The sequence below is a fragment of the Adiantum capillus-veneris genome, chromosome 16 (assembly GCF_014529385.1).
Source record: "Adiantum capillus-veneris isolate H3 chromosome 16, ASM1452938v2, whole genome shotgun sequence".
Classification (NCBI taxonomy): Eukaryota; Viridiplantae; Streptophyta; class Polypodiopsida; order Polypodiales; family Pteridaceae; genus Adiantum; species Adiantum capillus-veneris.
Window position 1 is genome coordinate 36,482,114 of NC_140946.1, and position 144,179 is coordinate 36,626,292.

General features: G+C 42.9%; 2 protein-coding genes across 3 annotated transcripts; one reads left to right on the top strand and one right to left on the bottom strand.

Moving 5' to 3' along the window:
• Positions 1-9,682: 9,682 nt before the first annotated feature.
• LOC147438861 (uncharacterized) lies at positions 9,683-13,143 on the top strand. 2 transcript variants are annotated; one of them, XM_086484826.1, is made up of 7 exons: positions 9,683-9,985; positions 10,070-10,116; positions 10,319-10,511; positions 10,632-10,705; positions 10,792-11,796; positions 11,899-12,111; positions 12,265-13,143. In XM_086484826.1, the coding sequence occupies exons 1-7, from the start codon at positions 9,952-9,954 to the stop codon at positions 12,661-12,663; spliced, it is 1,965 nt and encodes a 654-aa protein (XP_086340952.1). In that variant the 5' UTR covers positions 9,683-9,951; the 3' UTR covers positions 12,664-13,143. The 2 variants fall into 2 exon arrangements, with proteins under 2 accessions (XP_086340952.1, XP_086340951.1); XM_086484825.1 differs by having other exon boundaries at positions 9,685-9,985; positions 10,070-10,134.
• A 1,950-nt stretch (positions 13,144-15,093) lies between these two features.
• LOC147438862 (uncharacterized) lies at positions 15,094-82,415 on the bottom strand. Its single transcript, XM_086484824.1, has 10 exons — positions 81,074-82,415; positions 80,713-80,910; positions 80,428-80,637; positions 80,039-80,128; positions 79,753-79,956; positions 79,443-79,655; positions 18,139-18,317; positions 17,383-17,626; positions 16,977-17,229; positions 15,094-16,550 (listed from the first exon to the last, which is right to left on the bottom strand). Exons 1-10 carry the CDS (start codon positions 82,292-82,294, stop codon positions 16,339-16,341), a joined length of 3,024 nt encoding a protein of 1,007 aa, XP_086340950.1. The 5' UTR covers positions 82,295-82,415; the 3' UTR covers positions 15,094-16,338.
• Between the last annotated feature and the right edge of the window lie 61,764 nt (positions 82,416-144,179).

Sequence of the window (144,179 nt, forward strand, 5' to 3'; positions counted from 1 at the left end):
ATACTTATATAGAAGCGAACATAAAAGTTCAAAAGATAGCTGGCTTTAAACAAAGGATAGAGATTAGCACAAAAATGACTCAAATTCATTTTTGTACATCAAAGTGAGAATAAAAATATCATTCCAGTGCATTTATACACGAGATATTAAAAAAAAATAGTTTTAAAGTAGAGGAAGCCAGGTTCTTCAGTGTCGAACAGTAGCTAAGCCAAAAGGCTCATAAGTAAAGATAGAATTCTCACATACATCCATATAAACAAGACAACAGATTTGTTAGCCTTGAATACGTATTACAGGTGTCATGAACCTATCAATTGTTATGCATGTCCTACTTAGAAAACATTTTAACTTAAATCCACTATCCTTTTTTCAAAGCATAAAATTGGTGCACAATATTTAGGAGACAAATATCATTTCCAAAAGTAAGTAGATAAACCAAAAGACGTATATTTCCACATTTTGTTATTGTAATCACAAGGTCACTACCCCTTCCGATCCAAATGTCAAAAAATCCCCTTAATTTTAAAGTGTTATGATCAGAAGGCCACCACCCCTTCTGATCCAAGTGTCAAAAGATCCCTCTAATATTTCATGTATTCTAAATAAGATATAACATTTTGAGTTACGACCCCCAAAACATAAAGCAGTATGTTTTTTTTTTTAGTTTCTAATGTGATCGAAAGGCCATTATCCCTTATGATCCAATTGTCAAAAGATCCCTTATATTTTTTTTCCTAAAAAATTGAAGTATTTAAGATATGATGTAATTATCCTTTCAATAGTAAATGGTGAACAAGTTTTTTATATGTTGTGATCAGAAGGCCATCACCCCTTTTGATCCAAGTGTTGTCCCAAAAAAATTTGAAGTGTGAAGTATCCTAAAACATGAGCCACTAACACAGTCAACCAGCCAGTTCATTATCTATTATCTAGCCAACTCGTCATTCAATCGGCAGCTTGTTTTATACTAGTATATGAATTCCAAAATGACCCAAGCATTAGGCCATAGTCTAGAAACCAAAGACCACAATGCCTATTTATAGGAGAGAATAGTACAAGGCAAAGTCCTAACTACAAGAGACCTTCTCAACTAATCCACACTATAACCGTATTGGATTTCATTCAAATCTACCAGTCATGTAGACCAGCCACTTATACAATTGTGGGAGTTCCACACCTTGAAATATAATTGTATCAAAAAATTACGACTAGCCATTTTTAATAGACACAATCAAATTTTCCCAAGTATGTGCTCTATCCAAAATTCTTTTTAAAAAAGCACCTTGTATAAAAACTTCCAAAGGCCGGGAAACGACACCATTTTCTATTTTTAGATCATACTCATACAAGTGAAATCTACCTTGAAAAGTTAACTGTTACATGCAATCCATATATCAAATTGGGAAGTTAAAAGCATTATCAATATAATACTATAATGTATTAAGAAAAAAGCTAAATATAAATGCTATTGCACTCTACTGAGAACTTCTCTAATCCTACACTCATTAAGATTTGAGAAGTAGGACTTCCATACAAAATTTAATAAACACCAATGATTACATGAGAGGGTGAACCATGCTAGTAGGTCTCAGCAAATCATATTAAGGCCAAGAACAAACCAAGATCACTATCATAGTTGGCATGATGTATGTTTCAAGAATACGTCCACGAAATACAGTCAAAGAGAGCTCCAAAAGTTATCGGAGGGAAGAATGTTTTTACATTTATCAAAATAACTAGGATCTAGTTATAGCCTTTCCAGCTATGGTAACCAATTATTAGCAGGATGACCATCATCATCAAGATTCCAACCAAAAGTAAGGTGATACCCAATCTTCTTACTCAACTCAAATTATCCCAATCAAACCATATCTAGAGAATAGAAATCTTCTCAAGGCCATCCAAATATAGTAAATAGGTAGAAGGCCAGCACATATTTTGGCCATGGCAAGCCCACCGGTACAAGTATTAGTATTAGTATTAGAGCAATCCTTAGTAGATTTTCAATAAAAACGCACTACTCCCCAAGTAATGCACACATTTATGATTTAAATGCCAGGAATAAACAATGTCATTAGAACAAACACCATTTAGCCTACAGCCCAATACCCGAAAGGTTCATAAAAAAGTCAGTTTAGTATATGTGTTCTAAGGAATGAACCAAGCCCTAGAATAATCCAAGTCTCTCCATAATGAGTAAAGATAAACAGAACTGACTCCCAGAAAAGATAAACAGTGTAATGCCATAGCACCCAACATGGCCCTCACACACTTTCAAATACACACCCACACAAAGCAAGGCTAAGTGAAGGAAAAGATATTCCCTCATCTATTTATATGGTAGCATCAAATCAATTGGGTGGCAAAAGTACCTCTCCTTGTTGTGTGCAGAGCATTCAACCAAGCACCGCAAAAGTCTCCACCAGATCTTGGTTAATAAATCCCCATAGGTATGCTTAGTAGGCAAGGACCTTGTCTATTTAGTCATTCAAAATAGGCACGGCCCAATGTTGGTATAGGGGGCAAAGAGAGAGAAAAAGGGAAACAAGAGGGGTGTTAAGCATTGTGAGTATTGTATTAGCATTGGCATAGGTGAGAAAACCCAAATGACAGACCGATTCTAGGAGGTAAAGCCAGAAAAGATCGATATGTGCAAAGGGAGAAGGATAGAGAAACGCAAAAAGGTCGGCCCGATGTAGCTCAAAAGGGATTAAAGAAGATAATTATCATTAGTACATCTCATTTTAAGGCAGTTGGTGGTACCCCACTCAAAGAGTCCACACCCAAAAATACTAGTCCAAATACGATATGTTCCCATAGCAGTGATTAGAACAAGTAACAAGGTAAGTCCTCACAACCCAGGCCAGTTTTGCATCCCGGGGTCCATGGCCAGTGTGAGGTCCCACCAAGTAGACCAAACATAAGAATAACCCAAAACCACAATAATATCACAGCCCTACAATTGAGAGCACTCAATTGAGGAATATCAAGGTATAAAAACACGGTAAGCATTCAATTGAGAGCTCTTCAAGGCATACAAAGTCAAAAGTGAAGGTATTAATTTTTTGGAAAAAACCAAAGTAAATGAATATGGTAGGTACACATCAAGGTTTTACATTGCCTCCAAACCACAACAACCTTCAAGAGCCTTAATCAAGGCCAGTTTCCTACGGTAACCCAAGGATTATGAGATCCAGAAGGTATATTGCCATAAGATATCTGTGTATATGTGTCCTCCAGACAATGTAACCATCAGCCCCCAATTGGAATATCTATCTAAGTCATCCATTTATGCCAAGACAGTATTCTAAGAGGTCAAACCCAAGGGAGGTAAAGCTCTATATTCATCACCTCCATTATACTCCATTTATGCCAAGACAGTATTGTAAGAGTTCAAACCCAAGGGAGGTAAAGCTCTATATTCAGCAGCTCCATTATGTCCCAAAAAAATCAAATTCTTCCAAGATACAAGCTCAAGGTAGTCACCCATCAGCTACATCAATAGCTCAAGTGTAAGTGTGTGTGTGTGTAGCTAGGTGAATCAATCATAGCCATATGAAGTGACCAAGTGTGTGTGTGTGTGTGTGTGTGTGTGTGTGTGTGTGTGTGTATAGCTGTTTTTAATTTAAATAATAAGACATAAATGAACTTTATCATTCACGAGACAATTGGCTTTAGAGAAAGGGTAAAGATTAGTACAAAAACAATGCAGTCTTAATCTTATCTTTACATAATACATAAGAATGAGGCCTCATTCTAGTAAACAGTGATAGTAACCCATTAAAGAAGTACTTCCTAAGTGGTATGAGCCAGTGTAATCATGGAAACACGTTTGCTTTAAGCTAAAAACTTCCAAGAAAGGATAGAGTCCTCACCTACATCCATTCAATCAAGACAACATATATGTTAGTCTTGAATGCGTTTTACAGGTGTCAATGGACTATATCAGTTGTTATCCATGTCCATCTTACAACTTTTTAACTTTAAGCAAAAGTCCAAAGTGTAAATGTTCTTCATTTTTGTCCAACCTTCAATAGAACTTGTAAAGAAACCATAAACCCAATGAATTATGTGTAAGGTTTCTATATAACCCAGTTTTTGTTATTAAATAGTCTATTTTACCTATGTGTTATTTTGATCCGAAGTCCACCTTCCTTTCTAAACAAGTGACTTAGTATCATCTTTAGTTCAAAGTTTTGTTTTTTCTTCAGGATTTTACATAGCTTTTTATTTAGCCAAATACCTATCCTAAAACTAATCAGGTAAATGGTATATCCATCTTTAGAACCATTAGTAAAAAATTTAGTAACTTTAAATTACTTCTTTCTAAGCTGTTAAACAATCAGTTGCTTGGTTTAGACAAAAAAGCATTCGGTCAAACTGATCAAAATAATTTTGAAATTTGATCCAACTAGTGTAGGTAAGAAATGCCTTAAGTCATGAGATCCATACTTTTTTGTCATTTCATCTCCATCCTGGACTGCAATGTAACTCATCACATTTTACCATCAATGTGACACCAAGATTATACTAGTAGCTCATCTCTTTTTTATAAAAACAAAAACCCATTTTTAGAAGCAATTTTAAGCTCGTCGGGCTCAGCCCCTTAACTAGATGTTACATCATTTTTAGAAAAATATATAGCTTTAAATGTACATTGCCTTAGTGGCCTGACCCTATAGCAAAAAAACTTCTAATTATTTTGAGTCAATACGTGGGAAACGGAGCATAGAACCACAATCATGTGTATAATGTCAGGCATGTATATGATGTAATCATGTACTATCTAATGCGAGACAACCGAAACCAAGAGAGATGGTGAGCAATTTCAAAATGCTAGTGTATGCCTTGGTGTATGGCAACCCATACCATTCCAATAATTCAATATGCCTGGTATGTGAAAACTACCCATTCATAACTTCATACAAAACCCCTTTTTTAAAGAAAATATTTATTCTTAACAAAGTTTAGTTTATTGTGAATCTGCGTTAAAAACCCGAAGTAAAGAACGAACAAGTTTTTTAACTACTAGTATGATTGCTAGGCGAAACCATTTAGATGATATGAAAAACCAGAGCGCCTCGTAAAAAGACCAATAAAATATACAAAGTGAGGACCTGAGAAGCGCCTTCTTTGTTCACAAGCCCCGTGGTTAGGCAGTAGGCAAACTTCAAAAAACTTATACCGACACAATCTCAACGCAAAAAAGACTAAGTGAGGGGCTCATGGCCAAACCTCACCTTTTATAGAGGTTTGATATTGATGCAGACCAACAGCCGGTTCCTTCCCCAAGGTGTAAGGCATTAAGAAACAACCACCTCGGCCCCATAGGGGGATTGAGAGGAGATGAAGACCATCATTATGTAGTAAGCGAGTACACAGGGAACCTATGTGTGAACTATACTGTATGCGACATGCGTGATCAGCATCGTAAGGCTATCAACAGCCGCCTAGGCTCCATAGTGAGACTAAGTGGGAGAGAGGAGGTGAAGAGCATCATGCGGTATGTGTGTTGCATAGAGCTCCAAGTGTAGATTACATTGTAAGCGACATGTATGAATTCCTTGATCGACTCAAGAATATTTATTGCGCTTCTTAGTGCTATCCACCAATGCATTAAGGGTAGTATTTTAACTTTTCATGTGCCTTTTTAAAAGGTATTTGTCACAGTTTATGCTCTAAGGGGTCACTCCCACAAGGCAAGAAAGGGGGGGGTGGGGGGGTGTTTTTTTTTAATTCATCTTTTTGTGGTAAAAGAGAAGTTCTATATTTGTAAAACAAAGTTGTGGGGGGGTTTTTATAAAATAAAAGAAGTAAATACTAGCTTTAAGATTACTTAAGAGTGTGTGTGTGTGTGTGTGTGTGTGTACCCACTCTGTCCCAGGCACCATACACAATGGGTCAATAGTAGGCCCATTGTGAATGGGAATACTACCTAATCAGAGAAATGAGGTTAGTATGGTTGAAAAGTAAGCCAGGCCGGTCATTTTTAGAAAGAGATTTTATGATTTTGTTGATTATGTCACATCTCTTGAATCCATTAAGGCAAAACCTTTGTATAAGTAACATGATATCTTCCCATGCCAAGAAACAATTAGAGGAGTAGTACATGATTAGGTATAGGAGGCCGATGCATGTACAAAGAGCGGCTTTACGTGGTTGATAACAATCAGAGAAATGAGGTTAGTATGGTTGAAAGTAAGCCAGGCCAGTCATTTTCAGAAAGAGATTTTATGATTTTGTTGATTATGTCACATCTCTTGAATCCATTAAGGCAAAACTTTTGTATAAGTAACTTGATATCTTCCCATGCCAAGAAACAATTAGAGGAGGAGTACATGATTAGGTATAGGAGGCCGATGCAGGTACAAAGAGCGGCTTTACGTGGTTGATTACTATTCTTTTTAACAAATTCAATGCGTGGGATATCTAAAATGTCTCTTTTCCAAGTAAACCGTTGGTCATAACCACCCACACAAGGGTTATGGAGAGTAATTGTAAAATTAAGGAATTGTACCGAAGTAGAAAAGAAGTCGGTAGATGTTTTAAACCCTTGTCCATATGTTGGACGTATTTTTAGGCAGTTAGGGTAGGTATGACATATTTCATCCGAGAAAGTTTTATTGTTGAGGCTTAATATGTCATTTATCTATCTATAAGTGTGTTTAAATAGTGAAAGTTTATTATAGTTGTCTTTGTCACCCATGGTTTTGAGAAGCCAATTGTATTCAAAGAAGGTTAGGTATAATTACACATAAGAGGTGAGCAAGAAAAGCCCATGGGGATGCCTTGGCTTTGGTTAAAGCATTGTCCTCCAAAAATAAAAGTGCAATTATCAAGGACCCAAGATATATTTTAAATAGTTAATCCCGCTAGACTGGACGTATTCGACCATGCGCCCAGATTATGCAGGGAAAACCAACGATACTTTTTAAGAGCAAAGGGTACAGGAACATAGTGGCGTTCTCAACTCATTCCTCTGATCCCATTATAAATTGGATCGGTGAGAAAGGTTAACCCAACCCTGCTTGCATCGAAGTGTAAAGGATGAGAAGATTGTTTTTTTCTGATTCATCTAGGTTTTTTGGAGAGAGACATGTAGAAGAAACCATTCAATCTAGCATGTTTAAAGGAAAACTAGCCCGGCATAGCGGAGGAAGCTCCTTGAGCTCACCCCGTGAGCTTCTCACTACCTTAAGCATGACCACAAAGTTATATATATATACACTGCCATCCTACGAGCTTCATTCATATGTGAGTTCTCTCAATTGCCACATAGCTGCCTATGGAGAGCCCCCCCCCCCCCCCCCCCCCCCCCCTTCTTTTGTAGTTCAAAAAACCTCAAGGACTCTTTACAAAGATGACTTGAAAAGGGTATTTTGAGCATAACTTGGCCAATTTTGACCCAATTTGAATGTAGCAAAGCCCGATTGTGTCTTGATTTTGGCCAACTTTGTTTGAGACACAGGATTGAGCCAGTAAATTGACAAAAATTTCCACTAAATCAATTCGGCATGCATCCTTACCTTCCAAAATCCATAAATGGTCCAAATCGAGTGGTATTAGACCCATTTTGGATCCGTTTGGAGCCCAAAGACATCCAATATGATCACAAGTATGAATTCCATCTATTCTCAAAAAAAATTTGTAAAAATTTCATCCGACCATATTCTCCTTGCTCTATTCGACACACATATCAAACACTTGACCATAATGACCCTATGCAATCCATTGCATTGACCGGAAACTTGGCCATAAACTTCTTCAATACATTGAATGACATACATTTCAACAGAAATCTTGCCTTTATTGGACCTTGGCATAAACAATAACCCATCATGAGCTTGTTTTTTGGCACAGTGCTCACAAAGTGGTACGACATCATTTGGGAAGCTTTCTTCCCGTGAATAACATAAAAATTAGTGTCTTCCACACCGTAAGTGAGTAATGCTCAATTACACTCACTTCAAATCACTTCCTTGCAGAATAAAAAAAGTTGGAACATTTGTATCCTTCATTGTGAACTCATTGGAAACATGCTTTCAACTACTCTTCCCAACCTTAAAAGATAAAGAAAATTGTCCTAATGAAGTAGGTGGATACTCGTGAGGCATATTCATCTAAGTATGTTAAAATAATAGAGAATTTACACTCGACAAAATATGCAGTAGCATTTGCCCCATGAAACTTGCACAATACCATCCTATGAATGAAGACTAAGAGACAACTGTAACATTACAATAATCAGTAGTTGAGAAGTCATCTTGCAACTATAATATAAAATTGTGCCATTGGTCATAATCAACGTAAGCCAATGGCTACACCATATTGGGGTTTTAGACATGTAACTTCACTTTGCATAAGAGGCTGGCCGTTTAGGGTACGTGTGTCTGAACTAACCCATAAAGGGGCACTAATAGGCCACCGTCCATTGCCACCGTAGCACCACCAACTAGTAGCTCCGCCCAACATTGCCCCGATAGTACCCGTAGCATGAATGGTCACGAGGAAGACTAGCCCACCATATCGGAGGAAGTTCCTTGAGCTCACCCCATGAGCTTCTTTCTACCTTAAGCATGACCACAAAGTTATATATATACACTACCATCCTACGAGCTTCATTCACATGTGGATTCTCTCAGTTGCCACACATGAAGCCATCGCTCATTTGACACCTATCCAGCTCATTGATGTGCTCTACATCAACAACATAACTATTCAGCATGAAGTCATATCATCCTCAATGTACCATCAAAATAACCAAATCCAAGTAAAGAATATTCAAATATCCAAATATTCACTTCCATTACAAATAATTAGCTAGATCTAGTTCTCTCTCTCTCTCTCTCTCTCTCTCTCTCTCAAATAACCACACAAATGTAATGCTCTTGTTCTCTCTTATCTACACCCTTGCAGTGCCATGTTGGTTGTCCATCATCATCTCCTTTGCAAAGAATGAACACAACAATAAGGAAAACTCTAGTGTATAGGACATGTAAAAGCTAAAAACAACAATGCTTGATTGTTGATTCTCGTAAGATACTTTTCAGCTCACCTTCTAGCACATCACCTATTGATTCTAATATTAGCCCTCCACTATGTTGCCAAGTAGAAAGCACATGTGGATAGCAAGTAGCATTAAAGTTGAAATTTCCTCTTTCCAAGGAGTTGATGACTTCTTGCATGTGAATTCTTAAAATCTAGCCCAACTTAGTTTTAGATAAGAGAAAGATAATTGAGGAATAGAGGATTACAACACCAATCCTTACTTGCTTTATAAAGATGTGGCATCTATGTAAGCACGGTTTTTATGATATCACAACAAAACTTATTTCCTGGTACTTGTTGTGAACAAGGTCATGGTTGTTGCCTCGAGCCTTGCCTTATCTTATGTGCAAGGTTTGCTACTCTCTGCTTTTGAAGGTTCCAGTAGTTAATGACTGCCCTTGGGAGGGTCACACACACTCACTCAGTCACTCTAGTATCGATGCTAGCTTTTATCAGCTTGGTTGGATTTCAAAAAATCTTGGAGGGGATACACAAAACCTAGGTTTTTTGTTGGGAGCTTGATTACCTCTCCAGCTTGAAATGCCCTTGGGAGGGTCACACACACTCACTCAGTCACTCTAGTATCGATGCTAGCTTTTATCAGCTTGGATGGATTTCAAAAAACCTTGGAGGGGAAATACAAAGCCTAGGTTTTTCGTTGGGAGCTTGATTGCCACTCCAGCGCGTCTCCTCAAAAGTGGGCTTCGGGCTCGATTCAATTTTTTTCTCGGCGCCCCTTTTGTGGGCAGATCTTACATGATCTTGGTCCTTGCTTCTCGTTTCTTTAGAACTGTGTAATCACACAGGTCAGATTAGGGTTAGGGTTAGCGGAGTCCAGGCTCTTCAATAAGCAGGTTAACAGGGGTAAGGTGTGAGGGATCGTTGCGGAAAACACTTACTGGAATGGCTGTCGCCGTGGTGGAGCAACCCATGTCTCGTATCCTTCTCCATTTGTCTTGTTTTGAACAGATCTGACCAGTATGCTTGCAATACATGCTATCCTTGACTTCGTCCCTTGCAGAGCTTTGCCACAAGTTTGATACCCTGAAGATTGATGCTCACAGAAAGGTCGGTGACAAGGCTGAGGTACCTTTGTTTTCTCCTAACACTTCTTTATCTGTGTTTTCTTGACATGGGTAGCGCCTAGTTCTGTCGTTGCACCATGTACGCGCACTGTTGGGCTTCATTGCGATTTCCATCATGTGGGTAGTGGCTACAGGTGTATGTTCTGGTGCGAGGTGGTGCTAATGACTATATGTGTGTGCTACAGTTTCCCATAAGTAACCAGCAGTTGTATCCAAGTTATTTGGGCGAAACCTTTCACTGCAACACGAGCATCGCATCATCTGAGATGCTGGGGGATGGTGCCAGCTCGTACTGTTCTAGGGAAGAATACCCTGAGCTTGCCTATATTACCGCCCCGAATGTCTATGTGCCTTCTCCTCATGGTACAATCTACACAGGTGAATGTTTCACAGTTTCAAATTAGTTGTTTTGATCTCAAGGGTTGAGGTTCATGAGGTTATTGGTGGGAGTCCTTTTGTTGCATGATTTGGTCCTCATATTATTCTGTTGTGCTACAGGTTGTCCTAGTCCTGTCTTGAACACACATGGCTACATACCTTATCAAGTGGATGGATTACACTACTACAACCAGGTTAGGCTGGCTTCAGTTTATTCAAAGATTTCTTCTTTCAAAAATGATGTGAAGGGCCTGCTGATATGTTGCAGTACTTTGTACAGATTGTTGAGTATATGTATGGGAGTCAGCCTGTGTATGGATCCGTGCCTACTAGCTTCCAATATCCTCCACAGAGTAATGATGGGTTTGTTTATGGACCACAAGTTTATCAATACCCTGTGCAGCCGTACTATCAGCAACCGCCTGTTGGTCAATATGTTCCTACTGCTGCTCCATCAATGCCCACTGGGGGGATGGTTGTGATAGAGCCGCAGGAGTCCAGTGTCGTTTTGACAAATGGATTCAGCAACTATGCAGGGCCCATCCCTGCAGGACCTCCTATGACATTCGTTCCCCCTGTTTCTTGTGAAAATGCTCTTCCCCTCACTGTATCATATCCTCCTCTTCCAGCAGTTCACCCTTCTCACACCCTCAGAGCTTCAGCTCCTGCATGGATTGAGCCTGCCCATGAGCGTAAGGGAGGTTTCAAGGAACGCAAATTAGTTGAAGTTCCATCAGGACCTCAACTAAGTGCAATTAATGGCGTCTATCCTCACAAGACAGGTGCAGCAACCCCAAGTAATGGACTCCTAACAAGGAGTAATTCTACTCTGGCTTCTGTGAAGGTTGTTACGAGTGCACACCCTGCACCGACTCTACCTACCCACCGGGTAAATGATGTGAAAGACAGTGCCCGCCCTGGTACCGAAAGAGTTCTAAAGAAAGACGTCTCTTTTAGCTCTGTTGTGTCAAATGGGCAAGAGAGTGGGTCTCTACCAAAGTCTCAGCCGTTTATGAAGCCGCTTACTGTGGTAGCCAGTAAGGAGTCTTGCTCTTGTCTTCCCAATGGCGAGAGATACAATTCAGAAGACTTTGTGACAAAGTATGATGATGCGAAGCACTTCATAATTAAGTCATACAGTGAGGAGAATGTATTCAGAAGCATTCAGTATGGAGTTTGGGCCAGCACTCCCAATGGAAACAAGAAATTGGATGATGCCTATCATGATGCTCAGCGCCGAGCAGCGGGAAAGCCAAATGGTTGCCCCGTTTTCCTATATTTTTCGGTGAGTACAAGAGTAAACCATTTTGTGCTTTTCTGTTTGGTACTTCTCCAATTATTCTAGACACGGTGGTAATGATGTGAACTTGTCTCATGCAAAGAGCAGGTCAATGGAAGCAGGCAGTTTTGTGGCGTTGCTGAGATGACCGGGCCTGTTGATTATAAGAGGAGCATGGAGTTTTGGGAACAGCACAAGTGGAGTGGCTCATTCCCCTTGAAGTGGCATTTTATAAAGGATGTCCCAAACTCGCAATTTCGAAGAATTATACTACAGAATAATGAAAACAAACCTGTCACAAACAGCAGAGACACTCAAGAGGTATGTGCTTGTGTATCGATGTGCATATTCACTTTCATAAACATGAATTAACAGCTCAAAGAATGGGTCAATGTCTATATTGTGTTCGCGATATACCTTGTTACCTATCTTGAAATTCCACAAGGACTAAGTCTCTTGGGTTTTGCTTTACAGGTTTTCTTCCAGCAGGGTCTGGAAATGCTCAATATTATCAAGAGCTACCCTTTGCGCACGTCAATCCTAGATGAGTTTCCTCTGTGCAACATGCCCATTAAGGCTGTTCCTGAGCTCAAACCTCAGCAGCAATGGTCTCCTCAAAGCTTTCCAAAAATTGGCGAGCAAGTTGTGAAAGTGCGCAACGAAGAATCAGATGTGAAAAGTCCCAGGCCCGTGTCTACTACTCTCAAGGTATGTGACAATGGTGCCAAGACAACACACTTGGCAAAGCCTGTTACTGGCAAAGGGTCGCCTGCTACAGTTGGTCAAGAGCCCAACATGGACAAGGAAAGGCGGCGAGTTGACAAAGAGAATATCAAGTTTGCAGGGAAAGATGGATCTTTGGTAATGGCTTGAAAGCTTACATGTGCCGCCCCCCATTGAAAAGCTCGAGCTCGCTGAGTTTCGGTTGCCAGCTTGCTGGGAGGAAGCTTTATCCTGCATATTTGCCTGAGATGGGTTTTGTGCTGATATTTTGAGTATTTTCGAGTTTCTTGGGTTTTGTAATTTTCTAATTTCTGGTTTTGCCCCATTTTTGCTGCTGTATAGCGCATGTGAATTTTATAGCCCAGCTTTTGCAGCGACAGAAAGGGGTGCTTTGGGGTCAGATGGCCCGTGTATGGTATGATGTGGGTGCCAGCCTTTGAGGTTTTTGTCGAAGGAATTTGGGTGCTAGCCCCAACAGGTTTCAAAGCCTTCTCTTACTAGCCCAAACTTGTAACCCGTATATGAAGCTGATTATTTTCCAGCTCTCTTTACTCAAGGGCCTCATTCTACTGAATCTTCCAAAAATTGTACTTGTAATCTTGAAAATAAAGATATATCTATTGTGGAGGAGGATGATGATGCAAGGCCTAATTAGGTTAAAATTTTTAAGTGTGCCTCTGCAGCTGATATTCGTGTGTCCAATTAGAGTATTGCTCCTCATTACTCATTTCAATTCTAGAAAACAGCTAAGACATCTGTTCTGTTGAGAAGTTATCTCCTGGATTAAACAATATGTTTCGTTACTAATTCGCTAGGAATATTGTTGGAAGGCCTTGTATGTTTGGTAAGGTGGATTGACTTTTCTGTATGGTTAGCAATTTAAGCTGATGATGGATGTGGAAATAAGTGCAGCCGGTTCCTCTCATCTGGAAAGTTATTTTTAAGTCAAAAGGAAGATCAAGATGTGCTGGTATTGAATGGCTCCCTGAGGTGACTATTATAAACCGTGTGCCATCATCTACTATCAGTACAACACACTTTGAGTGCAAGCCATGGCCTGACTAAAAAGATGAGCTGTGGGTGCCTAAGCTGAACTCAGAAATCCAGATTTGATTGGCTGTTCCATTGGCTAAATTTCTATCCCTTTGAACGAGGGAATGGAGGAGTTTTGAAGAGGTGGATTTCCGTCAGCTGTCTGAAGCCTTCATTGTTTCTTCTTCCTTTCAGCATCAAGACTCTCCATTGGTATTGTTGTTCACTGCATAACGTAACACTTCAGCACCGAGCCTCAGACTTATGCATGAATATTAGAGATCTCCCCAAAATTGTAGCACCAGAGCCAAGAAAAAGTAATGGGTAGGCATTGAGGGGAGGAAAGGTGGTCATTTGAGACGTGGCTATCTTAAATTTGGCTTCTAATAAGAGGAAGATTGTAATACGTGCTTGTAAAAAAACATTTGTTTTGAAAATTTGGCACCTTCGAGTGGAATATGTCTATGGTCATCTGTAATGGGTGTATCCTCAAAAAGCTAAATCACACGAGATCTAGCTTCGATCGTTGGCGGATTTGTACTCTTGAGTGTTGTGCATATCGGGCCAGATGTCCGAATCCAATGATACAACTTCCTTTGATGCTCTGTAGTCCTCTGTAGTCTAGGGAATCTGGATCTCCCTAGCTTGGTCGATTAGAGTGCCTTTGCTGTGGTAGTAGCTCCTTCAGTTGTCCAATGTTTGCTCAAATGAAGTCCGTCTCTGAGACTAGCTAGTCTCTTCTCTCATCAAGCTCTCTCTGTGTGTGTAGCTCCAGCAGAAACAAACCTAAGCATCTCTGGTCCTCGAATCAGGACTCTGGAGAGGTCCAAAGCCCTCTCTGAACAAGCAGTGGAAGTGGCCTCGTATCTCATAGTAGGTTAGGCAATGGCATGTGTAGTGCAACTCTGTTTCAAGTCCCATGTGATACAAGGGGCATGTCTGGTCTTTGTTGTGTTGGTACTCCGTTGTATCTCCCAATCTCAACCTGAAGCTGGTGTGAAGATGTGCGTATCTAGCCAATAGCACATCGAATCCCATGAGACAAGTTGGTGTCCATGTATTTGGGTCTCATCACAAAGCCGCCCTCCATCAATTGGAGAAGATGCTCTTTGTAGGAAGCCATCTTCGTGTCCTGGTGTCTCACTCCTACGTTGGCTATATCCATGTCCTCCTGGTGTCTAGCTGAGTCAGATCCTGGCGGATGAGCCTGGTGATCTCGAACTGTGTGAAGAGTCAAAGAGGGTGCATCCAATGAGTACTAGAAGGGAGGCAATCTATCGATGCTGACATAAGAGGGTTTGCCACTGGACATCAAATTAGAGTGTGCAAAGGTTCCTACTTGCTTGAAAGAGGGAATTATATACCCAATCTTGGATCCTCTTTAGCCATATCATGAAAGGATGCCTCTGTAGTGTCATAGTTTATGGCATTGCCGTCAAAATTGATGGTACTTCTGCATTGCCAAAGCTACAGCTTGCAATGGGTTGGGGCTTTACATTTGAAGCAAACTTATAGAAATTGACTTTCTTCACAGACTCTTAAATCATGTCTCGATAAACCCCCCCTTTTCATAACATGCTTCACAGCTAATCCCCCTGTACTCAATTAGAGAGGATAAATTTCATTTCATACTTCCTTCAGCTTTTCCATTTACAGAAATACACGCAACCGGTTCAAGGAGATGTCTCCATTAGGCACTCCCATAGCTTCGAAGTCTATTGAAGCTTTATAGCACTAGTGACATTCCATATCCACAACACTGAAATCTTTCTAATGCAAACTGAAGTTTTATGAATGCAAGGTAACTTTCTTTTGGTTTTTTGGCCTACATAAAGCTTTAGGAAAGCATGATACTCTTGGGAGCAATTGCTGACCGTTGGATAAAGTTTGTGAATTCGTGCCACATGGCAAGCTAATGATTGCAAACCTTTTTTGTTCCTTTTCCTTGTACGAGTGGCATAAACTAGGCATCGTCTTATGTATATGTAGGCCACTGAAAAATAGTCTGCATTTTTTTCCTCTTTAGAGTGATATTAGAGTGGTGGGTCTCACACACTCTCACCACCTCTTATGTAGGCCATTGTGGCTTTTTCACCTTCTTTATTTCGCTTGGAAAGCCCCTAGGAGTCGAGACTACGTTTGCACAAGCAACTTTCCTGCTTCAGGTTAGATTCTGGCTGGATAAAGGTTTATCCAAAAGAAGCACAACGAGCTCTACAATCACCTCCATATGAGATGACATCACTTTTACAGGGCTATTTCATACTTTCTTGCCACTAAGCTACAACTGATGCTCAGAGAGGCTTTCAACAGGCTTGCGACGTACTGATTTTGACTGCATGGATCCATGCCAAACATGAATTTAGCATTTTGCCATTAGTGTCAAAATACATGAAGCCGACTGCACCCTGCCCTTTTCCTGCCTTGTCCTGCATCTTAAGCAGAGAGAAGTATACATGGCACATTGTACCATTGAATGACCGCACATGCTCGGCTCACCACATGCGTACCAACCTTGCTCTCTTGACAAAGATAAAACAATGACCTGCTGGAACTTAATCACACCCTCTGATGTTGACTTGTTGCTTCAAAACACGACACCACTCCTCTGTAAAGTGCGTAGTTAACACTTTCTGTACCTGTATGAGGGCTTCCTGATTATACATCTTTTCAGCATTGCTTGAGAAATCCATTCTGGTTGCAGTGTATCCACGTGTGTGCAACAGCACCTATGATACAGATATAAACATAAGCCAATCATGAAGCAAGCTGCCAAGACCACGCTACACGACATTACGAGCCACGCAAAAGGGGTCTTATTCTGCGAGCAAAAGCAGATGGATCTTTATCCCACTCTGCGACTGATTGTTTGCCATCCAGGTCATCGGCAAGACGCAGTGCTTGCCTTTGTAGAAGCATTAGAATGAACTTTTGCCCTGTATTTACCATACCTGGAAAGAGGTCAGACATCAAGGGTAACATACTGCCTGCAGCTTCCCTCATTTCTGCACATGACAAATCATCTGTTTCAATAAAACTATAAAAGCTAAGAATTAAGATACTGAACTTATCCCTTGTGATAAAACTTTGAAGCCTAGTGCATTGTTGAAGGATATGTAATCATGCCCCTCTCAATCATTTTTTATAATCTTTGTATATACACCTAGATGAATTCGAGATAAGCCCAGATTCACCTTTGAAGGTAAGTGCAAGGAAAAGACTCATGGTAGTCATCCACAAGACAGTATAACCATCAGCTCCATCATGCATAGTATTGACTAAATCCTACGACATCCCCACTAACATCGTCAGTGCCCAAGAGTGGGTGTAGAGCTGGGTACTAATATCTGCTCCCACGTGCGACACACCCACACCTAGACTTTGAGTTTCATTAAAAATACGATGGATTAACCACTTAAACAAGTCTTTACCTAGTCTGCTCGGCCTCTGAATAATTTGAGGTTCAAGTAGAACCCAAAGCCTCTTCACAGCTTCCAAAGATTGCTGATCCTCAGGACTTAGTGTCGCAACGCGACTAGAGCCGAAGAAGAGGCCTGGAAGCGGGATAGGCCAAGACTTTGGAGCCTTTAAAGCAGGCGGAAGCGAGATTAAAGCTCTTGATGCAAAATATTGCCAAATCTCTGCCACCGCATCACGTGAAAGAGCATCCACAACCCGAACAAGCTACAAGTAGCAGATCAGCAAGTGAGCAAAAACAAATCAATGTGAAAGGTGTAATGAGTTACAACTTCTATTTTTAAACGATAGCATCAGAGGGGTGGTCTGAGTAAAACCACATACAAAACCTTAACATATGTGTGCATTAGCCATGAATACCTCTGTTAACAAGAGTTCTTGAAGGTAGCTGCCATTTGGGGAAAACACCAATGCCAAGACTTGCTTGGCAGCCAGGTCAACAGATGGTTGAGCCGATCTACTTTTGTCTCCAGACTTACTGGTGTTTAAAGTTGTTAAGGACTGAAAAGTTTGAAAGCCAGTTATAAGACTCTCTGCCCTGGTTACATCAAGCTGCTCCTTCCCCGCATACACAAAGTACTTCAATGCTGCTCTAGTCCTTGGACTGATTTAGAGAGTACAAGTGGTTAGTTCGGAAACATATTACAACTCAACCCATCACAGATGCTTTAGTTATATACCTTCATAAGGTTAGAATAGTCTGAACTTATGAATTATAAGAGAGGATAAGATACAAAAGTACAAAGCAAGGGACACAAGAAAGCAGAAAAAGTAAAAAACTAAATCCCTTTCTTTCTTACTAAACAAAACTAGATGAAAGAAAAGGCATAAGCAAAATCAGTTAAGAAGCTTACTTGTCTAAAACTTGAAACAATTACTCAACTTTAAACTAACAAGGATAAGACATCAGGAAAGACTTAAATCTTAGAAATCAAACTCACACGACAATTTCTAAAAAAACAAATTCTTAAATCCTAATGTAAGCTAAATACTAGAATTGAATACTACCAAGGTAGAACAAATGATATAGTTGACTAGTTGTATTTAGAACTCTGTATGGTAAATTGGCTTTGGCTGATTGCTTTTGATGAATCAAACAGGTTAAAAATTTGTTACCTGTCATCTGTGATAAGTCGCTTACAAAGGTACGGATAGCAGTCCTGTACAATTGCATAGTCTGGATCAGCTGCTAGTCCAATGCCCTCCAACACAGAAAAAGTCCGCAAGATAAGAGCGAAGTAAGGAGGAATGACAAATACATAATCTCTTGACATTGCAGAAAGGTCCTCTATAACCTGCAATGAGTAAAGCTAAAAGATTAACACACAGTAAAGATAAAACTTCCTCAAATTAAAAATGTCTGGACAAACTGCATTATCTCTTAGAGCTTGCAACTAAGCGATCATCGAAAAATCTCTTAGTTAGAAATGATACCCATTTTGTGAAGCTCCATGTTAAACAAGCATCCATTGTCTTAAAGTAGAAACTCGTTATTATGTCTCCAAACATCAGCATGGACAGCTGAAACATTGACCATGTATAAACCAAACCTCACATTTAAGGAGGACACTATGAGGTCCTATAAATAGGACCTTGACTCAAACATGAATTTCCCAACATGCTTGGACCCTTGTGGGCTTGTGGTAAGGGATGCTGCACTTCTCGTAAAGACTTGGTTCGCATGCTACTAGCTCCCAACATTGGGGGTGAGCCTGCATTGGCCAGGTGACCTTGATGTCGATTCCTTATGCTTGTTCTATTGTATGAATTGTGTCACTTCTGTTACTTTGCTACTCACTTGGTTCCTTGCATACTAGTATGGCTAGCATGCACCTGGGCTGGCAACCCTTGCATGCATTTAGGCTGCATTAGATCTTGGCCTGGCCATAGTGGCCGGCTCGACCAGATTTGATCCAGTGAGCCTATTCTATGCAGCGCCCTTATTTTGGAACTTTATTCAGCTGTCGTGGAGTCCTCTATGAGCCTGGCTGACTTGGCATGTATATGGAGACCCCAAAGCCCTCAGTGTGGGTATGGTGAATGGTGAATCTGTGAAGTGTGTTCCGACCCCTAGGGGGCTGCACCTCGGTCAAGGTGCAGGGCTGATGCCTTTCTCCGTCTCTTGCAATCTCTCTTAGTCTCTCTCTATGAGCCTGGCCGACTTGACATGTACATGGAGACCCCGACTTGACATGTACATGGAGACCCCAATGCCCTCGGTTTGGGTAAGGTGAATGGTGAATCTGTGGTCCCACCCCTAGGATGCTGCACCTCGGTCAAGGTGCAGGGCTGATGCACTTTCTCCGTCTCTTGCAATCTCTCTGTGTCTCTCATCTCCCCCTTGTGTTCCTGCTTCACTGATCCACTTTGACATGCTATCAGAGACCACGCAAAGGCTCTCCTTGCTCCTGGCGTTCTTCACCCCTTGCGGTTTCTAAACTGCTGGTGGCTGTGTTTTCACCCTTCAAAGGCAGCGTTAAAAAGCACATACTGGCAGCCAGTTTCTGGTGGAGAGTGTTTGCCTCTAGTGGAAGGCCCAAGGCCCGGAGGCTCTCAAGAGCCTAGGGCCATGTCCTCCCACCCTCTATGGATGCCTCCCTTCCCCTATCGGCCTGGCTGTAACACTCAGCTTTGGTGGTGTTTGTTGGCATGTGCAAGGTAGCCCCACCACTATCAGCATCAGCATTGCTGCATCAGATACGGTGTTCCAGATTCCTTCTCCCAATGCAGTCAGACAACCCCAGTCTCTCTGCTGTGTCAAAGATCACCTCCCACGAGATATGGTCAGCCCTTGGCAGATAGTAATCAGACTGGGAACCACTTTTCTGTTGCAGATCGGCATCAGATCTAGCCTTTAACATTCGTCTACATTGGATCTACAATCGGCTCAATGACAATGACGGAATTACAGTGATTGCTTTCGAGCTATATGGACCTTTTTCAGCCTTCCAACAGTTGTGCACACGGAGATTTTACCCATTTCGGACCAGGTGCAGCAGCATTTTCAGCCCTTCGCAGGCGTGTTCTTGGGTGGCCACATGCTCAAAGTTTGTTAGTTTGCATCTTCTATGGTTACCCATTGACAGGACAACGTCCGGAGGTGGTCCGTGCGGTTTATCGGTGACTGTTGCAACTTGCAGTATCCTCGACATCGGCTTGATCATTTCTTGTGGGCATGGATTCTATGGGGGACCTTTCATTCCAGTTCGACATTGGGTACAACTTGTGGTTTGATTGGTACATATCATTACAAGTGGATTTATGAGAGATACGACTGCATATGGGAACATCGACATTTTGGAGACGGCATCACCATTGGACCTAGATACCACAAGTATATTGCCTTTAGAGGTGCATTCTCTTGGCCTTACGGAGAGGATCCTAGACCTCTTCAAGGGCCAAGACTAGACCTTGATCTTCACACTCAAATGGAGCTTAATTTCTTTGGACTTTCTTGGGAAGTTTACCTGCGAGATGGACAGGATCAGACATGTTCTTTGGCTGCTTGGTCGGCACTGCAGTTGCTCTCCCTCTCTCCTAATCATTGGATTCTTACCTTCAAAGTTGTCCACACTCAACCTCAGCTTACAACATACACATCCCTCGACCTGGAGAGATGCAATCTCCCAGCTCCGTGGGAGGATAGTTACTCTAAGTTGCATTCTCGTGGCATTGCTGGCATCGTTTGTTCTTTGGTTGACACCAGAGAATTGGAGGCACGAGATGCAAGCATGACAATGCAGACATTTTGGTATGGCCTACCCGTCTTCTTGACTACAGCCAAGATTGCTTTGTCTAGCTACGCTTCTTCTCAAAAGATGACTATGGCGCAGACACCTTGATCTGGCCATCCCTCTTCTCATAGGACGACCATAGCGAAGATTGCTTAGTCTCGCTAGAGAGAGAGAGAGAAGAAGAAGAAGAAGAAGAAGAAGAGAATTTTAACCTCGTAGGAAGCTAACCCAAAAGACCTCAAAGGTCTATCCAATGAGAGTTGAACTCAAGACCTGTTATGAGAGAGAGAGAGAGAGAGAGAGAGAGAGAGAGAGACCTTAAAGATCTATTCCACAAGGAGAGTTGAACTCAAGACCTATTACTCAAGAGGGAAATGACATAACCAATCCACCACACTTGGGTGATAGAAAGGTTATACCATTTTCCTTCTTTTATTAACCTTTCTATCACTCAACTGTGGTAGATTGGTTATGAGAGAAATGAAATGTTATATTAACGTCTTCAAAAAAGGCCAGAATGACCTATGAGACCAAACTGATACAAAAGTGGTGAATCTGTTACAAAGTCTGGGTACCTTAGTACTAAAGTACTAAGTGTGAAAATAAATGTGAAAAAAATAGATACAAAGTATTAAATAAACTTCTTAGGAGCATTCTGGGTGTCTGGCTAGAATGCTTCTAATTCTTTGTTGTAGTCTCCTCCGGTGAAGTGTGCTTCTGCATCTCGATCGTGGTCGTCTCGATTTCCTAAGCTCAGTCGCCCTGTCAATGAGGGTGCCTTTGGTATGGATGTGGGCACTCCTTTGTGCTGGCTGCTGGTCTCTTGCTTCTCCTTCCACTCCTGCTTCTCTCGGTCCGAAGAAATATGTGATCTGCCTCTGAGGCTGTAGTGCTCTTTGTCTTCTCATTAGATTATCCCTGTGCCGATGTATTTCTAGTAGGTACAAGCCTAAGCATCTTTGATCTTGGTATTGCATGACTCTATCTAGAGGTCCAAAGCCTTCTTTAAATAGGCAATGGAAACGCCCACGTATCTCATAGTATACGGTGCAATGGCATATGTAGTGTAATTCTGTCTCCGGCTCCATTCCGCATAACTTGCAAATTCTGCTCTCAGGTGGGATTCCCCTAAATCTGCCAAATTCAATTTCCAGCTGGTGTGAGGATGTACGAATCTGACCAATAGCACATCTCAAACCATGAGACAGGTGGGTATCCATGTAGCTCGGGCGAATCACAAATCCATCTTCAGATAGCTGTAGGAAGTTTTCTTTGTAGTCGGCTATCTTCGTGCCCAATTCTTGTGTAGGGTCTACCCATGTCCTCTTAGTATCCAACTGTATAAGATCCTGACGGATGATTTTATTAATCTCCGTTCGTGTGATGGAGCCTCAAGAGAGTATTGGTAGGGGGGTAATCTTTCCATACTGAACCCGTGTCTCTGAAACCACGAAGACAGTTGTGCATACCAGCATGATGTATCCCCTTTCATTGCTAACTGTCGAGAGGATTTGAGGGCCAATCTAGCATATCGGCAATTACTTGTATCCCACAAACCATGTATAAAGGACACTGATCTGGTAAGAGCTTCAATTTCTATGAGAGAGAGAGAGAGAGAGAGAGAGAGAGAGAGAGAGAGAGAGAGAGAGAGAGAGAGAGAGACCTTAAAGATCTATTCGATGAGGAGAGTTGAACTCAAGACCTATTACTCAAGAGGGAAATGACATAACCAATCTACCACACTTGGGTGATAGAAAGGTTATACCATTTTCCTTCTTTTATTAGCGCCCCCCCCCCCCCCCCCCCCCCCCCCGAGAAGAAGAGAATTTTCATGTCATAGGAAACTATCCCAAGAGACGTTAAAGATCTACTCGACGAGGAGAAGACCTTCTATCAAGAGGGAAATGGCATAACTAATCTACCACACCCTTTTTCTCTTTTTATTAGCGCGCACGCACACACACACCCGAGAAGAAGAGAATTTTAACTTCATAAAAAACTATCCCAAGAGACCTTAAAGATCTATTGACGAGGAGAGTTGAACTCAAAACCTGTTATTCAAGAGGGAAATGGCATAACCAATCTACCGCACTTGGGTGATAGAAAGGTTATACCGTTTTCCTCTTTTTATTAGCGCACCCCCCCCCCCCCCCCCCCCCCCCCCCCCCCCCCCAACCCCCAAACACACACACACGCCCGAGAAGAAGAGAATTTTAACATCGTAGGAAACTATCCCAAGAGACCTTAAAGATCTATTCGACGAGGAGAGTTGAACTCAAGACCTGTTATTCAAGAGGGCAATGGCATAACAAATCTACCACACTTGAGTGATAGAAAGGTTATGCCATGTCCGAATAACAGGTCTTGAGTTCAACTCTCCTCGTCGAATAGATCTTTAAGGTCTCTTGGGATAGTTTCCTACGACGTTAAAATTCTCTTCTTCTCCAGTGTGTGCTAATAAAAAGAGAGAAACAACCTACGCACACACCCACACAACTCCGCCACAACCATGCAAATGCATCAATCCAGCTAGCTCCATCCTGTGCTAATGGGGGGGTGTAAACTGTAGTTGTCACGTGCACATCTAACCCTATGTGTACGTGGACAAGCTGTTCCTACTTCTAGGGTTTAGGAAGCCTAGGAAGCGTTCTGGCAACCTTGTGAGCCTGTGTGCAGGCCGTGCATGTCTAGGCACTTAGTAATTGCATATCCTATAACAATGTCATAGACTTTGTAAATAATTAATTTATTTACGAGAAAATAGTTCTAATTAGTTGTGTGCACATCAGAATAGAACTAGCAGTTCTAGGGCCTCAGGTGCGCCCAAACTTGGGGCAGAGCATCTAAGGGAGACCCTAGTAGAAAATACCATGAAGCCCTAGTGATTGGGAAATCGGGTATTCAATAAGGGGTAGAAAGTAGCCTCATATTTCAAGCTCATAAAATTACGTGCGTTAGTGCGAGCATAGGAATGAGATGGGGTCCTTAGAACAGTAATCCTAAGGCCTGGATTATTTTTAAGGCCTTAGGATAAGTCAGTTAAACTAATTTTAATTGTTTGTGCCGGATCAAATGACCGGATAAGTGCAAACACGTAATGCCGGAGCAGTGCCGGTACGGCATTGTGCGGGGAGCAGCTAACGTTTTCATAAGTAGCATTCATGTATGCAGTTGTGAGTTAAATTGCACATTTCATTAATAGCCTACGAACTTTTAAAGTCAAAAGTTGAATGGTTTTTAAGTTATAAAGTAAGTGTGTCAAGTGGCACACTTACCCATGCAAAGTTACCCCCTCTCTCTCACTCTCACCCTCCCTCATCTCCTAGCGTCCCCCCTCTCTGGTTGGCTTTATAAGAGCACCCTCTCCCCTCTCAAGTGTGGTGCTCTACGCACCAGATCTCTCCATTGAAGCTTGAGAATCAGCCATTGTGGTGTATGTGGAGTCATGGAGCTCCTATCATCTAGAACAAGGTTTCTCTTGATCATAGGCTGCTGTGGGGGAAGATTCATCGCGAAAAGCAATAGAAAACTCCCTTCCTCTCGCGCTTGGCTATTGCATATTCTCTGTTTTCACCCCTAATCACCTCAATTAGGGATGTTTTCAGCGGAGCACTCATAGAATTTCACTCCACTCTTCTTATCCTACGCCTACGCGAGTTTTTGTGCGATTCCATCGTGAAAAAGACCTCCGTTTCGGCATAGGAGTGCACACAGGTAAGAGTTTCAAGTTATGTGCAAAAAATTACAGCAAGCATGTCTGTATGCATTTTGCTTGTTTCTCTCTTGAGTTCGATGCATATTGCGCATGAAGAGCCACACATAGCAGAAGATACACTCTCCATTGTGAGAGCTTCCGACAAGCTTTTTGGAAGATAGACTCTCCTGATGAGAGCTTCCAACAAAGCCTGCAGAAGAGGGGAAGTTCTCTTAGCAGAGAGAGAGTGGAAACGCTCTCTCAGTCAGTATTCAGAACAAAACAAAGAAAGAAATAGAGGACGGACGTTTGTCTCGTTCCTGTGCTTGTAAAGATTCTCCCTTGGTAATAAAGATAATCTCTTTATGGGGGGGGGGGATCAGCCCATCTTCTGGTCCCCAATGAAGTGTCAAGCTCTCTCTCTCTCTCTCTCTCTCTCCAATTCTCTTGAGTATTTGAAGTGCAATTAAAGTCAGTTTATGCTTCCATTTTTTTGTGACATACCCTCTGATTGCACAACCCATAGCATTAGCATCGTGATACAGTACCTAGCATGAGCATTTTCCACCGCATGGTTCCAGTTTCCGACCTCGCGTGTGAAACACCTCTTATAGTCCTTTATTTTATAAGTGACTTTTGACATTATTAATTATGAGAATCGTGGGCTGTTGTGAAGGCTGCTCGACCCAGCATTTGCAAGATGTATAAGCAAGGCTTAGGCGCTTAGTAGAGGCAGAAGACCAAGAGGAGCTCAGGAGCACAAAGCAAGACGTGCCGTGCCACATTTAGCCCTTCAACGTTTTCTCAAGACAGCCATCAGCGTTTTCAGTTTCAGCCCTTATCCTCGCGAGAACCCGCAACACTTGTTGCATATCCTCACCGGATTTCCCGTCATCAGCCTAGCGTTTTCAGATTTAGCAGAGATCAGCCAGCGTTTTGCAATTCCAGCCCAGATCAGCCAGCATTTTGCATTCTTAGCCTTGCACGACTCAGCGGCTGCGGATCAGCCCCGCAGTACCGCCACAATAGCAGATTATCAGCAAGACATCTAGCATTTCAGATTTTGTTTTGTTTTGTTTTCGGAGTCGGGTAGGGCATGCCCGGCTGCTCCCTCATACACCAAGTAAGTATACAAGAAGAACGACCAGGACTATGCACCCAGAAACCGAAGGCAGACGCTTTTGTCACTAGTTTCCTCTCGACTACGAGAGTCCAGAATTATCTACACTCTTAGAGCCATGACTAATCCCTTGAGAGACCCATTTCGCCAACTTGATTTGGGCGTGACAGTGACCAAGTACCTCTGTTCAGAGGCCCAGGTACTGCGGGACTTGCTTCGGTCTTCCCTTTGGAGTTGCCTCCTCCAGGTAACTTATCGCTCACCTCACTAAACTGCCTTTGAAACCCGATGGTTTTCCCCTACGAAATGCCATACCCGCTTGGAAGGCTCACAGGTGGCGTCCGCTGAGGTTGGTGGTGTCTCCCGTTTGCACCTCCCAACCCCTTTTAGGTGAAGTTGACCCCTCCGGGTGGGAATGGCACTTGGGCGCTCTTGTAGCTCATTTGGCTTCGCTCGGGGAGAATCACGTCATTTCCCCCCGGAAGGGATCGGATTCAAATAACAACATAGGAAGGGGAGCATTATCTCCCCATCCGCCTATGCAGAGCACCCAAATACCGGGGTAGAACTTCACCGAGGAACTTCGCCACAGGTACATGCCCTGCAGTTCCGTCCCTCGAGTGCGGATCACGGCGTACCCAGAAGGGCATCCGCTTCCCGGGAGCCTCCCCACCAAGGAGGATAACGGTCCTTTCTTCAGGGTCCAACGAAGGGTCGATTACGTTGAAGGTGGAGTTGAATCGGTTTAGCCACCTCCCCCTTGCTTCATCAACTGCCGAACAGTTCATCAGCAAATGGGAAAGCGAACGACCCTCTAACTCGGAGCACAGCGTGCAAACGCTGTGTCCGCGCATGTAGCTATCCGCTAGTTTGAGCCCACCTACTCTTGCCAAAGCCAGCATTCTCTCCTCCTTCCTATTCACTATAGTGCTATTGAGCTGCAGCAGGTATCCACGTGTTTGTTCAAAGCCGGCCTCCTTATAGGGCTCCAACGCCAAGCACGAATGCCTCTCGTCCCACTTGTCCCATGCGTGGTAGCGAACTGAGCTAAAGTCAGCCGCTGGGATATACTTATTCATCCAGTTGTGGGTTCTTGTCGTCCAAGTCCACTTCTTGAACGGTTGGTTCTTAGGCTTCTTGTTTACCAAGGAGCCTATCCAGGTAGATGAAACCGAGCAGTACTTGTCAAAAGCCCTTGCTCGTTGTCCCCCACAAAAGGCAGGTACGGGTGGTATGTTAAACTCGTGATGGAGAGTTGCCGTCCCTACAGAGGTTGACCTTGTTCCGAGTAACATTCGCATCCCGGTGGCGACGAGGCGCTGCAGAGAGTGAAGGACACGCTGATCGTGGGTCCCCATAATTTCCGCGCCATAACAAATCACTGGATATACGCACGCCTTAAAAACAGTCAGTCGAGACCATATAGGAATGGCTCGGTTCGCTAGTAGGTGCTGACATGCGAATAGACTTTTCCTCCCCTTGCCCGCTCGCTCCTTGACGACGCGTTCAATGGAAAAGGTCGAGTCTACGTCGATGCCAAGGTACTTGTACGTCTCACCCACTGCAACCATCTCACTACCCAGAATATAGAGAGATCCTGCAGGTCTCCGTGGAACACCGTGACCATGCATTTGTCAATTCCAAAGGTCATGCCCAAGGTCTTTGCCCATTCACTTACCTTGTCAAGGCTCGTTTGTAGGCTTTTAGGAGAGTCAGCAAGTAGAACCAGGTCGTCAGCAAAAAGGAGTCCTTTAATTCTCTTGAGGAGGTTAGGTACTTCGAGGCCCATGTTTCCCCATCTGCGTCTAAAATATCGTTGATGTATATATTGAATAGATAGGGCGATCTCGGACATCCTTGGCGGACTCCCGCTGCATCGGAATCGAATCCGACAGTTGTTCCATGTGTCGGACTTTAACAGAGGTGGACCTCTAGAGCGCTTGGAAAACTCTAAGTGCTCGACCTTGCAGGCCAGCCGCAACGAGCTTTAGGAACAACGCCTCGTGCGGTATTGTCGTATGCCTTCTTGAAATCAATGTAGGCCGCATAAGTTGGTTTCCCATCCTTGTGACGGAGTTTCACAATCTCCTTCAGACATGCGACCTGCCCTATGCATTCCTCATTAGTACGGAATCCTGGTTGGCCGGGATTGAAGAAGTTCCTCTTTTCAAGTATCTTAGTGATCCGCCTAATCACGACCGTAGTGAGGACTTTTATGGCAACGGAGATTAACGCGATCCCGCGATAGTTATCAGTGTTGGTCAAATCGCCCTTCTTGGGGATTGACACAATCACTGCGTCGCTAGCGCCGACCGGGATGTCTTTGGTATCGTAAATGCCCTCAATCATGTGCAAGTAAGCCTTGCCCATCTCCGATCGTGGCTTACGCGGATCCGACCTAAGCCCCTTATCTTTCACAAGCAGCTTAAAGAATTCGGGTGGTAAACCATCGCCACCCGCTGCCTTGTGCCTCTTCAACCGCCGACAGGCCTCCCGTACTTCATACCAGTTCAACGGGTCACATACCTCAAGCATACCAGGCCAGATGCGCACGTGTTTGTCATACCATGCAAGAGGATCCTTGCTGGTACCGTCCGTATTGGCGAATACCTCGGAGTAGTGACCCTCCCATACTTGTAATTGCCTCTCTGGTTCCATTACTAGCTCCCCATTTGCGTTCAAAGGTTAATTGGCAATAGTTCCTTGTCTCTTCCCAACTATTTTCTTGAGGTGGGTAAAGAATTTCTTCATTTGACCCTCCCTCAGGAGCTCATTCCCTTTTTCCACGAAGCGCTCGAAGGATCTTTGGTTACTGACACGGACAGCGGCCTACGCACGAAGTGCTATTGCCTTGTAATCCCTAACCGCTTTCCGGCTAGCCCTAGTGTTCGCAGCCTTGTTCCTCACCTTATTCCAGGCTTTCTGGCGTGCATTAATGAGTCTCCGAGCCCGAGGTTCGAGTCGACATTGACCTTGTTTAAGATTTCAGCATTGACCTTGTCGTCGTCGTCTACACCATCGTCGTCGTCGTCGTCGACATAGTCGTCATCAAGTACCACAGCATCTAGAAGCATTGTACCAGACCTTTGTGCAATCCAAAGCAAATACATCTCTAGCAATAGAGGGGGGGGCCCTTGGAGGGGGGTTTGGGACCCCATCTGGTGTCATCTCTTTTCTCTCTCTCTCTCTCTCTCTCTCTCTCTCTCTCTCTCTCTCTCTCTCTCTCTCTAGCACTCTTTGCAGACTCACTCACAGTTTGCATTCCACTCTCGTGTTTTGGTCATTGCACACTCTGTCATTAAGTCAAGGAAGGCTCTCCCTTCGTCCGTAAAAGGAACCTTGAGCACTTAATGTTCACTCATCTTGAGCCATACACCATCATTCACTTCCGGTGCACATTACATTGGTATCACAGCTCTTTGGAAGCGTTCGATATAATCACTCGAAGAAGAACCACAAGAATTTTTTTTGCTTGTTGTGGTCGCACGTAACCCAAGACCACTTGGGCGTGTCGATCCCTAATCTGTGTTTTTGAAGAGTGGCAGGTAACCCGAGAAAGAAGGGCTTGTCCAACCTCCCCTCGTTCCTCTTTTCCACTCATTGAGAGTGGACCTTGCACTTAGCCGCAGGCAAATAGACGTGAGGTGGTGGAACGAGCTGGATGTGTTCAGAAAGCTATTCCAGGTTGGTACTTAGAACTAAAGATGTCTGATTCAGAACATTCAGAGATCGTTGAAAGACATAACTGATCTGGAAAGACAAGATAGAGTAACTGAGATTGGAACTGGAATTATATTTCAGATATTCAGATTACAACTGGTGAACACCTGTAGCTGGCTTTGGAATTATAGAAGAAGAGAGAGCAATAAATGATTACAAAAGCACAAGTAGCTCAAGATGTAGACAACTAAGGATCCTAGAGAGTCTGAAGTTGTACAAAATGAATAATGGGTCTTATTTATAGGCTGTCAGATTGGTGTCTGACTGACAGTGCATTGTCAGTTACTATGGTAACTCGCTGGTTACCGCTTCTGGAAGCTTCCTCCACCTGCCAATCCTGTCAAGGGTAGTTCCCACCTTCTACATTCCTCCTCTCCTTTCTTGAATTTTGGTAGATACCAAAATTTCCAGGTAACAGTTTCTAGACTGTTTTCCAGTTGCCTAATAATGGTGTCAATAAGGTTTCCCAATTGCTTGTTTCTTCTTTTGTATTTGGACAACCAGCTCTCCTATGTCAACATACGACTCCAAAGGTGCCGGCTGTCGAAATCCTTGGATCGATTTCGTCTTGCAAAAGGCCAACGACATGAGGCCAATTAACTCACTTAGTGTCTGTCCAGCGAACCCTCTTTTTGTCAGGTTCTTTCTTCATCTTGGATGGTGCCTAGGATGCTTCAGAAGTAGTGGGTCCAACATTTCCTTTCTGAATCAGTTTGAATAGTGCCTCTTGCTCCAGCTGGTACTTCCTGACTGTCATCATTTCCACTTCATAGGGTGTCAGGGCATCCCAAGTCTTAGTGTTAGCAACATACAAAGTACGTTTGCCTCTCGTCAGACGAGTCCTGGCCAGCTTGTGACAATAGGAGGCAGTAAGCATCCATCCCCGAGGCAATGACTGGTGACACTTGATGCGGGCCTCAAACAAGGTCTGAGCCATTTCTTTGAATTGAGATTCAAAGCTTGCCTTACTAACTAGTTCCTTCTTTGGAATTTTACAGGCGCTCAATTGTCAGCTGTAATAGCTGATTTGTGATGCGAATGAGCTGTTTGATCTGAATTTTCCATTGACCCATTAAAAACTGAAATCTGTGGAGATCATCCAGTAGCTCACTGGCCACATTCTTCTATAGTGCATCTTGTACTACTCGATTCTATGACAGTCATTCCATGGTTGCCTCCTCATACCATGTCCGAAACCCATCTGCTATCTCTAGATATTTCTTTTGGTCTGCTGGCTCAGTGTGGTGGAAAGAAGCAAGGTAACTCTTCGTTGACTGGGATGGCATAGAGCAAAAAAGCTGGAGAGTCAGGAACAAATTCCAAGAAATTCAACTCCGTCTGATTCTCCTGCTACATCATTTTCCTTGTAAGTTTGACCAGGTGAAAAAGATTCTTCAAATGTGCCTCCTGTTCTTTGAGAGTCATACTGGTCATGGGTCCTCTACTACTAGCCTCATTGCGTTCTATCAAATCCTTGACCCTTAGATCCACAACTCCTCTAACACTTTGCATTTGTATAAGCATCTCCTTCAATTGCCGCCTACCCTCGGTCATTGCCTAGCAGCATTTCCACTTGAAGCCCAAGTGACCTGAGGTCTGCTGAGGTTAAGTCTGTAGCCTTTAAATGCACTGTTCTATCATTACTGGTAAGGTCTCATTATGATATTCTTTCCAGTACTTGAACGCAAGCAGATACGCTGGTAGCTGACAAATTGTCTGGTCGCGGTAACTGGCCGACTTCCAGTTTGCAACCATCCGTCTTGCTCCCACATAGAGCATCTGAAATCGTTCCAAATCTGAGTAGGCTGAATCATCATCCAAAAATTGCTCGATCTGGAGACTTTTGGCTCTCTGCAGACTCTTGTTTAGTGCTAGCAACCCAGTAGAATGAGTGTGGTCGGATTCAAAGTCAGTGATTAGTAATACAGCTTTCTCTTTATTTTGACTTGAACCCGCCTGGTCCTCTTATCCTCCAGTCTGCTGAGGTGGATTTGGGTTGTCTCCTGTTGATGGTTCATGATGCTCTGCTGGGTTACCTGAAGTCTGATCTGGAGGCGTACTCCCAGTAGTATGACCACCTATTCCATCCTCATCATCATCATCGTTATCAGGTTTCCTCTGGTGTTGTTGATCCTGGTCCCGATCTTTATCCTCCTCCTCGTCTTCTTCATAATCATCATCCTTAAATTTCTAGCTATCAATATATTCAATGATAGCTTCATCGACTAGCGTTGTGTTGTACTGTCCTACTTTTTCTCTGAGCTCTACTTGGACTGTCTCAATGAAGATCTCAACATCGGAAACATTAAGAGTGAGGTTCCCATTCTTATCCACAATCTGTACTAAGTTGTGGTAGATGTATTCCTGGGATATAGCGTCCTTTGTCGCTTGATGTGCTTTGAATAAATCCCTGAAATCTAATCTCTTAGCCTCTAGCATTGTTTGGTAGAGATCAGCATCCCTCACAGCATCTTCTTTTGATTCTTGTAATATTCGATTTTCCTGGAGAAGTTTATGAATTTTCTTTTCTAGTCCTTCCTTCTCCCTCTTGTGTTGCTATTTATGTATCTGCACAGCCAGGTTTCTGGCTGCCCAATTGGTCTTTTCCTCCCTTAGCTTCTTTAGCTCCTCTTGTGTAAGGTGCAACGGAATGAATGATGAACTTTGCTCAAGATGAGTGCTCCGAACTGTGCTCAAAGTTCTTTATTTGACTTAGGGAAGGGAGAGCCTTCTGTTCTTTACTGAGAGAGTGCAAGTGATCACAAACAAAGTGAATAGACACTGTGCGTGAAGGTGCTGAGACTCAGAGATAGAGAGAGAAGAGAATACGACACCGGGAATGTTGTAAAAGCCTCCTCCGAAGGCCCCACTCTCGATAGCGAGAGTGGTCTACTATTGGTTGGACAAACTGGTACAAGACTCTAAAGCAAACTTGAGAACTATGATGCAAATGTGTGGGGACGACGGTGACAACGCTGACGCCTTGAATGGCTATCTGCTGCTACTGCTTGTGCGGCTGATTGGAAATGCCAATCTGGCTATCTCCAAGCGCTGGATTTGCTGACTATAAACGCCGCCTTCGCAGCCCTTGAAAAACGCTGATGCTGTCCCTAAAAACGCTAGCTTGCTGGCATTGAAAAACGCTGGTACTGAGGGTGATGAAACGCTGTTCAAGGTCTGAAATGGCTGTATGCTGCTGGCTGAAAAAACGTTGTGAGCAGCTGACTGAGATCGCTGAATTTGCTGTTCAGGAAACGCTGAATAGGCAGTCCAGAAAACGTTGAAGTTGCTGTTCAGAAAACGCTGAATAGACAGTCCAGAAAACGCTGAAGTTGCTGGTCCAGTACTTGCTGAATTCCACTCCTGAGTCGCTGCTGCAACTACTGCTGAAAACGCCAAGGGGACAGGCTGAAAACGCTGAAGTGGCTTGGGGAAAAACGCCAGCCAAGGGGGGAAATCTTGCTTGAGAGAGAGAGGGGGAACCTGCTGCACTTGTGTCTGTGTTCTCCTTGCTCTTCTGCCAAATGATGCTAGCCCTGGTTTCCTTATATATTATCTTACTCATTTTGCACTACTCAGTTTCCCAACAAAGTCAATAAATAAGTGAAAAATGTCAAAAAATAGGAAAAATAGGTTTTAATGCACTGGAAAATGCTCCCGATGGATTCCGCTGATGATCATGTTGTGTGCAACCAGATGATATGCATTAACACTAAGTGTCTGGTCATGCACGGTCTGCGAACACTCACAAAAGTGCCAGATCACTTCCTATTCTAGACTGACTTGACGGAACTGAACCGTGGTCATGCTGTAGCTTGTCCATGGACACATAGGGTTAGATGTGTCACGTGACATCCTCTCCTTTTTAAAGTGAGGTACTGGTACCGAGCTGCATGGCTTCCTTGTAGTCTGCCAAAAACTCTAGGTAATCATTGAAAAACTCTTCATCTACCCACACTGCTTCGTGGGTTCTGCAATCTTTGAACTTCAAAAAGTATTGTCTCACTTGCTTCTTCGAACCATGTCGAAACCGATGCAGCAACACTTGCTCCGGCTCTATGACTTCAGCTTCATCAATGATCTCCAGTTCTTCTTCTTCCGAAATGTCCTTTGGAGGTGTTCCCTGAAACACTTTCAACCAAGAAACATGGAAAACATTGTGCATTGACCATGAGTTAGGCAACTGCAATTTCATTGAAACCTCATTTATCTTTTTAAAGACTGGAAATGGACTATACATTCGGAAAGACAACTTTGGACTTTGGACACTTCTTTCCAACTTGCTTAAGACGTTGCTTCATGATTCTTAAATACACCCAATCCCCTTCCTTGATCGAAACATCCTGATGATGTTTATTAGCCTGCCGTGAATAAGATTCCCGAGCCTTGCTTAGCCAAAGCTTTACACTCTCAAAAATCTCATCCAATGATTGACTTTTAGCATTGCCATCAGGCATTTGACTGACCGAGTAAGTCAAAAGTGACTGGAACGGAAGGCTAAAAGCTGCCTCATACGGAGTTCGACCAATGGCAGAGGAAAAAGAGTCATTCAAAATAGCCTATAGAGCTTCCACTGAGACTGCTGATCATGCACATATGACTTTAAAACATCAAAAGCCAATTGATTGTAAATCTCTGTCTAACTATTTGACTATGGATGAAAAGCCGATGAAAAATTCAACTTAGTGCGTGCCAAAAATTGAACGTGAACTTAACATCCCTATCTGAAACAATTGATTTTGGCAAACCACAGAGGAGGTACCAATGCTTAATGAACAACCGTGCTACATCTTGTGCAATGACTGTGGCTTTACAAGGAATCAACAAGCAAAACTTGTTGAAACGATCAACAATTGTCAAACATTGAGTGTTCCTTGAATGCAAACTTGGGGGAAGGTTAGTCACAAAATCCATGGAAATATCTTGAAAAGGTCCATCGGGAATAGGTAATGGAAGCAAAAGGCCTTGCTGCTTACCCTGAGGGGGTATTAGGGACCGTTTAGGGCCGAAACCTTAAACCTGCAAAAATACACAGCAGGCTGTATTTCCCTGTTTTGGGCTCTGTTTTGCGAGCCGGTCGCATCCGTAGCGCTCTCGCACTTGTAGGGCTACTTGCCCTTTGAATCGAACGAGATTCCTCGCGTGAAATCTCTCCGGATTCATATGTACCTGCGCGGGATTAGCAACTAGCTAATCCAGTACCTGTGCAAGAGGCTCTTGCCTAGGTAATTGCGCATGAAGCCACACAACTGTACATACAGATGAAAAGCCCTCGAGCGGGGCATCACATTTCTCTATTCAAAAGGGGAGAGAGGTGCGGGAGAGCAGAATCGTCGCGCTTTTAGTGCAAGGGAGAAGGCAAGCTTTCCATTAAAGCTTCAACAATTGCACCAACTACTCACACACACACTGTAAGTCACAGTGAGAGAGAGATTGCTTTTTGAGCCAATTCTTGGCTGAGGTGGCTGAGTTTGACTTTCTGAAGCCTCTGGTGCTGCCAAGTGTCCACTATGCCTCTTTTGAGTTAACTTCCTAGTACCCACCGACTTATAAGTTATAAGTGTAGCGAGGGGGCCTAAATGACTCTGAACTGAGCCTAGACACCCTTTAACTGCTGGGATTTCCATGCCGGCCGCGGCCCAACCAACTCGTGGTGACAAGGCCTTCCCATCTGCAGGTGAAACTCTCGGCCATCGGAAAGAATGTGGCAGTTGTTGGTTTCTTTCCGATGATTTTTATTTAATTTTTGGAACTCTCTTTTTGAAGTCACAAAGGGCTGGACATTCTGTGGCCAGTGTGAAAAACGGCCGATGTAGCAGTTGCCACATCCTCGTGACAATGCTTGTAAGGTGCAGTGGAAGTGAATGTTGAACTTTGCTCAAGATGACTGCTCCGAACTGTGCTCGAGGGTTCCTTTTACTTACGGAAGGGAGAGCCTTCCGTTCCTTTAGTGAGAGAGTGCAATGGGCACAAACAAAGTGGTGAACACTGTGAATGAAGGTGCTGAGACTGAGAGATAGAGAGAGAAGAGAATACGACACCGGAAAGTTGTCAAACCCTCCTCCAAGGGCCCCACTCTCTATGGCGAGAGCAGTCTACTATTGATTACACAAATCTCTACAATGCTTGGACTTGCCGACGTTGTCGACGACGAGACGGGCTGAATCTGAAAACGCTAAGGGCTGAAATCTGCAAATCTTTATCTGCTGAATTCTGACTCTATGTCGATGGCGACGATGCAATGACGACGCGCTGAAAACGCAGATGCTGAAATCTGCGTTTAACTGTAAACTTCGCTGATTTCACCGTGCAGCGAGGATCTGCGGGGGGAGGGTGAGATCTGCGAAGTTCGGGACTTCTTTTGTGGGTACTGATTGCTGAAAACTAAAAGCGCTGGTCTATGGGCTGGTTCTGTCGCGATGGAACTACAAAACGCCGGATGTCATGCTGCTCCGAAAACGCTAGGGCTGAATTCTGCTGCTATGGGGAATATACTAACGCTAGGGCTGATCTGCTGTCGTAAAGTGGTTCTGCTGTGTCTGCTAATGCCGAAGCTGCTCTGCAATGCAAAAACGCCAAGGCCGATCTATCTTGCAAAAACGCTAGCTTTGATGCTGTTTTGCAAAAACGCTAGGCCATGTTGGGGGGTCCTGCTGAGAAGGTGCCTGTTGAGCAAGTGCTCCTGCTGCCTCTTCTGCTAGAAAGTGCTATCGCTAGGTTTCTATGTATACAAACTTAGCAAAATTGCCCTACGTAGTTCCCAATAAAAGTCACTTAAAAATAATAAGTGAAAAATGTCAAAAATAGAGAAAATAGGTCTATGCACTGTAAAAATGCTCCTGATGGGTTCTGATGATCATGCTGTGTGCAACCAGAGGATATGCATCTACTCTAAGTGTCTGGGCATGCACAATCTGCGAACAGACTCACAAAAGTGCCAAATCACTTCCTATTCTAGACTGACTTGACTGAACTGAATCCTGGTCATGCTGTAGCTTGTCCACGGACACATAGGGTAGGAAATCAGAGCAAGAACCTCAATTAACTCAAAAGAGCCATAGTGGACATTTGGCAGCCATTCGTTCTTCGTATTCACGTGATATGGCTGCCATTCGTTCTTCATATTTACATTCTATGGCTGCCATTCTTTCGTCGCTTTCTAGCTTACTGTCCATCATCATCTTGTCGAAAGCCTCCATAGGAGTGAGTGCAATCCTTGGCGTAGATGGGGAAGGGGGAGGGTCAGAAAAACCTCCTATTGGGGAAAATTCTTCTTCTCCACTTCCATGCTCATCACCTCCATGCGAAGTATCCATTCCGCTTCGAGTGATGACCATCCACTGAAGTCTTGGGTTCTTAAGTTCACGAGGAACTTGGGTTCTAGTGGGTCTTGGTTCTTGAGGTTCTTGAGGTTCTTGAGGTTCTTGAGTTCTTGCGGTTCTGGAGGTTCTTGCGGTTCTTCTTTTGCTTGCAATCTGTGTTAGAGAAGGATCTTCTCTTCACCCGAGTTCTACTCTTTTCCGCGGGCGCATCCCTTGGCGACCTTGCGCTCACACCAAGGTTGCTTTTCCCACCTCACGTTGATTGGCCGGCCGCTAAGTGCACGGTCCGCTCTCAATGAGTGAAAAGAGGCACAAGGGGAGGCTGGACAAGCCCTTCGTTTTTGGTTTCCTGTCACTCTTTAAAAACACGATTAGCAATCGACATGCCCAAGAGGACTTGGGTTACATGCGACCTCAACAAGCAAAAAAGAAATTATGTGGTCTTTCCTTGAGTAATACAGAACACTGTTAAAGCTTTGATACCAATGTAAGGTGCAGTGGAAGTGAATGTTGAACTTTGCTCAAGATGAGTGCTACGAACTGTGCTCAAGGGTTCCTTTTACTTATGGAAGGGAGAGCCTTCCGTTCCTTTAGTGAGAGAGCGCAATGGACACAAACAAAGTGGTGAACACTGTGAATGAAGGTGCTGAGACTGAGCGATAGAGAGAGAAGAGAATACGACATTGGAAAGTTGTCAAACCCTTCTCCAAGGGCCCCACTCTCTATGGCGAGAGCGGTTTGCTATTGATTGCACAAATCTCTACAATGCTTGGAGTTGCCGACGATGTCGACGACGATGAGACGGGCTGAATCTGAAAACGCTAAGGGCTGAAATCTGCAAATCTTTATTTGCTGAATTCTGACTCTATGTCGATGGCGACGATGCGATGACGACGCGCTGAAAACGCAGATGCTGAAATCTGCGTTTTCCGGGCTGAAACTGTAAACTTTGCTGATTTCACCGTGCGGCGAGGATCTGCGGCGAGAACGTGATCTGCGAGGTTCGGGACTTCTTCTGCTGGTACTGACTACTGAAAACTGCTGCGCTGGTCTATGGGCTGGTTCTGTCGCGATGGAACTGCAAAATGACGGATGTCATGCTGCTCCAAAAACGCTAGGGCTGAATTCTGTTGCTGGGGGAAATCTACTAACCTAGGGCTGATCTGATGTCGTGAAGTGGTTCTGCTGTGTCTGCTAATGCCGAAGCTGCTCTTCAATGCAAAAACGCCAAGGCTGATCTATCTTGCAAAAACGCTAGCTTTGATGCTGTGTTGCAAAAACGCTAGGCCATGCTAGGGGATCCTGCTGAGAAGGTGCCTGTTGAGCAAGTACTCCTGCTGCCTCTTCTGCCAGAAAGTGCTATCGCTAGATTTCTATATATACAAACTTAGCAAAATTGCCCTACATAGTTCCTAACAAAAGTCGCTTAAAAATAATATGTGAAAAATGTCAAAAATAGGGAAAATAGGTCTATGCACTGTAAAAATGCTCCTGATGGGTTCTGATGGAAATTTGATGATCATGCTGTGTGCAACCAGAGGATATGCATCTACTCTAAGTGTCTCGGCATGCACGGTCTGCGAACAGACTCACAAAAGTGCCAGATCACTTCCTATTCTAGACTGACTTGACTGAACTGAACCCTGGTCATGTTGTAGCTTGTCCACGGACACATAGGGTTGGATGTGTCACGTGACAATGCTCACCTCGTATGATAAACTTTTTACCTTCTTTTTCAAATTCTAGTGAGTTTTGCTGGTAACTCCGTTTCAAAGAAGATCCCAGTCCCCACAGCCATTCCTTCCGAAAACCAAGTCCACACGATCCATATTCATAATTAGAAGTCAAGCGTTTCTTTATACCCTTGTATCTCAACTTCCAAATTGGATGCCAATGTATCCCATATCTTCTTGTCTTCACCATGTATCATGGAGACGGCATTTTGGTGAGCACTTGGTTGTTTAGAAAGTTTTAATTTCTTGACAAGAGCACAGTTCACAAAATTATGTGTGGTAGAGTCATCTATCATGACTCTTAAACCTTTTCTTATTTACAAACCCATGCATTTTCACCAATTCGTATGAACCAAAACTTGATTTCCACATCTGGTTGACAAACAACAATGATGCTCTTTGTCCTCGTGCAACACTTCTATGAATTTATACTTTTTCATTACCATTTATCGCAAGTGTTTGGACCACATGGATTTGCCCATCTTTATGATTCTTGTCAGGACCTTTACCCTTTTCATCGTTTTTTTTCTTTTGTTCTTTGGACATTCCATTAAGAATGGTTGGGTGACAAACAAGTGAAGCACAAGTTTTCTTTTTTAGCCTTTGCAAAGTCCTCTTGGTTCAACCAACCCTCTTTTTAAACAGTGGTCTATCCTCCTTATAAAATGGCAATTTCCTTTTACCTTTTAGAAAGGGCCGTGACACCCCGTATTTGTGGGTTTGGGCTCAATTTGAGTGGCCGTCAAGCGAGTATCATCTTCATAAATTTGTGCAACTTTAATTGCTTCCTCCAAAGCATTAGGTGCACTTCTTTTCACCTCTCGCTTGAAGTGTCTATCTAATCCTCATATAAACCCTCTTGCTTTGTGAAAGTCATCTATTCCCTGAAGCCCAAGGATTATTTCTCTATAGTTTGCAATGTAAGTAAGCAAAGGTCTACCCCGTTGCATAGCTTTGTCCCAATCCCCCAATTTCTCTCGCTCATTTTCAGGGAGAAATTCTTCACAAAAATGTTCTCAAAGTGAGTCCAATCCCCTCGAATCTTTCCTAATGCCTTGAGACTTATCCACCATTTGTAGGCTTGTGGCCCCAATGAAAGACTACCCTCAAGTGGTTCATACTCATGTGGGGTATTTTTTTAACCTGTGAGGGTCTTGCCATTTTTGTAGGTAAGTATAGATGGCATCTTTGTTTCTATCCTTTTCTTCACCGTTAAATTGAGGACGTTCCATATCTTTGAGGACAGGGTTTTCTCTAGGTCTAGACTAGATTTCAAGAGAAGAAAAAGCAGTATCTCTATACACGGTTCCACCATCCCTAGACATGTAAGGTATATTTGGATCAAATGGCACAAAAGACTGTCACCGCCTGTTTTCCCTTCTGCATGCACTCGGCCAATTTCGTCATCTCATCCTTGAGACCATCTAGGGTGCAAGGAAAGTCAACAATCATATTTCAATGTTTTCTACCCTATGCACTATCAGCTCATGCTGCTCACGAGATGGCATATCCCACTCTTCACCCATGTACTCAATCCCATATATATTTTGTTCTTGATTAGGATCTGCCTTTATTTGCTTTTGATTTTGGTCATTTTCTATTTTTATAAGTTTTTAAAAGTAAAACTCACTTTAAAGCTTTGAAAAAGACGGAAAGCAAAGAACATTTGCACAAGTGACTTCCTTGTTCACCCATGTACTCAATCCCATACATATTTTGATCTTGATTAGGGTCGGTCTTAGATCGCTTTTGATTTTGGTCTTTTTCCATTTTTATAAGTTTTTAAAAGTAAAATTCACTTTAAAGCTTTGAAAAAGACGGAAAAAAGTAAGCAAAGAAACCTATGCACAAATGTACAAGACTTCCCTGTTATTGCATGAAGAGGGCAAGGCCAAAAAACAATTGAAGGAAACTGTTGTTGATGCCTCCTTGTCGATACTTTGATAGCCTTTCCCCTTACTTTGATTTGAGCACCTTACTTCGATCACAAGCTGATTTCTTTTTTCCTTACTTCAGTAGCCTTTGAGCCTTACGAACTCCACATAGCAACTCGCTTTAGTGCTTTATGCATTAATTAGCTCTACATGGGAACAATGTAACCTGCTGGCTATGGGTGTAAAAGAAATCGGGTGGAGATGGGATGAACCACCGCTAGGGATATGAAAAAATGACTTCAAATTATACTGTAAAGCCAACGTTTAAGCAGCTCGTGAAAGGACAGAGCCTTTGCTTCAATTTAGCGTTCGGCTAGTCAACGAGCTGTGTGTAGAGAAAAAAAAACCACTTTGCGATGCTGCAATAATTGTCAAAGGTGGCAGCGGCAGATGCCATGAAGGCAAGAACTAGCTCGTGATTCGATGGACGCCTTGACTCCGATCTAGAACACTTGCGATGCCACACACATGAACAAGGCACACCTGTGGAGAAAAGAGATCACTGAGGTAGAAAGAGATAGGACATCTAAGAATGAGAGAGACTTACGGAAGGGAGAGCCTTTCGTTCCTTTAGCGAGAGAGTGCAATGGACACAAACAAAGTGGATGAACACTGTGAATGGAAGTGCTGAGACTAAGGGATAGAGAGAGAAGAGAATACGACACCAGAATGTTGTCAAACCCTCCTCCGAAGGCCCCACTCTCTATGGCGAGAGCGGTCTACTTATGATTGCACAAATCTCTACAATACTTTGGACTTGCCGACGATGTCGATGATGAGACGGGCTGAAATCTGCAAATCTTTATCTGCTGAATTCTGACTCTATGTCGGTGACGATGTCGATGGCAACGATGCGACAGCGACGCGCTGAGAACGCAGATGCTGAAATCTGCGTTTTCCGGGCTGAATCTGCAAACTACGCGGGATCTGACCATGCGGCGAGGATCTGCTGCGGGAAGGTGAGATCTAAGAGGTTCGGGGGTTCTACTACGGGTGCTAACTGCTGAAAACTGAAAACGCTGATGCTTGTGGGGATTCCGTCACGAAGATCTGCAAAAACGCTGGAGTGCCTTGCAGATGCAAAAACACTAGGGCTGATCTTTGTCCTTGCGGTGGAAATTTGCTAACACTGGGGAGTCTGCTGCTTCTTGCCGTTGCCAGGCTGCTGTCAAAGCAAAAACACTGGCTGATCTGGTCCAAAAACGCTAGCCTTCTGCTGGGATACAAAAACTCTAGGGCATCTGGGGGTTCTGCTGAGAAGTTGCCTGTTGAGCGAGTGCTCCTGCTGCCTCTTCTGCCATAAAGTGCTAGCGCTAGGTTTGCTTATATACAAACTTAGCAAAATTGCCCTACCTACTTTCCAACAAAAGTCACTTAAAAATAATAAGTGAAAAATGTCAAAAATAGCGAAAATAGGGTTAATGTACTGAAAAATTCCCTTGATGGATTCTAATGGATTCTGATGGGAATGTTGATGATCGTGCTATGTGCAACCAGAGGATATGCATCTAATCTAAGTGTCTGGACATGCACGGTCTGCGAACAAACTCACAAAAGTGCCAGAACACTTCCTATTCTAGACTGACTTGACTGAACTAAACCCTGGTCATGCTGTAGCTTGTCCATGGACACATAGGGTTGGATGTGTCAATGACATCCCCTCCTTTTCAAAGTGAGGTACTGGTACCGAACTGTATGGCGTCGAGGGAGATCGCCAACAACATCCGGAATCCTCAAAAGGACTCTTGGCCGGCCCACTCTGAGGTGTGGATCGTGCGATACTTGAACTTCATAAAGGTCTGCAATGCTTGCTTCTTTGGGCCGCGCCGAAAGCGACATAAAGGCTTCTGTAGCTCCTTCAATGCTTCAACTTTGTCTTTGGACGTAGGTCCATCTTCTTCAAGAATCTCAAAGGTTGAAAATTCCTGAAACCACTTCCAACACAAAAACATGAACATACCTATTCCATGTAAGGTGACTCGAAAAAATCTCGTCTTTCTCAAAGACTGTGCATGCAATGTAGATGAACAAATAGACGGAGTGCCAAACCGTTCACCACACACATGCAAACAATGAGTTCGAATCTTGTCTTTCTGATCTAAATCAATCAACTGTGGCAAATCACAATGGAAATGCCTAAGCTTGATATCAATCTTCCTTGTGCTCTTTCTACGACTGTGTCATGCCAAGGAAGAGACGTGGAACGTGACTTCCTTGAATGCAAACATTTCAGCTTTTCATGAGAAATCCGCATACATCCGTGCTCATTCATGAGTGAAACGTGCTCAACGTACAATATGTCATGCCTAGGAAAAGGGATCACATAAAGACGCTGACTATAATACAGGAAACGATCACGAATGAAACAATCGATATATGCGTGTTGACTAATCATACGGACACAGAGTACTTCCTGTGGGGGTTCTTTGGACCTAGGCTCGAGAGCCAAGTTCGGCTCTTTCTGAGGGGGTTCTTTGGATCGAGGCTCGAGAGCCAAGGTCGGTTCTTCGTGATTGGTCGAATATGCAATGAGGTTAGGTTCACTAGAAACCGTATCAACTAACCCATCGTTCTTGTGAACAATCACATCGTGGTCATACAAATCATCATGCTCGTGAGAAATCACATCTTGATCATGCAAATCATCATGCTTGTCATTGTCATGCAATTTTGCATGCTTATCATTATCATGCAAATCATGTGTGTCATGCTTGGGAGAAGAAGAGACTGAGAGAGTGTCCTTTTCCTGATTCTGTTCAAACGGCGCCTGTACAATTGAAAAGAGTCGCAAGAACTCTTTCATGTGTTGGTCGCTCTTGTCTTTTTGTGCTTTGTTCTCGCGATCAAATTCTGCTTGTCTTTCTTTGGCTTCCAAGCGTGCTTGCTCGTACTCACGCTCTATGAATGCCACTCTTTTGTCGTATTCACGATCTATGGCTTCCCTTCGTCCTTCGTAGGCCTTTCTATCTGCTTCTCTTTCTGCTTTTCTTTCTTCACGTTCTAACTTTCTTTCCATAAACAACTGCTTCAATTTCTCCATAGGAGTTGGTGTAATCCTTAGCGTAGATGGAAAAGGGAAAGGGTCGGAAAAACGTCCTGGTGGGAAAAATTCTTCTTCGCCTCTCTCATGCTTATCCCTCCAAGCGAAGTATCCATTCCGCTTCGAGTGATGACCATCCACTGAAGTCATGGGTTCTTGTGGTCTTGGGTTCTTAAGTTCACAAGGAACTTGGGTTCTTGGGGGTCTTGGTTCTTGCAGTTCTTCTTTCGCTTGCAATCTGTGTTAGAGAAGGATCTTCTCTTCACCCGAGCTCTTCTCTTTTCCGCGGGCGAACCCCTTGGCGGCCTTGCTCTCACACCAAGGTTGCTTTTTCCCACCTCACGTCGATTGGCCGGCCGCTAAGTGCACGGTCCACTCTCAATGAGTGAAAAGAGGCACAAGGGGAGGCTAGACAAGCCCTTCTTTCTTGGGTTTCCCGTCACTCTTCAAAAACACGATTAGGAGTCGACACGCCCAAGAGGACTTGGGTTACGTGCGACCGCAACAAGCAAAAAAAATTGCTGTGGTTCTTGTGGTTCTTTCCTTGAGTGATATAGAACACTACCAAAGCTCTGATACCAATGTAAGGTGCAGCAGAAGTGAACGTTGAACTTTGCTCAAGATGAGTTCTCCGAACTGTGCTTAAGGGTTCCTTTTACTTACGGAAGGGAGAGCCTTCCGTTCCTGTAGTGAGAGAGTGCAATGGACACAAACAAAGTGGATGAACACTGTGAATGGAAGTGCTAAGACTGAGGGATAGAGAGAGAAGAGAATACGACACCATAATGTTGTCAAACCCTCCTCCGAAGGGCCCACTCTCTATGGCGAGAGCAATCTACTTATGATTGCACAAATCTCTACAATGCTTTGGACTTGCCAACGATGTCGACGACGATGAGGATGACGACTAGACGGGCTAAAATCTGCAAATCTTTATCTGTTGGATTCTGACTCTATGTCGGTGATGATGTCGATGGCGATGATGCAACGATGACGCGCTGAAAACGCAGATGCTGAAATCTGCGTTTTCCGGGCTGAATCTGCAAACTACGCGAGATCTGACCGTGCGGCGAGGATCTGCTGCGGGAAGGTGAGATCTGTGAGGTTCGGGGGTTCTACTGCGGGTGCTAGCTGCTGAAAACTGAAAACCTTGATGCTTGTGGGGATTCCGTCGCAAAGATCTGCAAAAACACTGAAGTGCCTTGCAGATGCAAAAACGCTAGGGCTAATCTTTGTCCTTGCGATGGAAATCTGCTAACGCTGGGGAGTCTGCTGCTTCTTGCCGTTGTCAGGCTGTTGTCAAAGCAAAAACACTGGCTGATCTGGTCCAAAAACGCTAGCCTTCTGTTGGGATACAAAAACTCTAGGGCATCTGGGGGTTCTGCTGAGAAGTTGCCTGTTGAGCGAGTGCTCCTGCTGCCTCTTCTGCCATAAAGTGCTAGCGCTAGGTTTGCTTATATACAAACTTAGCAAAATTGCCATACCTACTGTAAGGTGCAACGGAATGAATGTTGAACTTTGCTCAAGATGAGTGCTCCGAATTGTGCTCAAGGTTCCTTTGTTCTTATGGAAGGGAGAGCCTTCCGTTCCTTTAGTGAGAGGGTGCAATGGACACAAACAAAGTGAATGGACACTATGAGTGCAAGTGTATGAGACTGAGAGATAGAGAGAGAAGAGAAATACGACACCAAGGACGATGTAAAACCCTCCTCGGAAGGCCCCACCCTCTATGGCGAGAGCGGTCTACTTATGATTGCACAATCTCTACAATGCTTGGACTTGCTGACGATGAGGACGACGATGAGACGGGCTGAAATATGCATATCTTTATCTGCTGAATTCTGACTCTATGTCGGTGACGATGACGATGACGACGACGACGTACGACGACGACGCATTGCAAACGCAGATGCTGAAATCTGCGTTTTCCGGGCTGAAACTGTAAACCTTGCGGAAACTAACCGTGCGTTGAGGAACTACTGCGGGAAGGTGAGATCTGCGAGGTTCGAGACTTGATCTACGGTGTCTAAAGGCTGAAAACTGAAAACGCTGAGGTTTCTTGATGTTCCGTCACAGTGAATCTGCAAAACGCTGGGTTATGGTGCAGATGCAAAAACGCTAGGGCTGAAAATCCGCAAATCTGTCACCGGTTGTCTTGCAAATGCAAAACGCTAGGCTGATCTGATGTTCTGTTGTCGCCGGAATCTGCAAGTGCAAATCACTGGCTGATCTGGTCCAAAAACGCTAGGTGGTTGCTGTGGAGCAAAAACGCTAGGCCTTTTGGGTTCTGCTGAGAAGTTGCCAGTTGAGCAAGGTGCTCCTGCTGCCTCTTCTGCCAGTTAGTGCTAACCTAGGTTTGCTTATATACAAACTTACTCAATTTGCCCTACCTACTTTCCAACAAAAGTCACTTAAAAATAATAAGTGAAAAATGTCAAAAATAGGGAAAATAGGCTAAATGCACTGGAAAATTCCCCTGAAGGATTCTGATGGATTCTGATGGGAATGCTTATGATCATGCTGTGTGCAACTAGAGGATATGCATCTAATCTAAGTGTCCGGACATGCACGGTCTGCAAACAGACTCACAAAAGTACCAGATAGCTTCCTATTCTAGACTAACTTGATTGAACTGAACCCTGATCATGTTGTAGCTTGTCCACGGATACATAGGGTTGGATGTGCCACGTGACATCCCCTCCTTTTCAAAGTGAGGTACTGATACCGAACTGTATGGCGTCGAGGGAGATCACCAATAGCATCCGGAATCTTGGAAGGGACTCTTCGCCGGCCCAATCTTATGTGTGGGTCCTGCGGTACTTGAACTTCGTAAAGGTCTGCAACGCTTGCTTCTTTGGGCCGCGCCGAAAGCGACACAAAGTCTTCTGTGGCTCCTTCAATGCTTCAACTTCGTCGAGAGTCATGCTTCTTTCTTCTTCAAGAATTTCCATGGCTGAAAATTCCTGAAACCATTTCCAACACAAAACCATAAACATACCTATTCCATGTAAAGTGAGAGGAAAAAAACTTGTCTTCCTAGAAGACTGTGCATGCAATGTAGATGAACAAAGAGACGGAGTGCTAACTAACCCGTTCACCACACACACGCAAACAATGAGATCGAATCTTGTCGTGTTGATTTAAAGCAATCAACTGTGGCAAAACACAATGGAAATGCCCATGCTTGGTGCTCATACTTTCATGTGCTCTTTCTACGAATGTGTCATGCTAAGGAAGAGACATGGAATGTGACTTCCTTACATACATACTTTTCATGAACAATCCGCATACATTCGTGCTCATTCATGAGTGAAACGTGCTCAATGTACAATATGTCATGCCTAGGAAAAGGGATCACATAAAGACGCTGACGAAAATACAAGAAACGATCACAAATGAAACACTCAAACAATGCGTGCTGACGAATCATGCGAACACATAATACTTCCTGTGAGGGTTCCTTGGACCTAGGCTCGAGAGCCAAGATAGGTTCTTTTTGAGGGGGTTGTTTGGACCTCGACTCAAGAGCCAAGATCGGTTCTTCGTGATTGATCGAATCTGAAATGAGGTTAGCTTCACTAGAGAAAGGATCAACTAACACATCATCCTTGTGAACAATCTCATCATCTTCATTCAAATCATTATGCTCGTGAGAAATCACATCTTGATCATGCAAATCATTATGCTTGTCATTGTCATCCAAATCATCATGCGTATCATTATCATTCAATTTATCATGCTTATCATCATGCAAATCCTATGTGTCATGCTTTAGAGAAGAAGAGATTGAGAGAGTCTCCTTTTCCCGAAGCTCTTGTATCTGTGCTTGCACTTGAGAAAAGAGTCGCAACAACTCTTGCATGTGTCGCGCTTGCTCATGCTCACGCTCTATGGCTGTCTTTCTTTCTGCTTTTCTTTCCGCGTGTCTGTGATCCATTTCTGCTTTTCTTTCTACGTGCCTGCAATCCATTTCTGCTTTTCTTTCTTTGCATTCACGATCAAATTCTGCCATTCTTTCTGCTTGTCTTGCTTCACGTTCTAACTTCCTTTCCATAAACATTTGGTCCAAAGCCTCCATAGGAGTTAGTGCAATCCTTGACGTAGATGGGGAAGGGGGAGGGTCGGAAAAACCTCCTAGTGGGGAAAATTCTTCTTCGCCTCTCTCATGCTCATCATCTCCAAGAGAAGTATCCATTCCGCTTCGAGTGATGACCATCCACTGAAGTCGTGGGTTCTTGTGGGTTCTTGTGGTCTTGGGTTCTTAAGTTCACGAGGAACTTGGGTTCTTGGGGTTCTTGAGTTCTTGAGGTTCTTGCGGGTCTTGAGGTTCTTAAGGTTCTTCTTTCGCTTGCAATCTGCGTTCGAGAAGGATCTTCCGAGTTCTGCTCTTTTCCGTGGGCGCACTCCTTGGCGGCCTTGCGCTCACACCAAGGTTGCTTTTTCCCACCTCACGTCGATTGGCCGGCCGCTAAGTGCACGGTCCGCTCTCAATGAGTGAAAAGAGGCACAAGGGGAGACTGGACAAGCCCTTCTTTCCTGAGATTCCTGTCACTCTTCAAAAACACGATAAGGAATCGACACGCCCAAGAGAAAAAATTCTTGTGATTGTTGTGGTTCTTTCCTTGAGTGATACAGAACACTGCCAAAGCTTTGATACCAATGTAAGGTGTAGCGGAATGAATGTTGAACTTTGCTCAAGATGAGTGCTCCGAACTGTGCTCAAGGTTCCTTTTGTTCTTATGGAAGGGAGAGCCTTCCGTTCCTTTAGTGAAAGGGTGCAATGGACACTATGCGTGCAAGTGTATGAGACTGAGAGATAGAGAGAGAAGAGAAATACGACACCAAGGACGATGTAAAACCCTCCTCCGAAGGCCCCACCCTCTATGGCGAGAGCGGTCTACTTATGATTGCACAAATCTCTACAATGCTTGGACTTGCCGAGGATGTCGACGACGATGAGGACGACGACGAGACGGGCTGAAATCTGAAAACACTAAGGGCTGAAATCTGCAAATGTTGAATTCTGACTCTATGTCGGTGACGATGTCGATGACGACGGTACGACGACAACGCACTGAAAATGAAGATGTTGAAATCTGCGTTTTCCGGGCTGAAACTGTAAACCTTGCGGAAATTAACCTTGCGGCGAGGAAGTGCTGCAAGAAGGTGAGATCTGCGAGGTTCGGGACTTGATCTGCGGTGTCTAAAGACTGAAAACTGAAAACTCTGAGGTTTCTTGATGTTCCGTCACAGTGAATCTGCAAAACGCTAGGGCTGAAAATCTGCAAATCTGTCGCCGGTTGTCTTGCAAATGCAAAACGCTAGGCTGATCTGATGTTTTGCTGTCGCCGGAATCTGCAAGTGCAAATCGCTGGCTGATCTGGTCCAAAAACGATAGGTGGTTGCTGTGGAGCAAAAACGCTAGGCCTCTTGGGTTCTGCTGAGAAGTTGCCTGTTGAGCAAGGTGCTCTTGCTGCCTCTTCTACTAGTTAGTGGTAACCTAGGTTTGCTTATATACAAACTTACTCAATTTGCCCTACCTACTTTCCAACAAAAGTCATTTAAAAATAATAAGTGAAAAATGTCAAAAATAGGAAAAATAGGCTAAATGCGCTAGAAAATTCCCGGATTCTGATGGGAATGCTTATGATCATGCTGTGTGTTACCAAAGGATATGCATCTAATCTAAGTGTCTGGACATGCACGGTCTGCGAACACACTCACAAAAGTGCCAGATCGCTTCCTATTCTAGACTGACTTGACTGAACTGAACCCTGATCATGTTGTAGCTTGTCCACTGACACATAGGGTTGGATGTGTCACGTGACACCTACTTTCCAACAAAAGTCACTTAAAAATAATAAGTGAAAAAAGTCAAAAATAGGAAAAATAGGTTTAATGCACTGGAAAATTCCCCTGATGGATTCTGATAGGAATGTTGTGTGCAACCAGAGGATATGCATCTAATCTAAGTGTCTGGACATGCACGGTCTGTGAACAGACTCACAAAAGTGCCAAAACACTTCCTATTCTAGATTGACTTGACTAAACTGAACCCTGGTCATGCTGAAGCTTGTCCACAAACACATAGGGTTGGATGTGTCACGTGACATCAATCTTGTCCGCTACACATGGAACCACTGGTAGTGAAAGGAAGTAGTCCGCGAAAATTGACTCCCACGTAGGCTCCACTCCCCACTCTGAAGGGAGAACACCCAAACCATGGATCATTGTCATAACTCTCCAATAGTCTCTGCTTGTGTAACTCGATCACACGAGATAGGTGAATCTGGAAGAAAATATACATGTGGAACTTGAAACCAAATCCGGGACTGCCTCCCCATTATGAATAATGCTCGAGCTAAATGTAACCGGTTCCTAGTCCGAGAAGGACCACTATCCACCTGTAGGAAATAACATGCCAGTCTAAGGATAAGGGAAATAGATGTGTCCTGGATGGTATAGTCTTCAGGGGCCAATTTGGAAGACAAATCATAGGAACTACTGCTCGGATGCACTGGGAAGAGCAATAGTCACACCACAAATCGGAAGACGAAGCAACCACTGAAATAGCTAAAGAAAACATCCCCTAAGATACTAACTGTACTGTGGGCTAAAGCACACCATCCAAAGCCACAAGGAAACTAAGAACTAGAAGACACCGTGCACACAGTTTTTCCATACGTCAACCACACGTCAGACACACACAGGTATGGAAGTACGGAATAAGTACGGATCAGACTACCCAAAATTTCACACGTCAGATAGCATACTACATAGGATGCTTAAAAGCCTACATACTACACCACCATGTTTAAAACTTTATACACAAACACAAAACCATAGAAACTTTAGAAATTAGGATTTAGAGACTAGCTTGTTGCTCAATCTGCACACGGTACACCAATTAGTCAATGATCATCAGTCAATCAGGCATATAGACAAAGAACAAATAGTGGAGAGATGGAGCCTCTAAGTAATGAAGTAACCTCCAAACAAAAAGGATTCAGGACTGTAGAAGCAAGCCAAAAAACATTCAGGAGTCATGAGTGTAGTCTCCTAAATCCAAAACATAAGTAGAGACTAGAGGCTAGAATCTAAATTGTAGAGTCAACACCATAAGTAAAGGTCCAACACCATAAGCAAGCGGCCAGGCGCGCCGCGCAGTGAGCTCTAACTCTCACCATAGCTCACATCCTCATCGTCATAAGCCGCGCCGTCATCACCACCATCACCATCACCATCATACTCGTCCTCGTCCTCGTCCTCATCCTCATCACCACCAACTAATCATGATGTCCCAATATGACTCGTACCAACAATGGAAATAGGCTCTATCACATCTATAGTACTCTCTGCAATGGCCTCCTGAATCTCTTACAAGGCATGCAAGCGGTCCTCATCTTTTTCCTTATTGAGCATTTCCAATGTGACCTCCATTCTCTCATAGCCGTGCTCTTTGATTTTGGATATGAGCCTCAAGTTCGTGTGTATGTACACAAGCTTCTTTGTATGAAATGGGAGTAGTCTATTTCTTCTCTTGGTATGAATGAGGGAGAAGATTCTCCAATTTCTCTCACATGGAAAGGCACATGTCCCTTGAGAAAGCACCCTTAAAGCAAGAGCTTGCAAAGCGAGTGTGCAAGCCCCAAAAGTTTCCCACCATTTCACTCCCTCTTGCATCCTCTATTGATCTTTTGCAATTTAATGAGCAAATGACTTGCTTTCAGCTTTATAAATGTCAAACTCATCAATTAGGGTGCCTTGCAAGGTCAAATCACCCTTGGTGCACTTGTCCAAGAATGTCATCCATCCTTCATGCACCTTGCCATCACTTTTTTGCCCTCTTCCTCGCCATAGATGATGCAACATGTATCCAACAGCATGTAACAGTGTGTCATCATATTCCATCTTTCAATGCATAGATCCTTAACCTCTCTCATCTTTGTAGCATCAATGCCTTGGATGTTTTCAATTTGCTCTACCATGCAATTCGTAAGCTCATACATAAGCCCATGGTGGCTCCTTCCTTATCAGCCAAACAGAGAATTTTCAAAATGGGAGCACAAATTTTCAAAATCATCTTGGCCTCTTGCCAAAAGAATGCATTAAATACAATGTTCGAGACCTCGATAGCCTTTTCAGTCTTGGATCTCTTCATCTTCACAAATTTGTCATTAATCATAAGCTTGCGTATACCTTGCATGCATCTCTCATCCACAAGATTGGCCAACGTAATAAAGTAGTACACAAATCGAGTGGCCAACGGCTTCACCAAGTCCTCCTTGCTAAGTTGCCGAAACAATGCCAACACAGTAGACTTTCTTGTCACAAATGTGACAATCTTTGTTGCATCCTCGAGCACTTTTGCAACCCAAGCAATCTTGCCAATGTCCTCGAACAGAAGATCCAAGCAATGGCAAGCACATCTGGTAAAAAAAATGTGTTTCCACTCCCTTTCAATCATCTCCCCAGCACCACCACAATTGGTTGCATTGTCCATGCATACCTGTACAACATTTGCTGGGCCAACCTCTTTGATAACCTCTTTGAGATGCTTAAAAATGAATTCCAATGTCTTTGTTTCCCTAGATGTGTCTACAACTTTCAAAAACACTGACCCATGGATAGAGTATGCAAGAAAGTTAATGATAGGCGTGCGCCTAGTATGAGACCATCCATCACACACAATAGAGCATCCATGTCTTTTCCATTTCTTGCGCACACCCATGATCTCAACCTTTACGCATTTGATCTCCTCATTATATTTTGTGGTCCGCAAAGCATGGTAAGAGGGGGGAGCATACAAAGGACCTTCTTGTCCAATCGCTTTCATCATATGCAAAAAGTAAGGACTCCTTACTTTCCATGTAGGAACATCCTCAGCATAAAAAAACCTGCACAAGGCTTGGTCTGCTTGCTTCCATGCATGCACTTGCCAAACCCCCTTGCGCAACCTTCCTCTTCTTGCTTGAGGGCCCCACATTGGACTTGAAAGAGCCACTTACATTAGTCCTTCCCTTAGCATGCGTACTCATTGAAGCACCCTCTTGAGCTTGAGAGGCATCTCCTTCCAAATCATTGACCAATGAATCTACAAAAGCAATTCTCTCTTCTCCCTCTAGCCTTGCATCTGCATGCAATCTTCTGACGATCTCTACAACATCGGTTGGGGCCTCATCACATGGGCCTCCCACACCATGGCCAACAATGCCCACTATATGTGCACAGATACGCAAAGGACCACCGCCCCATGAACACCCACAAATAATACATTTGCAAGTCCATTTTCCTTCTGGGACGCCCTTCACTTGCTTTGGATCAAATGTTTATGGAAAGGAAGTTAGAACGCGAAGCAAGAAATGCAGAAAGAAAAGCAGGAATGGATCGCAAACATGCAGAAAGAATGGCAGAAATGGAGCATAGACATGCAAAAAGAAGAGCAAAAAGAGAAGCAAAAAGAAAGGAAGCCAAAGCATTCCAAGAACAGAGCGACCGACACAACAAAGAGTTCTGGCGACTCTTTTCTCAAGTTCAGGCACAAGTGCAAGAGATTTGGGGAAAGGAGACTCTCTCAGTCTCTTCTTCTCCAAAGCATGACACACAGGATTTGCATGATTATGAGAAGCATGATGAGTTGATTGTCAATGATTAGCATGATGATTTGGATGCCAATGATTTGCATAATCATTTGGATGACAATCACAAGCATGATGATTTGCATGATCAAGATGTGATTTCTCACAAGCATGATGATTTGCATGATCAAGATGTGGTTTCTCACAAGCATGATGATTTGCATGAAAATGATGTGATTGTTCACAAGGATGATGTATTAGTGGATGCTTTTTCTAGCGAAGCTAACCTCGTTGTAGATTTGATCAATCACGAAGAACCGATCTTTGCTTTCGAGTCGAGGTCCAAAGAACCCCCACAGGACGATTCGATCATTCAGGAAGAACCGATCTTGGCTCTCGAGCCTAGGTCCAAAGAACCCCTCACAGGAAGTATTATGTGTTCGCACGATTGATACGCACGCATTGTTCGAGTGTTTCTGTTGCTAAATTGACTTTATCTGACATAAAAATAATTCTAAATGAATTATTGGATTTATAAGTGAGAGGGTTTTCTCGCTTGGAACACCAGGAAAAATAATTCTAAATGAATTATTGGAATTTTAAGTGAGAGGGTTTTTCTCACTAGAGACATCCGAGTACAGAGTATTCCTAGTGCATCATTGAAAGTAATGACGGGAGCATTGAGAACGGGAATATCTGTAAGGCCACCAGGAACGGGTACTTCTGATCCGTCACATCGAATGGGTGACAGGGAGCATCGGAAAGAAGTATCCGACCATCCAGGAACGGACATCTCTGATGCCTCATAGGATGGGTGACATAGAGCATCGTGAAGGGGATTGTACCATAAGTTTGGTAGGAAAGGACTAGGTGATGGGTATTCCTGATGCGTCACAAGGTGGGTGACGGGTGCATCGGAAAGGGGATATCCATAGTCGAGAGGAAATCCGACTGGAAAGAGGAATACGCGTAAAGACGCAAGCACAAGAATAAAGATGGGTTTTCAGAAGCTTTTTTTAAAAAGCGGAAAATTTGAACGAGTTTTCCGGGAAGAGCAAACGCTTTCCCGCAAGGAATCTATGTCTGCATTGCATTTGTGCATGTGGTTGCATCCAGGGACGCCTGGGAAGTGTTGTGAAAAGCATTGTTTTAAACTTATAAGGTTTTATTGAGTTTTTGGGCAGGTTTAGACCAATCTTAAAATATGCCGGCCGCCCACTTAATAAGTGGGCAGCCACTTAGAAAATAAAGCAACAAAACCAGCCAGCGAATTTCACGTAGAGCACCGGAAAAAAAAAAAAAACGGCCGCTATCTCTACGCGAGAAGCTATTCGTGCCATGGCCAAGGAGCTATAAAAGCACCACATGCCCTCACTGAAAGGGAGTTACCAACGTCAGCAAGAGAAGACTCTGCCGCCAGATAATGCAAGAGATCGCGAGACTACGAAGCACGGAAGTCGCTTTTCCCACGCAAGAGCGACAGGTATCTATTGTGGATTCGCCATACGAATTGTTGTCGCGTGTTTGTGTGTGTGTTTGCAGGTACTTCATCGTGCAGGAGAAGCGAGAAGGCTTTGGCCTACGCTTGGAAACTCCGGGAACGGAATTCGGAAATTGTCTGCGGAGTCTCGACTCTAAGTACAAACGGAAAAAGGATTGAGAGCTCGTCTCTCGGATTTCCCTTACAGGAAGGAACGACCATCGAGTCAGAGAATTAGAATGGAGGGGTTTTCTCCGGTTCTTGTGCTTGTAAAAAGATTCTCCCCAATAAAGGATTCTCTTTAAGGGGGGGGGGGGACCAGCCCATCTTCTGATCCCCAATACTGTGTCGATCTTCTCACTCTCTATGTCTCTCTCTATCTATTTCTCTCTATATCCTCTGGCTTCAGCAATAAGTGATAAATCCTATTTATCCGAATGTATTTTATATTGTTATGCGCTCCCGTTTGTGACAATGGTATCAGAGCATGGTCTCCTCTCTTTTTCTGTAAAGGAGGACGACTCTGGGAAGATACGAGAAGAAGCCATGACAAGCCAAGAGAGAAGTAAGCAGGCGGAACCCTAAGCCTTGCAGGAAAAGCTTGCTAAGTTGGTAAAATTTTTCTCTCTCTGCAGAAGTCGACACAAGACTTGGGATTCTCTGAGAAGGCGACAAGAGCATGATGCTCAAGAACCTAGAGAATCCAAGGAGCGGAATGCTCAAGATCCTTAAGAATCCTGAAAATATCCAAGAACATGAATCGAGAACCATTGCCATGAAATCCCATTATTCCGGGAAGGATATGAAGGTCTTTAGACCTCTGAACACTCCGGTCAAGTTTGATACTTTTGACGGAAGGGAAGATGTCCTGAAAGCTACTGCTTTCATTCGACAGTTTGAAGTTGCCTTTGCAAACGGCAATTTCTGAGAAGCGTCGAAGGTGAGGCATGTGACCAAACACCTCAAAAGGGATTGCAAGTACTTGGTGGTATACCAAAGCTCTGCAAGGAACTTACAACAAGACTTCGATTCAATTCAAGGCTGAATTTTTCGATAAATTTTTTTCCTCTACGCTTTGAGGAAGGCATCCAAGAAGATTGGGATCGGTTTACCCAATGGGAACACGAGCGAGTCAAAGTAAGTAGTGGAAAACACTACTAGTGGTAATAACTCGCAAGAGGAAAAGATTGGAAAGAAGTGCCGCTGTGCACAAGGAATCTTCAGATTGGAACCGTCCGCCTACGTTCAGCGATGGCCCGGAACAAGAACCTTCTTTAATGTGATCGCAAACTCTATTTGTGAAAGAAAGACATCGAGCTTAATGCTCTATGACTAGGCATTCCCTATGTGAGAGGACACAAGAGGTTTAATATCCTCAGGACTAATAGCGCAAGGTTATGCGCGAGGGCAAAGACCTAGATTGATTTCTAGGAGGATTATTCTTCTCGGGACTAAGAAGGTGGAATTGAGTTAATAGATTCTCGGATGAGGAAACTTTCGATCTGTTCGAAAGACGCAAATGATGAGTTCTTACGTGGCTCGTAAGTTTATGATTGGTGAAGGATATCCTAGAAGTACTAGAGGAAGGACATGAACTGGTAAGGTAAGTATTGAATTATGAATTTTTTGTTTAATCTACTTTTTAAGTTCTGTACTAAGAAAGGACCAGCTCAACTCACCATTGAGCAAGATTTGGAATTTTTCCGGCTTCTCCTCGTCAGTTCAGTTGGACCTCTACAGTTGAGGACAATTGTTTATAAGTGAGAGGGATGTTGCTAAATTGACTTTATTTGACATAAAAATAATTATGAATGAATTATTGGATTTATAAGTGAGAGGGTTTTCTCGCTTGGAACACCAGGAAAAATAATTCTAAATGAATTATTGGAATTTTAAGTGAGAGGGTTTTTCTCATTGGAGACATCCGAGTACAGAGTATTCCTAGTGCATCATTGAAAGTAATGACGGGAGCACTGAGAACGGGAATATCTGTAAGGCCACAAGGAACGGGTACTTCTGATGCGTCACATCGGATGGGTGACACGGAGCATCGGAAAGAAGTATCTGACCATCCGGGAACGGACATCTCTGATGCGTCATAGGATGGGTGACATAGAGCATCGTGAAGGGGATTGTACCGTAAGTTCGGTAGGAAAGGACTAGGTGATGGGTATTCCTGATGCGTCACAAGGTGGGTGACGGGTGCATCGGAAAGGGGATATCCATAGTCGAGAGGAAATCCGAACTAGAAAGAGGAATACGCGTAAAGACGCAAGCACAAGAATAAAGATGGGTTTTGAGAAGCTTTTTTTAAAAAGCGGAAAATTTGAACGAGTTTTCCGGGAAGAGCAAACGCTTTCCCGCAAGGAATCTATGTCTACATTGCATTTGTGCATGTGGTTGCATCCAGGGACGCCTGGGAAGTGTTGTGAAAAGCATTGTTTTGAACTTATAAGGTTTTATTGAGTTTTTGGGCAGGTTCAGACCAATTTTAAAATATGCCAGCCGCCCACTTAATAAGTGGGCAGCCACTTAGAAAATAAAGCAACAAAACCAACTAGCGAATTTCAAGTAGAGCAGCAGAAAAAAAAAAACGGTCGCGATCTCTACGCGAGCAGCTATTCGTACCATGGCCAAGGAGCTATAAAAGCACCACATACACTCACTAAAAGGGAGTTACCGTCAGCAAGAGAAGACTCTGTCGCCAGATAGCGCAAGAGATCGCGAGACTACGAAGCACGGAAGTCGCTTTTCCCGTGCAAGAGCGACAAGTATCTATTGTGGATTCGCCATACGAATTGTTGTCGCGTGTTTGTGTGTGTGTTTGCAGGTACTTCATCGTGAAGGAGAAACGAGAAGGCTTTGGCCTACGCTTGGAAATTCCGGGAACGGAATTCGGAGAACGGAATTCGGAAATTGCCTGCGGAGTCTCGACTCTGAGTACAAACGGAAAAAGGATTGAGAGCTCGTCTCTCGGATTTCCCTTACGAGAAGGAACGACCATCAAGTCAGAGAATTAGAATGGAGGGGTTTTCTCCGGTTCTTGTGCTTGTAAAAAGATTCTCCCCAATAAAGGATTCTCTTTAAGGGGGGGGACCAACCCATCTTCTGGTCCCCAGTACTGTGTCGATCTTCTCACTCTCTATCTCTCTCTCTATCTATTTCTCTCTATATCCTCTGGCTTCAGCAAAAGATTCTCCCCAATAAAGGATTCTCTTTAAGGAGGGGGACCAACCCATCTTCTGGTCCCCAGTACTGTGTCGATCTTCTCACTCTCTATCTCTCTCTCTATCTATTTCTCTCTATATCCTCTCGCTTCAGCAATAAGTGATAAATCCTATTTATCCGAATGTATTTTATATTGTTATGCGCTCCCGTTTGTGACAGTTTCATTCGTGATCGTTTCCTGTATTTTAGTCAACGTCTTTATGTGATCCCTTTTCCTAGGCATGACATATTGTACGTTGAGCACGTTTCACTCATGAATGAGCACGAATGTATGCGGATTTTTCATAAAAAGCTGAAAAGTATGTATGTAAGGAAGTCACATTCCATGTCTCTTCCTTGGCATGACATAGTTGTAGAAAGAGCACATGAAAGTATAAGCACCGAGCATGCACATTTCCATTGTGATTTGCCACAGTTGATTGCTCTAGATCCTAAGAGAAAGATTCGATCTCATTGTTTGCGTGTGTGTGGTGAACCGTTTGGCACTCCGTCTATTTGTTCATCTACATTGCATGCACAGTTTTTGAGGAAGACAGGATTTTTCCAGTCACTTTACATGGAATAGATATGTTCATGGATTTGTGTTGGAAATGGTTTCAGGAATTTTCAACCATGAAGATTCTTGAAGAAGGAAGAAGCATGACTCTAGACAAAGTTGAAGCATCGAAGGAGCCACAGGAGACTTTGTGTCGCTTTCAGCGCGGCCCAAAGAAGCAAGCGTTGCAGACCTTTATGAAGTTCAAGTACCGCACGACCCACACATCAGAGTGGGCCGGCGAAGAGTCCCTTCCAGGATTCCGGATGCTATTGGCGATCTCCCTCGACGCCATACAGTTCGGTACCCGTACCTCACTTTGAAAAGGAGGGGATGTCACGTGACACATCCAGTCCTATGTGTCCATGGACAAGCTACAGCATGATCAGGGTTCGGTTCAGTCCAATCAGTCTAGATTAGAAGTGATCTCGCACTTTTGTGAGTCTATTCGTAGACCGTGCATGCCCAGTCACTTAGTGTAGATGCATATCCTCTAGTTGCACACAGCATGATCATAAACATTCCCATTAGAATCCATCAGAATCTTTCAGGGAAATTTTCCAATGCATTTAGCCTATTTTTCCCCTATTTTTGACATTTTTCACTTGTTATTTTTAAGTGACTTTTGTTGGAAAGTAGGTAGGGCAATTTTGCTAAGTTTGTATATAAGCAAACTAGAGCTAGCACTATTTGGCAAAAGAGGCAACACGAGCCAAGCTCAGCAGGCAACTTCTCAACAAGACCCCTTGGTGGACTTCCCTTCAAGCAAGAAGACCATCGCCATCAGACCCCTTCCACTAGCATTTTTGGAAACTGCACCAGCCTGGCGTTTTTGCATCAGCAACTTTCATCGCCAGAATCAAGCCCCATCCTAGCATTTTGCATCATCATCCATCGCCGGAAGCAGCAGACAAGCTAGCGTTTTTGGAACACATCAGCCTAGCGTTTTTGAATGTCCTAGCGCTTTCAGATCCCAGCCTTTGCAAGTTCAGCCCTCGCCATTTTCATCATTAAAGAACCTGCAAGATCAGCCCTAAAGAGGTAGTAGATTCAGCCCGGATAGACCATCAGATTCAGCCCTTAAGAACCTCTGTTTTCAGCCCTAAACTTGCAGATTTTCAGCGTCAAAGATCCGCACAAAACAGCCCCCAAATCAGCGTTTTTGGACTAGCCGCAGATCTCAGCCCATAGCGTTTTTGGACAGCAGTAGCAAGATTGCAGATTTTAGCCCTTAGGTCGACCTCGTCATCCCCGTCGTAGTCATCAACATAGCCTAGACATGCATCAGTCTCATGCATTCCATTTGTACCAGATTGTGCAATCATAAGTAGACCACTCTCGCCGACGAGAGTGGGGCCTTCGGAGGAGGGTTTTACAACGTCTCTGGTGTCGTATTCTCTTCTCTCATTATCTCTCAGTCTCATACACTTTCACGCACAGTGTCCATTCACTTTGTTTGTGATCATAGCATTCTCTCATTAATTAGGGAAGGCTCTACCTTCCATAAGAACAAAAGGAACCTTGAGCACAGTTCGGAGCACTCATCTTGAGCAAAGCGCAAACATTCATTCCGATGTACCTTACATTGGTATCAGAGCTTTGGTAGTGTTCTGTATCACTCAATAAAGAATCATTTTTCTTGTTGCGGTCGCACGAACCCAAGTTCGCTTGGGCGTGTCGATTCCTAATCGTGTGTTTGAAGAGTGACAAGAATCCCAATTTGTCTAGCCTTCCCTTGTGTCTCTTTTCACTCATTGGGAGCGGTCTGTGCACTTAGTGGCCGGCCAATCGACGTGAGGTGGGAAAAAGCAACCTTGGTGTGAGCGCAAGGCCGCCAAGGGGTGCGCCCGCGGAAAGGAGTAGAACTCGGGTGAAGAGAAGATCCTTCTCAAACACGGTTTGCAAGCGAAAGAAAACCTTCAAGAACCCAAGTTCCTCGTGAACTTAAGAACCACAAGAACCCACGACTTCAGAATGGTCATCACTCAAAGCGGAATGGATACTTCACTTGGAGGTGATGAGCATGAGAGAGGCGAAGAAGAATTTTCCCCACCAGGAGGTTTTTCCGACCCTCCCCCTTCCCCATCTACATCAAGGACTGCCCTAACTCCTATGGAGGCTTTGGATCAGATGTTTATGGAAAGGAAGTTAGAACGCGAAGCAAGAAATGCAGAAAGAAAAGCAGGAATGGATCGCAAACATGCAGAAAGAATGGCACAAATGGAACGCAGACACGCAAAAAGAAGAGCAAAAAGAGAAGCAAAAAGAAAGGAAGCCAAAGCATTCCAAGAACAGAGCGACCGACACAACAAAGAGTTCTGGCGACTCTTTTCTCAAGTTCAGGCACAAGTGCAAGAGATTTGGGGAAAGGAGACTCTCTCAGTCTCTTCTTCTCCAAAGCATGACACACAAGATTTGCATGATTATGAGAAGCATGATGAGTTGATTGAAAATGATGAGCATGATGATTTGGATGCCAATGATTTGCATAATCATTTGGATGACAATCACAAGCATGATGATTTGCATGATCAAGATGTGGTTTCTCACAAGCATGATGATTTGCATGAAAATGATGTGATTGTTCACAAGGATGATGTGTTAGTGGATGCTTCTTCTAGCGAAGCTAACCTCGTTGTAGATTCGATCAATCATGAAGAACCGATCTTGGCTTTCGAGTCGAGGTCCAAAGAACCCCCACAGGACGATTCGAAGAACCAATCTTGGCTCTAGAGCCTCGGTCCAAAGAACCCCTCACAGGAAGTATTATGTGTTTGCCTAATTGATACGAACGCATTATTCGAGTGTTTCATTCATGATCGTTTCCTGTATTTTAGTCAACGTCTTTATGTGATCCCTTTTTCTAGGCATGACATATTGTGCGTCGAGCACGTTTCACTCATGAATGAGCACGAATGTATGCGGATTTTTCATGAAAAGCTCAAAAGTATGTATGTAAGGAAGTCACATTCCATGTCTCTTCCTTGGCATGAGTTGTAGAAAGAGCACATGAAAGTTTTAGCACCAAGCATGCGCATTTCTATTGTGATTTGCCACAGTTGATTGCTCTAGATCATAAGAGAAAGATTCGATCTCATTGTTTGCGTGTGTGGTGAACCGTTTGGCACTCCGTCTATTTGTTCATCTACATTGCATGCACAGTCTTTGAGGAAGACAGGATTTTTTCCAATCACTTTACATGGAATAGGTATGTTCATGGTTTTGTGTTGGAAATGGTTTCAGGAATTTTCAGCCATGAAGATTCTTGAAGAAGGAAGAAGCATGACTCTAGACAAAGTTGAAGCATCGAAGGAGCCACAGGAGACTTTGTGTCGCTTTCAGCGCAGCCCAAAGAAGCAAGCGTTGCAGACCTTTATGAAGTTCAAGTACCGCACGACCCACACATCAGAGTGGGCCGGCGAAGAGTCCCTTCCAGGATTCCGGATGCTATTGGCGATCTCCCTCGACGCCATACAGTTCGGTACCAGTACCTCACTTTGAAAAGGGAGGGGATGTCACGTGACACATCCAGACCTATGTCCATGGACAAGCTACAGCATGATCAGGGTTCGGTTCGGTCCAATCAGTCTAGATTAGAAGTGATCTGGCACTTTTGTGAGTCTATTCGTAGACCGTGCATGCCCAGTCACTTAGTGTAGATGCATATCCTCTGGTTGCACACAGCATGATCATAAGCATTCTCATCATAATCCATCAGAATCTTTCAGGGAAATTTTCCAATGCATTTAGCATATTTTTGACATTTTTCACTTATTATTTTTAAGTGACTTTTGTTGGAAAGTAGGTAGGGCAATTTTGCTAAGTTTGTATATAAGCAAACTAGAGCTAGCACTATTTGGCAGAAGAGGCAACACGAGCCAAGCTCAGCAGGCAACTTCTCAACAAGACCCCTTGGTGGACTTCCCTTCAAGCAAGAAGACCATCGCCATCAGACCCCTTCCACGTTTTGCATCATCATCCATCGTCGGAAGCAGCAGACAAGCTAGCGTTTTTGGAACACATCAGCCTAGCGTTTTTGAACGTCCTAGCGCTTTCAGATCCCAGCCTTTGCAAGTTCAGCCCTCGCCATTTTCATCATTAAAGAACCTGCAAGATCAACCCTAAAGAGGTAGCAGATTCAGCCCGGATAGACCATCAGATTCAGCCCTTAAGAACCTCTGTTTTCAGCCCTAAACCTGCAGATTTTCAGCGTCAAAGACCCGCACAAAACAGCCCCCAAATCAGCGTTTTTGGACTAGTTGCAGATCTCAGCCCATAGCGTTTTTGGACAGCAGTAGCAAGATTGCAGATTTCAGCCCTTAGGTCGACCTCGTCATCCCCGTCGTAGTCATCAACATAGCCTAGACATGCATCAGTCCCATGCATTCCATTTGTACCAGATTGTGCAATCATAAGTAGACCACTCTCGCCGACGAGAGTGGGGCCTTCGGAGGAGGGTTTTACAACGTCTCTGGTGTCGTATTCTCTTCTCTCATTATCTCTCAGTCTCATACACTTTCACGCACAGTGTCCATTCACTTTGTTTGTGATCATAGCATTCTCTCATCAATTAGGGAAGGCTCTACCTTCCATAAGAACAAAAGGAACCTTGAGCACAGTTCGGAGCACTCATCTTGAGCAAAGCGCAAACATTCATTCCACTGCACCTAACAAAATTGCAAATAGACTCGAAGGAGCACATATACTTCCACTGCTGTAACTTGTTTTCTTAAAATCTTCACCAAAATTGTCCTTTGTACTTGTGTTGAAGAGAAAAAACCCACAATTGAACTGTGCAATCAATATCCAATACAACATGAAACCAAAACTCAAGGTAAGAGTAACGGAACCGGCTGGGGAAACTGCAACATGCCCACTAAGATCGAAATGGGTTGCCCCACGGTTGGAGCTCTCCAAAGGGATGTATGGAAGAGCATCCAAATGTTGCTGACTGCAGGAGTAGGAACTAGATGTCCCCACTAATTGTCGACAATAAGTGTAAAATTTTCATTCGAAGGATCTCCATAAATCGTCGATCATCAAGACTACCGCCCATAGAAGGTTGCAAACGTATCCCACGACTAGTACTGACAAGCTCACAAAAGAGCAAAGGAATGACCAAATCTATAGGGCCACTCTACCACCGAGGAAGGAGAGAACATGGAGATGGGAGAAGTCCATACTCCAACAAAATCTCCTCGTACTGTTGTCATTGTTGGCTAAGGGTCTGACACCACATGCTCCACCTCTAAACCTCATCCAAGGAAGTCGGATGATCAAACAAGAAGTGGTTTTGGAGATAGAAGTATCCCCCTCTGCCTATCAAAGCCAACTCCAACACATGCACTGGAACATGCACCACCTGAACTGCTGCATATCAGATAAACAAGACTCAATTGAAGTTGGAACTGGAACTTTCATCCTTAGATAGACAATGGAAAATCAAAATACATCCTCTGCTTCAAGAAGGGAAGAGATCCCCCTCTGTCATCCAAAATTCACAATCTAGTACAAAAGTGCAACCGAATCATCAACGTGCTACCCATCGGATAGGTAGCTCCGTCGACAATTCCAAGAAAGATGTGCATTTGCAAAAGGCACAACAAATCTGCCAATCCATCTCCTCAAAGAAAACATAGCCGTAAAAACCTGCTCCAGAAGTGTTGAAGAAGATCCTGCTGTTGTCCAAACACTTTTCTGTGAAGAAGAGGCTGGAAAAGAATAGCTCCCCCTCTGTATCCAACAACCGCATGCTTGCTCCCCCTAGGGGAAGGCACAACAACATGACTCCATCTGGGAAATCCAAAGCAAACCAGCACTGCTACACATCCTAAGACCTCCATCAGGTTCCCCTCGGTGAAGAGAGGTCGGGGTAATCAAGGGTAAAGATGGGGAAGTCGTACACGAGGGTCCATAGCCTCCACATACTAAAAGCTGCCCCAAATTTCAAGAAAATCAGGAAAAAACAGCAAGCTTTTTCTCTCTCAATCATGTCCAAAACTGCACCGGATCAGCCAAATTCGAGCATCCAAGGTGGTCGTATCACCATAGGGCTCTGATACCATAACAAAGGTGGCAGCGGAAGATGCAATGAAGACAAGAACTGGCTCGTGATCCGGTGTACACCTTCCGAACTAGAACACTTGCAATGCCACACACATGAACAAGACACACCTGTGGAGAAGAGAGATCACTAAGGTAGAAAGAGACGGGACATCTGAGAATGAGAGAGAGAGAGAGAAAGATAGAGAGAGAGAGAGAGAGAGAGAGAGAGAGAGAGAGAGAGAGAGAGAGAGAGAGAGAGAGAGAGAGAGAGAGATCTGGGAAAGGCTCTCCATGCAAATTAACGATCTGCTCATACGAGTGACCAAGGGTGGGGTGGTCCGGCATAGAACTAACATGCCAACTTGATAGACCCGAGGTACACACAACTGCGACTGCTACTGACACTACCAACTGCTCTTGCACATGAGACCACTGACATGACGACATCATGGGCTACAACCCCAACACTAATCCACCTCCTGGCATCAAGGAAGAACTGGAGAGAGAGAGAGAGAGAGAGAGAGAGAGAGAGAGAGAGAGAGAGAGAGAGAGAGAGAGAGAGAGAGAGAGAGAGAGAGAGAGTTGGATCTCTGCTCTCCTAGGCCGGCACACAAAGATGGTGCTATGCCTCGAACTGAGATGCCCACAGGATGGGCTGCCCTAAGGGGATAACTCGAAGGGGAAGATCTGTTGCCCCTCTCTCCTAGCAAAAGGTCTCCTCCACAAGAAGCCCGTCATCACCTGCAAACCCCGCTGTGGCTGCCCACCAAAAACGTTGGGGGCTGCTGGTGGAAAAACGCTAGGGCTGCCTCTCGATGGTCTCCTCCTGCTGCCCTCTGGAGCACCCATGAGAGGAACTGAACTGCATGCATACAAGGTGACCCCCCCTACTCCATATATAGGGGAGAAACAGGACTGCCCGACCCAGCCCTCATCCCCGACAACCTATGATAAATCCCATAAATGGGAAATAAAGAAGAGGAAATGGCTACTGGCCACTAGCCTACTAGGGCCATGGGAAGTCACTAGACTCCAAAGGGAAAATGTACCCTATGGCACAAGGAGCCTTCATGGCTATGGAACTGAGCCAAAAACTGAGCTAAACATGGCTAGACACAACTCGACACAAGAAACCTACCTCACTCGCCGGGCACAACCACAAAACAGCCCTCACTCCCTAACACCCATCCCTGGGAGAAATTTGGACCAAATGGACAAATCCAGAGAGAGACGTGAACTCTAACAATAAAACCTAGGTGGCGATGGGACGCAAATAATGCAAAGAACTAAAGCACATGACTAAGGGCGTAGAAATTGGCTTATGACGAGCTCCTGCTAGACGAGCTGCTGCTAGGAGTCGTTGCTAGATGAACTACAGCTAGACGAGCTGCTGCTAGGAGTTGTTGCTAGATGAACTACTGCTAGACGAGCTGCTACTTGACGAGCTACTGCAAAAAATAAGCGAGCCATAGTATTGCATGCTTATGACGAGCTTGATGAGCTACTGCAAAAAATGGGCGGGCAACAGTTCCGCAGGAGCACAGTTCGTTCTGATACCAGTGTTGGGTAGCGGGCCTCGAGCCCCCTACTGTGGCGCGAGGGAGAGAGCTTGTCTTTAATTACTTTGTTTGTACATAAAGATACTTTGTTTGAGAATATTGTTTGGGTATTGATTGAACATGTCTTATCTTGCTTGTCCCCATTGAACCTTTGGAGCTATTTGGTGACTTTTCGACTTGTTTGGACATCATGAAATTTCCCATGTCGGCAAAGGGTTTTCTCACTTTTGAGTAGAAAATTCTTACTTTAAGAACATGCCTAACATCTAGTATTTCATGTACAATCAGACAAGAGTCTAAATTTCTAAGGTGAATAATTAAATAAAGCAGGACCTCCACACACACTACCAGGCTGATGTCGTGGCACTGTACGGACGCTCGCAGATCGCGTTGATAGGCTGCTAACGTGGCAGTACGGATTACCGTGAAAAGCGCTGACAGCTTTTGGGTTAGGCACTTGTGGACCAGATGCTTTTGACTTGAAGCTTTTCACTGCAAACTGCTTTTCAAGGCCAAGGGCCTTAAAAAATGCGCCATGGGCTCATTCTCTGGCACATTTCCGCGCGAAGGTGCATAGGACGGAGTACCGGCTTGTACTGAGTTGAAGCAATATAAAGAAATACCCAAAGGGATGCCAAGGTTTGGGGGCAATGCTCTCTTGGGGTGGAACTCCGCCACTCCACGTTCGCGTGTCATGCATCTCTTTCACTTCAGTTATTTTGAAGTACTAAAAGTCTGCCTCGTTTGTTCTTTTCCGTTGGCACGTCATGCCATCCCGTTAGAGTGGTATCATAGCTCCAGTCGTGTGCTTTTCTCAAAGCATACCAATCCTACCAAGAACAGACAGAGCACCATGGCGTTTATGGATTCGACAGAGCACCTGCAGTTTCTCCTCGATGAGCTTCCCGACATTCTTTCACGGCATCCACAAGAGAATCTCTCGATACTGCACAGATTTCAACAGTCTCTAAATTACATGTTAACCTCTCTAATGCCCCAGCTAATACCTCCTCCTTCAGCACCAGAAAGTACGAGAGCTTCCAAACGACAACCTTCCCAGCCATCTTTTTCGATTGGGGGAGTCTTCAGGAATATGGTGCAACCATCTGACCTTGATCCAGTGCAATTGTGCAACGGGGACGGGCACCACGTACCAATGGAAAAGAACAGACTGAATAACTTTAAGCACTTCAAATAACAACTAAATTGAAAAAGATGCACGAGGTGAGACGGGGAGTGGCGGAGTTCCACCCCAAGAGAGCACTGGCCCCAAACCTTGGCGCCCCATTCAATATTTCTTTATATTGCTTCAGCTCAGTACAATGCTGGTACTTGCGCTCTGCACCTTCACCCGGAAGAGTGTCAGAGACTGAGCCCGCTGCACATATTTATAGGCCCTTGGCCTATGAAAAGCAGTTTACATGAAAAGCTTCAAACTCAAAAGCATCTAGTCCCAGAAACTAGCGTAAAAAGTTGTCAACGCAATTTATGGAAATCCGTACAGGTGCCACGTGGTACTGTCAGCGCAAATCGCGGGACTATCCATACAACTTGCCACGTCAGCATGTCAACACGTTTTGTGGGAATTCCGTACAGCAGCCACATCACCAACTTTTTTTTACGCTAGATTCTTTGTGGATTCTGCTTCTAGTTCCTTGACGGGGTTCCATAAGTTGGTACAAACTTCTTTTGCTGCTTCTGTTTCTTCTAGGGTTTAGGCCCCTTGACCAGGATCTGCAAGTCGGCTATGTTCTTCAGTGGCTTGACACATCAGCAGTTTGTCACAAACTGCCTCTACCACCAACGTTGCCACCACCTCCCCCACCGGCACCGCCACTAGGATACAATGGTCGGAACCCATATGAATATCCTTATTATCCGTACTCGGGGTACGCACCTAACCAGCCAAAGGATTTCAAAGAAGTAGTACAAACTTCTTTTGCTGCTTCTGTTTCTTCTAGGGTTTAGGCCCCTTGACCGGGATCTGCAAGTCGGCTCTGTTCTTCAGTGGCTTGACACATCAGTAGTTTGTCACAAACTGCCTCTACCACCAGCGTTGCCACCACCTCCCCCACCGGCACCGCCACTAGGATACAATGGTCGGAACCCGTATGAATATCCTTATTATCCGTACTCGGGGTACGCACCTAACCAGCCAAAGGATTTCAAAGAAGTAGCAAGAAGTAGCAAGAAGTAGAAAGGCCTACTGTCACAAGACAGGCACCACGTGCCAATAGAAAAGAACAGACTGGACAGACTTTTAGCACAACTAAACTGAAAGAGAGAGACGACACGGAGTGGCGGAATTCCACCCCAGAGAGTATTGGCCCCAAACCTTGGAGCCCCTTTCGGTATTTCTTTATATTGCATCAACACAGTACAAGCGGTACTCCAGACTTTGCATCTTCTCCACGAAGCATCCCAGAGAATGAGCCCTTAGCACATATTTAAAGGCCCTAGGCCCCAAAAGCAGTTTACATGAAAAGCCTTCAAAACTCAAAAGCTTCTGGTCCAAAAGCAATGCCAAAAAGCTGCCAGCGTAATTTACGAAAATCCGTACAACTACCACGTCATTAGTCCACGCAAAACACGGAGCGTCCGTACGGCTGCCACGTCATCAATTTTGTGTGAGTGCATGTGTGAGTCCTGCTTTATTTTAATCCCTTTATGTCACTTGGGGCCCCATCGGAGGGGTCCCCATAAGTTGGTAGGACTTCTTCTGTTACTTGTTCTTCTTAGGGTTTAGGACCCTTGGCCAGCATCTGCAAGTTGGCTTTATTCTTCAGGGCTTTGACACGTCAGCAGTTTGTGACACCTACACAGTCTTTCAATGAGGGGGCACCCCCATCCACACACACACACACACACGTGTGCACGCGCGCTCAGGTTGCTCAACTACCCACATAACCCAAACGACCCCAACAATATGGAAAATATGAAAAGCCATGGCCTAAAAATGAGTGCCCTCTAAAAATGCCTTATAGGAATAGTCGATGGTCTTGGGCACTGCCGAAGATTTGGACAGATGCGAGTAATACGGCCATTAGTGTAGTGTTTCAATAGAATAATAATGCAGTTGCATTTCTATCATAAACTAAATAGTGCTGAGAAAAACTATTCTGGCTAAGATGAGGAAATTTTTCCTATCAATCATGCATAAAAGCATTGGAAAAACTTCATTTACGGGCATGAGTTTGTGGCTCGCACTCATCATTAAGCACTTAAATATGGCTTCAGTCTATGCCCAATGCACATTGGAGTGATAGGCAAGGACAATGGTTTCAATTTTTAAGCAATTTGGTGGTATGATTAAGTGCTTGGCAAAACTAGCACTGTTCCAAATACATTTGAGTAGACAAGGTTAGATTCTCTCTCTTGAGTGTCATTCTTTTCTCTCTATTCAAAGTGCTGGTATTGATGATGTCAAAAATAATTACATGGGTTCAAAATTTAAAAAGCATTGGTTATGAGCACTCCAACATAGTACAAAAAACCAAGCGCCTCATACAAGGAGGCCATGCAGCTTGGTACCTGTTCCTCACCTTAACCAGGAGGGGATGTCGTGCATGGATCTATGTGCCATGTAGACATGCTACATCGACTTTCAAAGCCAATCCTATACATAGCAGTATCTTAGAGCCTAGGGGATTTAATACTAGCAATTTTGTGACCCTATTTGAAGGACCTACATATTAGGCCAAGTCCATTAGATTAGGTTTTCAAGTTGTAAATTCCTCTTGCATAAATGGTTAGTACACGCATTTTGATGGATGTTATTACACTTTGATGGGCATCTAGCAATACGAGCATGCAGATTTAGGCTAGAGGAATGTGTCAGTCTACATCTTACGACAAACATATTAAATCATGTCAACATTACTTGCCCTACTACACGTACATATTAGAAGAGGAACCCCTAGCACTATAAAAAGGCCATCTCCCCTAAGCCTCTCACCCATAATCTAGCACCCCCATCAAAAAGAATCTGCTAGCATTTTCTACAAGGATTTCCCTCCCTATCCTCTAGCATTTTCCAAGCTGAAAGCAATCTTCCTTCTGGAAGCGTTTTCTCCTTTTTAGGCTGGGTTCAGATGAGGAGGTGGAAATCTTGCGCACAGGGGCATCAAAACTGTGTGGCTGGACCTGGTTCGCTGCAGATGAAGTTTCTCCGGGCCTGCCATAGTTCTTCCGAAACCCCCCCGGCGGAAGACTGCAAGCCTCTCAACCTCCCTCTCTCTTTCGCTCTTCCTCCTCCAAGGTCTTTCAGACGAGGCGGCAGCAGGCTTGAAGCTCACTTTTCTTCCTCCGAACCCAGCCTTAGTGCGTAGCACCTTAGTGCCCTAACAGCCATCTGTATTCCCCATCTCCTGTGCGCCATCGCCCTTTGAATGGGCCTCGTCTGCTGCCCATTATCTGCACCATCTTCAGTTGCGTTTTCAGCATTGCACTCGCGACAAGATCTGCTGTGTTTTACGTCTCAGATCTGCAGCCAGCATTCAGCCCTTCAATCCTCTCACACTCTGTTTAGTGGCCATCCACAACCCACATCAAGCAAGATTCTATTGGTGCATCAAAAAAAAACCCCAAAGGTGCTTCATTCTGAAGACTTACCACGGCTACATCATCCATTCAAGCCTAGTTGAGTCTGGTGTTGAGGTACTGCATCAATGTACATTCCATTTACGCAATCTCAACATAGGTATTGGTGTGGGGGGCCCTTGGGAGGGTTGGTTACGACCCCATGGGTGCGTCTTCTCCTCCCTCTCTATCTCTCTACATATCAAATCCGACTCACTCAAGTATCTAAAAGGAACCATTAATAACACAAAGATGCATTCATTAACACAAGGAAAGAACAAAGAATTATGAAAGTGTGTGAAACCGGCCCGTAGGGCGGTAGGCGTTGGCTTTCACCCGAAATTCTTTACTTTAAACACACACACAAAGCACTTTGCAAAGAGAACCGGCGACGGGAGTTAACACTTGAATACACACACGGCTCGGAAGCTAGAATGCTCCGAGCAGACGCCGACAACCTGTAGGCCCCAAAATTGGCGCCCCTTTCGGTATTTCTTTATTCTTTAGGAGGGTAAATTACAAGGTAAGGTCCTGGGAATCCTTCACGTGTATCCACCTAGATACCATTTGATTTGGCCAAATTTCGGCAGCATAACAACCCCAAAACTTGCGCGAAACCAATTTCCCAGCTGGAACTCGCTTGCACTGTCGTATACCCTCTGATTCCTGTCCAAAAACAGTAAATTCAGCACGCTGTATTTACTGGTTTTTGCCCTGTTTTCAGCCCCAAACAATCCCCTAACTTTCCTCTGCCAGTGGGGCACGATTCCCAATGGTCCTGGCGTCCGTACGGCTGAAAAACAGTGAATTTACAACGCATCCACAGCGCTGATTTTGCACCTGTACGGTGAGGTTATGACCCTCACCAGTGCCTGCTTTGGAGCAGCAATTAGCTACCCCTGTTCCTGCTCAAGGAGGCTCTTGCCTCAGCACAAAAGCATGAACCCACACAACTGTACATCAGTCAAATGAGTAGCCCTCTTGTGGGGCATCACATAACTGCACGTAGGGGAGAGAGAGAGTAGTGTGTAGCGTGCAGGGCATCACTCCTAGCACCACACTATACATGAGAGGGAAAGAAAGCACTCCATAGCTCTTAACCTGTGACAGGTTGCAAATGAGGCTCATCCCAGCTTAAAAATTCAGCGCCCATTTTTCTGGAAGAGGCAAGTTCACCAAAATGTGACACTTGGCGCATTTTCAAGCATTTTCCCGTTTCGGGTTCGCCGCTTAAAAATATCCCAACCGACGCGTCAGTTGACTTCGCGGCAGAGTTATAAAGTGTTCCCCTAGTCATACCGGAGGTAATGACGCGAACACATTTCACGGCCCAAAATAGCAGTTCCCTAAATTTTAGGAGATGCTTCCGTTGGGCTCCCACTGGTCTTCTGACCATCTATCCTCATTGGGACCGCATCCAAAAGTGCAATGTGGCCCAACTGTCGGATACTTTTTGTTGGTAGTCCCACCTTGACTATACGCCTTAATTGAGTTCACTTCCTAGTATCCACCAACTTGCTAAGTGCGACGGGGGGACCTATATGATCTTGCTCTGAGCCTAGACATCCTCTTACCATACGAATTCCAGTGCCGACCACTTCCCGTCTGCGGGTGAATCTACCGTTCACATTAGCCATACAATGTCCGACCGTTTGCTACTTCAAAAAGAGGGTCTTAAACAAATAAAATAAACCCCATTGGAAAGAAACCAACAACCAAGGTTAGCAGTTGCCACATCTCTGTGACATGGTTAATAACTGCCACGTCCTCGTGACATACCCCCCCTCTTGAAATCGCAAACGTCCTCGATTGCATACCATAAATACACGCCACTGATGATCTTGTGCTATTAACACTCTTTTATCATCGCATGTATGCGCAAGAAAGGTCGTAACATACATAGATACAAATGACTTAATGAGGCCTTCATGCTTTTGCCATTTCCATCTATGGCACTGAACTCATATGTACATTTGATGTACTAGCTCTATCATTACCCCTCCTTTGCACACGTTGGGTTGGGGCATAAGTAGGCTGTAACCCAAAGGCTTCAAGGTAAAGCTGCAATACATTTGGTGACTCTGACAGTTCATGCTCTTCCATCCACTTTGCATCCATAGGCGGATAGTTCTTGAACTTCACCAAATAGCGTCTTGCAACTTGTCCTTTAACTTTTCTGTCCTTATGTGCCAAAACTTGCTCAGGTATCAGGATCTCATCAAGTTCCTCAACTTCTGGTTGATCCTCAACTGGCACATCACCCACGAAGGGTCTTAGAAGACTCACGTGAAACGCATTATGAATCTTCCACGCATCAGGTAGTTTCAGCCTGTAAGCCACATCGCTGATCTTGTCAAGCACTTGAAAAGGCCCATAGTAACGCATGCTGAGCTTAGGAAACAGCCGTTCCTTGCCCTTCATCTTCTTTAACCTTGCCTTTTCGAACCTTAGCAGAACCCAATCACCAGGTGATAACAACAATTCACGACGGTGACGATCAGTAGCCTTTTTCTGTTTTGCCTGAGTCTTCTCCAAGGCAACTTTAATCTTCTTATACATCTCATCCATGTTCTGAACATATCGATCTGCCTCAAAGATCTTGTCCTTTGTATGCAAAATGGGAGGAACCTTTTTGCCGCCTTCAACAATTTCAAAAGGTGCTTTGCCAGTAGACGAATGCACCGTATTATTGTACGCATACTCAAGCATAGGCAAATATTGTTCCCACTTGCCCTTATTATCTGACACATAGCATTTTAGCAGATCTAAGACAGTAGAATTGGCCTCTTCTGACTGTCCATCAGTTTGTGGATGAAACGAAGACGAGAACTTGAGCGTAGTACCCATGTTCTCAAACAATCCTCTCCAGAACAAACTGGTCATGCGAGGATCACGATCACTGATAATCAATTGTGGCATACCATGGTACTTAAACACATTGTACATGAACAAGCGTGCCATCTGATCAGATTTTATCTTCTTCCTGACAGGGATAAAATGGGCTTGCTTGCTGAACCTGCAAATAATGGTCCATATACCATCATTCCCTGTTGGCGTTCTTGGAAGATCAAAGATAAAGTCCATAGCAATGCTTTCCCATGGCTTATCCGGAATCGGCAGTGGTTGTAACAACCCTGGTGCCTTTTGCCTGTCAAACTTGACCTTTTGGCAAACTATGCATGCTCGCACAAAGACATCCACATCTCTCCTCAAGGTAGGCCAATAGAAGAACGTCTCTACCGCTTTAACTGTTGCATCAATGCCACGATGCCCTGCATACGGTGGGACATGACTCTCTTCCATGACCTTATGTCGCAGTGGCCTAGTGACACAAAGTCTGCCATGCATCATCATAAAACCATCTCTGAGGAGGTAGTGCTCGTGATGTTGCCCCTCTTGTAACTGTTCAAAGATCCTTGCAAAATCTTCATCAGCAGTATACTGTCCCTTCATGTCATCTAACTCATGATGATAAGGAATTGACACAGCTGAAATTTGTGGCTTTCTTGATAACGCATCAGCCACAACATTCTTCTTGCCTTCCACATGCATAATCTGGAAGTGGAACATGGAAAGAATGTTTGCCCATCGCATATGCTTTTCGGATAACTTTGACTATGTCAAGAAGTATCGCAAGGTCTGATGATCTGTTTGGACAACAAAATCAGCACCTAAGAGGTAGTGCTTCCAGCTAGAAAGCGCATGAATAACGGCCAAGAGCTCTTTCTCATAGACTTGCATAGTCCTCTCTGGCCCTTGCAAAATTCGGCTTTCATTGGCTACTACCCGTCCATCTTGCATTAGCACTGCTTCGATGCTACTGCCACACGCGTCACACTGGACCACAAATGACTTCCTGAGATCTGGCAAAACAATAACTGGATCTGAAGTCAACTTTTCCTTTAAGAGACTAAAAGCTGAAATCTCTTTTTGGGTCCATCTGAAAGTGACCTCTTTCTTTTGCAATGCGTGAAGAGGCGATGCTATCTCTGCAAAATTTCTGATAAACCTTCTATAGTAGGAACACAATCCCAAGAAGCTTCTGACATCGTGCACAGTCTTCAAGTCTGGCCATGTCTTGATAGCTTCGACCTTTGCGGGATCCATTCTTACACCATCCTTTGAGACTATGTGGCCCAGAAAGTGGATCTCTTCGAGGAAGAATTCACTTTTCTTAGGATTGACAAGTAACCTGTGACTGCGCAGCTCTTCGAACACAATGGTCAAGTGACGCCTATGCTCCTCTTCATTCTTCGAATACACAATCATGTCATCGAAGAATGTTCCAACAAACTGTTGATGCGAGCGGAAAATCCGGTCCATCATTATGTTGAACGTGGCAGGAGCATTTGTTAGCCCAAACGGCATCACTAGAAACTCATAAAGACCAAATGTCGTTCTAAACGCAATCTTGTGCACATCCTCTGGGCTTATACGAATCTGATGGTACCCACTCTTCAGGTCTATCCTGCTGAAAATTGCAGCACCCTCTAAACGATCGAGAATATCATCAATGTGAGGAATAGGGAACCTATTCTTGATGGTATTCTTATTCAACGCATGGTAATCAATACACATGCGCCATGAGCCATCCTTCTTCTGCACTAGGAGCACTGGGGAGCAAAAGGGTGAAGAACTAGGCTGAATCAGCCCCTTCTCTAATAACTCCTCAACCTGGCCCATAATCTCTTTCTGCTGCGCCGCACTAACCCTGTAGGGAGGTCTATTTGGTGGGCTACACCCTGGCACCAAATCTATCCGATGGTCCTCAGGTCTCTCTGGCGGCAATTGCGACGGTAATGAATCAGAAAAACAGTCACTAAACTTTTGCAAAAATGCTGACCTTTCTTTATCTAACAAAGATAAATTTGACTGATCACTATCTGAGACATCATGTGCAAAAATCAAGTACACAGAAAGATGATTCTTTATTACAGAGGTGATAGCAGAAGCAGATACAATAGGGACTGACTCTCCTTTAAGCTTTACATCCAAGATGTGAGTTTTGCCCCTATGCTGTACAGTGATCTTTTTGTTGTAGGCATCCAAGACTCCATGCACTCGGAACATCCACGGGATCCCCAACAAGGCGTCACAACCTTCCAGCGGCATGATGTAAAACTCTTCAGTGTCCACATACGACTGAATATGCAGACGCAGTTTTCCAATGATGGAAGTAACACACTCTGAGTGGCCAGGACATGCCAACCCTGCCTCTGCTGTGTACCCCATCTCTTCAGCTTTGATGCCGAGCTTCATAGCTAACTCTGGTGAGATAAAGTTGGCTTTGGCACCTGGATCAAAGAAGATGAGTGCCGTCTGATCTCTAACTTTACCCCATGCCCTGCATAACTCACTGGCATCTGTGCTGGGCCTGTCACCCACCATGTCTGGCACTGAACCTGCCGTGGGTTTTGGCTTCTTGCCTTTCTGGTCTTCTTTATCCTCTGAGTCAGCTGGCCTTTTCCTTTGTGGACAATTGATAGAAATATGACCAGGCTGCTCGCATATAAAGCATTTGTTCTCAGCCATTAGGACCTTCTTTTCCTCGAGCGACTTGCGCACAAAAGGCTTCCTTTTCTGTTTCTTTGCCTGCGCTCCAGAAGTCCCAGCTGAATCCTTGTCTTTGGTGGCCTGTTCTGACCCCTGTGACGCATCAGGAGCCGTTTTCACAAAGGGCTTCTTCGCTGAATTTTTCTTTTGCTGCCCTCCTTTATCACTGCTCGGAAATCCACTGTCCTCTCCTTTCAACAAGGCAAGACCAGTGTTCGCAACTTCCATAAGCTGAGTAAGGGTAGCCACTCTATTCTTTGTACAGTAATCGCGAAGCCCTTTAGGCAGCCCACAACAATACTTCTCTATCTGCTCTGTCAGTGGCACAAATCTGTAGGAGGTCACTGAGAGTAATGCTTTACAAAACCTCCTATTGTACTCCAACAAGCTCTTGCACGAAGCTGCCGTAAGCTGGTGCCAATCTGTCAGGACATCGGCTTCAAATTCATTTGATAGCCAAGCAGATGCAAACATTTGCTTGAAGTAAACCCAAGTGGCGGGTGCCTGTCCTTGCATTAACAATGTCGTCCACCATGTAAGCGCATCGTCCTTAAAGAAAGTGGCAGCTTTCCTAACCTTCGAGGCCTCTGTAAAATTCCCTCCCGCATAAGCTGTATCAAACTGCTGGAGAAAAGTGAGTGCCTTTGTCTTATCCTCGAAACCACTGAAGGTACTGAACTTTACCACTGCACCACCTTCTTTGTAAGCCTTCGGCTTCTCTAGTGCCCCCAAGTTGTCATACGGAATGGTCTGCAACATGGGCACTGTACTAGGCATGATCGGCACGTGTTGGCCATTCACATTTTGCATCAGAGGTGCGATATCTGGCTGCTGTCCAGAAAAACCAGCCATGCCAAAATGAGCCTGTGGCACCCCAAAGTGGCCCTGGTTGCCGTGGAAACCTTGCTGCATGCCGATAGTACCATACATGGGGTTTGGCATGATGCCTTGCATACCCCCGAACACTGTTCCTGGCATGTACGGCTGACTTCCAGACGCATAACCAGCCATACTTTGGAACATTGATCCACCCCCGAAATACCCAGGATGTACCGTGGGTGGTGGAAAAACTGAGTGCATAGCCTGGTATCCAGCTCCCTGTCCATTCAAAACAGCATGCTGGCTCTGAAAGGTGGCGGGCTGAACTGGCATAACCTGTGGAATAGGCGTTCTAGCCACCTGTTCAAGCACGGGAGGAACCTGCTTTGGAGCCCCCGACTCCGCAACATGCGAGTGTTCCCTTTCCTCCTGCGCCTCATGAAGTACCTGGGCTTGAGCTTCAACAAGCTCCGTACGCGGCGTAGGTTGCCTATTTTGATGTTGCACTGGTGGCGCTTGCAAGAATTCCATAAACCTCGGATTCTGCACCAGCTGCGAAAAGACATTCACCGCGGCAACTAACTGAGTCTTAAACGCATCATCCTCAAGTTGCCCTGTCATAAAGCCCTGTACTACTGGAGGGACATTCACGTTGACAGGAGGTACAGACTGACGTGGCCGTGAGCTCTCGCCAATCTCAAAAACCATAGGAATCTCCTGCCTGTCCTTTGGAGATGAACCCTCTTCCATAATTCCCTTCCCCTTGTCGGCCATAGTGTAATCCCCGCGTTCTTGCACTGTGTGTCTTTACCCTGAACAATCCAGGCTCACTCTTTGAGGAAAAAGTGATTAATGTCCCGGCGATGGAACCATGAAACCGGCCCGTAGGGCGGTAGGCGTTGGCTTTCACCCGAAATTCTTTACTTTAAACACACACACAGAGCACTTTGCAAAGAGAACCGGCGACGGGAGTTAACACTTGAATACACACACGGCTCGGAAGCTAGAATGCTCCGAGCAGACGCCGACAACCTGTAGGCCCCAAAATTGGCGCCCCTTTCGGTATTTCTTTATTCTTTAGGAGGGTAAATTACAAGGTAAGGTCCTGGGAATCCTTCACGTGTATCCACCTAGATACCATTTGATTTGGCCAAATTTCGGCAACATAACAGCCCCAAAACTTGCGCGAAACCAATTTCCCAGCTGGAACTCGCTTGCACTGTCGTATACCCTCTGATTCCTGTCCAAAAACAGTAAATTCAGCACGCTGTATTTACTGGTTTTTGCCCTGTTTTCAGCCCCAAACAATCCCCTAACTTTCCTCTGCCAGTGGGGCACGATTCCCAATGGTCCTGGCGTCCATACGGCTGAAAAACAGTGAATTTACAGCGCATACACAGCGCTGATTTTGCACCTGTACGGTGAGGTTATGACCCTCACCAGTGCCTGCTTTGGAGCAGCAATTAGCTACCCCTGTTCCTGCTCAAGGAGGCTCTTGCCTCAGCACAAAAGCATGAACCCACACAACTGTACATCAGTCAAATGAGTAGCCCTCTTGTGGGGCATCACATAACTGCACGTAGGGGAGAGAGAGAGTAGTGTGTAGCGTGCAGGGCATCACTCCTAGCACCACACTGTACATGAGAGGGAAAGAAAGCACTCCATAGCTCTTAACCTGTGACAGGTTGCAAATGAGGCTCATCCAAGCTTAAAAATTCAGCGCCCATTTTTCTGGAAGAGGCAAGTTCACCAAAATGTGACACTTGGCGCATTTTCAAGCATTTTCCCGTTTCGGGTTCGCCGCTTAAAAATATCCCAACCGACGCGTCAGTTGACTTCGCGGCAGAGTTATAAAGTGTTCCCCTAGTCATACCGGAGGTAATGACGCGAACACATTTCACGGCCCAAGATAGCAGTTCCCTAAATTTTAGGAGATGCTTCCGTTGGGCTCCCACTGGTCTTCTGACCATCTATCCTCATTGGGACCGCATCCAAAAGTGCAATGTGGCCCAACTGTCGGATACTTTTTGTTGGTAGTCCCACCTTGACTTCACGCCTTAATTGAGTTCACTTCCTAGTATCCACCAACTTGCTAAGTGCGACGGGGGGACCTATATGATCTTGCTCTGAGCCTAGACATCCTCTTACCATACGAATTCCAGTGCCGACCACTTCCCGTCTGCGGGTGAATCTACCGTTCACATTGGCCATACAATGTCCGACCGTTTGCTACTTCAAAAAGAGGGTCTTAAACAAATAAAATAAACCCCATTGGAAAGAAACCAACAACCAAGGTTAGCAGTTGCCACATCTCTGTGACATGGTTAATAACTGCCACGTCCTCGTGACAGTGTGATTGCTCCATTCTACCTATTCTCTCGATTACACTGCATTTAACACTTCAGGCTTATCTTCACCCTTATTAAGCCCAAGCTACACGAGTCCAGTCCAGTAACCTCAAAGGCCAGGGAAATATAGGGTCTTGCTCCACTTCATCATTGGGAGAAGGAAAACTGAAGCAGTATTAATGGACCAAAATGCCTTGCTACAATTTCAATGCCCTTACACAACATCTGCAGTCCATGCATGCTGCTCTCTTTTGTGACGGAGTAAAAACTCATCGTCAATCCTATTGAATACCTTGAAAACAAATCTGATGTGGGGAGATATCAATCGGCTTCCGCACACACAGGTATTAAGATGATCCCCTCTAAGTTAGCTCCAAACAGAAAATAAATCACAGGATACCTGTTGAAAATTGATCTTCTGAGCACCTCCACCTTGTACAAGTTCTCCCAAAACACGGCTCAGTTGAGGTACCACAGACACAGTCTTTTCTGGGTCAACCAATTCTGGAGGGACAAAGCCAAGCTTTACTAAATCCTCTGCCACAAGACCATAATCAGCATTCACGAGATGTGATATATACTCAATAAATGCATACTTCTGATCTGAAGTTATCTGTCAAGAGGTCAGGAAGAAGATCACTGATTCAGCATCTGAGGAAAATAAATACGAGCAAACTAGCTGAAGGGATACAAAGCCTTTATGGCAACACCTGTGTCATCAGCCCATAATCTAGAACACACAAAGATCCGTTCTGAGTTCGTAAAAGATTTCCAGGATGAGGATCAGCATGAAGGAAGCCACTTTCAAGAAGTTGCATAAGGTAGCAGTTTAAAGCAACTTTCACAAGTTGCAGTAAATCCCCAGCCTTACTGTCAGAAAGCTTCTCTCCTTCAACCCATTGGGTGGTGAGAACCTGCAAAAATGGTTCTCGAGTCAATTTGAGATTGCATTCTCACAACATATGTTTTCTAAAAGTTGAAGGTCAAGAAATGAACCTTCCGTGAGGTGTACTGCATGTATACAGCAGGCACAACAATATTAGGTAAGCTCTCCATGTTTTTGGCAAATTGTATGGCATTCTCTCCCTAGACATCACAAAGTGACAGGAATTACTTAATCCATCCAATAAATACAATGCAAGACTTCTTGATAATTTTTATCAAGCAATATCAAAAGACAGATTTTAAATCACTCAAGAGGAGCAAAGACGAGAATTAACAAAACATGTGGCATGCATACTACACATGAGAAAAAAATACTTATTACTGAAATAATAAAAGATTCCAAATAATTGAAGATCACACAATTACTTGCCGACAAAGTTTCCAAAAATCCTATTGATAATGGTTGCTGCAAAAAGAGATAGCTGTTCTGCTAATCATACCTCTCTGATATAATCAAGCTCATCAAAGAAGCGGAAAGCCCAGTTGTCGAGAAGCGCAACCAGATTTGACCTTACATTGGGAATAGACTGAGCCAATCGAGCACCAATGCGGAGTATGTACAAGTCTCTGCAAATTCCTTCAAGTACGCCAGGCCTCTGCACTTTCACGGCTACAATATCTCCTGTGTCTTTGAGCTTGGCTTTATATACCTGCTGGCGGGTAATCAATAGGCAAAACTCTAGGAAACAAGCCATCTTCAAAAAAGAAAATGTTTACAAACAGACCTGTCCCAATGAAGCTGCTGCTATAGGTTCTGGGGAAAACTCTGAAAAAACATCTTCAACAAATCTACCCACTCCATCCAAGATTAGCTTTTCTGCCTCCTCATTTGGAAATGGGGGGACTCTATCTTGCAATTTCTGCAGCTCTTCGAGATAGGAGACTGGCAGAATATCTGGGCGAATGCTCAATGCTTGCCCAATCTGCCACAGCATTCATAGAAACAATGCCAAGGAATTTGTAAGGTGCTAAACACTTTTATTTCCAAGGTATACGACATACCACAGGTGAAGCCAATCAAAATCTTATGATCTTATTAAATACTTCAATAATGCAATGAACAATGTGCCCATCCCATATTAATACCTTGATGGCAGTAGGTCCAAGCTTCGCAATCAAGCCAACAAGCTCGACTGCTCTCACCTTTTCATTCTCTTTATCCAATCCCATTGTCTTATCAATCAGCAGGCTTGTTGCAAAACTGGAAAACTCATACACAACTTGAAGCAACCTCAAGTAAACATCTGCTGGTCTATCACTAAAGTAAGCTTCAATGGCATCGGGATCATATCTTGATGGAAGGTCTCTGCCATCTGAAAGACTAGGCTTCTTAGCATTGGATGTCATCTGGACAGCTACGAGGATTAAAGCACAACAAATGGTCACTAATACAATAAGGGTATTGGATGGTAGGGAAGAATTAGCACTGGGTGACAATCCTTGGGTGAAGCTCACGGAGTCGACTAGTTGCATGAGCATATTTCTCAAGAATATGAGAATATTGTTGGCGTATGTTGGCACCTTATCAAACTGCTGCTGAAAATCCTCTGGATGCTCAACCACATCACTCAACTGTCTCAAAGCATCCTGAATATAAACTCTCAATTTTATTGGGTCAAACTGAGCACCGTTTGAAAACGTCTTAAGATTTCCCACTAATTGTGATGCCGTTTGTGTTGTTGAGGCTTCGATCTGCTGTACAAGTTCGTCACTTGAGTTCACTAAAGCTTCTTTAGTTTCAGATATTTGAGTATACAGCTGGCCAAACAGCTGATTGATATCTGCCTCTCGGAACTTGTTCGTAGCCTCGGACACTGTATTCGAAAATGAGCTGGCAAGCTCCCTAAACTCGCTTTGATAATTTGAAACAGTGATGGCATCCGATAACCACGAGGACAAAGAGCTTGCAAGCTTCTTGATCTCTGTCTGATTGCTAAACTTATTGACAAGTTCTGAGAATTGCAGAGAGAGTGAACTGAGGAGCTCCTGCAACTCACCTGGAAGAGGTGCAAGAGGGTTATCTGAGAGCTGTTGAAGCGCTGAAGGAGGAGGAGGTTGGGCAGTTACAAAGAGTTGTCGGGCAAGGGAATCGGAAGTGGGCAATCCCTGATACGAAGCAAAAGCAATCGAGCGGCGTAATGGTGTCGCCACTGCTAAGCTGCTGGAGAGGTAAGTGTCATGGAGTGCTCTTTTGCGCCTTGGATTGCAGAAACAGAGAGAAGCGCGGTCTCTCTTCGGCTCGGGAGCACTCCAATCGGCGTCACAAAACCCCTGTTGAGGACAACGGCTCCAATGCAAGCTCCGCATGTTGGCCTGCCTGCGCCTGCCTCTTCGGTTAGGGGCGAAGAAGAGAGCTCGTGGGGTAACCAGTCCCTGAAGGCTGGAAGTACGCTCGCATTCGCGTTCTGTTCGTTATTGCGGCGTGCATTTTTTCGGCGCTGACGTGTCTCCTCCGTGGCTCTAGAGTCTAGACATGGATGATCATTGATAGGCCTTATTAGTGAGAGCAGACACTCACAGGATTATTGTGCCCAATCTCTCGTAGCACAACCTCGAAATGGGATCCGCGGTGGGGGTCTAAAGGGGGAATCTCGAGGCGAATGGATGGCGGAAAAAAATGGGCACCGATCGCAGGCACAAGGACTCGAACCCTCGCCTCCGGCTTGAGAGCCCAATGCACTAACCGCTACGCCCACGATGGCCACATTGACATGTGGGCAAACCATAAAATGATAAATAAACTTGGACAGGCTCCCCGCCTGTCCAAGTTTACTATATTTTGTCCTAGTTTACCCCCGAAATCAAGGGCTACGTGTGCCTTGATTCCCGCATCCTAGTTTCGTTGTCGTAGATCCCAGCACTGGAGCTTCATTAAAGTGCCCGTGCCCTTTAGTGCTGAGGGTAGCCCAAAGCCAACATCTCTATCTATGAGCACTCGATATCCCACCCTCGTGTGACTAAATGGCACGGGGTCTTGAATGAAAACCCAGCCATGGGATCAATGGCGGATGGCGAGGATCTCGAGGAGATCCGACAGTGGAAAAAAATACGACAGTGGGGGAACGGGCTCTTGACCCGGCCATGGGATCGATGGCGGATGGCGGATGGCGAGGATCACGAGGAGATCCGACGATGAAAAAAAAAAACGACGACGCTTCCCCCACCACGACTCGAACCCAGACGAGTGTTGTGACAGCCCAATGTGCTAACCGAGCGTGCAAGATGGTTTGGTTGAAATGGGGATGAGTTTATACTTATTTATGCTTGTCCATTCAATTTAGACCTTTGGTAACCTTGTAACAAATGCAACTAGTCTAGTCGATTGCAATGAGCTATTTCTAGCAAGCTATCAAATGCTTATGTGACTCATATGACTTTCATGGTGCTCCACAAAAATAGTTTAAGCTACAAGGATATGCGCACAATCTTCTGAAATTTTTGCAAGTAAAATTCTAGGACTATTTAAAATTTGACAAGGAATAATTTAAGTACTTTAATCATCATATCTTGGCTTTGTTAAATTTAGAGTTTCCAAGAACGCATAAACCAAAAGGCTGGAAATGAAGAAGCTCAAGCGCACACTATAGTTTTGCTAGCTTCTAATGTACAAAAATAAGTTAGTTCTAGAGAGATAAGAGCATACACAGTAAATGGGAAATCCCTCTTGGTGAGGGAAGATTATGCTTTTGTGTGTTCACAAACATTACTGCCATAATAGGCAACACATGCGTTTGGTGAATGTAATCTACCACTCATATACATGAAGTGCAAGCCCCTATGGATTGTACTCCATCCACAAGATGTCTAAGTCCAAGTCTTTGCAAAATGGGTATGGCATTTATGAAAAGTTTAGCAACATTATCTTGTTTGGCACATGCCAAGATGCTTTCTCCTACAAAAACTCTCTACTTAATAGAATGAAAATTCACCTCTCAACATGCTTAGTGCAACTATTAAATGCCACTACCATGATATGATACAGATATGTGTAAACGTAGGGTATCACTTATCTTTTGTACTGGCACACTAAGTACTACTACTTTCTGTGTTGTGTGCCTTGCCACTTCTTCTTCATCTTATCCAAGCATTGTGTGCATTCCTCCAATCCTAAACCCAATACTAGAGTAGGCTTCAACATCTTGAGCTATGCTGCTAGCCTCTTTCTTGCCCACTTTCTAAGATCAAGGTGATCTTTGGTCACATGGCAACATAACCTTTGAAAGCTTTTAGCATTCAATGTGCACGTAGTTTTTATTGAGACTCACTTCAATCTTCATTCCCGCTAAAAGCAACACTACATCTAGGCATTTTGTCCTTGTGTACTAGTTTCGTGAATTTTTTGCAAATAAGAAGTTCATAGTCTATGTGGGTTGTTCTATTTCATGTAGCTTTTACTCTATGTTAGTAACTCTTGCATCAGGTGTAGTCAAAGGCCATGATTGACAACAATGGTGTTTTTTGCATTTTGATTGAAAGAGGACAAATTGGATGGGGGAGAACTAACCATTGGAGGTCTTATATGTTCTTGCTGCAAAGAGCATACAAACACAGTACATGGCCATTACATACAATAAAATTTTGTGGATATGGGGTCTATTGAGGATAAATAGATAATGGATATGGAGTTTGGAGTTTCCTACCGTAGTTAAGTAGTATTACCAATGGTCAAAAGGCTTCTTGCTTTGTCGCAAGAGAGTGGTGATGAGAGCTACATAGGGGATGCCGCCTCCAAGTTGATATAGGGCACATTCATCGTGAAAAGAGAAGAGGATATAGTAATAGAGTAGAGAGAGATGATTCTTCTTCTTCTTCATTTTGCCAATGATAGAGAGCTTGTTATGGAGATGGTGATGGAGAGATAGCACCACATTCATACAATATGTAAGTTGAGTTTCACTACGTTCTATGCATCTATCAACTCCTGAAATTGAGCACTACTTCATTTTATATGCAACTCTGCAAGCTTGAAGTGTGTCCCAAGGCAAAATAGGGCACCCCCTCTCTGGCTAAAAGAAGTTCTAAAAGCATGGAAGGACTCTTCGTCTTTGCTAAAAACAATTCTTGCTTTTAGAAGTCAACTCTTGGCCATACCATTCATTTTTTTGTTGCAATCCACTTCGTAAAATGGGATAGAAACGATGGATGTGACTGTAAGTGAACTAAATTGCACCGTGATGCCCCGCCATAATCACGACACTCATCGTACCACCCTGGTGTATTTACGAGGCCATTTTTCATAAATATAATCCTTGTTTAATTTTGTTCATCTGTCATATGTCCATTCTGTATATGTACGATGACTAAAACAAATATTTTGAGGTTAGGTGATAGTATTCAAAAGCACAAAGCTTTTTTAAAAAAGTCAAAAAACATGAAAAATTAAAAAAAAGCGCGAAAAGTTATTTTTTTCCTAAATTTGAATCACGGCTTCACTTGGCTTACTTGAGCTAGGAAACGATTTTGCTTTTCACCAAAAAGCACAAAAAACACCCAAAAAGTAAATTTTGACAATATTGAGTCTTAGCTTCTCTGAACCTAGGAGATTAAGGATCCGGCCTTGTGTTTCACAAAAAGGCACCTAAAAGTACAAAAAGCAAGAAAAAGCAAAATTTTCCAAAATTGAACCAAGTGTATGTTTGACCTACAGAACATGAAAACAACCTTACTTTCCACTTTCAATCATCATAGGATTGCACGGCAAGCATTCTAAACCAAAATTAAAGTAATGTACATTAAAAATCTATTTTTCATATTTTTAAAAGAGACCCAAAAACTGGGGATCTTACACAATCATATAGATTTTTAGATGGATTCTTAGGGTATAACCAATTGGCTATACACCTAAGGACCGGCATAAAACAACTTTTGTCATTAAGTGGAACAATATTTCTTGTAAGATCATGCCATCTGAGTTGACTAATGCTTTAGCTACCTTCCAAAGACAAATGTTTCATGCTTTTAATTAACACCTAAGAATTTTCTTAAAAGTATATATAGAATGACCTTTGTGTAAATTCTTCTTTATTGGGGGATCACTTTGATTATCTAAGGCTTTAGATCACAAAATGGGCAAAAAGATGCACTAAATAACTAAACTGTACAACTGGAAGCCAATCATGAAAAATTCGGGAATTTGTGGCCTAATAGCTACACTAAGCTATTATCGATACATAAATTTTTTAGAGCAATTTAGAGTCATGCAAACTAGAAAATGTCAAATTTGACCAAGTAGTGATACTAGTGATGTAATGGAAATGGCCTATGAATTTTGAGAATAGCGAATTAGGAGAATTATAGTGAACATTTTTGTGAGACTACTTTGAGAACATAGAGGGTGAACTTAATGGACGGTAGCAACATAATCATAGTACTTAATTAACTTGGCATGAACAATACTTTTGCAAGAGAGAGAGTTTAGAGAACTTGACAACATTTGAGGACCCGATTTATGTGGAGCCAGTCTCCCCTCCAATAGGCTTTTGTATTATAGATTCTCCCATCAAGAGAGACTTGGTACAATACAATCTTTGTGCTCCTTGTGACTTAGGTGATGCAATGAAGATGGAAAGCTTCATGCATCACGAGCATAACATAGACTTTGTGAAAAGCATTAACCATCCCCAGCCTCGGTCCCAAGGCCTCAAACACCTTCAAAGGTGGAGAGAGCTAGCAAGGAATGAGCGTAGGAAAGAGGAAGAAGAAACATTCATAGGAGAAAGAAATAGTTCCTCACTTGTCATCACTCTTCTTGCTAGCGTACATAATAGCATAGTAATGAAGATGGAGAAGATGGCAAGCGTAAGCATTGGAGCATGGTAGGAGGTACCCAACATAAATGGAAAACTTATTCCATCTAGTCAGCTCATCACTTGAAAGAGGAGAAGTAGATATGGAGGAAATAGATACACCTATGAACATTGGAGTGAGAAGGATCCCTCTTTTTGACATGACTCCACACCTTGGAATATGCATCATCATGCTTACATGTACCCTTAAGACACTCCAAAAACTCACTTAACTTCTATGAACAGAAGAGAGTTGATCTTAGGCATTCTACTAAGACCATCATCTATCACATTGTATCATCCTTTACAATACTAGAGCTTTGCATCATACTCTTGAAGAATCTCTGCCCACTTGGCCATTCGACCCTTGAAGTTAGATTGTTGTGTAAACCAATTTATACTTTCATGGCCAAACACTATTTCAAATTGAGCACCATACAAATAATGTCTCCATGTTTTTAGAACGAACATTATTGCATAGATCTCTCTTTCATAAGCATAATAATTCTGTTACGCAAAATTGAGTTTCTTGATTTCAAACGCAATTGGCCTTTCTTCTTGCATAAGAACTGCTCCAATAGATCAATTATTAGCATGTGCCTCTGGCACAAAAGGTTTCATTGGATCCATAATAGCTAAAATGGGTGCAATAGCTAGTGTGACCTTAAGTGCATCAAAGCTATACTGTTGAGCTTCTCCCCAATGAAATGCTTTGCCCTTAGCTTTCAATTTATCCATCATAAGAACATCAATATTGGCATAGTTTTTAATGAACCTTCAATAAAAACCTACAAATCCCAAGAAAATTTGGGGCTCTTTCATTTTTTTTGGAGAAGGCCATTTAGGAATGGCATCCACCTTGGATTTATCCATATGTTGGTTTGTAGCAGAAATTACATACCCCAAATAGTGAATCAAAAATTCGCTCTTGGATTCCTTATCATATAATTTGTGTTGATGTAGAAAATTAAGCACTTGCTTCAAATGTTGTAAGACTCTTCCTTAGATGCATTGTACACTAGGACGTCATCAAGAAAATAATGAAAAACATGTCCAGATATGGTTTCAAGACACTATTCATAAGTGTCATGAAAGTAGCTAGTGCATTGGTTAAGCCAAAAGGCATAACCAAAAACTCATAATGGCAATGGTTGTTTGGAAAGCAGTTTTAAGTGTATCAACAAGCCTACTTCTCACTTGATGATACCTTGGCCGCATATCTCTTTTTGTGAATATATAGATATGAATGATTTTATCAAAAAACTTATCCATCCATGGCAATGGATACTTATTCTTAATAGTAATCGTGTTCAGTGCACAATAATCTACGCACATGTTCATACTACCATCCCTCTTTCTTCACCAATAGAATGGAAGATTCCATGGTGAAGAACTAGGTTGAATAAACCCTCTACTCAGGTAGCTAGCAAGCTAACGTTCCACCACCTTGATAGCCTCAAAATGACTCATTCTATATAGTGGTTTACTAACCGGCTTACTAATGTTGCGTGAGCAAATCACAACACCTATGAAGTGCATGCAACACAACCTAGATCAACATAATGTCAATCGAGGATAGAGATGACATGATAGGCGCTCGTAGATACGTGAGCGCGTTCGCTACATTCCACGAGGAATGCTTGGTATTGTCACATAGCTCTTACCAAGCTTGGCACGATGGTGTTGTCAGATCTCCAATGTGATGAACAAGCGGGGAGTTGTGTCAGGAAGAAGCTCACGCTCTCTCTCTTTCTCTCTCACACACAGTCGACGACAGCCTAAAACTGTTTATGATAAAAGTTCTCTTTACAAAATGACCTAGGTACCTTATATACTAAGGCTATTATGGGTTAAAACTAAAATAGAGTTCAAGGGGTAATATGCCTTTGTATGTAAAATCTGGAAATGCCATTGCAACTAGACTAGCTACTCATTACAAAAAATGTTTTAACCATAATCCGTAGCATTTCATAAATCTCAGAAAGTAAGGCTTTGTTGAGTTATGTCGTGTTGTTGACCCACGGGTCAACACTCCCCTCCTCCGAATTCATGTTGTCCTTGACATGACCTGGTTGTCAATGTCAGTGCGGTCTTTGTTGTTGTTTGGCTGTCTTGTGCTTCTGTCATAAAATCTAATATCCAATATCTAACCAACCCAATTGATTTTCTCATATTAAATTGATGACTTAATATGGGAGAATAAATGGGAACAAGTGTTAAGATATAGACATGTGCTTATAGATCTATCTCAACACGGGGCCAATAGTAAAGGGGCCCAAATGAGAGATGGTCTATCAAAGAGCAAGGCTAACAAATGGAGCATAAGACCTTAGGGTTAGCTTCATTGAAGACCTCCAATAATGTGTGTAAAAGGCCTTTGACCTTAGGTAAGCTAGGGTTGAGCTTGAGGCGCGGGAACCCGACCCAGCTCGAGGTGCTTGTCCTGCTTGTCATGCTTGATGACTAAGGTGCTTGAGGTGCTTGACATGCTTGAGATGCTAGGGTTGCACTTGAGGTGAGAACCCAACCAAAGCTTAAAGTGCTTATGAGCCAAGCTTGTGGTGGGAATTGGGCCTATGCATGAGGGGCTTGAGGTGTCAAAAAGTCAAAGATTCAATCCCTACAAGGAGAGGGCGATCCCTACATGAGGGGGGATGAGAGAGAACACCCACACACTCACACAAGGCATGCATGGTACAAATAAAGCAAAAGGGACACTTGTCAAGTTCCTCCTCATGTTGCCCATGGTGTGCCTGAAACCTATTGGTTGGCCACCCAAGGGGTCCAATAATAATTTAGGAGATTTAATTAAATGATTTAGCATTTATCTAGCCCTCTCTCTCAAAGGGAAAAGGGGGACACTTGTCTCAAGGCTACCCTTGCTGCTTGTAGTGCCTCCTTCTTGTGATTGGCTAGGCCTGGAGGGGTCCAATGAGCTTCAAGCATTAGCTACAAGGGGGGGTCGACCCAAGAAAGCTAGGGGGTTGCTTAGGGGGTATACTCACCCACACACACTCACAAACACTCTCATTGTGTGCTATGCAAAGTTCAAGAGTTCCCTCTCCTTCTCCAAGCAAGTAGAGGTTGAGAGCCTACACCAACACTCTTGGATATGGAGTGCAAATCCAACCAAGAGCCATGCTTCAATGCTTAAGCTTGCCATCTCCTTCTTCTTCATTACTATGCTATTATGTACGCTAGCAACAAGAGTTATGATAAGTGAGGAACTAATTCTTTCTCCTACGAAATGTTTCTTCTTCCTCTTCCCTACCCTCATTCCCTGCTAGCTCTCTCCACCTTCGAAGGTGTTTGAGGTCTTGGGACTGAGGCTTGGGATAGTTAAAGCTTTCTTCAAGTTTATGTTATGTTTGTGATGCATGAAGCTTCCCATATTCATTGCATCACCTAGGTCACAAGGAACACAAAGATTGTATTGTAACAAGTCTCTCTTAATGGGAGAAATCATAATACAAATGCCTATTGGAGGGGGGACCGGCTCCACATAAATCCTGTCCTCAACTGTTGTCATGTTCTCTAAATTCTCTCTCTTGCAAAAGTATTGTTCATGCCAAGCTAGCTAATTGCTATGATTATGTTGCTATCTTCAATTATGTTCACCCGCTATGCTCACAAAGTCATTTCTCAAAAGTACTCTCATTAATTTCTTCTACTCTCAAATTAAATAGGCCAATTCCATTACATTGGTATCAGAGCATTTGGTTTCTCTTTTCTTGCTTAAGAAGAGAGGTCTTTAAGTAGCCTATAAATGGTTGATGTTGTTAATTATATTAGGGTAAGTGGAACTCGGATCTATTATCGGTTTTGTTGAGCCCACTATGTGGGGGATGGTGCACACCTCGGGAGCTTTGGACTTAATAATGGAGTCTTTTCAGACTTGCCTTACGCTTTACCATTATTGAGCCATAAGAAGTCCGAAAGGAGCTAGCCCTCGGCAACTCTGCTATGTTAGACCTACTCCTCTACTCTCTATAATTAACCACTTCGAGCCGTGGGTGTAGATACTTAAGAGCCGATTTTCAAAGGCTAAGAGGAGTGGCAACTAAGGTTTTGAATTGCCAAAGCATACACTAAGTACATACATAAATTTTGTTAGCATGGCTGACAATAATCAAGAGAGTAGAATGAACATTGATAGCTTTGATTTTGCACATGAAGGTGCTAAATTTGATGATGCTCCCATGTTTGTGAATTATCTCGTCACTAGGTTGCAACAAGCTATGGGCAACCCTGCTTTGCAAGCCGAAGTTACTCAACAACTTCGTGCTTATGGAATTTTCCTTCCTCTCCAAGAGGAGAGAGAGCTTAGGAGGCCTCTTGAAGAGACCCCCAAAAGAAGACTCTCTCCCATTCGAGAGGAGGAATCCAAAGAGCAAGAAAGCAATGAAAGTTTAAGTTCCTCTAAAGATGTGGCTCCACGAAGACGGCGGTCTAGACGATCACCTACTCCTCCCAAGAGGAAAAGATCAACACATAGTCCTTCTCCTCATCACTCTGAAAGGCAAGAGAGGAAACAAAGGAAGAAAAGGGCTAGGAAGAGGTCACCTTCTTCTCCTTCTTCTTCACCTTCCTCCTCTTCCGACGAAAGTTATGGCTATTCTCCTAGAGAATACAAGAGGGGAGGACATCGCAAATCATTTCCTGCATGGAGAAGGTCACAAAAGCTAAAGAAGTTCAAGGAGGGAGGAAAGAGTATCTCTTTTCTCACCTATGATGGCACCTTCGGTGCTACCGACAAAGTGTTGGCCTTCATCCAACAATTTGATGCGGCCTTTGGAGATGAGGTCTTCACAGAGTCCTCCAAGCTACGCCATGTAGCTATGCACTTCCAAAAATCAGCTCGTCAATAGTGGGCTAGCCTTTGTGGAAATGATGAAGTCCCAAAGACATGGAAAACTCTACGAGTTTCCATCATGAAGCAATTCCTTGCAAGCGATGCAAAAGACAAAGTGCTTACCGAATGGCGCAGCTTGAAGCTCCTCTCCCATGAGTCTATCCACAAATATGTAGACAAGTTTTGGGATTTACATCTCAAGGCTACTGTCTTTCAAAAGATAGACTTTGCCGAGCAAAGGCAGCAATTCTGTGCGGGATTACCTGAAGAGATGGCCGAATACATCAACTCTCAATGGCCTGGTACTATTAGCGAAGTAATCCATCACACCATGGTTGCTTTACACATCAATTTCCACCAAGGGGCTAGACATAATGTCAAGCCCATGGAAAACAAAGACAAAAATGATGCAAAGGGGAAAACCAATGTTCAAAATACTTCCCAAGTCACTTCCAGCAACAACAACAATCGGTCCAAGGAGAAGGGAGTTTACAAAGGTAAAAACAAACTCTCTCCTGAAGAGCTTGAAGCTTTTCGCAAGGACCATAAGTGTTTCAAGTGTGGGGAGCAAGGACATGGCTATCGTTCTTGCCCCAAGAAGAATACTCGCAATGAGACTCCTAGGGCATCCACCATCGAAGCTCCAAAAGAGGATGCTCATTGAAAAGGATCATCACTTTCCTATGCTTGGGGAAAGGTAAGAGAGCACGATGCCTTCATCTTGTTTGACCCTAGCTCTACTCTCAACTTCATATCAACGGAGTTGGCCACCAAGTTGGGCATTCAAGCTTTTGAGATGGGAGATCTAGTAGTGGCTGATGCAGCTTTCAAGGGACAACAAGCCTCCGTTACTCCCTTGATTGGGAAGTTGAGGCTTCATGTCCAAATCTATGTCGACAAAGAAGACTTCTTCATCTCTCCTCTCCAACATGAGGATGTTATCCTAGGGGCACCATGGTTTGATCGCATGGCTGCCAACATGAAGTTCTCTGAAAGGAGAATCTACTTCACCTTTAGGGGAAAGAACATGGATATAGATGCTAGTGAGCGTGGTCGCACTATTCCACTTGTAAATCCTCTTGCTTTTGATAAGTCAATGAAGAGATCAGTTTCTGCGTACATGATTTTTGTCAAAGAGTCTCTAAAAGATACTAATGTTTCATCAAATGTAAATGGTAGGAATCAAGAAGAGTTAGACTTGTCTAATTTTCTAAAGGGATTCCAAGATGTGTTCATCGATGATATCCCTATGGACTTACCTCCAAAACGAGGGGATGATGACCATCGCATTGAGCTCCTTCCTGGAAGCTCACCACCTAACAAGCCTCCTTATCGAGTCTCACAAGCTCAACAAGAGGAGATCATGAGGCAAGTACAAGAGCTGGTAGACAAAGGGATGGTGAGGCCTAGTTCCTCTCCCTTTTGTTCTCCAGTCCTTTTAGTGCAAAATAAAGATGGTACATACCGTATGTGTGTGGACTATCGAGCACTAAACCATATCACTATCAAAAACAGATTTCCCGTACCTTGGGTAGAAGATCTGTTTGATAAGCTACAAGGCTCTACCTACTTCAGTAGGATTGACCTTAAGAGTGGCTATCATCAAATAAGGATAGTGGATGAAGATATCTTAAAGACCGCGCTTCTCACAACGTTTGGTCTTTATGAATATCTAGTCAAGCCTTTTGGCTTGACTAATGCACCAGCTACGTTCAATCGTTTGATAAAGAAAATTTTTAGACCATACCGTAAATTCACTGGAGTGTTCTTTGATGATATCATCATCTACTCCAAGTCTTTGGAGGAACATAAGCAACATCTCCAAGTGATTTTTCAAGCATTGAGGGAGAACAAGATTTTTCTCAACCAAAAGAAAAGCGAATTCTTCCTTCAAGAGATTCAATACCTAGGTCATATTATCTCTAAAGATGGTATCCGAATGGATCCATCAAAGTTAGAGGTAATAAAAGCATGGCCTAACCCAAGAAATCTACATGAGCTAAGAAGCTTTGTTGGTATGTGCGCATACTATAGGCGCTTCATAGCAAAATTCTCTCAAGTAGCAGGACCACTACACGACTTAACTAAGAAGAACATTAAGTTTGTATGGACTGCTAAGGAGCAAAATGCTTTTGAAAATCTCAAAGAGAAGCTTACTTCCCAACCAGTCCTCGTGCTTCCGGATCTCTCAAAGCCATTTGAGGTCCAATGTGATGCTTGTGGTGATTGCCTTGGAGCAGTTTTGCTTCAAGAAGGGCATGCCATAGCATATGAGAGCCGAAGGCTCAATATTGATGAACGAGTCTTGGGCATTTATGAGAAAGAGCTTTTAGCTGTTCTACATGCCCTAGACACATGGAAGCACTACCTATTGGGGACTCCATTTATCCTACGAACCGACCACCAAAGTCTCAAGTATTTCATGATGCAAACCAAGCTTTCAAACAAACAAATGAGGTGGGCAAATTTTCTTTCACAATTTAATTTCCATATTGCTCACATAGATGGTAAGCACAATCAAGTGGTCAATGCACTTTCACGATGACCCAAAGTTAATGCGGTGTCTATAGCTACTCACAATGATCTATCCTCTATGATAGATGAGTATGCTACTGACCCTGACTTTAGAGACATAATGTCAGCCCTTGCTTTGGAGAAGAAAGAGGAACCATTCACCTTGCAGGATGGTTATCTTCTCCGCGGCAATAGGCTATGTGTTACCCATTCCCTTCGTGAGAAAGTTATGTATGAATCCCATGCTCCTCCATATGCGGGGCATAGAGGTATTCAACCTACTCTTCGAGGAGTAGAGACGTACTTCTATTGGCCTACCATGAAAGTGGACATACAAGAGTATGTTTCAAAATGTGTAGTATGCTAACAGACCAAGTATGATAGAGGGAAGCAACCTGGATTACTCCAACCATTGCCTATCCCAAATTCACCATGGGAGAGTATATCCATGGATTTCATCTTTGGATTACCCAAGTCTATCCATGGGAATACAAGAATATGGACAATAGTTGACAGGTTTAGCAAGCAACACATTTTATTCCTGTCAAAAAGACTATTAAGACACATCAAATGGCAACTCTCTTCATATCTCAGATTTTCAAGCACCATGGATTACCCACATCCATCGTGTCAGATAGAGATCCTAGAATGACCAGTAATTTCTGGAAAGGTCTCTTTGAAAATCTAGGAACAAGATTGAATTTCTCTTCGGCCTATCACCCACAAACGGATGGCCAAAGTGAGATAGCCAATCTTACGATACTCGATCTACTCAAGACTTATGTTACCGAAGTAGATCAACGCTCACAATGGGAAAAGTACTTACCTCTTGTAGAGTATGCCTACAATAATACTATACATACTTCTACGGAAAAAACACCTTTTGAGATCATTGAGGGAAGACCTAAAAATCCCTTGCTACTCAAAGTACATGGGAAGATCTTCGTCGCCGATGAGTATAGCCGTGACCTACAAGAATCTTTTCAAAAGATTAGGGAGGCTATATCCATCTCTCAACAAAGGCAAAAAGTTGTTGCTGATAAGCACAGAAGAGCCTTAATGTTCAAAGAAAATGATTGGGTCTTACTCAAGTTTCCTAAGGCTCGATTAAGGCAAACGACAGGCAAAAATCCTACGGGCCATCAAAAGTATTATGCTAAACTAGCAAAAAGATACTATGGTCCTTTCCAAATCTTGAAGCCCATCAATGAGACGGCTTATCAACTCAAGTTGCCCAACCATTGGCTCATACACAATGCCTTTCATGTAAGCCTACTTAAGCCCTACAAAGGAGAGCCACCAACTGAACCAATTATTGAAGACCCTCCCGAAGTTGAAGACCAAGAAGAGGTGCTGCAACCCGAAGCTGTCCTTCGGCATGAAGACAAGGTACTACAACATGGTAAGATTATACGATGGTATCTTATTAAGTTCAAAAATTATCCTTTTGAAGATGCTAGATGGATGCAAGGAATACAGCTTAAGGATAGTATGAACCTTGTCAATGCTTACAATGCCACATTAGAGTAAGCAAATGTACAAATTTCTTTTAAATGACTCATGTTTTTGTATTATAAGACTAGTCCTCTTATTAATTGTGCACAAATTTAAATAGTATGCATGCTTAGAATCATGTTTGTGATGACGACGTCTCTCAAACACCAAGTAGAATTTGTCACTCTACTTTGGGAGAATGAAATGGACTAAAGAGCAGACATGTTTGCGGCAGATATGTCTCCCAAGCACCAAATGGATTAGTCATCCATCTTGGAAAGATGTCGTAGGGTAAAAAGGGATCCTCTACCCGCTAAGAAAAATTGACTAATGACTAAGGCTTTATCTCTTCTACCTCATAGTCGAAGACGACTATGATTTCAAGAGAGAGGTAATGTCATAAAATCTAATATCTAATATCTAACCAACCCAATTGATTTTCTCATATTAAATTGATGACTTAATGTGGGAGAATAAACAAGAACAAGTGTTAAGATATAGACATGTGCTTATAGATCTATCTCAACACGGGGCCAATAGTAAAGGGGCCCAAATGAGAGATGGTCTATCAAAGAGCAAGGCTAACAAATAGAGCATAAGACCTTAGGGTTAGCTTCATTGAAGACCTCCAATAATGTGTGTAAAAGGCCTTTGACCTTAGGTAAGCTAGGGCTGAGCTTGAGGAGCGGGAACTCGACCTAGCTCGAGGTGCTTGTCCTGCTTGATGACTAAGGTGCTTGAGATGCTTACTTATTGAGATGCTTGACATGCTTGACATGCTAGGGTTGCACTTGAGGTGAGAACCTAGTCCAAGCTTAAAGTGCTTATGAGCCAAGCTTGTGGTGGGAACTGGGCCTATGCATGAGGGGCTTGAGGTTCAAAAAGTCAAAGATTCAATCCCTACAAGGAGAGGGCGATCCCTACATGAGGGGGGATGAGAGAGAACACCCACACACTCACACAAGGCATGCATGGTACAAATAAAGCAAAAGGGACACTTGTCAAGTTCCTCCTCATGTTGCCCATGGTGTGCCTGAAACCTATTGGTTGGCCACCCAAGGGGTCCAATAATAATTTAGGAGATTTAATTAAATGATTTAGCATTTATCTAGCCCTCTCTCTCAAAGGGAAAAGGGGGACACTTGTCTCAAGGCTACCCTTGCTGCTTGTAGTGCCTCCTTCTTGTGATTGGCTAGGCCTGGAGGGGTCCAATGAGCTTCAAGCATTAGCTACAAGGGGGGGTCGACCCAAGAAAGCTAGGGGGTTGCTTAGGGGGTATACTCACCCACACACACTCACAAACACTCTCATTGTGTGCTATGCAAAGTTCAAGAGTTCCCTCTCCTTCTCCAAGCAAGTAGAGGTTGAGAGCCTACACCAACACTCTTGGATATGGAGTGCAAATCCAACCAAGAGCCATGCTTCAATGCTTAAGCTTGCCATCTCCTTCTTCTTCATTACTATGCTATTATGTACGCTAGCAACAAGAGTTATGATAAGTGAGGAACTAATTCTTTCTCCTACGAAATGTTTCTTCTTCCTCTTCCCTACCCTCATTCCCTGCTAGCTCTCTCCACCTTCGAAGGTGTTTGAGGTCTTGGGACTGAGGCTTGGGATAGTTAAAGCTTTCTTCAAGTTTATGTTATGTTTGTGATGCATGAAGCTTCCCATATTCATTGCATCACCTAGGTCACAAGGAACACAAAGATTGTATTGTAACAAGTCTCTCTTAATGGGAGAAATCATAATACAAATGCCTATTGGAGGGGGGACCGGCTCCACATAAATATGGTCCTTAACTGTTGTCATGTTCTCTAAATTCTCTCTCTTGCAAAAGTATTGTTCATGCCAAGTTAGCTAATTGCTATGATTATGTCGCTATCTTCAATTATGTTCACCCGTTATGCTCACAAAGTCATTTCTCAAAAGTACTCTCATTAATTTCCGCTACTCTCAAATTAAATAGGCCAATTCCATTACATCATCATTGCATATGTGTTTGTCAAACCACAACAAGAACTATGATCCATGAAAATCATAATTGATGACAAACTTTATGTCCTTCACATTCAAGCCCCAAGTTGAAACATTTGTTGTTGTCATTATAGGGCTTCCCATATCTAATTCAGAAAGAACCCAATCTCGATCAGTTTGACTCTTATAATCATGGATAGATAAAGCTCCATCCATCACTTGCTCCATCGAATCTGTCAATTCTGAGTATTTTTTATTCTCAGAAACAACTTCTACAATCTGTAGCATTGAATGATTGGCTTTCAAATCTTGTGAGCCAATGATAACTTTGTAAGGATCCTGTAGAAATTATATGGCTAAACCTTTAGCTTCTTTAGGCCAAGTTGCACTCCAATACAAAGCTTGTTTGTCAAGCCGAATTTGGGAGATGATTTTTCATTAGAGGTTCAAAATCCATGTCCAACATTTGATCCGCCTCATCAAGGACAAGATATGTAATCCTGTGAAGGTTGGTTTGTCTACCAATTTGTGTCTGATATTCTTCATGGGTGACTCCTTTGTTCCTGCATCAAGGTGATCAAAGTTGTATTTACCACTATTAGCTTTTGTGTGATTTTTAAATCATTACTTCTTCTACTTGACACATGACTTAATTAAATCCTGGCAAAGCCCAACTAATTTTCCAAGTTACTAACTTGCATCAAAAGGGCCTTATCCGACATCATTTGCAATAGATGACCATCGATGAGCTATCATTGTACATTTGTCCCCAAAATTCATTTACATGATGTATTGGGTATGTAGATGGCTATCATGGCTTCATATTTGGAAAAATGTCATCTTTGGCTAGGGGTTAGACTTTTTGTTGTTGTTGTTGTTGTTTTGTTTTTTACATTTATTTTTAACCCTTAGCTTGTACTCTCTATGCATAGCCTCATGACAAAGTTTGGCTTGATATGGCTTTCCGAGCTAACTTTTTGGATTTCAGTCTTGAGAACGGCTGATGGGCATCTTTGGCACCTTCTGACTGTCAAACACATGTAGAACCAATGATGATGACTAGAATTTGGCTTGATCCCTGGTTAATTGAATGATTGGCTTGATCCCTGGTTGCTCCCTGGACTATGGATTTTCTCCTCTCTTTTTTTGAAAATCACAAAAATACCAAAATAAAACAAAAAATTAAGTCAACCAAAAAGCAAAATCATTCTAATAGAATTCTAAACGCTATGTACATTGTACACATGTCCATGGGGGCTCATATCTGACTTTTGTCCCCATACTCCTCTAACGATATCATGAGGGCATATACTCTGAATTTTGTCAAAAAATCACCACGATCAAACGCAAAAATTCAATTCAACTCACAAAACATTGCCCTCTAATATTCATAATACTAGGTCCACATTTAGAATGCCTCCCCCCCTCCTATTTGGAGTCCGCCTTGACAACAGGGTATCACCAAGGGTATGTGTTGTGCTTGGGCAATCAAAAATTGTGCCTATGCAGGCCTTGTAATGTAGCCTTATTATGCATACACAGTCAATGCATGGAAAAAATTTATGTTGTGCAAGATGTGGGTATAAGCAATTTTCTTACTGGCATTTACTGGCGAAGCTTCCTATTCTAAGCAATGTGATGTTTTTTGAAGCTCTTGTGTCGTTTGCTTGATTGAAGGTTATAGAGCTTCTTCGAAGGCTTACTCATTTATTTGATGCTTCTCTGGGATCCATTTTAGCCTTGTGGTTGGTTGTTGTATTTGGCATTGTTCCCCATAGTGGGTTCTCTTCTAATTGTACTGTAACCGTAGGAGGAATTGAAAGAATTCAAGTGTAACATTTAATGGCCTAAAAACTTGTGTGTAGCGGAAATTAACATGAACATAGTGGGCATTTCATTAGAATAGATTCCTAATGAGAATTACAAGAGTGCTTGGGTGGAGAGAGAGCAACAAAAAGCATAACACCTAGTTAGATAGCATGAACAATACTTTCAAAAGAGAGAAAAATTAAGCTATTGACAACAGTTGAGGACCGGATTTGCATGGAGCTGGTCCCCCCTCCAAAAGGCTTTGTATTATGGTTTCTCCCATCAAGAGAGACATTGTACAATACAATTCTTTGTGTTCCTTCAAGACTAGCTAGTGCAATGAAGATGAAAGCTTCATGCACTAAGCTAAACACTTAGCAAACACAAAATCAATTATCCCCGGTCTCAGACCCAAGACCTCACACACCTTCAAAGATGGTGAGAGCTAGCAGGGTATGAGAGTAGATTGAGAGGAAGGAGTATTCTTACGAGAAAGATGTACATCTCCTCACATAATCACTCATATTAGCATAGCTTAGCTTAGTAATTAGCATGGTAGAGGAGATGAGCATGCATTGAAGCTTGGCTCTTGGTTGGATTTGCATCACAAAGCCAAGAGTTGTTGGTGTAGGCCTCCCTTCTCACAAGCTTGGAGTAGGTGATAAGCTTTCCATTAAAGCTTGAGAAGGAGAGAGAGTCTTCTTTACTTCACAAATGAGATTGTGTGAGTGTGTGTGTGATAATGCCTTGCAAAAATCAACCCCCTCTCTCTCTCTTGGTCGACCCCTCTTGCTATTTGCTCATGCTCTACTCTCATTGGACCTCCCCAGGCCTAGCCAATGGTAATTAACTAGTATAAGTGATAGCCTTCTGACATGTGTCCTGAAGGAGTACGAGCGGAAGTGCGATGCGAGAGAGAGTGCGAGAAGAAGAGCACGACGATATGGTGAACTCGCTCTACTGTAATGTGTAGAGCATAGTGAGTTCTTATTAGGTTTTTATAAAAGAATATGTGTACATACCTGGCGGCCCGCCCACTTACCTGGGCGACCACATTGGGCTTTATACCCCAACAACCTCCCACTTAAAGTCCAATGTGGTACTTTAAGTGTGAGAGAAGTTACTATTCAAGCTAATATACAAGAGATGTAGAGAAGTGATGTACTACCCTACACCTATCTGCTTGCGAAAATGCGCAAAGCTCTCTGAGGGAAGTCCTTTTTAAAGTAGATCAGCAGGATTTTCTGTGGTGTGAACTTTGACAAGCTGAAGTTGCTTATCCTCGAGCATTTCCCTCATGAAATGATACTTCACATCCACATGCTTTGTCTTTGAGTGATAAACTGGATTGCGAGCCAATTGTATAGCACTTTGACTATCACAGTATAACACAGGCATCTCTTCTTTGATTCCCAAGTCTGTTACTAGTCGATTAAGCCAAATTGATTCTTTGCATGCCTCTGATGCTGCAACATATTCAGCCTCTGTAGTAGACTGAGTAACACAATCTTGTAATCTAGAACGCCATGATACTGCTCCACCATCCAATGTAAAGACATACCCTGACGTAGACCTTCGGTTGTCTAAGTCACCTGCATAATCTGAGTCTGTAAAACCCTTTACACTTAGCTCCTGACTCCCATAGCATATACGCATACTCTTTGTAGCTCTCAAGTATCTCAATATTCCTTTCAGTGCCTCCCAATGTTTCTTTCCTGGGTTTGACATGTATCGACTTACTACACCCACTGCAAATGCAATGTCTGGGCGAGTAGCAATCATTGCATACATCAAACTACCCACTGCAGACCCATATGGAATCTTATCCATTTCAGCCTATTCTTCCTCAGACACATGACAATCTTGTTTGCTAAGTTTCACATATGGTGGCAAATGGAACACTCAATGCCTTTCCCTTCTCCATATTGAAACGTTGCAAAACCTTGTCAATATACTCTGTTTGAGATAACCAAATCAACTTCCTTGATCTGTCTCTCTCAATGCGCATACCAAGTATATGACTTGCCTCACCCATGTCTTTCATGTCAAACGATTTTGCCATCTTTGACTTCAAAGCTGAAATTTCTTCCAAGTGCTTGCCAGCAATCAACATGTCATCCACATACAAAATAAGGATCAGCCAACTGCCATCCTTAGCCTTCTTTGTATATAGACAGTGATCGAACTCACTACGTTTGTAGCCTTGAGAAAGCATAAACTTGTGGAATTTATGGTACCATGCCCTCGGTGATTGTTTTAAGCCATAAAGACTCTTTAACAACTGGCATACCCAATCTTCCTTGTCTTTCTCAACAAACCCTTCTGGCTGCTGCATGTAAATTTCCACATCTAAATCACCATGCAAGAACGCTGTCTTGACATCCATTTGGTGCAACACCAAATCTAATATGGCAACCAATGCAAGAAAGCATCTCAATGTAGTCATCTTGACCACCGGAGAGAAGACTTCATCAAAGTCAATGCCTTGTTCTTGCTTAAAGCCCTTGGCAACAAGCCTTGCTTTGTACTTTGGCTGACTATCATGAGCGGTGATCTTATACCTGTAAACCCATTTACAAGGTAGAGCCTTTTTGCCCCGTGGTAATTTAACTAGCTTCCATGTCTGGTTTTTATGTAGAGCTGTCATCTCTGACTGCATGGCCAATTGCCAATTCCCGGAGTCCTTCATTTGCACTGCTTCCTTGTAACATGAAGGCTCATTGCAATCAGTCAACATGACATAGTTCATAGATGGAACAAACCTATCAGGAGGTCGCGTGACACGTCCAGATCTACGCACAATAGGTGGCTCAGGCTCAGCCACAACTTGTGGTTCCAATCTATCATGTCCTTGCTCCTCTTGAGCCCTGACATTTTGTCTTGCACGTGCAGGTCCATCTTCTTGGAAGACAACTCTTCTAATCTCCTCAACCCTCTCTGGTTTAGAATGATATTTGGATTCATCATTGTTGCGGACAACCTTTCTGGATTTGGGATCCCAAAGTCTGTACCCCATCTCACCAGAATTACCATAGCCTAGAAAGATGCACTTTCTACTCTTTGGCTCAATTTTGTTCCTAAATTCCTTTGGAACATGAGTATATGCCTCACAGCCAAAGACTCTGAGACGCTTGTATGAGGGCATTTTGCCTGACCATACCATCTTTGGCACTGAATCCTTCTGCAAAACCTTGCTAGGAGATCTATTTACAAGATGAACAGTTGTTGATACAGCTTCAGCCCAAAACCCATTTGGCAGCTATGCATTAGACAACATACTTTTGACTTTCTCTTGTATGGTCCTATTCATCCTCTTAGCAACACCATTTTGAGGAGGATTGTAAGGAGCAATAAGTTCACGTTTTATACCTTTTGACTCACAAAAGTCCTGAAAGGCCTTTGAAACATACTCTCCACCATTGTCAGTGCGTAAGCATTTAAGCTTCTTGCCACTCTCATTCTCCACAAGTGTCACAAACGTTTTGAAAACACTAAACGCTTCATCCTTATGCTTGAGAAAGTAAACCCATACTTTCCTCGAGTAATCATCTATAAATGTCATAAAGTAAGAAGCTCCCCCTAGAGATAGGTTAGGCATAGGTCCACACAAATCACTATGAACAAGTGCCAACTGTGTATCTCTTCTACTGCTTCTATGCTTATGTGGCTGCTGTGTTTGCTTACCATACAGACAATGTTCACAGAATTCAAAATCATTAAATGAAAAGCCAGGCAAATAACCAGAACGAGACAAGATTTCCATTCCCTTCTTGGACATATGTCCTAACTGGCTATGCCACAAAGAAATATTCGGCTGCTCGATTTCATTGATTACAATTTTAGAGACATTTAATACATAAATCATGTAAAGTCCTCTAGACTTTACTCCATGTGCTACTGTCATAGAACCCTTGGATATCTTCCACATGTTCTGTCCAAAAGTGGTGACGTAGCCAGCATCATCAAGTAAACCTGTGCTGATCAAGCTCTTTGTAATTGCGGGAACATGTCTCACATTCTTTAGCGTGAAAGAAGAGCCATTCTGAAACTTCAATTGAACCTCTCCAACACCTAAGATCTCACATGTCTGCCCATTGCCTAGCCGAACATGATCTTTAGTGGTCACATAAGAGGTAAACCACTCCTTGTTTGGAGACACATGAAGTGATGCCCCTGAGTCTATAATCCAGTTACTCAGTGCATTTCCATCAGATGCTGTAAGAAGAGCTGAGTCCATTGTATTCTTCAAGAAGTAGATGTCTCCTGACACTAGACTGTCATCCTCTGCAACAATGTTTGTCACATTTATTTCTTGAATCTTCACTGAGGACTTGTTCTTCTCACCATGGTCTTCAGCTTTCTCTTTGCGTTTTTCTGCTTTCCATTCTTTGCAGTCTCTTTTCATGTGACCCTTCTTGCCACAATGGTAGCATTCTATGTCACTCTTGCCTTTAGCACTGCGGGACTTGCTACGAGACTGATTCCTCTTTCCACATTTGTACTTTTCTTTAGTCCTTCCCCTGACAACTAAGGCTGTTCCTTTGCCTTTGTCCATTGTCTTTCTTTTGGTTTCTTCAGTAAGCAGACTTCCTTCTACACCTGCTATGTTCAAACCATCTGGAGGTGCAGAATTACTCAAAGCTGTGCGAAAAGTGTCCCAACTTTCCGGCAATGTGATCAACAGGAACATAGCTCTAACAGGTTCATCAAACTTGACCCCTTGAGCTGACAACTGACTATAGATTGTGTTGAATTCATTCAGATGATTGGACATAGGTGTCCCTTCTTTCATCTTCAAGTCAACAAGCTTCTTAAGCCAGTATACCTGTGAAGCTGCACTCTGCTTCTCATAAAGATCACTCAGCTTTTACCATGCTTGATAAGCCGACATCTCGTCTGCTACATTGAAGTAAACGCTTTCTGCCAAAGTCAGCATAATGGTAGAAAGTGCCGATTCATCCATGTCGCTCCATTCATCTTCGTCCATATCTTCTGGTTTTATCCCTTTGAGCTTTATAGGTTTTATCTGCTTCTTTTGTACCAACACGTGCCAAATCTGCTTCTTCCACAATGGGAAATTGGTTCCATCCAGCTTCTTGATATTGTAAAGAGCAGTGTCCTGTGATCCAGCCATAGCTACGCTTCACAGTGGTTTACTTTCCTGAGAAAAATTCGGCAGAGTTTCCCCTGTAAACTGACGTCTGAACCAATATCAACTTGTCAAATGAACCAAGAAAGCTTCAGATTCTGCATAAATTTCGGCAGAGTCTCCTTTGTAAAATGGCTCTGGTGTACTCAAAAACAGACCAAAAAACAGCTCAAAAACATTGTCTCTCTGACACTGTAAGCTGCGGGTAAACCTGTCCTGCACCTGTACTATCTCTGACTGTCCTGTCACTGTCCTATAAGCATAGACTGCGACAATGCCTCAACGGCAGTAAAGCAAAGATGCAATCCCAACTGTCTAACTCACAGTCAATACATCCTAGCTGCCTATCTAAGGGTGCTCGAGGGATCGCTCCAAGACCTGTATCACCGAAAGAATCTCAACATTCGAGAATCCCCCAGCTCAATAAAACCTCACTCGACCCTCAACAAAGGCTGCAGTAAATCTGACAGTACATAGACTTCCCACAAAGTCATACATCCACAAATTTCCCACTGTATGCTGTAACCGCTGCGGCGGTTGTTTGCTGCGTGACTCACAGCCATCAAACCCTCAATAGACATACATCATCTCTGACAATACATCCCATGTGGAAGTACCTGCAATGTCAGGATGAAATCTGGAATATCAAGCAGCAAACACAAGCTACCTGATGAACTAGTGGATGTCGCCTACGGTCTGTGTGTAGATGCGCCCGTGTCGTATGTGACACGCCTCCAAGAACTGTGAGTCGTCCTTCGATGTGTAGACAGCCACAAATCAACACTCTGGGAGTGTCGATATCCTCAGCACTTGCAATCGTAGGCCGAAAACTCCAAATTTGCAGAGTCTGATCTGCACCCGCCGAGACCACGTAGTCGAAAATGGCATGTGCGGACCTTTGTCGAAGCCGAACGGTGGCCGAGATGACCTCAGAATCAAATTCTGAGAACACCAAGGCCCTCGGGCTGTCCCACAGGATTTGGGGCCGTGTCTTCGCCTATCGAATTTCACTCCAATCTGAGCTGCTGACTCTAGCCTCCTGCAGTGCTGCCCCGAGCCTCGATCTGAGCTCTGATACCAGTTGAAGGAGTACGAGCGGAAGTGCGACGCGAGAGAGAGTGCGAGAAGAAGAGCACGACGATATGGTGAACTCGCTCTACTGTAATGTGTAGAGCATAGTGAGTTCTTATTAGGTTTTTACAAAAGAATATGTGTACATACCTGGCGGCCCGCCCACTTACCTGGGCGACCACATTGGGCTTTATACCCCAACATGTCCCCCTTTCCCCTTTTGTGAGAGCTTTAGGTAATTTAATAATTCAACTAAACTCTCATTGGACCCCTTTGCCTCCTGGCCAATAGGAATCAGGCAAGCCATTGGGCTGTTGAATGCTCATTGGACCCCTTGGGAGACTGTCCAATAGTCTTCTAGAGGACTTAATTCTCATTGGTTCTTTTATTAAGTGTTTTTAAATTAATTAAACTAGATTTACTCTAGCCTAATTCTCATTGGTCCACCTCCAATGCCATCCAATAGGAATTGGGTACACCTTGTGGGCATCTGGGCTAGGGACCTGACATGTGTCCCTCGTTCCCTTTGTGTAAAGGGAGCTTGTGTGTGTGTGTGTGTGTGTGTGTGTGTGTGTGTGTGTGTGTGTGTGTGAAAAGACTTTTGGGACACACACAAAGCATCCAATTCCCCCCATGGTTGACCTTTGGACACAACCTTTGAATTTTGGAACCTTAGCATTTTGGAAGTCTTAATGGGCTGAACCTTAGGGTCTTTTTAGCCCATTGTTGCACATGGCTCTTTTGCAGATAGCCCCCCCTTTGGATCACTATTTTCCCTCCTTTGGATCCCTACTGTGGCCGGTCTGCTAGCTTAACCAATATTCTAGCTTTTTCTCCCCTGGCACTTCCCCATATTAAATGATCAGTTTAACATGAGAAAATCCTTTAGGAGAATTAGATATTGATTATTATGATATTACCTCTCTCTTGAAATCATGGTCGTCCTCGACTATGGTGTAGAGAAGATAAAGCATATTCATGAGTCCTTTTCTTAGCGGGTAGACGATCCCTATGTTACCCTACGACATCATTCCACAATGGATGACTAATCCATTTGGTGCTTGAGGGCCTGAGGCTGTCGCAAGTATGTCTGCACATTAGTCCTATCAATCTTCCATAGTAGAGTGACAAGCTCTACTTGGTGTTTGGGAGACGTCATCTCCGCAAACTTGATCTAAGCATGCATACTACTTCATTTTTGTGCACAATAAAGAAAAAGAGAGTCTTATAAGACAAAAACTTTGTTCATTTTTAACATTTTGTACATTTGCTTACTCTTGAGAAGCATTGTAAGGATTGACAAGGTTTAGGTTATCCTTTAATTGTATGCCTTGCATCCATCTAGCATCTTCAAAAGGATAATTCTTAAACTTAATAAGATATCGTCGGATAGTCTTACCGCCTCTTAGTACCTTGTCCTCAGTCGGAGAATGGACTCGGGCTGCAGCACCTCCTCTTGGTCCTCGATCTCCAGTGGGTCTTCAGTAGTTGGTTCTTGAGGTGGCTCTCCTTTGTAAGGCTTTAATAGGCTCACATGGAAAGCATTGTGTATGAGCCAATGATTGGGCAACTTGAGTTGATAGGCCATCTCATTGATTGGCCTAAGAATCTAGAAGGGACCATAGTACCTTTTTGCTACTTTAGCATAGTACTTTTGGTGTCCCGTAGGATTCTTGCCCGTTGTGTGCCTTAATCGAGCCTTGGGAAACTTTAATAAGACCCAGTCATTTTCTTTAAAGGCTTGGGCTCTTCTGTGCTTGTCAGCAATAGCCTTTTGCCTTTGCTGTGAGATAGAGATAGCATCCTTAATCTTTTGAAAAGATTATTGTAGGTCCCGGCTATACTCATCTGCAGGCGAAGATCTGCCCATGTACCTTAAGTAGCAAGGGACTTTTTGATCTTCCCTTAATTACCTCGAAAGGTGCTTTTCCCGTGGAAGTATGTACAGTGTTATTGTAAGCATACTCCACTAAGGGTAAGTACTTCTCCCATTCGGATCTTTGATCTACTTCCATTACATAGGCTTTTAGTAGATCGAGAATTGTTAGGTTAGGTATTTCACTTTGGCCATCCGTTTGTGGATGATAGGCCGAAGAGAAGTTTAGCTTTGTCCCTAAATTCTCAAAGAGACCCTTCCAGAAATTACTGGTCATTCTAGGATCTTTATCCGACACTATCGACATTGGCAAGCCATGGTACTTGAAAATTTGTGAAATGAAGAGGGTTGCCATTTGATGGGCTTTGATAGTCTTTTTGACATGTATAAAATGAGCTTGTTTACTGAACCTGTCTACTATCGTCCATATTCCCGTATTCCCATGGATAGACTTAGGCAATCCAAAGATAAAAGCCATGGATATGCTCTCCCATGGTGAATCAGGGATTGGCAAGGGTTGAAGCAATCCAAGTTGCTTCCCTCTATCAAATTTTGTCTTTTGGCATACCACACATTTAGAAACATAGTCTTGTATGTTCACTTTCATGGTAGGCCAATAGAAATATGTTTCAATTCCCTTTAAGGTAGACTGAATCCCTCTATGCCCTGCATAAGGTGGAGCATGAGATTCATACATTACTTTCTCACGTAGTGAGTTAGTAACACATAGTCTATTGCCATAGAGAAGATAACCATCTTGTAAAGTAAATGGTTCTTCTTTCTTCCCTAATGCAAGGGCTGAAATCACATCTCTAAAATCGGGATCAATAGCATACTCATCTATCATTGAAGATAGATCATTGTGAGTTGCTATGGAAACCGCATTCACTCTCGGCCGTCTTGAGAGTGCATCAGCTACTTGATTATGCTTGCCAGCAATGTGAGCAATATGAAAATGAAATTGTGAAAGAAAATTTGCCCACCTCATTTGTTTGTCGGAGAGCTTGGTCTGAGTCATGAAGTACTTAAGACTTTGGTGATCCGTTCGCAGAATGAAAGGAGTCCCCAATAAATAGTGCTTCCATGAGTCTAAGGCATGTAGAACTGCAAGGAGTTCCTTTTCATATATGCCTAGTGCTTTCTCAAAAGGGTCGAGCCTTCGACTTTCATAGCCTATGGCGTGCCCTTCTTGAAGCAAAAGAGCTCCAATGCAATCACCACAAGCATCACATTGGACCTCAAATGGTTTTGAGGGATCCGGTAGTGTAAGCACATGTTGAGAGATAAGCTTTTCTTTAAGCTTTTCGAAAGCATTGTTCTCCTTAGCAGACCATGTATACCTAACGCTTTTCTTTGTTAGGTCATGTAATGGTCCCGCAATTTGTGAGAACTTTTCTATGAAGCGTCTATAGTATGCACACATACCTATAAAGCTTCTTAGTTCATGAAGATTCTTTGGTTTAGGCCATCCTTTTATTACCTCTAACTTTGATGGATCCATTTGGATGCCATCTTGAGAGATAATGTGACCTAAATACTGAACCTCTTGCAAGAAAAATTCACTTTTCTTTCGATTAACATAAAGTTTATTCTCTCTTAAAACTTGAAATATTACCTGGAGGTGTGGCTTGTGTTCGTCTAATGAATTAGAGTAGATGATAATATCATCAAAGAACACTCCAGTGAAGGTTCGATGAGGCCTGAACAGCTTCTCCATCAAGCGGTTGAATGTGGTTGGTGCATTGGTCAAGCCAAAAGGCATGATAATGTATTCGTAAAGACCAAATGTGGTGCGAAATGCGGTCTTTACAATGTCTTGATCAACTATCCTTATTTGATGATAGCCACTTTTTAGGTCAATCCTATTGAAGTAGGTCGATCCTTGTAGCTTATCAAATAGGAACGGGAAACCTATTCTTGATAGTGATCCTATTTAGTGCTCTATAGTCGACACACATACGATATGTGCCGTCTTTCTTTTGCACTAATAGCACAGGTGAGCAAAATGGAGATGAGCTAGGCCTAACCATGCCCTTCTCAACTAACTCATGCACTTGCCACATAATCTCCTCTTGTTGAGCTTGCGAAACTCTATAAGGAGGTTTGTTAGGCGGTGAACTTCCTGGAAGAAGTTCAATTGCATGGTCATCATTACCTCGTTTAGGAGGTAGCTCACAAGGGATGTCGTCAATAAAAATATCTTGAAACCCCTTGAGAAAATTGGATAACTCTAATTCCTTTTGGTTGCTTTTACTTTCTTTTGCTAAAGCATTAGGTTCATTTTGAGAATCTTTAACAAAAATCATGTACACGGAAATAGAGCTCTTTATTGACTTGTTGAAAGCTGGTGTATGTACAATGGGGATAGTGTTACCCATTTCCTTAGCATCTATATACATGTCTTTTTCCCTGAACTTAAAGGAGATTCTCCTTTCAGGGAATTTAACATTGGCAGCTAGGCGATCAAACCATGGTGCCACTAGGATTACATCTTCATGCTTGAGAGCAGAGATAAAGAAGTCCTCTTTGTCCACATAGATTTGGACATGAAGCCTCAATTTCCCGATTAAGGGAGTGACTGAAGCTTCTTGCCCCTTGAAAGCACTGTCTGCGGGTAGGACATCTCCCATCTTGTAGGCTTGTATGCCTAGCTTGGTGGCCAACTCTATAGATATAAAATTGTGAGTAGAACTAGGGTCAAAGAGAATAAAAGCATCATGTTCTCTTACCTTTCCCCAAGCATGGCATAGAGGAGATCCTTTGTGGTGAGATTGGCGAGTCTCCTCCTCTTGGATTTCAACCAAGGTAGCTCTAAGAGGATCTTGGCGGTTGTTCTTTTGGGGACAAGCGCGGTACGCATGCCCTTGTTCGCCGCACTTGAAACACCGGTTATCCTTGCGATAACGCTCAAGCTCTTCAGGAGAGAGTTTGTTTTTACCTTTGTAAACTCCCTTCTCTTTAGCTTTGTTGGAGTTGCCCTTAGGAGACTTTTGGACATTGTCCTTCCCCTTAGGCTCATTGGAACCTTTGTTTTCTGTGGGCTTATTATTTCTTTTAGCCCCCGTTTGGAAATTGATTTGAGAGGCCACCATAGTATGGTGTATTACCGCCGATATGGTACGTGGTCTTTGGGAGTTGACATACTCCGCCATTTCTTCAGTTAAGCCTGCACAAAATTGTTGCTTTTGCTCTCCAAAATCCAACTTTTTGAAGACAGTGGCTTTGAGTTGTAGGTCCCAAAACTTGTCTACATATTTGTGGATGGATGCATAGGGAGAGAGCTTTAAGCTTCGCCATTCGGTCAGTACTTTGTCTTTGGCATCGGTGGCCAAAAACTGCTTCATAATGGAAGCTCTTAAATCTTTCCAGGTTCGTGGAGCTTCACCGTTGGCTTGTAGGCTAGACCACCATTGTCTGGCGGACTTTTGAAAGTGCATAGCTACATGGCGTAGCTTAGAGGACTCCGTGAAGCCCTCATCTCCAAACGCCGCATCAAACTGTTGGATAAAGGCCAAGACTTTGTCTGTAGCACCAAAGGTGCCATCATAGGTAAGGAAAGAGATGCTCTTCCCTCCCTCTTTGAACTTCTTCAGCTTGGACGACCTCTTCTATGCGGCATAGGATTTCCTATGGCCTCTTCTTTTTTATGGTTCAAAGGTTGCACCATCACTTTCTTCAGAAGGTGAAGAATTTGAAGAAGGTGGAGAAGAGGGTGACCTCTTTCTCGCCTTTTTCTTGTCTTGATCTTCGTCGTCTTCACCATCACTTTCATAAGAGGAAGAGGATGAAGAAGATGGAGAAGAGGGTGTCCTCTTTCTCGCCTTTTTCTTCTCTTGCTTTTTATCATCCCTCTTTGAATTATGGTGTGGAGAAGGGTGCGATGGTCTTCTCCGCTTTGGTGGTGATGGAGAGCGTTTAGCCCGCCGTCTTTGTGGAGCCATCTCCATCGAGGTGGCGGGAGACTCACTTCTTTCTTGTTCCTTCGGTGGAGGCTCTTGAGTTCTCCTTTGGGAAGGAGATGCATCATCAAGAAGTAAATTCTTGAGCCCTTCATATGGATTCTCTTCTTCTTCCCGAATCGGAGACAGACCTCTTTTGGAAGTCTCACAAGGAGGCTTCCTAGGTGTTCTCTCGTTATGCATGAGCACGGAGCTGCCGTTGCACTTCACTTTGGAGAGATGGATTGCCCATGGCTTGTTGAAGCCTAGAAACAAGATAGTTAACATGCATCGGAGCATCATTAGTAGCTTGCTCATTAGCAAAATCAAAGTTATCAACATTAATTTCACTCTCTTTACTATTGTCAGCCATTCTAACAACTTTTAGGTGTACTTTGGCACTTCAAGCCCTAGTTGCTACTCCTCTTTACCCCTTTAGAAAAAGCACTCAAGCTACTGTACCCGTGGCTCGAATACAATTAATTGCAAGGAATAGAAGAGAGGGTCGTTCAACACCAAAACAACATCGGCTCCTATCAAGCTTCTAATAGCTCAATAGTGGTTAAGCCGTAGGCAAGTCCCGTAGGACTTCACTATTAAGACCATAGCTCTCGACGGTGATGCCCTGTAAACTGCACGAAGGCAGGCGCACTGCAAGGTTGAAAAATCCCTATTCTACTTACTCACATGCAATTAATAATACCAACCATTTATAGCTAGCTTGAGGACCTCCCTTCTTGAGCAAGAAAAGAGAAACCTTGTGCTCTGATACCAATGTAACATTTTATGGCCTAAAAACTTGTGTGTAGCGGAAATTAACATGAACATAGTGGGCATTTCATTAGAATAGATTCCTAATGAGAATTACAAGAGAGCTTGGGTGGAGAGAGAGCAACAAAAAGCATAACACCTAGTGAGATAGCATGAACAATACTTTCAAAAGAGAGAGAAATTAAGCTATTGACAACAGTTGAGGACCGGATTTGCATGGAGCCGGTCCCCCCTCCAAAAGGCTTTGTATTATGGTTTCTCCCATCAAGAGAGACATTGTACAATACAATTATTTGTGTTCCTTCAACACTAGCTAGTGCAATGAAGATGAAAGCTTCATGCACTAAGCTAAACACTTAGCAAACACAAAATCAATTATCCCCGGTCTCAGACCCAAGACCTCACACACCTTCAAAGATGGTGAGAGCTAGCAGGGTATGAGAGTAGATTGAGAGGAGGAAGGAGTATTCTTACGAGAAAGATGTACATCTCCTCACATAATCACTCATATTAGCATAGCTTAGCTTAGTAATTAGCACGGTAGAGGAGATGAGCATGCATTGAAGCTTGGCTCTTGGTTGGATTTGCATCACAAAGCCAAGAGTTGTTGGTGTAGGCCTCCCTTCTCACAAGCTTGGAGATAAACTCTTCACCTCTCTGTGCTTGAAGCAACTTCTTTCGAACCCAAATATGAGTTGCGCAAGCTTGTGACTTTGTGTTTTCCCTAGATGCCCTTGAAGGCTTTGACTGTTTTCCTTTCGGTTTTGGATCTTGTGATTTTTCATCAGAGATCTTTGTCTTCTTGATCCATACCTGCTTTTGGCCAAGCTGGCTCTTTGGTATCTAGATTTGTCCAGTTTTTTGGCTCTGACTTGTTGTTCTTTTATTTTGGCCTTCCTTGGTTTATGGAAGCTTCTAGTGAGGGTGATGATCTGAGTACGTGATAGGGGATGTCAAAAGAATCATTATTGTTGCTACTATCCTCAGCAAGGTTGCATTCTAGTACTTTCTCTTTGTGGTTTGGCTGGTTATCGAAAGTTGCTGTCTGTTTGCTCTTGGATTGTTGTTTCTGGGCGGGCTTTTTTATCCAATCGATTAGAGCATTGTTAGCTCGTTGACATGGTTGCGTTCTTCTTGGTTGGGCCTTTTCTTCCTGTATGGGAGCCACGTTTGTTGGAATCCACTTCTAATGCACTTTATTCTCGTAGTGGTGACATTGGTTCCTGGGTTTTTGATATGGACAATCAAAAAACCGTGCATTAGTTAAAGTGTCATTCATGTCACCTGCTGGATTGTTTGGATTTCTATTGTCGGCATCTTCTTGAAGCTTCAAGTGTTCTACGGAGTCATAGAACTTGTCTTCTTCTTTGTCTGCATTTTCTTGAATCACACTCACTACAAAGTAAGGAACAACATCATAGCCATCTTTATCACAAAACTTCTTGTTGGACCGTCTTGAATAGCACCGCACACATCAAGAGTAGCCAAGATGTGTTTCCATTCAAGTGGCTCTAAAGGGTTTTGGGATATAATCCTTATCTTCAATTCCCCTTTCTAAAATACACTCTTCTGCTTTAAACTTCTGCATTGCGAAGCTCCACACATCCACAGTTCTTTAGGCTTACCCAACCATGTTGGAAGTTGTGATTCTACTACAGTAGCATAATCAAACTCCTCCACAGGTGTTCTCGTCACATCCCTGTAACTATGGTCCTTCAAGCTTATCCTTGTTGTGGTTTCCATACATCTCAAGTAGATACGGTCATAACCCCAGTCCTGGACTATTTTCAATTGTCGCATGAATGGTCTTCCTAGAATGATATTATAATTTTTCTTCTTGCCGAAGTCAACAATAGCAAAGGTTTTCTCATATTCAATGCCACAAGAAGTAACAACTGCTTTTTCTAGGAGTCCTAGGGGCCTTTTCATGTGTCCGTCTACAAGCTGCAGTTTCAACCTGGTAGCCCTCATTGCTAGTTTTCCCCATTTTTTCTAGATCTCTTTTGTTGCAATGGAAACACCGGCTCCGCTGTCAAGGATTGCCATGGTTTTTACACCTTGAAATTCCACAAGAAGAGTAGAGTTCCCATCTTCTCCCTCATAATACTCTTCAACCTTGTTTAATGGCATTGGCCTAGTATCTAGATGAGGCATTTCTAGCTCTTTGATCCCTTCCTTGATTTGAGTCATTGGTTTTTTTCACCTAATTTTTCTAAGCATTTTCCCATAGTAGTCCACATGTTTGGTCCTACTATGAGCAACTCGGCTAACAGTGCCTCTTTGCATGTTTGGTTCAAAAGAAATACAATTTGTTTGGTTCTTACCTTTCTCCTAGCCTTTGATGTACATACTTTTTTTTAGTATACTCATTACTGGTCTTTATAATCCCCCTTTACTTTGGGCTGATGATTGAGGACTTCTTGGAGTTTGGTTGATGCTTGAGGACTTCTTACCTCCTTTTTGCTTTGGGTTGATGCTTCAACTCATACCATGATTTCAGTGGAATTTTTAAAGGTGCTTTTAAGGTGCTTGAGCTAATTCTTGTGATTGCTCTGTTACCTTGTTATGCTTAGTTACCTCCCCTGTTTGATGACTTCCCACTGCCAATTTGGGGCTGTATACTAGCTATTGGCTCTGTCATAAAGTATAAATGATATATAGCTCTGGCATTTTGTACGGCTTTGATGGCACGCTTCACTCCTTGTTCAGTACATCCTCTCCTAGCAGGATGAAATCATGATGGCACTTTGATGGACTTTTATATTTATAAATAAGGCTTAGGTTTTGCTTTGGCATAAGCTTTCCTAGGATTCATTGAAACTAACACTTGATCTAGCAGTTTAATGATTCCCACATTTTCCAACTCTAGTCCTTGATGCAAGGACTCTTATATATGGAAGTGATGTGATAGCTTCACCAAGTGTCTAAGATTAGTTTATGACTCTGATTCAAAACTAAATGAACTGCTTTTCAAAAACATAGGATGGAATGGACAAAATTGAATTACTTGATAGATACTTTTTAAATACAAATTGGAAAAATACTAGGAGAATGATATTTTAAATGGAAAACTTGTTGGATATCCTTAATTTGAAATTTTTGCTAGAAATCTGTTTGTTTTACTATATGCCTTCACTGATTATGCTTTGAAAATAACGGTTTGCAATATAGACAAAAATTGTGATTTCTTTAAAAAATTTACAAAATATTGCTCCTTATGCCGCTATGAAAACATAATGAAGGATGGATAGATTAATTTTCTTGGGGCCTAACTTGAATACTTCACACTTAAAACAAAGAAAATTACTTAATACTGATTTATACTCACCTAGCTTAGACTTTCCCTACCTCATTTGATCTTTATTACACACTCATAGCGGAGCTATGCTTTGCTTTACTAGAAGTAGAAATCAAGTGAAATTTGATGACTTTGTGATGGTTTAAGATCTTGGTAAAGATCCAAAATATATCTCTTGGAAAATATGGTTTAACTTGGATACTTCATACTTCAAATCACTTTTTAAGGGAAAGTTCAATTTTATGATTTTGTAAGCATGAAAATTGAGATTTTCAATAAAATTCATTGTGTAAAATTCATAATGACACTTAAATCAGAAGGGGTGATGCCCTTATGATCTTGAGGATATCATTTGGAAAATATGGTTTAACTTGGAATAATGAAATGTACTTAAGGTTGAGACACTTACATCAGAAGGGGTGATGGCCTTCTGATACTTTACACTATTATATACTCTAAATTTATTGTGGATAATAGTTTAAGCTAAAAAATATGTTGTTTTTTTAATATGGATGCATGTGAGAATTCTATCTTTACTTAAGAGTTTTGTTGGCTTTGCTACTGTTCGACTTTGAAGAATCCTGCCAATTCAATGTGGATGACCTCCACAACTCTATAGTTTTTTGTATAGGATCATTGGAATGATGCCTCATTCTTATTATATTGTACAAAAATGAATCTAAGACTAAGTTGTTTTTGTACAAATCTCTGTCCAGTTATCTAAAGTCAGTTGTCTTTTGAACATTATGTTCTTTTGTGTATATGTATTAAGTTTAATACAATAACACACATAGAGGCACGCACACCACATAGCATCAACTCACACGTAGCCCAACTTCTTTCCCTGGCATTGGATCGAAGTGAGAGAAAGCGAGAGAGACTCTCTTGCGTTTGAGGCGATAGATTCATACGACGGTTTGCTCACACACACAACGTCCTTGTCCAATTTCCTTTGCATCGACAGTTTTACACTAGAGGCCTCGTATTGGCGGATTCACTTCAACATTTTTGAAATCGGCTTCCTCGACTCTGGCATAAATTTTTGTAACTAGCTTCAATCGGTAGAGCTCACATAGAGGGGTGACTACCCTCAGTGATTTCTTGGAATCATAGAGATCAGATCGTGGCATTGATGGCGGATCTCCAACATCCTGCCCTTGATGTCAGCATCAATGCTTTTGCCATTCATTTGATGAGTGCATCAGCTTTGGCATTTTGGATTGGCATTGCCTTTTCTTGCAGGCTATCAACATTGGAGTTCATTTTTTGACATTGCCTAGTGTGTTTGCATATGCACATACACAAGTGCTCCAACCATCATTTTAACTTTGATATCAATATCACTTATAGCAAGCCAGCTTGTGTAGCGGTCTCTTGAGAGATGCGATCCTAGGAACCCATTAGCTTGGAGGTGTACTTTTTTGGCATGGATCATACAAGTGAGTTACTTTCTCACAGGCTCACAACCTTACAGGGTGGCACATAAACCAAGCACACGTTGCTTTTGTAGTTCACAGGTGTTCATAGACCCTTTGTATTTTTCAATGCATCTTGGGTTGATGTATACAGTTATGGGTTCTCATTAAGAGATCTTGATTTCCTCGAGAATGTCAGCCACTTTGGACATAGAGGTTACAGGTCTGCTGATAGAGTATAATGCTTTCACAGACACTTTTGGTTTTCACTATGGGATGTTATACATTGACATATGAATTATTTTTTAGCACTTAAGAGTGCCATTGAGATCTTTTGGGAGCAGGCATCCCTTGCAATTGTGCTCATGCGTGGATGTGTCTGTGTGGTGCGGTGAAGTGCATGCGGGGAAAGGGAGGAGCAAGACTGTGTTGTGTGGGTGGAGCAACCTCCAAGAAGTGAGAGGATCTCCTTATTCTTTTAGGTATAAGAATAATAAAGAATGGATGTACAATGGGCGGGCACGAGTGGCCGCCAAGCTGCGGGTAGAGGCGTAACGACTTTACCCCAACAAACTCCCACTTAAAGCCAATACACTGATAAGTGAGTGCTACTAGATAAACTACTAGTATGTACAAAGAAACTAGTAAGAGACTCTCTCAACCTATGTCCACTGGCTCATTCAGTCAATCTGCATGCAGCCATATCGGCTCTAGTGATAGGCAAGCGTGTGTATCGATGCTAGAGCTTGCACGTAAATCCCACAAACAACTCTACATGGTCTACAAAGCTCCACAATGCATCATGCTAGTGTCAATCATAGTACAATTAACAATCCCTAATGCAAATTCTCCCACTACAGCTACTAAGTCAGGCCTTAACATTAATAGATCGTACATGAGACGTTGAAATGTTGACAAAGTCTATGTAAACCTGGCTCTCCTAGCCTCCTCTGTGCTATCTGCATGTGTTGAATCAGGACTACTCATTGTGTATGGATGTGTCATTGCAGACACTGGGATGGCTACGTCCCTCTCACCCAAATAGACGGAACCAAGCATCTCTACATCAACTCATTAGCCTCTAGCATGAGCATGTAAAAAAACTCTATGTTCGTCATCTCTACCCGTGTCTCTAGGGAGCATACCTGCTCTATCTCTACCTACATAGACTTTGAAAACACATGTTGTGTCTCACTAGAGTACTGCCACTCTACCTCTATCTTTATAGAGTCTACTACCACGTCCTACATAGCTAAATGCTCTATCTCATGAGCATAGTGGAGCTCACCTACGAAGGAGACACGTCTCGTCTCTCTGGGACTATGCCGTCTCGTACCTCAGATACATACATAGGATACACCAAGCCACTCCAAGTTCCCCATACAATCACTAATGATCCGCAATGCATCTAGAAAGACTGCTCCGTAAGCACTATCTAATACCCACAATCTGCTAACCGTCTCAATGAGATCAAGCGTTATCTTAGCTGAGGAAGATAGCACACATGTCATAGTGCATAGGATGTATCACTGGGCAATGGCAAGCAAACATCTCCAGCATCTGCAATGTCAAACACCAAACCATAGCTCTATTTCCGTGGATTTTTGTTAAAGACTCTCAAAATGAACCTAATGCTTTAGCAAAAGAAAATATAAATAATCACAAGGAGCTAGAGTTATCCAATTTTCTCAAGGAATTTCAAGATGTTCTTATTGACGACATCCCTTGTGAACTACCTCCTAAATGAGGCAATGATGACCATGCAATTGAACTTTTTCTAGGAAGTTCACCGCCTAATAAACCTCCTTATAGAGTTTCTCAAGCTCAACAAGACGAGATTATGCGGCAACTACATGAGTTAGTTGAGAAGGGCATGGTTAGACATAGCTCATCTCCATTTTGTTCACCCGTGCTGTTAGTGCAAAAGAAAGACGGCACATATTGTATGTGTGTCGACTATAGAGCACTAAATAGGATCACTATCAATAATAGGTTTCCCATTTCGCGAGTAGAAGACCTATTTGATAAGTTGCAAGGGTCGACCTATTTCAGTAGGATTGACCTAAAAAGTGGCTACCATCAAATAAGGATAGTTGATCAAGACATTGTAAAGACCACATTTCGCACTACGTTTGGTCTTTACAAATACATTGTCATGCCTTTTGGTTTGACCACCAGCCACATTCAACCGCTTGATGGAGAATCTATTCAAGCCTCACCGAACCTTTACTGGAGTGTTCTTTGATGATATCATCATCTACTCTAATTCACTAGACGAACGCAGGCAACACCTCCAGGTAATATTTCAAGTCTTAAGAGAGAATAAGCTTTATGTTAATTGAAAGAAAAGTGAGTTTTTCTTACAAGAGATTCAATATTTAGGTCACATTAGCTCTCAAGATGGCATCCAAATGGATCCATCAAAGCTAGAGGTAATAAAAGGATGGCCTAATCCAAGGAATCTTCATGAACTAAGAAGCTTTATAGGTATGTGTGCATACTATAGACGCTTCATAGAAAAGTTCTCACAAATCACGGGACCATTACATGACCTAGTAAAGAAAAACGTTAGGTATACATGGTCTGCCAAGGAGAACAATGCTTTTAAAAAGCTTAAAGAAAAGCTTATCTCTCAACCTGTGCTTACATTGTCGGATCTCTCAAAGCTATTTGAGGTCCAATGTGACGCTTGTGGCGATTGCCTTGGAGTTGTTTTGCTCCAAGAAGGGCACTCCATAGCCTATGAAAGTCGAAGGCTTGACCCTGTTGAGCAAGCTCTAGGCATATATGAAAAGGAACTCCTCGCAGTTCTACATGCCTTAGACTTGTGGACACACTATTTTATTGGGGACTCCTTTCATTTTGCGGACAGATCACCAAAGCCTTAAGTACTTCATGACGCAGACCAAGCTCTGCAACAAACAAATGAGGTGGGCAAATTTCCTTTAGCAATTTCATTTTCATATTCTCGCATTGCTGGCAAGCATAATCAAGTAGCCGATGCACTCTCAAGACGAGCGAGAGTGAATGCCGTTTCCATAGCAACTCACAATGATCTATGTAACAAAAGTAGATCAAAGGTCCCAATGGGAGAAGTACTTACCCTTAGTGGAGTATGGTTACAATAATACTACACATACCTCCACAGGAAAAGCACCTTTTGAGGTAATTGAGGGAAGATCTAAAAGTTCCCTGCTACTTAAGGTACATGGGAAGATCTTCACTACAGCCAAGACCTACAAGAATCACTACAACAAAAAACAGGTGTTATCGACGCATATATCGATGCTGCTCGTCACTATGCGCGTCGCTATACACGTCGCTGTGAAACCAGTCGCTATTAGCGACGCTCATAGCGACGCATATAGCGACGACCATAGCAGAAAAAAAATTTCTTGGGCAGAGGGCAGGTAGCCTGGCCTGTGCCCAGTTAAAAGATGGACACAGCCACAGCCAGACTTCCTGCCCTCTGCCCAAGAAAGCGAGCAGCACCAAAATATCAACCATGCTCCCGCGCGCAGAAATTTCCGTAGAGTTCCCTTTGTTTTAACATAAACTTTTCAAAAAAAAAAACCATATCATGTATACGCCTCCTACATGCTATCCATGTAGGATCTCACATGAGATTTAAGGCCAATGAAAGACAACCGTTCCAACTAAAAAGCATAGCCATAACTTAAAAGCATAACCATAACGAACCATAACCATAACTTAAAAGCATAACCGGCTATAACCACTTTGATCAAAACCATAATGCAGATAACCATAACCATAAACAAAATTAACAATAACCATAAGCATAACCAGAAAGAGAAACAATAACTGTCTATACAATGACAATGACAATAATCATAACCATAAGGGAAACAATAACTGTCTGAACACTAACTGTTTGTACAAAAAAGAGACACAGAAGCGTGTCTGTGTCTCACAAAGCATATAGATGAAATCTGGTCCACTAATGACTAGGCGTCACAACCTGCACATAGGACAACTCACAAAATTAGTATTGATATTACTTCACATATACTGAGTTAATTAAATCAACTCACACATATTAACGTCTCACCTCAAGCGATCAGCGAGACTATAAGGGCCCCCAGTCTACAGGCTCTCCTGAAGATTCAAGATCATTCAGTACTTCATAGATACCTCTGCGATATCCATCTGACTCCTCCTCGCGTGATGGAGCTCGATGTATCGCAAGATTCTGCGTTTATACAAAAATCAAAGTAATAAGAATACATGATTCATCGCGTTTTAAAAAACGCCATAGTTAAGATTGGATTAGAAACTCACAAACTCATAGCGAAAGGTGTCGAAGCCTCCGCTGCCAAGATGAGATGTCCCCCTAGTCATCTGTCGTACCTGCGCGGCCTCACGCTGCTGTCTGAACCGCGTGGCCGCTGTCCGCTCATCCTCCCTGATCTGCAGCCACGTCTCGTGTGGGATGCTCGAAGGCTTCGGTGAGCCGGTCCTGAAAGCCTTCCGAGTTGCATCTCGTCGATGTTTGATGGTGTCCCGTGTAACACCCTTGATCCACCGCGCCGAAACAACGGAAGAACCTGGAGCAGGCTGGTACTCTCTCAGGATGGTCTCCACTATGTAAGTGACTTTTTCCTTGTCTTGCTGATCCTAAGAAGTCAAAATGCTGGTCGAAAACTGCAGCTCCACAAGCTGGCGAATCCGCTGTCGCATCTCAGTCCCGACTCTATCCATGTCAACAGAACCATCTCCCCGTACAGTATAGAGCTTGGAGGCACTAGGATCGTGTGCCCCCCAAGGTGTCCGAGGTGTGCCAAGAGGTGTGTTGAGAGGTGTGCTTGGGTAAGACGGGGGTCGTGAGCGAGGAGGGGTCGAAGCATCTGTGGACCCTCCTCCACAGCAACCACCACCTCCACCTGACGATCGTCGAGATCGGCGAGTGCGCCTGTGCTGTGGAGATGAGGACGTACCCGCCTCTGCCCCACCCCTAGGTGTCGAAGCGGCCGTGATGGGAGAAGAAGGCGTCGTACCCATAGGCGTCTTGAACCCCATAGGCGTCCCCCCCCTAGGCGTCGGTCCCTCGGGTGTGAAGCCCGGAGGCGTAGTACCAGTGCCTCTGGCTACCCAGTACTGAGAAGCCTCTGCCATCTGAGCAGGCGTCATCCGTGTAACGAAGCCCATGAATGCATCTTCACTCATGGAAGCGGGATCTGGAATCTCGTCTGCCATACTAAAGTCCTACACAAAGAAAGTAAAATAAAGCGTCAGAACACAGTTGTTTAAATTAACTTTAAGCTTAATTTTAAATCAAAGTCTTCACACAAACACTTACAGGCCTAGGCCTCGACGAGTGAGGCATCATCGATAAGATCTTGCACCGTATCATCGTCTATCTCTAATTGCAAACATTCCCATGATTGTCTTCCAGAGGAGCTCTCCCACATTCTTGAATATATGCATTGGATCCAGCAAATGGTTAATTAGTAGATCACCCCAGTACGGCAACGTATGGAGAATGGACAAACGTTTCATTCTTGGAACAGGTTGCCCCTCATGTTGCTCCCATCGGCGACGCCACTCTTGTACATGCATAGGAGGACGACATTCGACGCGACCAAGCTGGCCTTCACGCAAGTGATGGCCATCTGGAAGATAACGGTGGTGGCCTTGATAAATTGTCTTTCGAAGAGAGGTAGAATAGCGCACATCCAAAGACTGCCCGCAAATTGGACATGCATTGTATTCCGAAGTTGTTAGTCCTGCATATATCAAAGCATGAATCAGGCCAACGCAAAGGGCTTGCGAATAGTGAGAATTTTGTAAATCAATAACCGTTACCAGAAGCTTCTCCGTATCCTGGCCAATCATGCATAGTCCACATAAGAAGTCCATGGATCCTTGCATGCTGTTGTCCTACTGGTTCAACCGCATTTGCTATGTCGATCCCATGCCATAACTCCCGGAGCTCGTCAACTAGTGGAGCTAGATAAACATCCATGTTTTTTGCCTTGAACTTACCAGGTACAATCAAGCTTAAAATCAAATGACCCTTCTTGATAGCAAGCCACGACGGGAGGGTGTAATTGATAAGGCACACAGGCCAAGTGCTCCATGACGAGCTTCTCAAGCCAAATGGATTGACTCCATCCATTTCCATGCCCAAATGCAAATTGCGTGGTTCACTCTTAAAATGTGGCCAAGTATCTTCAATGTGCCACCAAGCCTTCGAATCAGCGGGCACCCTAAATGTTGCGTCAGTGGATCTATTCGTAGAATGCCACCGCATCAACTTTGCAATGGAACCACAACGAAACATGCTTTTTATCCTAGGAATAATAGGGAAATGCCGCAACACTTTAGCTGGCACTGTCTCGCCAACTGCATCTTGTTTGTAGCGCATTGCTCTGCACTTAGGACACGACAGACAATCTGTGAATTCATTGCAAAAAAGAATGCAATCATTTGGACATGCATGAATCTTGTTGTAGTCCAAGCCAACTGAGGTCAGAAGTTGCTTTGCGTCTGGCCTAGAGGGGGGCATTTCATTGCCAGCCGCGAGAAGTTGCTCCCGCAATAACCTGTTTAAGCCACATTAAATTAAAAAGCTCTCCGAGCACATCACCGTTGCAATCGGAAAATCTCTTTTGTAAATTACGTACCTAAACAAAGCAGTGACGCTTGCATCTGAACACCCGTACACTGACTGAAGATTTAAAAACGCCAGACAAGTACGAAGCACAGATATTTTGGCGCCTTCATAGATTGGTTGACGTGCCAACTTCCTCAACATGTCTTCAGGAGATAGACGCACGGCTTCTGGTGCTGCTTCGTTCGCGTTCTCCTTGCTTGTCTGGAAGAAGGCATTCAGCATCTCCTCCATGCCGTCGTCTTCTGTCTGTAAGCCCTTTTCTGCTTCCATGCGTGGCTCTATATTGGTCGGACCTTCACGCATAATCTTTTTTCTCTCTCTCTCAAATGTAGGTGCTATGTCGCGGAAATCAATGCCCGTTCCGTAGGAGTCGTATCACAGATTCTATACGGTTTCTCTAGCAAACTCTCCGTACTTGTGCACATGCTCATTACATATCCTACGCTTGCGCAGGATTTGATACTTGCAGAGCGTGCACGAGCATGCAATCTTTTCCTCCATGTTAGTTGATGACGTTGCCATCTACAATGATTATGAATGTTGTTTTAATATATATATATATATATATATATATATATATATATATATATATATATATATATATATACTCCTCACAATGTAAACTACCTCGCATTCTCTAGTCTTGCCCAATCTTCGTACACCTCGGTCTACAGGTGTACGGAGATCAGGACCACCGGGTCAAAATCTCGTCTTTATTGGTCAAATCCTATATGGGTAGACACATACGTGCACTCCCAGGTGTACATGGCAATGCATGTAGCAGACAAAACCCCTTTGCCTCTTTTAGTTCCATAGTTTCTTCTCTGTCTACGAACCCACCTGCCTCCATTCCGAGGTAGCCTGTCAGAGAAAGCTTTCCAATGCCGCACTTGATGAAAGCACAAGCCATGGAAGTTCTCAGCCCAATGAAAGTTTTCTACCTGATTGTAAACCGGACGGGGCCTCCATGTCCAAGCCAGAAGATAATGTGGAGATGGATGAGCAACTTGAGAAAGATTCAGAAGCCTTGCATGGTTCTTGCTCAAAAAAGTGATCTCGATCTCTCTTTCTCTCTCGATCTCACTCTCGCTATCTCTCTTTCTCTCTCTCTCTCTCTCTCTCGATCTCGCTCTCGCTATCTCTCTTTCTCTCTCTATTTCCTTATTTTCCCATCTCTCTCTCTGTCTCGCTCTTCACTTCCCTACCTCTCTCTCTCTCTCTCTCTCTCTCTCTCTATATATATATATATATATATATATATATATATATATATATATATATATACATATGTAACTCTCTTTCTCTATCTCTCTATTTCCTATCTCTCTCTCTCTCTACTTACCTCTCTCTCTCTCTCTCTCTCTCGCTCTCTACTTCCTTATCTCTCTACTGATCGAACGAGCGACTGAGCTAGGGAGATCTAGACGTCCACGATTGCGAAGGATAACACAACATCGACAGAGGCTGCATCAGAGGATCTAGCTAGGTCACTTTGGCTCGACATGCATAACGCCCGGTCAGACTACTAACCATGGAGGAGATTGATGAGATCCGCCAGCGACAGCTGCTGGATCTCCTATGATCTACCTATCCCAGCTAGCTGGTTTAACCGTTTAGTCCATACCCAGCAGTTTAGGATTCCATAATATTTTATTTTGTCATCTTCTTACTCTGACTTTGTATCAGATCCATCACATTGTAACTTTCTTGTCTCATGTCTCATAGGTCACTTTGGCCTTTCGAAGACGTTAATATAACATTTCATTTCATTTCTTTCTTTAATTTTAATTTCCTAAGCATACATTAATTCTCTATCTCTCTCTCTCTCTCTCTCTCTCTCTCTCTCTCTCTCTCTCTCTCTCTCTTTGATTACCTACACACACACACATTTCTATCTCTCTCTCTCTCTCTCTTTCCTACACACACGCACACACACACTTCTCTCTCTCTCTCTCTCTCTCTCTCTCTCTCTCTCTCTCTCTCTCTCTCTCTCTCTCTCTCTCTTTCCTACACACACACACCGCTCTCTCTCTCTCTCTCTCTCTCTCTCTCTCCTACACACACACACACCTCTCTCTCTCTCTTTCCTACACACACACACACCGCTCTCTCTCTCTCTCTCTCTCTCTCTCTCTCTCTCTCTCTCTCTCTTTCCTACACACACACACACGATGTAGAGAGAGAGAGAGAGAGAGAGAGAGAGGGGTTGGGGGGGGGGGGGGGGGGGGGGGGGGGGGGGGGGCATAATACCTGCGTAGCAGGTGGAGGCCAAGATTTGAGCAGAGCGCAGGCGAAAATGGCCCCTGCTGCTCGCGGGTTTCGCTTTTTTCCCCCAATTTTTTTTGCGTCGCTATATGCGTTGATATACACGTTGCTATAGGCGTCGATATACGCGTGGGAAGTAAAGCCTTTCCACGTGTATATCGACATACATTGAGACGCGTATATTGACGCGTATAGCGATGCCCGATAATTTCTTCGATATACGCGCGTCGATATCTCCATGTTGTGTTGTAGTGAATCTTTCCAAAATATTAAGGATGCTATCTCTATCTCACAACAAAGGCAAAAGGCTGCTGCTAATAAGCACAGAAGAGCCCAAGCCTTTTAAAAAAATGATTGGGTCTTACTTAAATTTCCCAAGGCTCGATTAAGGCACACGACAGGCAAGAATCCTACGGGACACCAAAAGTACTATGCTAAGTTAGCAAAAAGGTACTATGGTCCCTTCCAGATTCTTTGACCAATCAATGAAATGGCCTATCAACTCAGGTTGCCTAGCCATTGGCTCATACACAATGCTTTCCATGTGAGCCTACTAAATCCTTACAAAGGAGAGCCACCTCAAGAGCCAACTATTGAAGACCCACCAGAGATCAAGGACCAAGAAGAGGTGCTGCAACCCGAGTCCATTCTCTGACATGAAGACAAGGTATTAAGAGGCAGTAAGACTATCCGACGGTATCTTATTAAGTTTAAGAATTATCCTTTTGAAGATTCTAGATGGATGCAAGGCATACAATCAAAGGATAACCTAAACCTTGTCAATTCTTACAATGCTTCCCTAGAGTAAGCAAATGTACAAATGTTTAAAATGAACAAAGTTTATGTCTGATAGGCCTTTCTTTTTCTTTATTGTGCACAAATGTTAAGTAGTATGCATGCTTAGAATCAAGTTTGCGGAGACGACGTCTCCCAAACACCAAGTAGAGCTTATCACTCTACTATGGAATATTGATAGGACTAATGTGCAGACATGCTTGCGGGAGCTTCGGCTCTCAAGCGCCAAATGGAATAGTCATCCATTCTGGAACGATATCGTAGGGTAAAATAGGGATACTCTTCCCGCTAGGAAAAGGACTAATGACTATGCTTTATCATCTCTACCTGATAATCGAGGATGACTATGATTTCAGGAGAGAGGTAATGTCATAATAACTAATATCTAATTCTTCTAAACGATTTTCTTATGTTAAACTGATCATTTAATATGGGGAAGTACCAGGGGAGAAAAAGCTAGAATATTGGTTAAGTTGGCAGACCGGCCACAGTAGGGTTCCAAAGGAGGGAAATAGGGATCCAAAGGGGGGGGCATCTGCAAAATAGGAATGTGCAACAATGGGCTTCAAAGACCCTAAGGTTCGGCCCATTAAGACTTCCAAAATGCTAAGGTTCCAAAATCCAAAGGTAAGTCCAAATGGTCAAGCTTAGAGAGATTGGATGCTTTGTGACTGTACACAAAAGTCTTCAAGACTTCTACATAGGAGGGGGATGAGCCCTGTAAGTAGGGGATGAGAGAGAAACACACACACACACACACACTCACAGGCTCCCTTTACACAAAGGGAATAGGGGACACATGTCAGCTCCCTAGCCCAGTTGCCCACAAGGAGCACTCAAACCCTATTGGATGGCCATAGACGTGGACCAATGAGAATTAGGCTAGAGTAAATCTAGTTTAATTCATTTTAAAACACTTGATAAAAGAACCAATAAGAATTAAGCTCTCTAGAAGACTATTGGATAGTCTCCCAAGGGGTCCAATGAGCATTCAACAGCCCAATGGCTTGCCTGATTCCTTTTGGCCAGAAGACAAAGGGGTCCAATGAGACTTTAGTTGCATTATTTAATTACCTAAAGCTCTCACAAAAGGGGAATGGGGGACACATGTCACAAGGCTATCACTTATGCTTCTCAATTATGATTGGCTAAGCTTTACAGGGTCCAATGGGGTGCCAACATGAGTAAATTGCAAGAGGGGTTGACCAAGAGAGAGAGGGGGCTGATTTTGGCAAGGCATTATCACACACACACTCACACAATCTCATGTGTGAATCAAGAAGACTCTCTCTCTCTCTCCTTCTCAAGCTTTAATGGAAAGCTCACATCTACTCCAAGCTTGTGAGAAGGGAGGCCTACACCAACAACTCTTGGCTTTGTGATGCAAATCCAATCGAGATCCAAGCTTCAATCCATGCTCATCTCCTCTACCATGCTAATTACTAAGCTATGCTAAGCTTTTATGAGTGATTATGTGAGGAGATATACTTCTTTCGTGTAAGACTACTCCTTCTTCCTCTCAATCTACTCTCATACCCCGCTAGCTCTCACCATCTTTGAAGGTGTGTGAGGTCTTGGGTCCTGAGACCGTGAGGGAATCGATGTTGTGTTTGCTTAGTGCTTGAAGTATCCATCTTCATTGCACTAGCTAGTTATTGAAGGAACACAAAGAATTTATTGTAAAATGTCTCCCCTGATGGGGGAAACCTATAATACAAAGCCTTTTGGAGGGGGGACTGACTCCATGTAAATCCGGTCCTCAACTGTTGTCAATAGCTTAATTTCTCTCTCCCTTTTGAAGTATTTTTCATGCCTATCTAACTAGGTGTTATGCTTTTTGTTGCTCTTTGCATCCAAGCACTCTTGCTATGCTCATTAGGAATCTACTCTAATGAAATGCTCACTATGTCTATGCTCTTTTCCGCTACACACAAGTTACTAGGCCATTAAATGTTACAATTAGTATCATCTATTCTTGGGAAGATCTTTGTTGACTGTTGACTCCCAAGAATCTAATACGTATATGTGCTAAGCTTTTTCTTCTTAAATTGTTTCAATTTAATTGCTTGCTTTGTCTCTGAATTGTATGTCATAAGGTCTACTTGTAACATTGTTTAAAACTCTTTTGTTAGATCAATCACTACATCTCTGACAATGGTTGTCATTCATAAGTAGCAAGGTATCAAATCACATAATGCAATTAGGCGTTTCTTAGTCTTTGCCATTTCTTCATCATCAATCAGAATGGAAATCTCAATAGCAATTGTCTCAATAGTTTGAGCATGTCGCTATAGCTTATTCTTTGATAGAACTCAAGGTTAAAGCATCCCTTCTTCTTGAACCATGCCATGCTCTCGAGCTACCACTATCACTAACTGTTGCATTGAGTGTTGTTGCCTAGAAGGGAATCCTACCTGATCTTTTTCTTATTTTCCTTTTAGTGTTCCTAACTTTACTAATTGTTCAAATTTCATTCACTAGCATTGAGTATTTTTTAGGGATGTTAAGATGTCAACAAGAGTGATCAAGGATTTTAAACTTCAAACAATAAACAAAAATAGGTAGAAGACCCATATGTCCAATGAATGAAAGTAAAATTTGGTGTTTGGAGTAGCAATCCCATGAGAAACATTCTCATTGAAGCTTGGGTTAAGATATTGATCATTTTTTAAATCTTATTCCAGATTGAGATATGGACGAGTGTCCAAATCTCATCATCCCATAAATATATGTATTTGTTACACATGTTAAATGTTCTAAATTTAAGAGTGACAAATCTATTCGATTTGGACAACCATCCAATTCTCCTTTTCAAGCATGGATTCTCTTTGCGTTTGAGATTTGGAAAATTATTCAAATCACATTCCCTAAGTTTGTGTATTTGTTATGGATATTAGTATGTCGAAAACATTGATCAAGGGTATTGGATTTGAGATAAACTTTAAGAAATGGACAATCTGTCATAATTGTTACAAGACCATAAGTAAAAATACAAAATGAATAATATGGTATTTGGTTGCACCAAACCCATGAGAAAGCTGGTCTTGAAACGTGGGTTTAAGATTTGAATGGTTGTTTAAATTTGGTTTGGTTTGAGATCTAGATCGTTGTCTAGATGTAATCACCCTAGGTTTTTGTATCTATTAGAGATGTTAAGATTCACAAATAAAAAGATGACAAGTCTATAAGCTTTGGAAAAATTTCCAAATCTCCTGTTTAAGAATGGATCCTTTTTGGGCCTAAGATTTGGACAATTGTCCAAAACTCATCTCATAGATTTATGTATTTGTTAGGGATTTACAAACTAGTTTATGTGCCGCTTTTGAATTGCTATAATAATGTATAAAATAAAATGGTAAGAGTAGCCCTTCAAAGAGAATTTCACCCAAAGGCTCTTAAGATTAGAATGTATCTTGCCAACAAGCCTCTTGAAAGTTCTCTCTTCTTTTGATTTTATTGGAATGTATACCATTATCCAAATGTCATGAGGAGGGGTTGCTAGGGTTGAGATTGGGACAGTTGTCCCAGTTGTCCAAATGTCATGAGATACCACTTGCACAACTCAAGAGCCACCACTTTTAGTTTTGACTAGAGAGATTGAATTTTGGATGGTTCACCAATATTCAAGAGCCACAATTTACATATTTTGACAAGGACACACATGCGAGTTCTAAATCTATGAGACACAAGTCTATAAGATTTGGATAACCATCCAAATCACATGTTTAAGCATGGATCATATTTGAGGTTAGTTGTCCAATTCTCTTCCCCTAGGTTTCAATATGTTTTAGAGATGGTAAGAGTCTCGGTTGTCAAATCTTATCATCCCCTAGTATTCTCTTTCAAATCTCTATCCCTATTTTCCTATGCACTTGAAACCTAATAGCTCTTAACTAGTAAAGAATGGAATTGAAACCATTGTAGTTTTTGAGTTGCTTTTGAAAGTCTAGTAGCAGTTTCAAACTTTTCCATCTCAAAATCTGAGGGACAAAAGGCATTTCTCAACCTTGTACATGCTACTCTTTCTCTTTGCTTATCAAAAACCACACATTAAGCAAGGACAACATTAGCACCATACTAGCCTACCCTTGATAGACATTTCTTAAGTTACTATGTGGCTTGTCAAACCTAAAAGTCGCACAAGGGAAAGGGTAGTACCCTACTTTGTTAACCTTTGAAAAGACTCTCAAAGACAATATTCTAGCCAAAAAGCTGCACGCTGCAATAGTAAGTCTTGCATGATCTTTAAAAAAATTCCTAATCCATAGAAAGATATTTTAACCAAAAAAACCATAGGATCCAATGGTAAATCTCAGATGATCTTTAGAAAATTGCTAATTCATAGAAAGATAATAGCCCATTATGGGGTGAGGGTGTCTTGAAATAAAATAAAGATTTCTTAAGGGCAAGACTTTCTACATTAGGAGGTCTGTGAAAGTAACTTTTGTGTTTCTATTGAATTTCTATAATGAAGCAAAAAATGGTTTGTATAGCACTTGTGGGAGAATTACACCCGAAGGCTCTTAAGTATTGAATACCTCCTAATTACAATCATCTTCTTGAAAGTTTTATGTTCCTTTGCTTTTCTCCGATTGGGATGTAGACCATTGTCCAAATCTCATGAGGGGTTGTTAGGGTTGAGATTTGAATTATCCTCCAAATCTTATGAGATAGCACTTGCAGAACTCAAGAGCCACCACTTTTTGTCTAGACTAGAGAGGCTGAGATTTGGATGGCTAGCCAAAATTCAAGAACTAAAATTTTCATATTTTGACAAGGATACACCTGTGGAAGTCCTAAAATTGTGAGTCATAGTCAACAAAAAGATAATACGATAATTCCACATTGGATTAAGGGTGTCTTAAATGAAACATAACTTTCCTAAGGGCAAGAATTTCTATGTAAGAAGTTCTATAAATATTTTTTGTATTGATTTTGAATTTCTATAATAAAGTAAGAAATGGTTTTTATAACCCATGCAAGAGAATTGCACCCAAAGTCTCTTCAAATTTGAGTGCCTCTTAAAAGTGCTTTTTTCTTTTGCTTTTATCCTATTGAGATATAGACCATCATCCAAATTTGCTAAGGAGGGGTTTCTAAGGTTGAGATTTGGACGGCTGTCCAAATCTCATGAGATAGCACTTGCACAACTCAAGAGTCATCACTTTTAGTTTTAGCTAAAGAGGTTGAGATTTGCATGGTTCACCAAAATTCAAGAACCAAAATTTTCATATTTCATATTCTGACAAGGACACATGTGTGAGTCCTAAATCTATGAGTCACAATTCTATGAGATTTAGATAACCATCTAAACAACATGTTTAAGCATGGATCATATTTCACACATAAAACTTCTATGTTGTGCTAAGGCTATCCATGTGAAATATTCTCGATAAACTTTTTAATCCTTTGAGGTTGTTTGTCCAAATCTCATCCCCAATGTTTTCAGTATTTTTTTGAGATGCTAAGAGTGCGAAAGCTAGTTTAGAGTTGAGATTTGGACGGTTGTCCAAATCTCGTCATCCCCTAGTATTCTTGTCCAAATTTCAATCTCTCCCTATGTTTTATGCACTTGAAAGCTAAAAGCTTAACTATTAGAGATTGAAACTGAAATGATTGTACCTTTTGAGTTGCTTTTTAAATGAGAGTAGCAAAATAAAAATAAAAATGTGTATAGCCCGCACAAGAGAATCGCCCCCAAAGGTTCTTAATATTTAAACCACATTCAAATATCATGCCCTCTTCTTTTTGTGCTCCTTCTCAAGAGGGATTTGTAGGATTGACATTTGGACGCATGTCAAAATGTCAATAGAATAATTCCCAAAAAATGGTACACTTGCAATATTATTGCACCTAATCCCTAGACCCTAAGCTTAGGTCCCTAACCCTAATCCATAAGCCCTTATTGTGCTCATGCAAAACAAAATAATTCAATATAAGTATACATGGTGCCTTGCACATTAATATTTTTGCAAAGGACGAGGATTGATAGCACAGACTTAGAACTATCCATGAGAAGTTGTCCAAATCTCAATTGCCTTTATGTTGAGAGAAACTTTTTTATCTTTAGCATAAGTTGTCTTATTGGTTTTCCATTGCATTTAGTGGTATGAATGCCTTAACACATCTCTAAAGATGAGAGTGGATAGCACATGTGGTAACGTTCATGTGTGAGATTGGGCCAACTCGCCAAATTTCATGGGAATTCGATGATAGCTAGGTTAGCTTGCAAAGATTTAAGATCATACCATATAGTGGTATGAATGCCTTAACACATCTCTAAAGATGAGAGTGGATAGCACGGGTGGTAACGTTCATGTGTGAGATTGGGCCAGCTTGCCAAATTTCATGGGAATTTGATGATAGCTAGGTTAGCTGGCAAAGATTTAAGGTCATACCATATAGCTTTGAGTTAGGATACAAATATGTGCACTAGAATAAAAGTGAGCTCATCTTGTAGCCTTTAGTATGATCATGAAAAATAGGGTAAACTCAACATAAAGATACATAGTGACTTGCCAATGTCTAATCATTTGGAAGCATTAAAATCTTGCCAGGGATGGAAATTCATAGCACAAAGTCAGAATTATACATGAGATTTGGACGGCCGACTGGCTAAATCTCATGGAGCTTGATATCTAGGTGGGGTACCTTGCAAAGACTGAATGTGCTAGTGCCAAGCTTTTCTTGCACTAGAACTAATGTACACTAGATTTTAAGTGCTCTAGTGGTGAAGCCTTTAATGTGCTCATGGAAAATATCATAAATTAAATGTATGTATACATGGTGCCTTGTCAATGTCTAATGGTCTAGGTGCTATGATGCATGAGATTTGGGTGGCTGGACAGATCTTATGGAAGTTCATAGCTAGTCAAGTTTGCTTAGAAAGACTAAATATACTAGTGCCAAGCCCAACTGGGGGCGGGGGGGGGGGGGGGTGTTCAAGACATAGTTTTAAGATCCCTTGGTTGTGAATTTTTCATCAATAAAAGGGATCAGAGTGGATACCTCATGTGGTAATGTTTATGCATGAGATTGTTCTAACGAGAAAAATCTCATGGGAATTTAATGATGAGGGTGGATAGCACATGTAGTAATGTTTATGCCTTCACACGTCTCAAAGGATGAGAGTGGCTGGCACAAGTGGTAATGTTTGTGCATGAGATTGGGCTAGCTAGCCAAATCTCATGGGAATTCAATGATAGCTAGGTTAGCTTGCAAAGATTTAAGATCATTCCATATAGCTTTGAGTTAGGATACAAATATGTGCACTAGATTAGATGTGAGCTCATGCCTTTCATCTCTTATTATGCTCATGAAAAATTTGGTAAACTCAACATAAGTATACATAGTGACTTGCCAATGTCTAATGGCTTGGAAGCATTAAAATCTTGCCAATGTCTAATGGTTTATTGAAGCATTAAAATCTTTCCAGGGGATGGAAACTCGTAGCACAAAGTCAGAATTATACATGAGATTTGGACGACTAGCTAAATCTCATGGATCTTGATAGCTAGGTGGGGTATCTTGCAAAGACTGAATGTGCTAGTGCCAAGCTTTCCTTGGACTAGAACTAATGTGAACTCATTACAAGTGTGTACACTAAATTTTATGTGCTCTAATGGTGAAGCCTTTAATGTGCTCATGGAAAGTATCATAAATTAAATGTATATATACATGGTGCCTTGCCAAAGTTTAATGGTCTAGGTGTTATGTTGCATGAGATTTGGGCGGCTGGCCAAATCTCATGGAAGTTCATAGCTTTTCAAGTTTGCCTACAAAGACTAATTATACTAGTGCCAAGCCCGGGGGGGGTATAGATAAAACTTATACATCTTGTGTGTTCAAGACCTGTTTTTAAGATAAGATCCCTTAGTTGTGAATTTTCCACCAATAGAAGGGATGAGGGTGGATAGCACATGTGGTCATTTTTATGCGTGAGATTGGGCTAGCTGGAAAAATCTCATGGGAACTCAATGATGAGGGTGGATAGCACATGTGGTAATTTTTATGCCTTGACACATCTCAAAGGATAAGAGTGGATAGCACAAGTGGTAATGTTTTTGCATGAGATTGGGCTAGCTGGCCAAATCTCATAGGAATTCAATGATAGTTATGTTAGCTTGCAAACATTTAAGTCGTGTCGTATAGCTTTAAGTTAGGATATAAATATGTGCCCTAGAAGAGATGTGAGCTCATTTCTTGCAGCTCTTAGTGTGTTCATGAAAAATATGGTAAACTCAACATAAGTATACATAGTGACTTGCCAATGTCTAATGGCTTAGAAGCATTAAAATCTTGCAAGGGAAGGAAACTCATAGCATATATTTAGAATTATACATGAGATTTGGATGGATGTCTTAATCTTATGGAACTTGATAGCTATGTGGGTAATCTTGAAAAGACTTAATGTGCTAGTGCTCATCTTTCCTTGCATTAGAACTAATGTGAATTCGTTACTTTCCTTACAACTATATACACTATATTTTATGTGCTCTTATGTTGAAGCCTTTGATGTGCTCATGGTAAATATCATGAATTAAATGTGTGTATATATAGTTCCTTTCCAATGTCTAATGGTTTGGGTGCTATACTGCATGAGATTTGGACAACTCGCCAAATCTCATGGAAGTTAGTCAAGTTGGTTTACAGGGTTTGAATATACTAGTGCCAAAATTGTGGACAGGGGGGGAGAAGGGGGGGGGGGGGGGGTGTTGGGTTGGGGCTTACTATCTATAAAACCTATACATTGTGTATATTCAAGAACTATTTATAAAACCCCTTAGCTATGAATTTTCACCAATAAAAGGATAGCATGTGTGGTATTGTTTATGCATGAGATTAGGTTAGTTGGCCAAATCTCATGGGAATTCAATGATGAGGGTGGATAGCACATGTGGTAATGTTTTTGCCTTGACACGTCTCAAAGGATGAGGGCAAATAGCACAACTGGTAATGTTTATGCATGAGATTGGGCTAGTTGGCCAAATCTCATGGGAATTCAATGATAGTTAGGCTAGCTTACAAAGATTTAAGATCATTCTATATAGCTTTGAGTTAGGATACAAATATGTTCACTGGAATAAAAGTGAGCTCGTGTCTTGTAGCCCCTAGTATGCTCATGAAAAATATGGTAAACTCAACATAAGGATACATAGTGAATTTCCAATGTCTAATGGTTTGGAAGCATTAAAATCTTGCCAAGGATGGAAACTCATAGCATAGAGTCAGAATTATACATGAGATTTGGATAGCTAGTGTAATGGAATTGCCCTATTAACTTGAGAGCAACAGAAATTAATGAGAATACTTTTAAGAAATTAATGAGAATACTTTTAAGAAATTACTTTGTGAGCATAGCGGGTGAACATAGTTGAAGATAACAACATAAACATAGCAATTAGTTAACTTGCATCAACATACTTTTGCAAGAGAGAGAAGTTTAAAGAACATGACAACACTTGAGGACCACATTTATGTGGAGCCGGTCCCCCCTCCAATAGGCATTTGCATTATGATTTCTCCATTAAGAGAGACTTGTTACAATACAATCTTTGTGTTCCTTGTGACCTAGGTGATGCAATGAAGATGGAAAGCTTCATGCATCACAAGAATAACATAAACTCTGAAGAAAGATTTAATTATCCCAAGCCTCAGTCCCAAGACCTCAAACACCTTTGAAGGTGGAGAGAGCTAGCACGGAATGAGGGTAGGGAAGAGGAAGAAGAAACATTTCATAGGAGAAAGAATTAGTTCCTCGCTTATGATAAATCTTCTTGCTAGAATACATAATAGCATGATAATGAAGATGGAGAAGATGGCAAGCTTAAGCATTGAAGCATGGCTGTTGGCTGGATTTGCACTCCATAGCCAAGAGTGTTGGTGTAGGCTCTCAACCTCTACTTGCTTGGAGAAGGAGAGGGAGCTCTTGCACTTTGCACAATGCATAATGAGTGTGTGTGTGGGAGAGTATACCCCTAAGCAACCCCCTAGCTTGCTTTGGTTGACCCCTCCCCCCTTGTAGCTCATGCTTGAAGGTCATTGGACCCCTCCAGGCCTAGCCAATTACAAGCAGGAGGCATTACAAGCAACAAGGGTAGACTTGGGACAAGTGTCCCCCTTTCCCCTTTGAGAGAGAGGACTTGATAAATGCAAAGAAAATTAATTAAATCTCCTAAATTATCATTGGACCCCTTGGGTGGCCAACCAATAGGCTTCAGGCACACCATGAGGGCAACATGAGGAGGAACTTGACAAGTGTCCCTTATGCTTTCTTTGTACCAAGTATGCCTTGTGTGAGTGTGTGGGTGTTATCTCTCATCCCCCCTCATGTAGGGCTCGCCCCCTACTTGTAGGGATTTGATCTTTGACTTTTGACACCTCAAGCCCCTCAAGCTTAGGCATAGTTCCCACTACTGCAAGCTTGGCCCTTAAGCACTTTAAGCTTGAGTTGGGTTCTCACCTCAAGTACAACCCTAGCATATGAAGCATGTCAAGCACCTCAAGCATCTCAAACACCTCAAGCACCTTAAGCTTGGGCCGGGTTCCCACCTCAAGCACCTCAAGCTTGGGCCGGGTTCCCACCTCAAGCTCAGCCCTAGCTTACCGAAGGTCAAAGGATTTTTACACTAACTATTGGAGGTCTTCAATGAAGCTAACCCTAAGGCCTTATGCTCCATTGGTTAGCCTTGCTCTTTGATAGACCCTCTCTCATTTGGGCCCCTTTACCATTGGCCTTGTATTGAGATGGATCTATAAGCACATGTCTATATCTTAACCCTTGTTCCCGTTTATTCTCCCACATTAAATGATCAGTTTAATATGAGAAAATCGTTTGGCTTGGTTAGATATTAGATTTTATGAGATTACCTCTCTCTTGAAATCATAGTCATCCTCGAATATGGGGTAGAAGAGATAAAGCCTTAGTCATTAGTCAATCTTACTTAGCGGGTAGACGATCCCTTTTTACCCTATGACATCTCTCCAAGATGGGTGACTAATCCATTAGGTGCTTGGGAGACATAGCTGCCGCAAGCATGTCTGCTCTTTAGTCCATTTCATTCTCCCAAAGTAGAGTGACAAATTCTACTTATTGTTTGAGAGACGTCGTCTCATCACAAATATGAGTCGGAGCATGCATATTATTTAAATTTGTGCACAATTAAAAAGAGAACTAGTCTTATAAGACAAAAGCATGGGTCATTTAATACATTTGCTTACTCTAATGTAGCATTGTAAGCATTGACAAGGTTCATACTATCCTTAAGCTGTATTCCTTGCATCCATCTAGCATCTTCAAAAGGATAATTTTGAACTTAATAAGATACCATCAAATAATCTTACCATGTCGTAGTACCTTGTCTGCATGCCGAAGGATAGCTTCGGGTTGTAGCCCCTCTTCTTGGTCTTCAGCTTCGGGAGTGTCCTCAATAATTGGTTCGCTTGGTGGCTCTCCTTTGTAGGACATAAGTAGGCTCACATGAGAAGCATTTTGTATGAGCCAATGGTTGGGCAACTTGAGTTGGTAGGCTGTCTCATTGATAGGTTTCAAAATTTGGAAAGGACCATAGTATCTTTTTGCTAGCTTAGCATAATACTTTTGATGGCCCATAGGATTTTTGCCCGTGGTTTTCCTCAATCGAGCTTTAGGAAACTTAAGCAAAAACCAATCATTTTCGTTGACTGTTAAGACCCTTCTGTGCTTGTCAACATCAATTTTTTGCCTTTGTTGAGATATGGATATAGCCTCCTTAATCTTTTGAAAATATTCTTGTAGGTCATGGCTATACTCATTAGCGGCAAAGATCTTCCCATGTACTTTGAGTAACATGGGACTTTTAGGTCTTCCGTCAATGATCTCAAAAGGTGCTTTTCCCATAGAAGTATATACAATATTATAGTAGGCATACTCTACAAGAGGTAAGTACTTTTCCCATTGTGCGTGCTGATCTACTTCGATAACATAAGTCTTGAGTAGGTCGAGTATCGTAAGATTGGCTATCTCACTTTGGCCATCCATTTGTGGGTGATAGGCCAAAGAGAAATTCAATCTTGTTCCTAGATTTTCAAAGAGACCTTTCCAAAAGTTACTGATCATTTTAGGATGTTGGTAATCCATGGTGTTTGAAAATCTGTGATATGAAGAGAGTTGCCATTTGGTGTGTCTCTATCTGACACGATGGATGTTGGTAATCCATGGTGTTTGAAAATCTGTGATATGAAGAGAGTTGCCATTTGGTGTGCCTTAATAGTATTTTTGACAAGAATAAAGTGTGCTTGCTTGCTAAACCTGTCGTGACTATTGTCCATATTCCCGTATTCGATTCCAATGGATAGACTTGGGCAATCCAAATATGAAATCCATGGATATACTCTCCCATGGTGAATTTGGGATAGGCAACGGTTGGAGTAATCTAGGTTGCTTCCCTCTATCATATTTGGTCTTTTGGCATACTACACATTTTGAAACACACTCTTATATGTCCACTTTCATGGTAGGCCAATAGAAATAGGTCTCTACTCCTTGAAGAGTAGGTTGAATTCCTCTATGCCCCGCATAGTGAAGAGCATAGAATTCATACATAACTTTCTCACAAAGGGAATGGGTAACACATAGCCTATTTCCATGGAGAAGATAACCATCCTGCAAGGTGAATGGTTCCTCTTTCTTCCCCAAAGCAAGGGCTGACATTATGTCTCTAAAGTCAGGGTCAGTAGCATACTCATCTATCATAGAAGATAGATAATTGTGAGTAGCTATTGACACCACATTAACTTTTGGTTGTCGTGAAAGTGCATCGGCCACTTGATTGTGCTTCCCAGCAATGTGAGCAATATGAAAATAAAATTGTAAAAGAAAATTTGCCCATCTCATTTGTTTGTCGGAAAGCTTGGTTTGTGTCATGAAATACTTGAGACTTTGGTGGTCGGTTCGTAGAATAAATGGAGTCCCCAATAGGTAGTGCTTCCATGTGTCTAGGGCATGTAGAACGACTTAAAGCTCTTTCTCATAAATGCCCAAGACACATTCATCCGTATTGAGCCTTCCGCTCTCATATGCTATGGCATGCTCTTATTGAAGCAAAACTGCTCCAAGGCAATCACCACAAGCATCACAAATGGCTTTGATAGATCTCAAAGCATGAGGACTGGTTGAGAAGTAAGCTTCTCTTTGAGCTTATCAAAAACATTTTGCTCTTTAGCAGTCCATACATACTTAACGTTCTTCTTAGTTAAGTCATGTAGTGGTCCTGCTACTTGAGATAATTTTGCTATGAAGCATCTATAGTATGCACACATACCAATATAGCTTCTTAGTTCATGTAGATTCCTTGGGTTAGGCCATGCTTTTATTACCTAACTTTGATGGATCCATACGGATACCATCTTGAGAGATAATATGACCTGGGTATTGAATCTCTTGAAGGAAAAAATTGCTTTTCTTTTGATTGAGAAAAAGCTTATTCTCCATCAATGCTTGAAAGATCAGTTGGAGATGTTGCTTACGTTCCTCCAAACTTTGTCTACCAATTCCTATACTTGCCTCATGCTCTCCTCTTATTGAGCTTGAGAGACTCGATAAGGAGGCTTGCTAGGCGGTGAGCTTCCTGGAAGGAGCTCAATACAATGGTCATCATCCCCTCATTTTGGAGGTAAGTCCATAGGGATAAAATCGATGAACACATCTTGGAATCCTTTTAGAAAATTAGACAAGTCTAACTCTTCTTGATTCCTACCATTTACATTTGATGAAACACTAGGATCTTTTGGAGACTCGCAAAAACTGAGCTCTTTATTGACTTATCAAAAGCAGGAGGATTTACAAGTGGAATAGTGTGACCACGCTCACTAGCATCTATATACATGTTCTTTCCCCTGTAGAGCTGAAGTTTCAGGGAACTTCATATTGGTAGCCATGCGATCAAACCATGGCGCCCCTAGGATAGCATCCTGATGTTGGAGAGGAGAGATGAAAAAGTCTTCTTTGTCAACATAGCTTTGGACATGAAGTCTCAACTTCCCGATCAACGGAGTAACAGAGGCTTGCTATCCCTTGAAAGTTGTGTCAGTCACCATGACCATATCTCCCATCTCAAAAGCTTGAATGCCCAGGTTGGTGGCCAACTCCATTGAAATGAAGTTGTGAGTAGAGCCAGGATCAAACAAGATGAAGGCATCATGCTCTCTTACCTTTCTCCAAGCATAGGAAAGTGATGATTCTTTGCAATGAACATCCTCTTTTGGAGCGTCGATGGTGGAAGCCCTAGGAGTCTCATTGCGAGCATTCTTTTTGGGAAAAGAACAATAGCCATGTCCTTGCTCTCCACACTTGAAGTACTTATGGTCCTTGCAAAAAGCTTCAAGCTCTTCAGGAGAGAGTTTGTTTTTGCCTTTGTAAACCCCCTTCTCCTTGGACCGATTGTTGTTGTTGGAAGTGCATTTGGAAGAATTTTGAGCATTGGTTTTTTCCTTTGCATCATTTTTATCTTTGTTTTCCATGGGCTTGACATTCCGTCTATCCCCTTGATGGAAATTGATGCGTGAAGCAACCATGGTGGGATGGATTACTTCGCTGATAGAACCAGGCCGTTGAGAGTTGATGTATTCGGCCATGTCTTCAGGTAATCCCACATAGAATTGCTGCGTTTTCTCGGCAAAGTCTATCTTTTGAAAGATAGTAGCCTTGAGATGTAAATCCCAAAACTTGTCTACATACTTGTGGATAGACTCATGAGAGAGAATCTTCAAGTTGTGCCATTCAGTAAGCACTTTGTCCTTTGCATCGCTTGCAAGGAATTGCTTCATGATGGAAACTCGTAGAGTTTTCCATGTCTTTGGGGCTTCCCGTTGCCACGAAGGTAGCCCACCATTGACGAGATTATTTTTGGAAGTGTATAGCTACATGGCATAGCTTGGAGGACTCTATGAAGCCCTCGTCTCCAAATGCCACATCAAATTGCTGGATGAAGGCCAACACTTTGTCACTACCACCAAAGGTGCCATCATAGATGAGAAAAGAGATACTCTTTCCTCCTTCCTTAAACTTCTTTTTCTTTTGTGGCCTTCACCATCCAAGGTATGATTTGCAATGTTCTCCCCTCCTGTATTCTCTAGGAGAATAGCCATAGCTTTCATTGGAAGAGGAGGAAGGTGAAGAAGAAGGAGAAGAGGGTGACCTATTTCTAGCCCTTTTCTTCCTTTGTTTCCTCTCTTCTCTTTCAGAATGACGAGGAGAGGGACTGTGTGTTGATCTTTCCCTTAATGGGAGGAGCGGGCGATTGTCTAGACCGCCGTCTTCGTGGAGCCATAACTTCACAGGAACTTAAAGTTTCATTGCTTTCTTGCACTTTGGATTCCTCCTCTCGAATGGGAGAGAGTCTTCTTTTGGGGGTCTCTTCAAGAGGCCTCCTAAGCTCTCTCTCTTCTTGGAGAGGAAGGGAAATTCCATAAGCACGAAGTTGTTGAGTAACTTTAGCTTGCCAAGCAAGGTTGCCCATAGCTTGTTGCAACCTAGTAACAAGATAATTCACAAACATGGGAGGATCATCATTAGCACCTTCATGTGCAAAATCAAAGCTATCAATGCTCATTCTACTCTCTCGATTATTGTCAGCCATGTTAACAAAATTTGTGTACGTACTTAGTGTATGATTTGGAAATTTAAAACCTTAGTTTCCACTCCTCTTAACCTTTGAAAATTGGCTATCTACAACCACGGCTCTAAGTGGTTAATTATAGAGAGTAATGGAGTAGGTCTAACATAGCAGAGTTGTCGAGGGCTAGCTCTTTTTGGACTTCTTATGGCTCAATAATGGTAAAGCCGTAGGCAAGTCTAAAAAGACTCCATTATTAAGTCCAAAGCTCTCGAGGTGTGCACCAAATCCCACATAGTGGGCTCAACAAAACCGATAATACATCCCACTTCCACTTACCCTAATATAATTAATAACATCAACCATTTATAGGCTACTTAAGTACCTCTCTTCTTAAGCAAGAAAAGAGAAACCAAATGCTCTGATACCAATGTAATGGAATTGGCCTATTAACTTGAGAGTAGCGGAAATTAATGAGAACACTTTTAAAAAATTACTTTGTGAGCATAGCGGGTGAACATAGTTGAAGATAACAACATAAGCATAGCAATTAGTTAACTTGGCATCAACAATACTTTTGCAAGAGAGAGAATTTTAAAGAACATGACAACAATTGAGGACCGGATTTATGTGGAGCCGGTCCCCCCTCCAATAGGCATTTGTTTTATGATTTCTCCCATTAAGAGAGACTTGTTACAATACAATCTTTGTGCTCCTTTTAACCTAGGTTGATGCAATGAAGATGGAAAGCTTCATGCATCACAAGAATAACATAAACTTTGAAGAAAGCTTTAACTATCCCAAGCCTCAGTCCTAAGACCTCAAACACCTTTGAAGGTGGAGAGAGCTAGCAGGGAATGAGGGCAGGGAAGAGGAAGAAGAAACATTTCATAGGAGAAAGAATTAGTTCCTCACTTATCATAACTCTTCTTGCTAGCATACATAATAGCATAATAATGAAGATGGAGAAGATGGTAAGCTTAAGCATTGAAGCATGGATCTTGATTGGATTTGCACTCCATAGCCAAGAGTGTTTGTGTAGGCTCTCAACCTCTACTTGCTTGGAGAAGGAGAGGGAGCTCTTGCACTTTGCACAATGCATAATGAGAGTGTGTGTTAGTGTGTTTGGGAGAGTATACCCCCTAAGAAACCCCCTAGCTTGCTTTGGTTGACCCCCCTTCCCCCCCTTGTAGCTCATGATTGAAGCTCATTGGACCCCTCCAGGCCTAGCCAATCACAAGTAGGAGGCATTACAAGCAACAAGGGTAGCTTTGGGACAAGTGTCCCCCTTTCCCCTTTGAGAGAGAGGACTTGATAAATGCAAAGACAATTAATTAAATCTCCTAAATTATCATTGGACCCCTTGGGTGGCCAACCAATAGGCTTCAGGCACACCACGAGGGCAACACGAGGAGGAACTTGACAAGTGTCCCTTATGCTTTCTTTGTACTAAGTATGCCTTGTGTGAGTGTGTGGGTGTTCTCGCTCATCCCCCCTCATGTAGGGCTCGCCCCCTACTTGTAGGGATTGGATCTTTGACTTACACCTCAAGCCCCTCAAGCTTAGGCACAGTTCCCACTACAAGCTTGGCCCTTAAGCACTTTAAGCTTGGGTTGGGTTCTCACCTCAAGTACAGCCCTAGCATATGAAGCATGTCAAGCATCTCAAGCACCTCAAGCTTGGGTCGGATTCCCACCTCAAGCACCTCAATCTTGGGCTGGGTTCCCACCTCAAGCTCAACCCTAGCTTACCTAAGGTCAAAGGACTTTTACACTAACTATTGGAGGTCTTCAATGAAGCTAACCCTAAGGTCTTATGCTCCATTGGTTAGCCTTTCTCTTTGATAGAACTTCTCTTATTTGGGCCGTTTTACCATTGGCCTCGTGTTGAGATGGATCTATAAGCACATGTTTATATTTTAACCCTTGTTCCCATTTATTCTCCCACATTAAATTATCA

Excerpts from the sequence above, each read along its gene's own strand:
- LOC147438861 (XM_086484825.1), top strand. The coding sequence starts at position 9,952 with ATGGCTGTCGCCGTGGTGGAGCAACCCATGTCTC. Across the intron at positions 10,135-10,318 it reads AGGTCGGTGACAAGGCTGAG|TTTCCCATAAGTAACCAGCA; the intron begins GTACCTTTGTTT and ends TGTGTGCTACAG. Across the intron at positions 10,512-10,631 it reads TCATGGTACAATCTACACAG|GTTGTCCTAGTCCTGTCTTG; the intron begins GTGAATGTTTCA and ends GTTGTGCTACAG.
- LOC147438862 (XM_086484824.1), bottom strand. The coding sequence starts at position 82,294 with ATGCGGAGCTTGCATTGGAGCCGTTGTCCTCAACAGGGGTTTTGTGAC. Across the intron at positions 80,129-80,427 it reads AGCTTGATTATATCAGAGAG|GGAGAGAATGCCATACAATT; the intron begins GTATGATTAGCA and ends TGTGATGTCTAG. Across the intron at positions 18,318-79,442 it reads AGAAGATCAATTTTCAACAG|GTTATAGAGGACCTTTCTGC; the intron begins GTATCCTGTGAT and ends TACTCATTGCAG.